General features: G+C 48.4%; 1 protein-coding gene, 1 long non-coding RNA gene and 1 other non-coding gene across 3 annotated transcripts; 1 reads left to right on the forward strand and 2 right to left on the reverse strand.

The window, feature by feature from the left end:
- Positions 1 to 2,583: 2,583 nt before the first annotated feature.
- On the reverse strand, positions 2,584 to 2,699 carry LOC112131437 (small Cajal body-specific RNA 20). The gene has a single exon (XR_002913508.1). It is a non-coding gene; the product is annotated as a small Cajal body-specific RNA 20 (non-coding RNA).
- A 41,831-nt stretch (positions 2,700 to 44,530) lies between these two features.
- LRRN2 (leucine rich repeat neuronal 2) lies at positions 44,531 to 116,048 on the forward strand. The gene is made up of 2 exons (XM_024253023.2): positions 44,531 to 45,068; positions 110,260 to 116,048. The coding sequence occupies exon 2, from the start codon at positions 110,486 to 110,488 to the stop codon at positions 112,625 to 112,627; it is 2,142 nt and encodes a 713-aa protein (XP_024108791.2). The 5' UTR covers positions 44,531 to 45,068; positions 110,260 to 110,485; the 3' UTR covers positions 112,628 to 116,048.
- Positions 107,235 to 109,760, reverse strand: LOC129048253 (uncharacterized). The gene is made up of 4 exons (XR_008510454.1): positions 109,576 to 109,760; positions 109,264 to 109,332; positions 108,637 to 109,120; positions 107,235 to 108,521 (listed from the first exon to the last, which is right to left on the reverse strand). It is a non-coding gene; the product is annotated as an uncharacterized LOC129048253 (long non-coding RNA).
- Positions 116,049 to 143,821: the final 27,773 nt, after the last annotated feature.

Here is a 143,821-nt window from a genome sequence, read left to right on the forward strand (position 1 = left end):
CGCCCTGAAACCTTAGTCCGGCGCCTCTGAGTCTTCTGCTTGACGAGGCCTGACCTTGGGCTTCCCCATGTCCTTTCAGAATCCAGTTTGAGCAAGAATGCTGCTAAGTCAGGTTAGTGAAATTTCCCCACTCTTATTATCTGACTATCCTCAATATTTTATCACCCTGCCTGCATTCAGCAATGATCCTGTCAATTCAGTTTAGCCAGAAACCCCTTTCCCTTGATGTTTCTTCCTAGTAATTTTCCATCCTCTGTCCCCAACCCTGACCATTGGTTGATTACAAATCTCCACTTGCCCTTGTTGGAGTGGAAACGGAGCCTGATCTCTCTCCCCCACCACAAGACATCTTTGCAGTGGCTCCTATACCGACTGCCATGGCCTCTCTTGAATAAAGTCTGCCTTGCCATCTTTAACACGTGTTTGGATAATTCTTTTCTTTTTTTTTCTTTTTTTTTTTTTTTTTAGTTGGAGTCTTGCTCTGTTGCCCAGGCTGGAGTGCAGTGGCTCAATCTCAGTTCACTGCAACCTCCACCTCCCGGGTTCAACCGATTCTCCTGCCTCACCCTCCTGAGTAGCTGGGAATACCAGCGCGTGCCACCACGCTCAGCTAATTTTTTGTATTTTTAGTAGAGGTGGGATTTCACCATCTTAGCCAGGATGGTCTCAATCTCCTGACCTTGTGATCCGCCCGCCTCAGCCTTCCAAAGTGCTGGCGTGAGCCACTGCGCCTGGCCAATATTTTTCTTTAACAGGGGTGGTCACTCAGTTTGCAGAGCTTGGAGAAAGGCTTCTGCTCATTGTCTGAACCTATAGGGTCCCTTCAAGGAGGTCAGGGCTGTTCACAATCTATTCCCCTCCATGCTAACTTAGCCATCATCCCCCAGACCCCAGAAGAGGTTCTGTTGTGTCCTGGGTGGCTGTGTGGGCATGGAGCGCAGGTCTTCACCCCCACACATGCCGCCTCTTCACTCACTCCCCCACATTCTGCCTCAGGATTCAACCCATTCCCCAATTCCAGGTAAGCAGCAGCCTCCCTCCCCTCTCTTGTGGAGCCAAATCCTCCTCAGCATGGTAAGGTGGGCTTTGTTTCATTTTGTCTTTTTAAATTACAGTGGAAACATAGAGAAGCTGTTAACTCCACCCGCGTGAGAAGAGCCTAAATCCAGTACACAGCTAGGACAGTCTTCCCTGAATGGAGTTGGGATGAAGTTGGAAGTAGCTCTCATTCTTTTGTGACAAGCCCATAGTCAGGAAAATGGACACGGTTACTATCTATCTATCTCATTATCCTACTGCACTGCCATTTACAGGTAGTTCTGAATTTGCAGTCCTCACTCTTCCTATCACAAGATAGTTATTATTAGCCGCACTTTACATGTGAAGAGGCTTGGAGAAATTAAAAAAAAAACAACAACTTGCCTAAGGGCACACAACTATGAGTGACAGAGTGGAGAGGGATTCAAACCCAGGCCTGACTGAAGGCTGTTGCCACTATTCCAGCCACCACTGAGTGGACATAGTGAGTGATCTCTACCAAAGGTATTTACATTGATTGTCAAAGCTTTGGAAAGGCTATAAGGAAAGAAATGCCCAAGTAAATTCTTCAGGGGTCAGTGGAGTGAGTGGGGATCTATATTCTGGAGGCAGCCTCCAGAGTCTTTCACATTTCCACCAGGTCAAAAAATAAATAAGAAGAAGCATAAACAAATATTGAACTCTAATTAACAATATGATACTGAAGTATTTAGAGGTTAAAGCGTACCAATGTCTATAACTTTGAAATGTGTCAACAATATAAGAAAGGACTGGTGGATGGATAGATGAACAGATTTGGGGTAAAGCAAATATAACAAAATGTTAGTTATAGAATCTAGATTGTGGGCATATGGGTGTTCACTGCGCAATTCTTTAAACTCTTCTGAATTTTTACATTTTTCATAATAACATATTGAGGGGAAATAAATCACACAGGTGGGTCACACCCGTCTCTTGTTATACAATGCCAGGCTAGAGGGGAGCTTAATCATTAGTCACCAAGTTCTTTCCCAAGTATCCTGCAGGAAGAGTGCTGGACTAGACATTTGAAGACACCGAATAAAAAACAGGCAGTCCCTGCTTGGTGGAAATTTAGGATACCTGCGAGAAAATAGGACAGAATCATAAAATTAACAGTCGTAAAGACAGTGAGCTCTTTATTTTCTGCTTTAATGGAGGGGGGAGCAAATTGCCTGACTATACATGTCCAAACGCCTTTTCTTTTTTACTTTGATGCATGGGAAGGCTCACCACACTTAAAGAGACAGAAATGGGCAGTAAGAGAAAGTGGCCCAAAAGCACTTAGCGGGTTACAGAAGGTTCCCAGTGGAGAATCCACCTGCAGGTCCCAGAAGGTGTGTTGAGGAGCAGGAGGGGCACCTTTTGTGGCAGGTGGCTTTAGTGGAAAGTTCAGGGGACTTGGAACCCTCCAGGACCAACTCTGCTGATCTAGATGAACTTGAACAAGTCATTGTTCTCTTTAAAGCTTAATTTCCTCTTTTGTTGCCTATAGGACAAATTCTGCCTAGAGCTTGTTTTTATTTTTCACATCTGAGGCAGGAAAACAAGGCAGTTCTGATGACAGTCCTCAAAGGCTGATCTTGGCCTCCAGCCTTAGCTGAGAAGAACAGGGACCCCACACAGCCCATGGGAGAAAGGCGCCTAGGGCTTGTTTTTATATGGCCTGTGAGTTAATGGTTTTTTAAAAAATATTTTTCAAAGGTTGGAAAAAATCAAGAGAAGAATAACATTTTGTGAGATGTAAAGTTATATATAATTCAAATTTCAGAGTCCATAAATAAAGTTTATTGGAAAATGGCCAAACTCATTTGTTTACATATTGTCTGTGGCAGCTCTCAATCAATAATAACCAGGTAGTTACAACAGAGACCTTATGGACTGCAAAGCCTAAAATATTTAGTCTCTATGCCTTTATTTGTTTATTTATTTTATTTTAACTTTTTTTGAGACGGGATCTCACTCTGTCACCCAGGCCGGAGTGCAGTGATGCAATCTTGGCTCACTGATGCCTTGACCTCCTGGGCTCAAGCCATCCTCCCACCTCAGCTTCCCAAGTAGCTAGGACTACAGGAGTGCACCACCATGCCTAGCTAATTTTTGTATTTTTTGTAGAGTTGGGGTTTCACCACGTTATCCAGGCTGGTCTCAAACTCCTATGCTCAAGCGATCCTCCTGCTTTAGCCTCCCAAAATGCTGGGATTACAGGTGTGAGCTACTGCACCCAGCCTCTACCCCTTTACAGAAACAGTTTGCCAACCTGGTGTGAAATAGTTCATCTGCAACTTCACTGCTCCACATACCTAACTTCACAGAATTGCTGTGAGAAGTAATGAGATTTGGGTTTAGTAAACTGGAAGATTCCATAAGATGCAAGGTGTTACTACTGCCCTGATTTCATTTCTCTCAATACCATCCTTACAAAGGCAGGAGAATCTAGAAGGAATGTCTTATATAATAGGAAGAGAAACTAAAGTTAACAAAGGGAGACAAATGGCATGCAGAAATAAATGCTCCTATTTTCCCTGAGAGGCTTCTCACAGCAAGGGCCTCAACCATGTACTTCCGCAAATTTGGGGATGTACAGTGTCGTCTGGAAAGATCCAAAGGGGAGGACCAGGCATTTTCCAGGAATTTAATGAGCCAGTTGTTAAACACACCATTATTGAAAAGTAAATTACATAAACTTATAATTTAATAAATGATATTAAAAGCAAAGGCAATAAATACTGTTATCAATTCCTGATTCTTTGACTGTATTTTATTATCTGTGTTCTTGAGGTCATTTATGCCTGTTCTATGTGTATGGTGAAAATACTATACATCGGTGTGCTACGGTGACTCTTTTCCTGGCTCTGCATTCAATGATGTCATATTTGGTATCTTGAAGTTAGTCATGGCAGGAGTATTTACAATTGGCAGTTGGCAAGCCCTACAAACCAGGCATTCCCCCCAGTCTCAAAGCTGTTTGTTAAACATTTACCAGCACGCTGCTGGGACCAGGACTTCCATTTACAAGAGATTCATAAGGGAGAGAGAAGGCAAGTAGAGTAGAGAGTGAAGAATGACAGAGGGCAGGGGGTGGACATCATGGGGTGCAGAAGAGGAGGAGGGTCAGGTCTGCTTGTGTTCCAAGAAGCTTTTGAACCAGAAGAGATGTATTTGGGGATGAAGGCTTTGATGTAGCCATTTCTATGGTGTGCATTCTTTGGTTCCACCTTCAGATTAATGAGGTGTCAAAGAACCTACTTCCATAAAGATGGGAACACCAAGGTTTGGGAGGGTTGGAGTTGGGGGGATGGTGAATGACTCGCCTGGAGTCATCCAGTGCCTCACAGCCAGGTCTAGTATCCTGACTCCTTCTCCCAGACTAGCTCTTCCCAGAACGGTGACACTGTCTCACCAAGCACCTGCTGATGACAGGAAATGGACACATGAGTCGGACCTGCATTGCTGCTGTCTTCCTATCAGTGAGAACCTGTCTCCCTCCCTTCTGTCAACAGGCATCTGGAGGCTTTGTTAATCTAGGACAGTCTGACCGCCCACGTCCTCAGCCAGTCCCGTCCCTCCACAGCCCTCTTCTCCCAGCCCTTCAATCATCTCTCTGGACTATAAGCTTATTAAGAGCGCGGGAGTAGTCAGCACAAGTGTTTGGCACTGGGGTGAGGTGACTGATTACAGCTCTGGGAAGCTCCACAGAACCAACACCAGAACGAAGGGTGTCTTCATTCTCCAATGAGAAGACTTTGCATCCTGACTGTGTGTACTCTTTCAGGAACAGACCACCAGAGACAGTCAAGCAAGGGGACGGGAGATGGCACTGTGGGAGTGGCCCACTCTGTGAGCACATGAAATGATTTAGATCTCCACTTCCATTTGGTAGCATGTAAAACAGCAGACTCTTGGAAAGTCATGTTTGGAAGGAACCCAAGAGGTCATCATATCCAGAACTTCATTTTACAAACATGTAAACTGAGGCCAGAAAAAGAAAATGACAAGAGCAAATTTACATTGCTAATAGGTGATGGTGTTGGATTCAAACCCAGGTGTTTTATCCTGATGCAATAAGAAATACAGATTTGGTCTCTGTCCCTGGTTCCTGGCATACAGCTCCTAGAACCCTTGTAATCTCTGACGAAAGAATGTCTTTTGGAAGCTAAGAGGAAACTGGTGGCAGGGAGCCCCTAGATGGCTTCAGAATGGGGGCTGGTCACCAGAAAGACCATGGTATGATTAGAACCTCTCGAGAGGAGAGAGGGGCTGAAGGTTGCATTGATCCCTTATGGCTGATGATGTAATCAATCAGGTCTATGTCATAAGGCTTCCATAAAAAACAAAGAAAACTTGGTTCAGGAGCCTCCAGACAGCTGAACCTGTGGAGGTGCCTGGAGAGTGGATCTTCCGGAAAGCACATGGCAGCTCCATGCCCCTTCCCACATGCCTTGCCCTATGCATCTCTTCCATCTGGCTGCTCATCTGTATCCTTTATCATATCCTTTAAAAGAAACTGGTAAATGTAAAGTAAGTGCTCTTCAAGCTGCTCTAGCAAATTCATTGAAACCAAGGAGGGGGTCATGGGAACCCCAACTTATGGTTGGTTGGTCAAAAGCACAGGTCACAACCTTAGTCATGTGATTGGCATCTGAACTGGGGGCAGTCTTGTGGGACCGAGCCATCAGCTGTGGGATCTGACTCTCACTGCAAGTAGAAGGTGTCAGAATGGAACTGAATTATAGGACACCCAGTTGGTGTCTGCTGGAGAATTTCTTGGTGTGTAGGGAAAAGCCCCCATGCATCTGGTCACAGAAGTATGCTATAGTGAAAGACAGTTTGTTTTCCCTTCAGACTGCATCTCTTTATAGTTTGTTCTTTTCTAAGAAAAAAGCTAGAACTTAGTCTCTTAGATTCAGACACAATGTGAAATTCATGGAACCATTACTTAAAAAAAAAGTAACCTATATGTATATATGTATATATATGTGTGTATATATGTATATATATGTGTGTATATATGTATATATGTGTGTATATATGTATACATATGTATATATGTATATATATGTGTGTATATATGTATACATATGTATATATGTGTGTATATATAGATGTGTGTGTGTGTATATATATATGTATTCCTGGAAGTATGCTGAACACTATGGAATGAATTCAATAAACATAGTTCCTGCTATTTATAGCCTGGCTTACAGTTTAAAATTGAGATGGACATAGATGGAAAAGGGGGTTTAGGCTTAAACAATAGATATATGAATAGAATTTGCATTGTATGGCTGATGATGATAAATGTAAGGTTGGTAGAATGAGGATGACATGAGTTTGAGAAGCAAAGACCTGAGTTCAAATCCTGTCTCTGCTGTCTATTAGCTGTGTGACTTTGGGCAAGCTGCTCAGCCCCTCAAAACCTCAAATTTCCAGACTATGAAATACAGACAGTAATATTTATTTAACAAGGATGTTGAGAGGATAGAACGAGATATTTGTAAAGTGCTTAGTATAGTACCTGGAGCAGAACAGGTGCTCGATAATGGTAACTAGTATCATTATCTCAGTGACAGCTAGTTCAAGGCGCTAGGAGTAGGTAGGGACAGAAACGTGGGAAGTGGGGAAGGAAATGATTTACCTACCTGGTGTTGATCACAATAACAGCAAAAATTCCTCATAAGGTATTTGCATTGCTCCTTATGATTTATAGATAGTCCTGAGAGACAAAGCAGAATTAGTCCTATTTCATAGGCTAACATACACTTGTATTTATTCAGTTAAGGTTTACTGTTCCAGACTTGTTCTAGATATGAGGCTACAGCAATGCACAAGCAAAGGCTAATGGAAAATTCAATGGCCCAGACTCTGATGGTGGATTTTCTAAGCTAGTATCTCTTTCAAGCCTCACTCTTTCTGTTTGGCAAAGGCCTTGAACACCCAAATGACCAGAATTTTGAGGAGAAGAAAGGCAGGGAGGAAAAGAGGTTGCCACATGCTGACTCATCCCGTGGCCCTCTAGAGCACTTATGAGGGGTGGGGGGTCGCCTACAGAGGCCTCTTTCCTTGCTGGTGCCTCCAGAGTTGGCGTGCACCCATTCTGGGCTCTTGGAGGCTTATGCCCCCAGGACAATTGCTTCTGGGCTGCTGCGCTGGGCTCTGTGCCAGGCAGACTGGCATTCAATTCAGTCGAAGCCAGAGTGCAAAAAACTAAAGATGGGACAGGTGTTGCATGTCAATGACAGGAAGAAGGTGGAAAACACTCTCTGCTCTGCTAGTCTGTGCAGACACTGGCTTGGCCTTTTGCAAGTGTGCCAGAGAGGCATATGTAGGTGTGCACACACAGGACGGGCAGGCATCCGAATGACCACATCTGGTCACACGTGATGAAAATGGAAGAGGCATGTATGTTTGGGCAAATGTGACTGCAGAATGTGTATATGTGAACATGTTTGTGGCTTGGGTGTTTGAGTACGTGCTGTGCATTGTGAGAATGGTGGGTGGGTGTGAATGTGTGTGTGAGTGGTGTATATCCAAGATGTAAATAGAAAGCAAAGAGGCTGATGTCATAAGCCACAGACAAAAACTCTGCAGCGAAATGCTTTCAGCATGGACCTGTGTGTGTTGCCTGTATGTGTAACCGGCACACGTCTGGTCTAGCGTTCTGTGTATTTAAAATTACCTGTGAGGACCAGGCTCAGTGGCTCATGCCCATAATCCCAGCACTTTGGGAGGCCGAGATGGGAGGATCACTTGAGGCCAAGAGTTCAGGTCCACCATGGACAACATAGCAAGACCCTGTCTCTAAATAAATTTTTAAAAATTAGCTGTGTGGTGGCATATGCCTATAGCCCCAGCTACTCGGGAGGCTGAGGTGGGAGGATTGCTTGAGCCCAAGTTTTGAGGCTGCAGTGAGCCGTGATCAAGCCACTGCACTCCAGCCTGAGTGAAAGAGTGAGACCTTGTCTCAAAAAAAAAAAAAAAGTATGAGTAGAAGCATTAGTGTTGTGTGTATTTGTACATGAGCTTGTATATATAAATGTTGGGTGTTGCTATGGTCTGAATGTTGGTTTCCCTCCAAAATTCATATTGGAACCTACCACCCAATGTCATGTATTAAGGGGTGGGGCCTTTGGGGAAGTAATTAAGTCATGAGGGCTGTGCCCTCCTAAATGAGATTGATGCCCTTATAAAAGGGATTGAAAGGAGCAACCTTGCCCCTTCCAACACGTGAGCAAGAAGCTGTCATCTTGGAAGCAGAGAGCGGGTCCTCACCTGATATCAAACCTGTCTGTGCCTTCGTCTTGGACTTTCCAGCCTCTGGAACCATAAGAAAGACATTTCTGTTGTTTATAAATTACCCAGTCTAAGGTATTTTTGTTATAGCTGCCTGAACACACTAAGATAAGTATGTTACATGTTTATCTATGTAAATCTGTGTGTGCTTCTGGCCAAGTCTGGGAAACAAGATATAATGTGGGACAGTGATGGATTCCAGCTTTCCTGTAGGCCTAGGATTCTCTCTCCCTATATATTGTATACAGTTCATCCATCCTGAGTGAAATCCTAAAGGTCTAGATAAATCAAATAAGGCTTTGACTCCTGACACCATCCACTTGCAACTCAAACCCAAGCCACCCAGAAACACTCCCCTGCTAGGCCCCACCACCGGAAGGAGCCTCTAACACAAAGGCTGACAACACAAAAGATGTCTGTCTTAGCCTCCCCTCATTCTGTCCCTCAAAGAAAAGGGACTGCAGTTGAAACTGAACCATTCATGCTGGCTCTGCTCTGCAGAGCTGTGACACAGACGTCCCAGTTTCCCACCTAGAGCCTAGAGGGGCCAGTTGGAAAGCCCAGATAATTTCCTCACTATCTTGTCATCTCCTTAAAGCTGCTTACTCTAGCAGGCCCCCTCTGTTCTGAGGCTGACATTCCTTCTTTGCTCATTTCTCTCTGCTTTTGTCTAGTGAGGCGCAGGAGGCTGCTGAAACTGACAATAGAATTACCCTGGACTCTAGATTCTGTCAATCTCCATTAGGAGCCCAGGGAGAGAACAGTCAAAACACCAGGACACCTTGGTGCTGTTATTGTAATGGGGTTCATTGCGAGAGCAAACAAAACAACATCCCCGCGAGATGCTCACCCTGGGCTGATGAGTCACTCTGGCTTCCAGTCCAGGCTGCAGCATCCACCTAACCCCACCACTCCAAGGAGCCAGAGCCCCAGGAAGTCACGCACCTCACTGCTGCAGGTACGGGGACATCAGGGAGGCTCATTCTTCCCCTGAAGATCTGCCTAAGATTGGCTCAACAACCCTGACTTCATTTAATGACTTGTGAGCAGTCCAAAGCCTCCCCTCGATTTCTGTAATGTCCTAGGTGACTTAGGTCCTCTTGACCACCTCTCATTTCGAGCAACTGGTGAATTATTTGGTACATGGACCATCTCACTGATCCCCTCACCTTCCATATGCTTTTTTAGGTTTCTACCATTTCAATTCCTTGTGGAACTCAATCTGTTTTCTTAACTGATGCAAAAAAGACGACTTAAACGTAAGTCTTTTCAACAATGGTGCTGGAATAATTGGACAAATATAGGCAAGAAAAAAAATGCCTCTCAATCTAAACCTCTAAAATTTATTATAAAATTAATTCAAAATTAATTTTAAATGCATTCGTTTATACAGGTGTGGTGGCTCACACCTGTAATCCCAGCACTTTGAGAGGCCGAGGTGGGCGGATCATTTGAGTCCAGGAATTTGAGACCAGCCTGGTCAGCATGGCAAAACCCCATCTTTACTAAAAATACAAGAAAACTAGCTGGCGGGTGGTGGTGCGCACCTGTAATCCCAGCTACTTGGGAGGCTGAGGCAGGAGAATCGTTTGAACCCAGGAGGCGGAGGTTCCAGTGAGCTGAGATTACACCACTGCACTCCAGCCTGTGCAACAGAGTGAGACTCTGTCTATAAATAAATAAATAAATAAATAAATGCATCAGTTTACATACGGATCATATGTAAAATGTAAAACTAAAAAACTTCTAGAAGAAAGCATAAGAGAAAATCTTTGAGACCTTGGTTAGTCAGAGTTTTTAGATAAAATACCAAAAACATGATTCATAAAAGAAAAAAAGATAGATATTATCAAAATTTAAAATTTGTTCTGCAAATGACACTGTTAAAAGAATAAAAAAAATATGCCACAGATGGGGAGAAAATATTTACAAATCACATCTTTTATCCAGAATATCTAAAGAAACCTCAGCCAGGTGTGGTGGCTCACACCTGTAATCCTAGCAATTTGGGAGGCTGAGGCAGGAGAATCCCTTGACTCTAGGAGTTCAAGACCAGCCTGGGCAACATAGTGAGACCCCCCATCTCTACAAAAATAAAAATAAAAATTAGCCAGGCATGGTGGCACACACCTGTAGCTTCAGCTACTTGGGAGGCTAAGGTGGAAGGATCCCTTTTGCCAAAGAATTCAAGGCTGCAATGAGACATGATCACCAGTGCATTCCAGCCTAGGCAACAGAGTGAGACTCTTTCTGAAGAAAGAAAGAGAGAAAGAGGGAGAGAGGAAGGAAGGAAAGAAGGAAGGAAGGAAGGAAGGAAAGAAGGAAGGAAGGAAGGAAAGAAGGAAGGAAGGAAGGAAGGAATCCTCAAAACTCAACAATAAGAAAACAAACACCACTAGAAAAAAAAATGGACAAAAATTAGAATAAGCAATTCTCCAAAGAGATATAGGAATGAAAAATAAGCATGTGGAAATGTGTTTAACATCACAGTCATTACAGAAATGTTAAATTAAAACTACATTGAGATACCACTACAAACCTATTAGAATAGCAAATAAATAAAAACAGCTGACAATACCAAGTGCTGGTGAGGTTGTGGAGCAACTGGAACTCTCATTCATTACTGGTGGGAATGAAATGGTACAGCCCCTTTGGAAAACAAATTGGCAATTTCTTATAAACACCTACCATATGACTACAATCCCACCTGCTCAAGGAAAAGGGAAACTCATGTTCACATAAAATCCACTACATAAATGTGTATAGCGGCTTTACTCATAATTACCAAAAACTGGTATAATCCAAATATTCTTCAACTGGCAAATTGATAAACAAACTGTGGTGCCTCCAACAGTGCTAGAGTGAAATACTACTCAGCCATAAAAATGAACAACTACTGCTTGACACAACAACATGGAGGAATCTTAAATGCTTTTTCCTAAGTGACAGAAGTCAGACCCAAAAGGTTGAATATTGCATGATTTCTTCTATATGACATTCTGGAAAAGGCATAACTATAGGGACAAAAAATAGATCAGTGGTTGCCAGGGGTTAGTGGTGGGGAGAGAAGCTGACTATAAAGAGGCAGGACAAGAGAGTTTTTGGAGTAATTGGATTGTTCTCTATCATGATTGTGGTAGTAAATTCACAACTCTATGCTTGTCAAGACCTATTGTACCACATACCATAAAAAGTGAATTTTACTGTCTGGAAATTTTTAAAAATTGACCCGAATATTGGGGGAACCAAAAATGGAATGCAAACTAAGAAATAAAACTGTAATACAAATAAACCATATAGTTAATGTTAAAAGAGATGGAAAAGAAAATAACTAACAGAAGTAACTTTGGAAAACAGTTTTGAATGGATGCTATAAGACTAAAGACAAAAACTGTATTGAATGTGGCTTTTGTTACACAACAAAAACAAAAAGAACTATACACAAGTACTGTACTGTAGTAAGTAAATTTGCTCCTCACAGAGGTATGGGTTAGCAGTTCTGAAACTACTTTATGTGTGTGCATACTGGGATTGAAAAAACAAGTTAATACAGTCAATTCTCACACATTGCAGTGGCTACATTCTATAAATCACTGTAAATACTGAATTAGCAAATACTGAAGCATTATTCCAAGGGGAAATATAGAGTTAGGGTCCTGTGAGCCTCTGGTCATACCATTTTCATCAACCAATCAATACATTGCCTTGTTTTGTGTGTGTTTCTGTTTAAAGACACTTTATTTACTATATATTGTTCATTCATTAACATCGAACTCATGGCCAACCAAACGTGCTGTAACTCATGCCTGAATGAAGCTTATCTAACACAGGTATTTTCTTTGTGAGGCTCATAACAGCCTTTTTATGCTCAGGAACATTAGACAGCACTTCAGCACTATGCTTGGGGGCCATTTTAAACAGCAAAATCACCAATAAAAAGCATAAAAATGGGAAAAACGTGACACTAAATAGACTGTGAAAAGGACATTTGTTTACAATGTGAGAGTTGGAGCAAGAAGGCAGAATGGAGCCCAGTTTTGACCTCAGCTAAGAACAAGCACATCGGGCTAAAGTTTTTGAAGCTCTGAGCATGTCAACGAATGACTGGCAAAAGACCACAAGTACTGGTTTTGGAGTTATCAATTATAGGTAGTAGGAGAATTTGCAAATACAGAATCCGTGAATAGTGAGGATCAACTTTATATGGTAGACAACGAGAGACAGATGAGGGGAATGAGGCAGCAACTCAACCATCTGTCAAGGCCAGTCACAATTGCTGAGTGCACCAGACTTTCTGGAGTTAAAACTCATTGCATGCAAGCAAGCTGGAAGGTCCCTTAGACACCTAGCGTTCACCACTCCTTTTACAAAGACCACTGAGGCCTAGGGAGGGATACGTGACTTGCCCAGGTCACACATGAAATAGTCTTCTGTCTTCCTTTCCTGTAATGGCCCTGGGGTGCCTTGGTTCATCTCTCAAGGATCTGAGGTCCTGAAGGCTGGGAATTTTGTAGGGAGGAGTTAGCATATTTAAAACCCAGGCCTCAGTTTACCCAGATGAATCTCTCTCTTATACCACAGATCTGCTGGAAAGAACTTCTAGATAGCGAGTGGAGTGCCAAGGCTCAGTCTTAGACCACCTCTGTTTCTACCAGTATTCACTCCCTAGGTAATCTTATCCATTCTCATTACTTTAAGTACCATCTTTTGTTTGTTTGTTTGTTTGTTTGTTTGTTTGTTTGTTTGTTTTTTGAGACGGCGTTTTGCTCCTGTTGCCCAGGCTGGAGTGCAGTGGCGCGATCTTGGCTCACTGCAACTTCCACCTTCTGGTTTCAAGACATTCTCCTGCCTCAGCCTTCCGACTTTAAGTACCATCTGTATGCAAATTTACATCTCCAGCCCAGACCTCTTCTTCCAGACCCCAGACTCCAATTTCCAAGTGCCTTCTTGACGTTGCCATGTGGATACCCAACAGGCACCTCAACCCTAACATCTCCAAAGCAGAACTTTGATGCCCTCCCTCAACCTGCTGCTCCCATCCCCATTCTTTCCCATCTTAGTAAATGGCAGCTGGAATTGCTGAGGCTAAACCTGGAGCATCATTCTTGAATCGTTTCTTTCTCTCACACCATACATACAATTCAGCAGCCAATCCTGTTGGCTTGGAGGACTTCTTACCACCTTCACTGCTACCACCTAGGCCCTCTGACTACTATGTTTGCAAATCTCCTGAACTTTGTTCCCTGTTTCCAGGTTCGCCCCACACAGTCTGCCAAATAGCAATTAGAATTGTCCTTATAAAATGTCAGGTCATGTCACTCCTCTATTCAAAACCCTCCAATGACCTCAGAGCAAAATCCAAGGCCCACAGATGACTCCCAAGGCCCTCATGAGCTCTGATGTCTCCTCCCACCCCACCCCAATTCACCTCACTCCAGCCATACAACTCTTAGCTGTTCCTGAACACCTGGGCAGTTTCAGCTGGGCCTGTGCTCTTGGGGTCCCTCTGTCTGGGAAGCTCTTTTCCCAGAGAGCAGGTTTGTGGCTCTTCAACACTTTCCTCCTGGTCCCAGACAAGCAGGAGGACATCTGGGTTAGAAGCCTTAGCTTGCCAGGTGGAGTCAGGCCTAGACCTCCAGCCTTATGTTTTACTGAGATCTGCTCCAATGTCCCTTTATCAGAGAGCTCTGCCGAACTGCACCATCCCCATCACTTGGTATCTCCTTCATCCTGGTTTGTCTTTTTTTTTTTTAGATGGAGTCTCTCTGTCGCCCAGGCTGGAGTGCAGTGGCACGATCTTGGCTCACTACAAGCTCCACCTCCCGGGTTCATGACATCCTCCTGCCTCAGCCTCCCGAGTAGCTGGGACTACAGGCGCCCGCCACCGCGCCCAGATAATTTTTTGTGTATTTAGTAGAGATGGGGTTTCACCGTGTCAGCCAGGATGATCTCGGTCTCCTGACCTCGTGATCCGCCGGCCTCGGCCTCCCAAAGTGCTGGAATTATAGGCATGAGCCACCGTGCTCAGCCCTAATTTTTGTATTTTTAGTAGAAAAGGGGTTTCACTATGTTGGCCATGCTGGTCTTGAATTCCTGACCTCAGGTGATCCGCCCACCTTGACCTCCTAAAGTGCTGGGATTACAGGCTTGAGCCACTGCACCCAGCCCTGGTTTCTTAACATTCTTTGCCACCTCCTCTGCTATATCTATTTACTTTGTATCCACCAGATCGGAAGCTCAGGTCTAATTCCCTGTACCTAGAATATTGCCTGTGGCGTAGTAGGCACTTAAGGTTTTGTTGAGTGAGAGAATGAATAAACAAACAGAAGGATTTGCTTTTCAAACCAGAGCCTCCCTGCCTCCTGCTCTGCCTGCTAAGGATCAGGAGGAGACAGCAGCTAAGGAAGGCAGTCCTGAATTTTCCCTAGGGATAGGGAGTAAGTTGGGGGGGGGGGCTCCCTGAGAAACCCTGGAAGCACCCACTCTGCTGCCAAGGCTGCGAGGAAAACAGGCCAGAGTATCCTAACAGCCTCCACTCAGAAGGGGCCTGGAAACTTTTAACCAGACAAAATAACAAATGCAGTGGTTTAGGGCTTGGTGGGGCTTCCCACTCCTCCCATCCCTGTCCCACACACCTAGGCCCACACTGAATGCCCTCAGCCCCTCCGGCTGCACAGGGGCCTGTTTTCCCCAACTCTGCTGCTGTTCACAGAACCAACTTCCTCCCACCCCACACAGACGTTCCCAGAGCTCAGAGCTCTTTGGGAACCTTCTGATTTGCATCTCCAAAGAAATAAAATAAATTCCACTAAATGCTGTTTGTTTTTCCTTCTGTTTGTCCTGAGGCGGGCCTGTTGTGGCTCCTGGGATCCAGAGTGGGTAATCCAGGCGATTTGTGGTTCAGGGAGCAGGGGACCTTAGAGGCCTTTACAATAAAAAGGGGAGACTGCAACTCCCATTTGAAAGGAGATGGGGGGAGAGGCGGAAAAAAGGAAAGAGGAACCGACAACAAAACCTGCCTGACACAATTATAGCCACATTTGCATAACAGAGACCGAGAATCACTTAGAAGGAGTGGTAATTAGATTCTCTGGTGATTAGGGACACTTTCCAAACGTGGGGAGAGGAGTCGGAAATCCAACCTTGAAGTGGAAAAAGAACGTACAGAATTGAGGCTCACTGTTGGGAGGCGGGAAAGAGGGCTCACAGACTGAGAGCTAATTGGCTCAAGGCCGACACCTCCTGGCAAGCCAACGTTTCCAGCTCAGATCTGCATGTCTGGACTAGTGGGGGAAAGCGTTGAAGACCCACAGATCTACGTGGGCGGCATCCAGGCTCTTTCCCAGACCAGCTGGGTGACCTCGTACACCTGTAATCTCCCTGAAGCCAGGTAACTCACATGCCAAATAGGGTTTAGAGGGCTGCTTGTTGCTTAAATGAGATACTGCTGGAAGAGGGTGTGGAGGACAAGCACACGGCCAGTGGGCTCATGTGAAAGACACCTTCCCCAACTGCCTTCCCAATGAGCGTCTTACAACAACTGTGTTGCTTCTGGTAGTGCTCCACAGTGCGAGGTGGACCCCCTTCATAAGGAGATAGCCTATGAGTTAGGAAGGCAGTAACCCCAGGGTGGGAAAGAAGCTGCCAGCCTTGTGGCTGGGGCATCTGTGAATATGGAGGCCTAGGAGTGTTAGGAAACGTGGTCTTAGATCAGCTCTTTCTCTCTCTCTCTCTCTCTTTCTCTAGAGCCCCAGTTCTCACTTTCTCCGCTCAAGAAAGCATGACATCATAGGGGTCACCTTGAATGCAATATTCATGCATATATAAAAACCATTTGCAAATGTGGATCCCTTATTATTAGTAACAGATAATTTGTATCATACCTCCTACTGCCTGGGCTATGAGCTTCTGGATGACAGGGACAAGATTTTTTATTTTTATTATCATTTTAAATTTCTGGCACTTGGCACATAGTGGGTGATCAGGAAATGTTTAATAAATGTCCAACCATTTTTGACACTTCCTTTTTTCTCCAGTGTAGTGGGATTGGCCAATGGCAGGGCACTCTTTCAAACCAGACATCTTAACTTAGGTCTATATGGCCTTCATGACAGCGAAGAATTAAGGGACTTGTGGGGACTCACAATCCTCCCTACATGACTTCTGGGTAAGGTCAGGATGTTGGAACCAATGCTCTGGGTTTCCAAGAAAAGAGTGAATTGCAAGGGGCTTCTTTAAAACAGAACAGATTCATGTCATCCTCACCTCTCATCTGGACTCCAACATTAGAACGTAATTGCTGTGATTAGAGAGGAATGAGTCAACATTTATCCTTCTTTTAAAGGGGTGTGTGTGTGTGTGTGTGTGTGTGTGTGTGTGTGTTTCATTTAAGTTGTGGCTATGGACGTATTCTTTCAAGTCAAGTATTAGCTGAAGCTAAGAGTTTGTGTTCAGCCGGTTTCCATGGTAACCTGTTAGCTTCCATTTCCTTCCTCTCTCCCCTCCTCTGTTACGGGGATACTCCTTTCCTAAAGACCAAGATTAGTAAAAGAGAGAAACGGACATCATCCACACCAAGCTCAACTGCTCCCAGACAGCACAGCTGAGGTGTGGCTGCAAACCCAGTGTGTCTCTCAGTGTGTGGTGGGGCTCAAGAGCTGGTGGATGACATGCTCCCTGCTCCAAGGTCGCCCCCACCCAGATTCCTGTTCAGCCCCTACCCCACCCTGATGGCCAAGGCTGGTGCTGTAGGCACAGCTGTGCCCAGGGACTTAATTATATGCTTGGGATTTTGTTCTTTCCAAGACCAGGTATTAATTTTTAAAATAGAAGGACAGCAAAGAGTTAGCAAGAAGACAGGAGAGGCAAAGAGAGGGAGAATGACAGAGACAGAGAGTCAGAAAAGGAGAACAACGACCTTTTAACCTTTTGCTGTTTTGAGCAAACAACAGTCCCCAGAGATTACAGGTAGAAGCAGAAATCAGAAAACCAGGACTCAGGCTCAGAATAAATGTAGGCATAGCCTAAACATTTCCCAATTTGTAACTCACCCATTTGATGACACAAGGTATATAAGCCCATAAAACCACCTTTCTGTGGCAATATACATATAAAGGTCCCCACCCTTCACTCTCAATATTTCTATTATAGTCAGCTACCTTCTTAGAGCAAGAGGACACATGCAAAGAATCATAGACTTAGGCTCTGTTTAACCTAGACAACTACATGCCAGACACTGCTTGAAGCCCATCACATGTATTCGTTAACTGATTTCATCCCTTCAAAAGCCTTTTGATCTGGCTGCTATGAAGAACCACCATTTTACAGAGGTGGAAATGGAAGCACAAAGAAGTTAAGTAAATTGTTCAAAGTCACACAGCAAGCTGGTGGCAGATCCAGGATGCAAAGACTCCAGGGTTTGTGTTTGTAACCTCTACATCAACGTGGCTGAAAGAAAACTCAGCAAGCATCTCATCCAACCATCTCACTTTCCTCAGGGGAACCCCAATCCCAGAGTTCGTGACTTACCCAAGGTCAAACAGCTTGTGAGCAGCAGATGCCCTGGGCAAGTGCCCAGATAATTAAGCCACAGCTGCTTCCACCCATTCTGGAAAAAGTCAATGAGGGCAAAGTCCTTTCCTCCAACCCCAGCTGCCTCCCCGTCTCCGGGGTTCATAGCCCTGGCTTCCTGCCCTTTGAGGTGCCCCTTCTCAGATGGCCCGTCAGCCTGTCTAAGTCTCACTTCCCTGGGTGAAGGGGAGGGGGCTCTGCCCAGCAGTCCTGCTAAGAGTGACAGCGCCGCCCACAACCCTGTCATCTCTGCCTCGCTCGTCCCTGTCAGCCGCCTCCCAGCTCCCAGCTGTCTGTCAGCAGCTGCTCAGGGATATAAATAACCAGCCGTTGGCAGAAGCGCCCTGGCAGAGAGGGGTGGGGGCACGGAGGAGGCAGAGGGGCTGCTGACAGGCAGTGAAGAAACTTGAGGGTCCTCCTTCCGGAGCAGACGTTCCAAGCTGATCCTCAGAGGAGCAGGTTGAGACCTGGAGCGGGAGAGGGAGTGAGATTTAGCAGGAAGCAGCTGAGTAGAGGAATGGAGGCCGGTGGGCCAGCCCTAGCACTGTGTCCGAGGCCTTCCACCTATCAGGTGCCACGGACTTAGGCACTGTTTAACCTAGACAGCTACTTGCCAGACACTGCTCAAATCCCATCACATGTAATCCCATCACATTAACTCATTTCATCCCTACAAAAACCCTCTGATGTGGGTGCTATGAAGAGCCATCGTTTTACAGAGATGGAAACGGAAGCACAGAGAGGTTAAGCAAATTGTCAAAGGTCACACAGCAAGCTAGTGACAGAGCCAGGACTCCAGTCCTCCCCTCCATCCCTAGATTCTTGAGGGAGTATATGGGGGACTATTCTCCTTATACTATCTGTGGGGTATAGGGATGCTAATTCTGTAGGGAGCAGGTGATCCTGGAGAAGAGAGGGTCCCCAAGGCCTGCTGTAAGCACGGGGAGTGGGGGTGGATAGAAGGAAAAGGAGAGTTTGGGCAGAATTGGAAGGACAAGAGAATAATTTAAAATTCAGCTAACATTTATCAAGCCTGTAGCAGATGTTGAATGCTTCCGCACACATCACCTCATTTCATCATCTCTATAATCCCAGGGTGGGCAGTATCGCTGTTTTACAGATAAGGACGCTGAGGAGTGATAAGGAGAATCAAGAAACAGCAGCGCTGGAAGAAACTTTCAAGATCATTATGTTCTGTCCCCACATTCTGCTGAGAAGACACAAAGAAGTTAGTGACATGGCCAAAGACACACAGCCTGCAGTGCAGGGCTGGACACGGCTCCACTGTACTCCGCAGCCACCTTGGCCTGCCCGGCCTCTTGGTGTGTGGCTGACAGCTGCTGGATTCATCCAGCCAGTCACCTTAGGAAAGTCACTGAATGCCCCTGGAGCATAGGTAAAGTTAGGAGAGGGGCTAACAGGATCTATGTTATGACTCAGCAAAGGCTGCCCTTCTAGTAGCTCTTGGAATAGAGCGACTGATCTCACACTGTGGTTTGCATCAGTAACACCTGGAAGGCTATGAAAACGGAGCGTTGAGTCGCACCCCAGAGTTTCTGAATCAGTGGGTGTATTGTTTATCTTTTTAACTTTCTATATGTATTATGATGTTTTGATGTTTAAACATCTTTCTGGCTGGAGACAGACTGCCCCTCCCTGGGCTATCCATGTTCTTAGAGACAGTGATGGGCTCAGTGGGAACAGGCCTTTGATGTGCAAACTAACCCACCCAGAGCCAGACCTCAGTCTGGCCCTTCTACCCCCGGAAGCAATCTTCCTCTGCCCTACTCATCCCAGGGCCATCCCAGGGACCACCCCTGTAGTTTAAAGCCTGTTGACATTATCCAAACTAGCCAGTTCTAAAATGTTCACTCCGCCCTGCTTTGCCTCTCTTGTGGAAAACCCAGTGAAGACTAGCTCTCTCTTCACTCCTGCCCATCTTGCCTCCAGGCCACTCTGACACTTTTCCACACAAAAGTGCACAGGACAGGAGGTCGGTGCTGGAGCCTGAGAATTGGGATTTCTATTAAATAACAAGTTCCCCTGTGATGCTAATACTGCTGGTCTGGGGACCCTACTGTGAGAACTATTGGAATAGAGGAGTCAAAGGTAGCCGGGAAGGCATAGACACATTTGCATAGGGCGCCCAGGGAGCCCTTTGAAAGGAAAAGGATCAGGACGCCAATCTTTTATTTACTCTAATTCAGTAGGTCCTGATGGACTGAGATGGTAATGACCTTAGACATCACCGGTGAGAATAGACAGCAGGGGCCCCAGGGGAGAAGTCATCCTGAGGGCACCTGCAGACAGGGCTAAGCAAAGTGTGGCCCATGGACCAGCAGCATCAACATCCTGTGGGAGTTGTTAGAAATGCAGATTATTAGGCCCCATCCAAGACCTACTGAATCAGAATGTCTGAGTGTGTGGGCCCCAGATCTATGCCTGAAGAAGCTCTCTGGGTGATTCTCTCACACAGTGAAATTTAGGAAGCGCTAGTACAGCCCAATCATCTGCCTTCATACTGGAGCCTGCATTACCTTGATGGCAAAGTGGCCAGTTCTGGCACAGAGTGTAGCACAGACTGTGGCTAGTGTGGCAGTGGCTAGAAACTCTCCCAGACCCAGCTACTTAGCTGGTGACCTGTGGGGACAGTAGCAAAGCAGGTGAGTAAAAGCTCATTTGCACTGTATCAGAAACCCCAGAAGTGGCACGGCCATGAGGTCTGATCGGCAAAGGCATAAAGGCCGCCATGGGAAAGCCCCTCTGGATTGTGTGAGACCAATGCGGAGCCATCTCTCAGGAGGCAGTGATAGAACCAGGGACTGGGCCGGCTCTCCAGTGATCTTTTTACTGGCCCATCACACTACACAAGCCCTGGGGCTTTTCCATTCATTGTCAGGGGCAAGCGCTGGGGTGGAAGAGAGAGTACTAAGAGATACTAGATTTTCTGCTTAGTTGGAAAGGTGGTTGCTTAAAGGACTGATTTAAGTATTCAAAGATCTGTGACCTTCTTTGTACCCTCAGCTGATGAAATACATCACTCCGTTTATATTTCTGTAAATTTCTTATTTTATTTGTGCTTCTAACAGAGAGAGTTGGTTAATGGGACTTGCAGCGGAGAATTCTGACTCATGGTAGCCCAAAGATGAAGGCTAAGGAAGGAGGTCATTTGAAGCATATTGCACGGCCCAGGATCTTTAGTCTGCCCTGAAGGACTGTGGATTCCAAACAGCAGAAGATGGTTCCACTAAAGACTGCTTCAAGGGAGGGTCTGGGAGAGGAGTGAATGGGAAGATGCCCCTAAACACCTGGAGGTGATTCAGCCTCCCCCTCCCCCAACATCTGGCACCTACCTCCCCTTCCCAAGCACCTCACACCTCTGCTGAGGCGGTTCCCTCGGTCTGGAATGCCACTCTCCACTCTGCCCAGGTGACAAACACCTGTGCCTCTTTCAGGACTTGGCTTGAGATCTTTTCTCGGAAGATTTTCCAGACCTGTCCTGGGACAGTGTTTCCATTTCTCCCCAAGCTCCCACTGGACCCTCTGTGTATTTCCATCATAGCACATATACCTTCTGCTCCAGGATTGCAAATTCCCCAAGGCAAAATTGGCCTTGCCTTTCTTTTTAGACTCAGTACCTGGAATGGCAAATGAGATAGATACTACCCAGGTAGAGCTTATGATCAGGTGGAATTTTTATAAAGATATCTGAATAAGGAATTAAGCCTTCAGTGAGGAGCTTTAAATGCATGATATTTTACCAATTACACTACCAGGACTTTAGCACCTAATCTGCTTTAGAGTCACTCCTGCCTAGGGGAGCTCCCAATTTAATGGGGTAAACCCTGTTCCCGCCCCTAGAGAGTTCCAGTCTGAGAGAGGTAACACAGCCCTTGCCCTCAGCGAATTCCCAGAGTGATGGGTAAACATGAAGTATTAGTCATGACACTGTTTCCTGCCAGGTATTAGTTTCTTTTCATGCAATGAGAAATGTGGCCCCTGAAATTCCAAGCCTAAATTGTCCTGCAGTTCACAGGCCAGAGACAGAGCTTTTTTTTTTTTTTTTTTTTTTTGAGATGGAGTCTTGCTCTGTCGCCCAGGCTGGAGTGCAGTGGCACAATCTCCGCTCACTGCAAGCTCCACCTCTCGGGTTCACGTCATTCTCCTGCCTCAGCCTCCTGAGTAGCTGGGACTACAGGCGCCTGCCACCACGCCCAGCTAATTTTTTGTATTTTTTAGTAGAGACAGGGTTTCACCATGTTAGCCAGGATGGTCTCGATCTCCTGAACCCTGGATCCACCTGTATTGGCCTCCCAAAGTACTGGGATTACAGGCGTGAGCCACCGCGCCCGGCCAGAGAAAGAGCTTATATCCTAACATCAAATCTCAGAGAAGGCACTGTTTGGCCTTGCATGGGCCAGGTACCCATCCCTGTGGGCAGGTGGGGCTGAGTGGAAGAAAGGAGGCCAGGCTGGCCCTGCCCATCTGCACAGAATGGGTTTGCCATGGGACAGAGGTCTAGTACTGGGGAGGGGATTTGGAGGGGAGCACAGCAAGTTGCGCTTGACTGACAAAACTACTGCCCTGGGTTGCCGAGGAGGCTGTACACATAAAGGCAGTGCAGAATGTAGATGGGGGCACGTACCACAGAAGCAAGCGCAGATCAATATTCCAGAGTGCACTTAAAAGCTGAGAGAAGTCCTGATGTTTGTGGTCAAGTGGAGTTAAACAGGCAAAGCTCACAGTGCGAGATGAATCTTGACCAGGAATTGGAAGAAAGAGTGCAAAAAGTTTTGGGGTAGAAGAGGCTTGCCCTTGCAGATGCCTGGGGACAAGGATGGGGTTTGCTGAAGGAATACCCTGAGCAAGAAGAGTGCAATTTCTCGGAGGATGCTGGAAACCCCAGGTCCCACCCATCTCACACACCTAGCCCAAGGCCCTTACCCCTCTGCTCCCAGTTACAGCATAGGATGCTTGCCCACCCACAATGGTGGGGACCAGCTCTTGGGAAACTGCAGTCTTAGAAGAAAAACCTGCATAGCTTTACTCCTTCCAGAGGGAGAAACAGGGATGGGAGGTGGGGGGTTAAGTCCTATGGAAATTAGCAATAGTGCGGCGGGGACAGAAAGGAATTGAGAATTGAACGGGGGAGAGGGAAAGAGAGAGAGACACTAGAGCCATACCACCCTGAACACACCTGACCTCCTTTGATCTGGGAAGCTAAGCAGGCCTGGGCCTGGTTAGTGCTTGAATGGGGGAGAGAGACAGAGGTTTTAGCCTGTGAAAGGAGCAGAGTATGGGATGGAGAAGAAAACAGGGGCAGCCCTCACTGTTGTCATGGCAACACAGACACATCCAACTGTGCCCATAAACTCCACTGTGTGTGAGTCTTTTCCTAAGCCAAAGCCCCAGGACAGAAAGGAACAAACAGAGCCCCAGGTGGGGGGCTCACCCCCAGAGACCCTGCACCTCTCCTGGCTGGGCACTGCCAGGGGCAGGAGTAGGGGATTCCTTTCAGAGGTCGCCTCTCCCTTGGAGCAGACAGAGGAACGCTTCCCATGCCAAGTCTTTTGCTACAGAAAGGAATATAATGGTAGGCACGTGGTTTGTGCATGAGGCATGGTTGGGGCCCTGGGGTCGGGGGAGAGGTCTCCCATCAGGTGGGCACAGAAGGTGGCACAGCCCTGCTCACACATCCCCATGAAGCCCAGGAGCTCACCACCAGGACCACGCCACCAGGCGAGGCACAGCCCTGCTTCCTTCTCCCCAGGTTGGGGTGCGCTGGGCTCCAGATGGATTTTAGGAAGGCAGATTCCTCAGTTGGCTGGAGGAGGAGTCTCTGCCAAGCACTCGCAAAGCTGAGCTTCCCCCACCCTCCTCTTCTTATCTCTCTCCCTTTTCATTTTCTTGCCCCCACTTCCTCTGCTTATCTTCTTTCAGCTCTCGTTTTCTTTTCGACTCGTCTCGCCTCTCTCCCCGCCCACCCTGTCCTCCTTCCTCTTCCTCTTCCCCTCTCTGCTGTCGTCTGTCTCTAGTTCCCTTAGTCTCTCTCCTCTATCCCCACCTGCCTTCTCTCTATTTAAATCAATACTGAAGCCAGAGGAGTAGGTGGAAAAATACTGCACTGGGGACAGCAGGGAGGAATGTTTTGGCGTTAGGCCTTTTCCTTCCTGCCACAGTAGAACCAGAGCAGAGATCCTGAGAGCCATTACCACTCACCCACGCACCCCCTGCACTCACAGCCCACACCCCAGCCAACACCGCCTCTGTCAGGTAGCAGGAGGCAAGAAGTCAGGGAAGGAGACAACAGTCACACCCCAGCCCCCTCTTGTGTACCCTGCAGCCAATTTTGATTCCAAACCAAAGAAGAAAGTGGAACTTTCCTAAGTTTGCTTCATCTTGGGGTCAAGCTTCATGGAAACCCTAGGTATTCTGCCATTTGTAGTTTGTCCAAAGCCAAAGTCGAGTCATCACCCCCCTGCTCCACAATTGAATTGTGTACTGATCACCATGGTGGGAGGAGGGCTGGATCCCTGCTCCTGGGGAGTCGCAGAGTGGCTGGAACACCTGCCCCAGGCCTGTGTGCTTGATGGCCCCAGACCTGGGGCTGGGAGGACAGAGGTGAGCCTGAACATCTGGAGCTGAACAGGTTTGTTGAGAAGAATTTTCAGAACTGAAACCAAAGCTCAGAAATGAGGACAATCTTTTAACTCCCATTCTGCTAATATGGAACTCCTTCTTATGTTGTAAACCCAGCCGGTGAGATGGAGGCTATTCCTAAAGGTCCATAAACACATATCCTGAAGCTCAGGACCCTCCCTTGGGGGAGCAGTTACTCACCAAGGAGCCCCTCTACTGCGGACAGCTATACCAGGAATAAGCTATAGCCAAAGGGTGCCCCAGCATGTCAGCCTAGTGCCCCAAAGGGAACTCTTGACCCAAGAAACTCCTTCAAATGCATGTAGATTGACATTCAGTCACCTGAACGTCTCCTGGGTCCGGGTGCAGGCTGAGGGTGGTAAGGAATGGGGCTGTCGCCCCAAGAGCCTTCACTCATCCTCCAGGACCCCACACTGTAGAAAAATATGGGTCCCTGGGTGCCGCAGGCAGCAGGAGGCGGGTGGTGATCAGCCATCAATCATCCGCTGTTGGGGCTGTGTGTGTGTACTGTACGTACATACTTACCCTCACTGGCTTGCATGTGACCGGGGGAGTCTTTGTTTATCTGTGTGTGCGTGTTTGTGGGTGTTTTTATCAGTGTGAAAAAGTGTAGTTATGCGTATATTTTGCATATCTGTGTTTGGGGGAATCTATGTAGGTACAGATGGATCTGGACAACTCTGTGTGTGTGTGTGTGTGTGTGTGTGTATAAAATGAAACATACACACACTACACAGAGAAAAAGCACTAGAGAAGAATGGGCAGGCCAGCACAAGTGGTGAAAGAAAGTATAGCCTATGTAAGACCTTATGGAGTTCTTAGCTTCCTGCTAGTGTTTGCCATGGTCCATCTCTGCTAATCTTAATGGTTGTTATAGAATCTTAGCCACTCTAGAGCACTTTGACTTTTCAGAGCTGTTTCTTATCTATTTGATCCTCATTACAATTTCACAGGGATCTCTTTCCTAACTTCCAAGATAAAAGTTCTGAACTCAGAGAGGTTAAGTGACTTGCCTAAAGTCACACAGCTCCTTAGATTGGAGAAAATACTACCTAGATAGTTCCAGTAGGTGAGAAATGTCATCTATATCAAAGAGAAATGGTTCATTGCTTTGCAGCTCATTCATCTAATATGCAACAGGTCTAACATTGGTCTAATACAGCCTGGAACTTGTCCCTCTAAGACCTCCTAAGTCTCGACTAGGGTCAGATGTGAGTGCAGCTGCCCTGCAGGATAAGGGAATAAGTAAAAAATTAAAATGCCTGGAAAAAACCAGCCCCCACTAGACTTGTGTCCTAGCCCTCAATGTCAATTTATTTGCATGCATGCACACATGCACACGGCCTGGGTGCCCTCTCCCTGTGCACTCCGGGTGTCCTCTCCTTGCCTATTGACATCCTTGTGACCAGGCCTGCTCCCAGAGCAGAATCCCAGATCTATAAGAGGGAGCAGTTTCAGTTCCTGCTCTCCAAGCTATCCTTATGTGGGCAGGATGCACATGCAAAATGACTTAACACCGTCAAAGAAAACACACAAACAAATGCAGAGTAATAACCCAGCTGTAGAAGCTTTATACAGCCGTGCCAGGGGGCGGACGGATGAGTGGAGAAACAGAACTGGGGGTGCTGAGTCAAAGCAGCTGTGTTCTGTGTTCAGGAACTGAACTCTAAGGGCAAGCTCTAGCTGGTACCTATGCCTCAAGGCCTCTTGCATAGTCTGGCATGGAGCACTATTGAATGGATGCCTTAGACCCCATGGGCTCTGACCCAGGGTCCAAGGCACCTGTGGTGCCTGGAGCAGAAAGGTGAAGTGGCAGGAGACCAGACAGACTGTCTCTGCCAAGGGGTAGAACAAGTGCCTCCATATAGGCCTCAGGCCAGCCTCCTCCTGTGGCCACCGATGCAGTCGATGGCTGCCAGAAGATCTGGCCTGCCCTGGCAGCGCCTCAAAGCTGCACCAGGACTCCATCCTCAGTTCTGCAGGGCTCCTTCTCCATTAGATTAACTGGCCTCCTGAACAAGCTGGGAGAGAAGAGGCCACCGTACACAGAGGGAAACTGAGCCTGGGGCAGAAAGGAACTGGGCACTGGGTCACGCTGGACTCTGGAGAGCCAGACCTGCCGGCCTTCTTCTTCCAGCACTTCCTCTGCCCCACTGGCCTCATTTGAGGTCTTCTGGAGGTTGATTTAAACCAAGCTTTTACAAAAAATCCCCACCTGGTATCCCTTGGTTTATTTTCCCTAGGTTCCAGCTCCCTGCTTGTAATTTGGATCGCCCTGAAAAGATATAAACATCTCTCTGTTTGAAGAGCCTCTGAGGAGCCAATAGTGGCTCTCTGGTCCTTCTGTGACCAGAGAAAGCACCTGGGAGTGGGGAGACACGGGCCCTCCTACCCCTGCCCCTGTCTGTGTCTGAGCCTCAGGACTGAGGCCTGGGGGTGCTGGAGAGGATGAGGCCCTGGCTGGTCTGAAGAGCATGCAGGGAGCTGGAGGGCTGGGAGCACTTCTGCTCCCTGCACCATGGCTGGTGCTGCAGTTTACAGCCAGTCACCTAATTTATAAGTTGTTTTTACTGCTGTTGTCAAACAGCCACAAACCAAAGAAATAAAGTAGCCAGAGGAACAATGTCTCCCCTCCACCTTGGCCCTCCCAGCCTGTCTGCTGTGTCAGGTCCTCTGTCTCCAAGGGTGGAGAGCTGAGGTCCTCTGGTGACAGATCTTCCAAAGTGATTCCCCTGGGGCCCTGAGAGGGTGGGAGACATATTTAAAGAAGCTAGTGGGGAAACCAAAGCCAACTGCATGGGACAGCCAGGTGGGAAGCTCCCAGGATCCCTCCAGAGAAAGGGGCACATGTTCAAACCTTGCTGCCTCCTAGCCAGGCATACCTGGAAACTGCTCTTGAGCCCAGGCGGCTACCTCACCAGCTTTCCCCTGGTGCCAAGGGGAGAAGGGCCAGTGATGATGTCTGGCAGAAGGAAGGTAGTGATGGTCACTCTGGGGCTCTATCCCATTCAGGGGACAGCCCAGCCATCCCCCTGCTCACCCACAGCCCCCATGGTCCACACCACACTGTCAGTACCTGATGGCCAGTTCAGCACTTGATGGCACAGTGCTGTTCTCTTGTGGGGAATGGTGTATGAGTCATGTCTTCTACACCATGATACCTCAGGGCGCTTTGATCTCCCCTTTTTCATCACTTGGGCTGGTCCACAGTAAGCCGGTGATCAATAAATACACAGGGAGCAAACTGAGCGATTCTGGAAAGAAAAGGTAGGCAAGAGCATTGCCCCTGAAGAAAGTAGCAGGCAGGCATGAGGGTGCTGAGTGTGGAGTGTGAGGGAACCACCCAGGGAAGAGCTAGGAATGACCCTAGGGACTCCCGCTGACACGGCCATGGACTCTTGGGGAGAAGTTGGCCATTTCCAACAGTCACTCTTCTATACTCCACTTCCATGGTGGGCCTTGAACACAAGATGTGTTTGGTCAGGTGCTGAGAGCTCCAAAAGTTCTCTGCAGTGACAAATGTCAAGCACAGCCTCCCATTAATCATGCTGGAGGAACACAGAGCACAGTGGCCGCCTCTCCCAGGGCCTCTAGGAATGCATCATGGAGGAGGCAACACTTTGAGTAGAGCATAGAAGACTGAGTTTCCTGGCTACAGAACAGGAGACAGTTATTTCAAATCATGAAAAGCAAGGTGGGTCATGGCCACTCAGTTGCTGAATCCTATTTGCCCACCACAGATAACCAGCTCCCGCCACAGCTCAAGGTCAAGACCACTCTCTCTCTATAGCCACCCAAACAACAAGCTCACCTAGAGCCATTCAGAAATCCCTCTCCTTAGCACTGCCAGTCTAAGCAACTCTCCTCTCTGCCTTCTTTATCCCAGACACAGATGGATGACAGAATCCCCTCTTCTCTTTCCTCTTGTCCCAGCCTGGGCATCCCTCTGCCAATGGCAACTGCACTTGGTGTCACCCATCTCCCTTCATTACAACCCTTCATGCTTAACCAGAGAAATGGTCAAGAGTGCAGCTCACTTATCTAATATACACCAGGTCTAACATTGGTCTAATACAGCCAGGAACTTGCCTCTCTAAGACCTCCTAAGCTTGGACCAGGGTGAGATGTGAGTGCAACCGCCCTGCGGGATAAGGGAATAAGTAAAAATCTAAAGTGCCTGGAAAAAACCAGTCCTTGCTAGACTTGTGTCCTACACCTCAATGTCAATTTGTTTGCATGCAATAAGTCCCCCACCCCTCTTCTATCCATCCACCACAGCCCCTGTTAGTCTAATATCCATTCAACAACCACATATGGGTCCACTCCATGTAAGGAGAATGATAGATGCTAGGGAAGTAACCTTGACTGATATTTAGTCTCCGCCCTTGAGGAGTTCACAGTTGAGTAGAAAATCATGACACAATTGTCAAGAGTGGTATCAAAAACCACCTATCTGAACCATCTCATTACAAAAACATTGGGAAAGATTAAATGACTTGCAACATCAGAGAACAACACTGCAGAGAAGGAGCTGGACCATTGTACTCTTCCCAGCATCATATTGTAACATGCATGGATTTGTTATCAGATGGACCTGGCCTTGACTCCTGGCACTGCCATTTTCTAGCTGTGTGACGTTTAGAATGTTACCCAACATGTCTGAGTCTTAGTTTCTTCCTATATAAAACAAGGCGAGCAATGCCTTGCTTACAGGATTAGAATAAGGATCAGGGTGGCTGGGCGCGGTGGCTCATGCCTGTAATCCCAGCACTTTGGGAGACCGAGGCGGGGGATTACCTGAGTTCAGGAGTTCAAAACCATCCTGGCCAACATGGTGAAACCTAGTCTTTACTAAAAATACAAAAATTAACCAGGTGTGGTGGTGCACGTCTGTAGTCCCAGCTACTTGGGAGGCTGAGGCAGGAGAATTGCTTGAACCCAGAAGGCGGAGGTTGCAGTGAGCCGAGATCGTGCCACTACACTCTAGCCTGGGTGACAGAGTGAAACTCCATCTTGGAAAAAAAAAAAGAAGAAGAAGGATCAGGGTAAGATACTGGAAAGTGCCGGTCAACATAATGAATTCAGGAGGTAGCTTACAGGAGTGGTTGTGGCAGAAAGAAGGGTAATAATAATAGCTAACATGACTGTGTGTCAGGGGCTCCACATGTACCTTCTCACATCACGCCTCTGAAGCAGGCACTTTTCATTTTTAGGACAGTTGAAGAAAGTGAATCAGAGAATGTAAGGAACTTGCCCAAGGATACCCAGCTAAGAGGTGGTGAGAGGCACCACTGTGGGTCCCAGCTGTGGTCCTGCCTGTGGCTCTGCTGGCCTGCTCTGACTCTCAACCTATAAACATGTATGGAGTCCCTGAGGTTTACAAGCACTCTGGCGATATGTAGCAGAACACTGTAAAGTCCTGGCCTTCAGAGTTCACAGGGAGTTGAAGTAGTCAGGGAAGGCTTCAGAGAGGAAGCAGGGACTCCACATGGGCCTTGAAGAACGTAAATATTATAGAAAAATGGGGAGATACAGATAGACATTCTCACAGATAGAGATGGCATGAGCCAAGGACCAGAGGCAGGATTAGTGCCAGTATAAAGAGGTTTGTTTTCTCTTTTTTATTGTTGTTCTTTTGTAGAAATGGAGTCTCACTATGTTGCCCAGGCTGGTCTCAACTCCTGGCGTCAATTGATCCTCCTGCCTCAACCTCCCAAAGTGCTGGGATTGCAGGCATGAGCAACCATGCCCAGCCAGGAGAGGGCTTTTTGGTTTCTGTTTTTGAGACGTTTCACTCTGTTGCCCAGGCTGGAGTGCAGTGCTGTGATGTTGGCTCAATACAACCTTCACCTCCCGGGCTCAATCGATCCTCAACCTCAGCCTCCCAAGTAGCTGGGACCACAAGTGTGCACCACCATGCCTGGCTGATTTTTGTATTTTGTGTAGAGATGGGGTTTCACCACATTGCCCAGGCCAGTCTCCGCCTGCCTTAACCTTCCAAAGTGCTGGGATTACAGGTGTGAGCCACCATGCCCAGCCAGGAGAGGGGTTCTTGAGTCCCACATTTACACATCATCTTTTCATTCACTCATTCATCTCTTTACCCATTCAACACATATCTCTTGAGCACCTACTATTTGTCAGGCATTGTTCTAAACCTTGGGAATAGATAAACAAGGATGCAGCTCTCAACTCAGTCTAGTTGGCAAAACAGTGCAATGCGAAAATGTTAGGGTAGACAATATAGGGTGGTAGGGGACCCGGAGGAAGGGCTCTTGATCTATCCCTGTGGAGTCTGGCAGGGTTTCCTAGAGGAAGTGGTGTCTAAGCTGAAACATGAGGGACGCATATACGGAATGGTTTCAAAACATTCATACTCACTATCATCATGATCAGCATTGTCAAAATCACTTACATTTATTGAGGCCTCGCTAAGTGCCAGGGACCAGATTAGGTACTTTATATATATATTCTCTTCTAATACTCATGACAACCCTATCAGGTAGATGCATGCTATTCATTATGCCTATTTAAAGTTAAAGAAATGGAAGTAAAGAGTGTTTACAAGACTTGCCCAAAGTCACATGGCCAGGAAGTGGCAGGGTCAGGGTTCAAACAAGGTCAGATGGGCCTTACCCTTTGTGTCCTTAGCCGCTTGCCAGGCTAGATGGCAGAGAGAAGCATGCTCAGGCCCATCAGGTGAGTGTGAGTGTGTGTGTGTGTGTGTGTGTCTGTGTGTGTGTGTGTGCTGGGAGGGTGTTCAACCCATCAGGGGATGTTTCCAGTGTGCCCACAATACTCCTCAGTGTCATACCAACTGTCCACACCCTCAGCAGCTCAGTCTTCCTGCCCCTGGCAGGGGTAATCCTTCAGAGTATAAACTCAGTGCTTCAAAATGCCAGAGCATCGAAAGACAAAGCAGCTCCCAGAAGGCCAAGGACATCTCCTTTTTCTTGAGCTTCTCCTACCCCTCAACCCCTCCTGAAGAATTGGCCCATGGAAAGTAGAGAGTGGGGCATGGATTCCAAGTTTTTGCCAGGGAAGCTCAGGTAGAGTCCCACGTCCTGTTGTCACCAAACTCTCCCAGTTAACAAACCAGAACTGCCCACTGGAAATAAACTTCTGGAACTTGTACTGAAAGAGAGACAGCATGAAGTTGCATGCTTGGTTGCAGACCATTTCTGTCCTAAATCACTGTGGGATCTGTCCAGGTAAGTCTAGTCTGTTTGAAAGGAGATAGGAAAAAGAGTAAGATGCTCTCCTGGCTGATTGTCTACCTTCCTGGAGCCCCACAAGATCAGGATTCAAAAGATGGGGGTGAGGGCCGGGTGTAGTGGCTCAAGCCTGTAATCCCAGCACTTTGGGAGGCCAAGGAGGGTGGATCATGAGGTCAGGATTGAGACCATCCTGGCTAACACGGTGAAACCCAGTCTCTACTAAAAATACAAAAAATTAGCTGGGCGTGGTGGCGGGCGCCTGTAGTCCCAGCTACTCGGGAGGCTGAGGCAAGAGAATGGCATGAACCCGGGAGGCAGAGCTTGCAGTGAGCCGAGATTGGGCCACTGCACTCCAGCCTGGGCAACAGAGTGAGACTCCATCTCAAAAAAAAAAAAAAAAAAAAAGATGGGGGTGGGCCTAGATGGTGATGCCCAGGGCCAAAGTGTGATGGAACAGGAAAAAGCCTATGTCTTTCCCTTCCAGACATTTGGGCAGAAAAGTGAGAGTTCTGAGCTCCTAGGTTGTTCCTGGGTTGTAGGGAGGGGATGAGGGTGATTAAATGAATCAAGCCTTGGAATGGCTCTTTCAGTGCCCAGGGCAGGGAGCATTATATACTCCCTGCCAACTGCAGGCCCAAGCCTGGCATCACCAGGAGCACGTCATGGGATCAAGGAACGCAGACTTGGCCCAAAAACAAAGCAGCAGCAGAAGGAAAGTCCTACAGTAATTGAAATCAGGATCTTCCTTAAACTTGAAGGTGAAGCTGATTAGGCTTAGGATAAACAAATAAGCAAAATAAGTTTATAGTTCTACTTCACAGGGCAGATAATCCACTTAGAATACAATACCCCAAGAGGAGGCAGGAGTCAGAAATATACAGGGCTCCCAAATGAGATTATGATGACTTGGGGAAAATGGATTCATTGTAGGTTAGGAGAAGTAAAGCATTTTAGCTATATTCTTAATATTTGAGAATGCCAGAAGAATCTGGCTCTTCTGAAACCACCCTGAACGTCTTGCCAAGATCAAAGGCAGACTGGGGGCTGACAAACAGTGGGAATATAAAAACTGAAGTTTCTTTTTTAAAAAACATTTTATTTTGAAACGATTATAGATTCATAGGAAGTTGCAAAATAGTAGAGAGCAGTCCCACGTACCCTTCAGCCAATTTTCCCCACCAGTAATATCTTACATAACTACAGTAAAATATATCAAATTATATTGAGAAATATAATTTATTCATTTTATTGGTTAAAATATCAAAAGCAGCAAAGGGACATTTGAACTGAATCTGTCCTCACAGGGTTAACAAGAATTCTGGACAGAAATAGAGTTATAATTAAACATTAATCAGGTTGCACTTTGATCCACTTCATTGTAACCAAAAGTCGTGCAACATGGGATACTGACCACTTGCATCCCCGTCGTTCCTATAGATGGAATTTCTGATGTTAGATTCACTCAGCTTTTGTTTAAGAATTGCTCAAGATGTTTTTCAGATACCAAATTCCAGTGAAACAGCTGGTGTCAGTCAGTCTGAAGACCCCCACCGAGGAACAGACTCATCCCAAGAATACAATTTCTTTATCTCCCTGTCCCATGACTTCACTCTGTATTCTTTGACCAGTCAACAATCCCCACTTTGGCTCACTCCAAAACCCTTAAAACCCTAGCCCTGGACTCTTTGGGGAGATCGATTTGAGGTTTTCTCCTATCTCCTAATTCGGTGTCCCCAAGATTAAATCTCTTTCTTAGCTGCAGCCTGGTGTCTCAGCATATTGACTTGCCACACACATTGGGCCATGGACCTGTTACAGTTACAATACAATCTACAGATCTCATTCAGATTTTGTCGGTTTTAAAGAACTCAATTGTGTGTGTGTGTGTGTGCGCACGCATGCGAGTGTGTGTGTTTAGTTCCATGCAATTTTACCACGTGTGAAGATTCATGTAATCACGCCATAATCAAGACGAGGAACTCTTCCATTCATAAAGATCCCTCACGCTCTCCTTTTATAGTCACACCATATCCTTCATCCCCAAGCCCTGGAAACCACTCATCTGTTCTCCATCTGTGTAGTTTTGTCATTTTGAGAATGTCTTATGAATGGAGTCATGCAGTACCTTTGAAATTACCTTTTTTTCACTCAACACAATGCCCTTGAGATCTATCCAAGTTGTTGCATGTATCAATAGTTCATTCCTTTTTGTTGTTGAATAGTATCCAGTGGCAAGATGTACCACAATTTGTCTAATCATTCAACCATTGAATGACATTTGGGTTGTTTCCAATTTGGGGCTATTACAAATAAAACGGCTATGAACCATCATGTACAGGTTTTTGTGTGGACATGTGTTCATTTCTTTGGGCAAATGTTTAGTAAGGTGATTGCTGGATCATATGGGTAAGTATATGTTAAGTTTTTAAGAAACTGCAGTTGGGGTTAAATGGACAGTTAGGAACATCTGGGAACCATGGCAGGGGGTCTCCATTGCAGGGTCAGAGGTGTCCATTAAGTCTCAGCTGGGGCCTGGCTGGGAAGGGAACAGATAATGATCACCCTAGAGAGACTGAGACTGCAGCTGACACAGCTGGGACATGACCAAAGGCAATTGGAAGGAAGAGCTATCTGAACTCCAAAGCTATTCAAAGCAACCTACGGAGAACTCAGAAGCAAATTTTAATCAGCAGAGTGACACTGGCCTCCAATAAACCTCTAACCATGCTAGAAATATAGGCTGCCCAGAATGATTCTCAAGCCATAATAGTGTACTGGTAAATCAGAGCCCTGTACACAAGGAGCGCAATCAAAGAGGCTTAGTTGTTCACTAAGGAGTTTTATGGTCCGGCCCCAGCCTCCCTCAGGCTCTGTGTCACGTGACTGGAGGGGCTGCCAAGTGGAGGACACCAGCTCATTCCCTCATTCCCTCAATAAACATTTGCTGAGGCCCTACTATGTGCACAGGCCTCGGACCAAAACAAAAGAAGCCAGTATCTGGACGGGTGGTCACATTTAGAGGTGAATCATAAGTTGTGCCAATCAAGAGGACATTGAGGGCTTTGGTCTTGTGAAGTCCTAGGATACCTTAGGAAAATTACCATCCCACCAGCTAGAGCTTCTTAACACAGGGCAGGTTATAGGGCATGTGGATGAGGCAGGGTGTCAAGGCCTTAGGAACAATGGCTAATACTGAGCACCTTGTCAGGTGCCAGGTGCCTGCCCTGTGCCAGGCACAGCACAATAATTTAAAAGGGTAAAATTTATGCAACATTTGTTTATTGAATTTCCTACTATGTGCCAGAATAACCAAAGAAGACTCTGATTTCACAGAATAGGGAGAGCTACTTGGACAAGAGACAAAAGGGTGCTTTAATAGTCCCAGCCCAAGATGGCCAATGCTTTCTTGATTTCCTGTGCTAGAGATTAAGGCAGCCATTCAGCAATTCTCCAGTAGGGAGGGGTGAGGGAGCTGAATCTCCAATTTGGGATTTAAGTGGAGTTTGAAACAGCATATTCAACATGATACTATAATTCTATATTTAAAATTAGTATTAAAATAAAAAGTATTTTAATTTAATTTTTATAATAAAAACTAGAGTACGTCAGGCTTGATAAAATGGTCTTAGCTAGTGCAGAGATATAGAAAAGAACCAACTCTCAATTGAGGACAAATTCTGGAGCAAAATGCAGTAGAATCCCCAAAAGTATGTATAGTATTTTTGTTTATTACAAAGAAAGTTTGAGTGAAAAGAAAAAAAGATTGTAAATATTGTATTGGGGGGTTATCATAATCACCCTGGCCCTACGCACGTTCTCAAATGACAGACCATTTCCCATCCAAAGTCAGAAAGTGCAACCTTCGGAACACCAGTCAGGGGGCCTTAGATGCCTCTCTTCTCATCTCTCTTTGAAATGCTGTCTCCTTCCTCCAAGAGGTCTTTTGTGAGTGTCAGGTTGTTCTGCTATTCTCTGAAGGTCATGCTAGGAAGAAAGCTCCCCTTGCTTTGGAAACTGCCTGGAGCCAGACCTGGCTGAAAACTCCCCCGTGTTGGTGGATTTGTCAGGGGGTCGGCCTGGGCAGTAGGGGTCCCTCAGCATGAAGCATTCCCTTCACCAAATGCAGTAGTAGGAGAGCAGGAAGTAGGCAGCAGGAGACCACAGGGTCTCCATCCTGAAGCACCCGCTAAACAGCATCTGGCAGCCCCTAAAATGTTCTAAACCTCAATCAGTGGAAAAGGAGCAAGATCAGCTTCTTCTCTTTGTCCTTAAGAAAAAAAAGATACATTCCAGATAATTTCACCGTGATGAAAGAGGAAGAAGCGCTGAAGTAGCAAAGGAAATAAATTAACGCCATCTCAGCTAAAATCACACACAATTAAAACCTGGATCTGAATGTACTTTCTTGTTCAGAGAGAGCAGCTTGAAAATGACATGCATTAGTCATTCACTCCAGCCACCCGACTCAATGTATGGGGATGCCACACCATCTCTGATGGCAGGGCCGCGGGAAGGAGAGGTGAAGGGTTCCTGACCCTGGTCTTCAGCTTTCTGTTCTCTCGTCTGGAGTCTGAAAATCCCACTCCTCCATGGCGGAGGCATCCGAGTGAGCCAGATAAGCCAGGTGGGAAGAGACCTCTCTCCAGTAGCCACTTCACCATCTTCCCTTCATGTTGGGACATGCCAAGGGAGAGGTTCGGGTCTGGGGCCCGGGAAGGGATTTGGTCCAAGAGCCACTTATGCGGACAGGCACAGCAATGGCGGAGCTCCTGTCCACTCTGCCTAGGGTCATGGCCTGCACGGAGGCTACCCAGCATTTTGGGGGTCACCCCCTCATCTCCTGCCTTCAGACAGTCAGTCTCCCTCAGCTCAGGGAGATGGGAGCTTTTCTTTTCTTTCTCCTACTGTTTTTCTTCCTCTTCTCTTTTAATTTTTCTTCTTTTGGGGGGGGGAGAGAAAAAAAGAACAATCTTCTGCAAAGGAGATGGATTAATGTGCCTGAAAAAAAGATAGAAAAGACTATACGAACCAAAAGGTCCCCAGGTGCTGACATACTGAGGCCAGTGACCAGTGATGGGCTCTTCTTCATGTTCCCTGAGGGTAAAATAGGAAGGAATGTGGTTTGTGGCAGGAGAAGCAATAAGAATAAAATATAAGGATGAGCTTTCTGACAGTCAAGATTTTAATCCCTTTGACAAGTGACTCCTGGGGATATGGGATCTCTTTTCCATGAAAGGCAGGAGAGTTGTGGAAGGAAAATGAAGGGAAAAAACAAAAACAAAAACAAAACCAGTGGACTTAGCATCAGAGGACATGGGCCTGAGGCTTGTTCTGGCTTCTTCCTGGCTGGGGGAATAGGCACTGTGAGCCTCATCAGGACCGGATGAGGCAACACCGACCGCTCCCAGCAGACTGAGGGACTCAGGGTCAGTTTTACCCAAGTTGCTTATCATACAGGCCAGCTCCTATGGACAGGAGAATGGGCGAAGCTGACCTCTGCCTGAAGAGCCACTTCATCTAGGAACAAGACTGTCTCCAGGCCACACCTCCCTCAGCTCTCTCTCTCTCTCTCTCTCTCTGTTCATTGTCTGGATCCAGGCCTCAGGATGCTTGCCTTAGGCCGCCCAGTGGGGCTGGGACTAGCGTGAGGCAGGGGAGCTGCCTAGGCCAAAAGTTAAGGAGGCACTCAACCCTCACGTTCTGCAAGTACAGGGTCAGCGCCTCAAAGTGAGTGCCCTCTTAAATTTTGTGCCCAGGGCATCTAGCTTGCCTTACTGAGTTTTAGCCCTACAGCTCAGCCCTCTGTCTTTGCTACTATCAGATGTGTTTCTGGACACAAGAAAGAATATAATAGCCCTTGATGAAGCTACAGTCCCCAGGGGGTCATCTGGACTCAATAGTTTTTGCGGATTCACTTCTTCCTAAGGAGGTGAGAGGAGAGGACAAAGTCAGAGCCAAAGCACCCAATCAACAATGCTGTTTGATCCAGGACGTAACACTGATTCCCCCTGCCCTGAGGACTCCTGGATGGGGATCCCCACTCAGCAGGTAGGGGGTAGATGGGAGGCTTCCGTCCTGGGCAAATAGAATCTATGGGAAGTCTGCCATGAGTAAGGCCCTCCAGTGGGCACTCTAGGGAAGTAGCAATGAATGATACAGTTCTTTGGGGGAGTTTATCATTTAATAGAGAGGCAGGATACCCAGAGAAAGTAACTTTTCAGGCAAAATGCAAATGATTGCAAATAAACATAAAGTGGCATAAACCAAGACTATTCCTGCAGAAGGGAAGTGGAGTGGCGTGACCAGAATCAGGAGTGAATGCTGGAAAGCTTTCTGGAAGGAGCTGAATTTTCTCCACGGTTTACAGTGTTCCTCCAAGTGCGGTCTTTGGACCACCTGCATCAGAATCCCTTGGGGAGATGGTCAAAAATGCAGTTCGTGAGCCCCACTTGAGACCTACTGGGTGAAACCCAGGAATTTGCATTTTAATCAATTCCCCAAGTGGTTCTTCTGCACACACAGTTTCAGAAACACTAGTTTAGACAGAAAAAAAATAGACCCATGGAGTAGCTGCTGGGAAAGACCTTAGGAAAGATCTTTAGACATCCCCATGAGCTCTAAGATCTATGTTGGAATTAATTCAAATATTGGAAATAAGACCACAAAGACTCCCTTCTCTGACAGAAAATAAAAGGAAAATATAGAGGTCAGAGACAGTACAAAGAGAAAAGAACAGGATTAGGATACATGAAGTCGCAGTTTCTCTGTCCTGTGAACCATTTCTGAAGTGAAATGTTCAGAAATGAATAGAATCTGATTACAAAAGAAGACAATCAACAGAAATAAAAACGCTGGATTTGGGCAAATATGTTATTCTTAACAGGTGGGATACCCCGTGTGTATTTTATTTGCAGGCTTTGGAAATAAATATCCAAGGCCTGATAGTGACTTCTGGAAAGATATACGTTGAACACCATGACTCAGCACACACACATATGTTTACATGAAAAAAAAAAGTATTCATGAAATATGTCCTGTTTCATTTTCATTTCAACAAAATTTTTTTTTCATTTTTTTTTTTTTTGAGGTGGAGTCTCTCTCTGTTGCCCAGCTGGAGTACAGTGGCGAGATCTCGACTTATTGTGACCTCCGCCTCCTGGGTTCAAGTGATTCTCCTGCCTCAGCCTCCTGAGTAGCTGGGATTACAGGCGGGCACCACCACACCTGGCTGATTTTTGTATTTTTAGTAGAGACAGGGTTTCACCATGTTGGCCAGGCTGGTCTCCATCTCCAGACCTCGTGATCCACCCGCCTTGGCCTCCCAAAGCGCTGGGATTACAGGCGTGAGTCACCACACCCGGCCTTTTATCATTTTTTAAAAAAGTGCTTGCTGCAACCCACTGATGGGTCTCTACCTGCAGTTTGAAAACCAATAAAGCAGAAGGGAGGTGTGGGTGATGAGCACTTGGGGACAAAGTCTTCTTGACAGCCTATGATGGGTCTCAGTGAGGTGGGTCAAAAGTCAACTCAAAAGATGCTTGAGGGTCCCTGGGACTGACCTCTCAGGAAGCCTAACTATTTTGTCCTGCCTTCAAGCATCTTCTCAAGATTTTCCTCCTCCAGAAAGCCTTTCTAGATCAGCACTCCAAATGGCATTCCAGCTTCAGCTCTTAGAGCGCTCTCAAGCGTCCCCCAGTCTTGGTGTATGCGTGGCAGCCCTTGACTTAAAAGTCATGCAATTCGCAGTAGGCCCGATATACTCGCAAGTGGTGCTGGCTGGCTGGTCTGTTTTCAGATGTGCCATGGGGCACAAAACCCTTGTCCCCCAGCTTCAGACCTCTGAGGCCTCCCTTTTTGCCCATACAGGTTCTGAATGGGGGAAGGGTGGTCACTCCAATCCTTCCCATGGTCCCTTCTACCTAAAGCATTTCCTTCAGGAATCTTCTGAATACGTTAAACAGAATAGGATTTGGTTACCATATTGCCCAGTTTAACTGTTTTAGATACTCAAATCCAATTTAAGAAATACAGAGTACACATTGGGAGGCCGAGGTGGGCAGATCATGAGGTCAAGACCAGGCTGGTCAACACGGTGAAACCCCGTCTCTACTAAAAATACTAAAATTAGTTGGACGTGGTGGCAGATGCCTGTAATCCCAGTTACTTGGGAGGCTGAGGCAAGAGAACTTCTTGAGCCTGGGAGGCGGAGGTTGCAGTGAGCCAAGATCGTGCCACCGCACTCCAGCCTGGGTGACAGAGCAAGACTCCATCTCAGGGAAAAAAAAGAAAAGAAAAAGAAATTCAGGGCTGGGTGTGGTGGCTCATACCTGTAATTCCAGCACTTTGGGAGGCTGAGGCGGGTGGATCACTTGAGGTCAGGAGTTCGAGACCAGCCTGGCCAACACAGTGAAACCCCGTTTCTACTAAAAATGCAAAAATTAGCTGGGCGTGGTGGTGCACGCCTGTAGTCCCAGCTATTCGAGAGGCTGAGGCAGGAAAATCACTTGAAACTGGGAGGCAGAGGTTGCAGTGAGCCAAGATCTTGCCACTGTACTCCAGCCTGGGTGGCAGAGTGAGACTCCATCTCAAAAAAAAACAGAGTACAGGTGTATCATTTACGGTTGATTAAATATGGTGTCTGTGGTGTTTGCGCTTATGCCTATAAAAAGTTGGGCACTGGGACGTTGGTGAGGAACGTAATTTTTATGATCACATTGTTTCTGGGCAAAAACAGGTTCAACCTACATCGTTTTTACCTGCAGTGCCTTTTCCAGGAATATAACCCAAGATAAATTTGAAGACTCCCTGCAGTTCCACACAGCTCTGCCATCTGCAATGTGTGTCTCTCTGCCTTTGTGGTTTTCTGTGTTCCAAGGGTGTCTGTGGATCCTGGGAGCTCCCTGAGGGCAGGGGTCAGGGAAGATCCCAGTTCTGTGGGGCCGTCTTAAGAAAAAACCCACAAAATTCCAAATACAAAATTAGGTACAATAGTGATGTTTACTTACGGCCAGCAAGAAGATAAGAATTTGCATGAGCCTTGGACATTCAGGGTCCCTTTCTCCTGACATTTCTTCATTCCATTTACCAGAAATGCTTACTTAAAAATGCTTCCTGTTTGTAAACTGGCTTCCCCTCTTTACCTAGAACACTCTACAGTTCCCAGCTCTCACAGCCCACCCTCTCCCCACCATCCTGCAAGTCAAGAAGCCCTAAAACTTGAGCTTCAGTCCCTTCACCTCTGCCTCTGCCTCTGCCTTCACTTGTTCTCTAATAGCCCAGAGAACAAGGCTCTACACATGGTGAGCCCGGGCAGGGGACGGTCAGAGAGCAATGGGTACCCCCAGGCCAGTCTGTCTCACAGTGAGGTCATCCAACCACCTGAATCAGAATCCCCTGGATGGTTTATCTGAAATGCAGACTCTGAGAACTACAGAATCTGACTCTGGGGTAGGACCTCAGCACCTGCATTGGCCCACACTCTCCAGGTGATTCCAAGGACCACTGCTCTAGTGCCATACTCTCTGCCTAGTTGGGTCACTGGTGGGGGACAACAGTCCTCATTGACTCCCCAGACCCCACCCCACGTCTCCCAAGGAGGCTGAGCAGAGGCTGCACACAACACACAGTGTTGTGTGTGTGGAGGGTCCACTGAGGGACCCTCAGTGACCCATGCCACATCCCAGGCCTCCCTTCTCTGATTCGGCTCATGTGCCAGGCACCAGTAGGAGCCATCCCTTCCTCACAGCCCCCACCACACAAACAGCATGCCCACCAGTTCTGTGTCCTGACCCCTATATGAGAGAGCCACCTGGAATTGAGCTAAGGATCATTTCTAGCAGCATGTAATCCCTGCATCCCTCTCCCAAGACACTCTGATGTCACAGAGTTCCAGGCTTCCTGGCGGGAAATTAAGCATGGCCAAGCCCAGAAATTAAATTTGGAGGGTGAAAGGTCAATAACAGGGCCATTAAATCCTCTGGGTAATTACCTAAGAGCTTCCAAAGGACTGTGAATTGGGGCAGCTTTTCCCAGGAAAGTATGAGACTCAGAATGGCAGCAATGGGAGCAGGGTTGGGAGAAAAATGTCAACCAGATACCATGCACCAGCCATCATGCTCATGCCAGCCATATAGTCCCTGTTACATTTCACAGCAACCTATAAGTATGAATCCATTCCATTATTGCTATCTTCATCCTAAAGAAGTGCTAGGGAGACTTGGCTTGGTGTTTGGACTTTGTCATTTGAGGACCCTGGATTCCCATCTTAGCTCTATTATATACTGGTTAGGTAAACACTTGTTTTTCTCCTATCACTAGAGTCCAATATTGGTCAAATTTTTGATGAGATGATGCATAAATGTGCTAGCACTTTGCCTTGCATGTAGTAGGTGCTCAATAAGTGTTAACTGCTATTACTTGAATTAATATCATTACTCAGGAAAGAATCAGAGCTAGGGAAGTTCAATACTTTTCCTGAAGCAAGACAGAGTAAATGGACAAGTAGAGTTCCAAATCCAAATCTTTCCGGCTCTAAAAGCTACACTCTTTCTCCAATCTCATTGGGTTCTAAGACGTTTGGAGTCAGCTCAAGATAAGCCTTCCCCTATTTTCTTCCCACAGCTGATGAAATTCCCTTATGCCTCACCTAGTACATCTCACAGGTTTTGCCACTCAGGATCAACCACTTAGCGAACGTTACTTGCATTTATCCCGTTTATTATTTCAATAATCAGTTATTGGACAGGTACTATAAAGGACTGGTCTTATCTTATTAAGGTGTAAGACAGTTGTAAGCTCCAGAAGCTTACCCTCTGGTTAGGAGATAAGACACATGAGTATGCATAGTTATTGGGAAGCTGGGGTGCTGGCATGAGTGCTCTCTCCGGTCGTGCAGTTGGTAAAGGACTGCTAAAATGTCCTCCTTTTTACCATCTGCCTGTCTACATTGACATCGGCCCTTAGACTGGAAAGGTGGCTCCAGTGACTTGACAAGGGACTCAAATGCTCAGGCTAAAAGCTTGGAGTCAAGTTTTGACCCTTTCAATCAGTCAGTCTCACAGTTCTGCCAAGTCTTCTTTACAAAGGCCCATGCATTTACTCTATTCTCACTGCTCCCCTCCTCCTAGATTCCTGCAACAGCTACCTCAATAGTCTCCCATCCTCCTGCCTCTTTCATCCCAAATCACCTGAGGATGGGTCCACAGCTAAACTGCTGAGCCTGGCAATTCAGGCCCTTCATTAGCTGCTCCCACCCTGTATACTCAATGTGGCATTGTCGCACTGTGAAAATGAGGTCTCACATTCTGCCTACAGATTTTGGGCTACTGCCTTAAACTCTCTGGACCTCCATCCCCCGTTCTGTTAAATGGGGATATTAGTCAACTCAGAGTCTAAGATGAGAGAGATGAGAAAAGGCTGGCATCTAATAGTAGCTCTATAATTTTCCTCCCTTGCCCCTCTGCTCTGCTGGTCTCCACTTTCCTGCCTTTGCTGGTCCCCATATTCTCTTCCAGTTCAAATCCTATCCCTCCATCTAGGCTCAGCTGGAGACTCAGCTCCTCCGTTAAACCTTTCGTCAATAACGCTAGTCCATTAAGGTGGTTTCTTTTTGTATTTCTATGGCACTTCCATTGCCTTGAAATGTTAAAATTGGTTTCATATATTTCTAACCTGTCACTCTGAGCTCCTTGAGGCCATTATGCTCCGTAGCAGGGGTGGAGAGTGGGAACCTGGGGGTGGTTTAGTGGGAACTTAATATGTGCTCATTCAATATATGAAGGTGAGAATCCCCTCTGTGCATACAGAACTCACAGACCTTCAAGCCAACTTCACAAAAGCCACCAGGCGTGGCAGTCACCACTGGCTGTACCCTTGGAAAAGACAGGGCCAGAAGCTCAAGCACTGGATGATGGCAGGCAGCCCAGGGAAGCCACTCCTCACAGGACTCCACACCTTGGCCTCCACCTCATCCACTCCCCTGTTGTTGGTTCTGCAGGCTCTGTTCCAGACCCATCAATAGGGTGTGGCCTGCCATGGAGCCGAGTTTGTGATGTCTGTTCTGAGTGGTCCAGGCTGAAGTCCCCACCAAGGCATGGGTGTTGGGCATTGGGCCTTTGCCCTTCTCTAGTGGCAGTCACCCAGCTTTTCTAAGCCACCAGGCAGTAGCCTAGCACCCACCTTCGGCACCTTCTTACTTTCCTCCCCCAGTCTTCATGATGTCCAGCTGGCAGAGTGAGGAACCCTGAAGCCAAACCCCTGACTGGGCCTGCCAGTTCCTGACTGAAATTGACCTCCTTCATTGACAGCCAGGATGGAATCTTCCAGAATGCTAGAGCTGCACGGCTCAGGACGCAATGCTGGAAAGGCATGACAACTAAAGGGGTCTTCCACTCCATTCTTTAGGGTGAGAGGTGCCAGGTCCCAGTGACAAATTCTCACCCACCCCACTACATTCCTTAGTCCACTGTTAACTTCGGGAGGGTAGCACCATGCAAAGCAAAAATGTGATCTTAGGTGCATGCTGTGACTGTGAGCTGCACCTGTCCTCACAAAGCTGCTGAGTTCCCCATCTGTCCTCCTGGCCTTTGCAAGAGGGTCCGAGGCAGTATGAGAGAAGCCAACCCTTCTCTTCCCGGACCCAAGGGCTGTGCCCGTTCTCTTAGGCAAGCCTTGTGTCTCTAGACACAAGGACAGCTCAAGCGTTAGCGTCTGGCCCCACCCAACTCCTTCCTCCCGGGTGTGTGTGCGTTAGGTAGAGGGGGCCTCTGGCCACTCAGGAGTTAAAATGGCAGCGGGACTGGAGGGGGTTGGCGTGGCATGCAGACTGGGAGGAGGCGACCGCAGTGGGCTGGGGAGGTTGGGAGAGCGGCGGAGAAGCGAGTGAGGAGGGCGAGCGCGAAGCTGGGAGGAGGGGCGCGCGTGGAGGGGGTGCCGGGCGCCGCGAGGGCCTGCTCCGGGCACCTGCAAACGCGCGGCGCTCTGAAGGAGCGCCTGGCTCTCGCCCGCCAGCCTCCGGCCACGACGCGCCCAGGGCGCGGAGAGGGGGTGGGGACAGATTGGGATTCTGCCATCGCCCTCACCGGCTGGGCCCTGGAGCCGCTCCCAGGATAACTCCACGTTGGGGAGGGCGCCCGCCGAGCCTCCCCGGCCTGTGCAGACGGCGCGCGCGGCGGGAGGGCGCGGACCAGCGTCCCCAGCCCGGCCCCGGGCGGAAGGCGAGCGGAGCGCGGCCGCGCGGGCAGCGGACGGCGGACGGTGCCCGGCGCCCACGGGGTGAGTGTGCGGCTTCGGGGCTGACCTGGGCAGCGCCGCCGCGGCCGGGGAATCGTGGACACCGAGGTCGCTGGCGTGGCCGAGGGGGACGCGGCGGGAGCGGCCGGAGCAGCCGCCTCAGGGCTCCTGGCTCCTGCCCCGGCACCGCAGCTCCGCCTGACCCGGGTGGGGGCCAGGGGAGGGCCGGCCGCTGCCTTCCGCAGAGACGCCTTCAGGGGAGCCGGCGACTTGGGAGAGGGAGGCGGCCGAGGGGCAGAGGGACGGAGGGCTGGAGAATGCCCAGAAGCGGCCAGGGAGGGGGCGCCTGGGCCTTCGCCCGGAGAGGCCAGAAGCTCCCCCAAACTGTTGCTGGGTAGAGTGGGGCCCTGGAGATGTGGAGGAGCCGAGAGATGGCAGTGAGGTTAGGGAGGGCGTGACACGGGCGGACTGGCAGGCTGGAAGCGCTCCACAGCCTGGGGACTTTCTCCTCCTTGGAGCTCGCGAGTCTGTGCGGAGGGACAAGGTGGCCTTGGGTCTGTCTGAAGTATCTGGAACCAGGAGCTAGGCTCCTCCCGGGCCGGCTGGCTGGGGTCCGACCGCAGCCTGGGATGGGACCTTTGGGGTGGGGGATGGGCCGGCCTGGGGCTCAGCCTGGGGACTTGGTCAGGGGGAAGCGGAAACGGAAGGGTGGCTCTGAGCCCACCGCAGGACCCAGGAGACAGGATGGGCTGGCCAGCCACAGGTGGGCCGTCTGTCCTGCTGGCAAACGGTGGCGCAGGCTCTGGCTGCCCAGCCGGCGAGGAGCCGCGGGGTGTGGGGGAACTGAGCTCCATCTGAGGCCGAGCGGAGAAGCTAAAGAGGTGCAGGAGACCCGGAGCCTGGGGAGGGGCCCTGGGGGTACCACTGTGCTCCCTACCCTTCCTCCCCCACCCAAACGAACAGGAAGGAAAATGTCAGCCGGGCTTTGTGCTCTGTTCCTCAGGCTGCCGCAGCTCCCATCTGTTGGAGCCAACGCAGCTTCTAATTGGGCGACTGGCAGGGTTGGAGGGGGTGGGCTGGGCACAGCGCTCAGTTGCCAGAGATGGACTGACAGGCCCTCTGCTTGAGAACCCCAGGACCTAGGGTGGTGAGGAGAACAGCCTCCCTAGGTCAGGGCAGTAGAGGTGACTCCCTGCCAGCTTGGTCACTGTCATAGGGGAAGATCTAGGTCTCCCCATGCACCCGGGCCGTTGGCAGGCTCCGTGCCTCCCTTTCCCGCCAGTCTAGGATGGGCTCTGGCCCAGCGTTTTGTCCCTGAATAAGAAGGCCAGGAGCTCCTCCCATTGCCCACTGCTTCTTAAAGTTCCCTTCAAAAAAGAGCACTGGGCATGGAGGGTAGAGGTGGGCTCTGTACTGAGCACTGGAGCCCCCTTGCCTTTGAGCCCTGTGGCTGCCAGAAAAAGTCACATGTGGGTGGCCTGACCCACTTTCCTGGCCAGGTGCTGTTGTGGCGAAACGATGGAAACAGAAGGGCAGAGCTAGGGGTCTGAGCCTCCTAGGCCTTCTTCCTTCCCCTGGGCTGACTCAGACTTCTCCTTCTTGCGGAGGGCTCTCTCTGGACCTGGGATGGGACCTCGTTATTTGCAAAGCATGGAACTAAAGGCCTCTGTGGGTGGGAGATTGAGATCTGCCCAGGGTCTGGCACCTAGGAACACCCCCAAATCCACACCCTCTCCCTAACGCAGTCTCCTCCCGGGGAGACACCGAGTGGCAGTAAGATCTTAGAGATCTGCTAATTCCACCCAGGCTAGTACAGCGGGTTCCCTCTCTAATTCAACACAGTTCTTCCCCACTTCCCGTCCTCTTTTTCCTGTGCCTGCCCTCTTCCTCCTCCCCCTCATCCTCCTCTCCTTCCTTCACTCTTCACTTTCCTCCTCTAACACTCTTCACGTCTCTTTTCCCCCTCACACTGCTCTTCCTCTTCTCTCACCCTCCTCATTCTTCCCCAGATATCTCCCTTTCTTCCCAGGCTCTGTCTCCACTTTGCCCCGCTTCTCCTGTAAACTGCAGCTTAAACCGTAAGCCAGGCGTGCACGCACTCCTGCTCATCCTGCCAGTGGGAGCACACGCGCTGTTGGCTTTGCTGCATCCCTTTTGCAGTGGAGCCTGGGCTGGTGGGCCTGGCAGCTGCATTTACCTGGCCCTGGTGTCCCTTGCACCCTGTCATTTACTCAACTGCCTCTCCTACTCCCCACACCCTTATGTCGTTTATTTGAAAGGAAAAGGAAACTATGGCTTTTTAAAAAATTTATTCATTCAACAACTGTTTCTTGGGTGCCTACTGTGTGCCTCTCATGATTTTAGAAGCTGAAGATACAGCGGTAAACAAACCTCCATGTCTCAAGCTGACCACACTTGTATCTGGACTTGCCAGCTGATTAGCTCTGTTCCCACCAGGCTGGTTCAAAGACCCACAGCTTGAGGGGGCAGAGGTGAGGAACATGAACAATGCTAGTGAATTATCACACTGAGTGACCTCTAACATGCCAGGTACTGCTTAAGTCATCCTGTCCTTAAGATACTTTTCTGACCTGAAAGGATGGACCAGGTCACATCTCACCATTTATCTGGCAGCCCAGGGCTGAGTAGAAGGCTGGTGCTTCAGACAGAGAAGGGGGAAGGAATCAAATTTATTACTGAATACCTATTATGCACCAGTCTATGTGAGGAACATTACAAAAGTTATTCTGTTCAGTCCTGCTGACAACCTTCTAATGTCTGCATTACTATCCCCTGTTTTCTAGCCAAGGAAATTGAGGCCTGGAGAGGAGAAACCACTTGCTCCGGGTCATATAGATCTCCATTTTGAAATCACTTATATCTGCAGTTGATTTGGCCCTATGATATCTGTGACATCTGGTAACTTGTACACTTATACTAAGGCTTACATTCTAACCTAACTTTTCATGGGGCCTTATCTCCCAGTTAGACTATTAATATGTATAAGGATTTGCTGAATGGCTGTGTGAATAAGCTTTCTTAAGTGATCAAGGAAGGCTTCCTGGAGGAACTGGGACCCTGAATGAGGAGGCAGGGAGGGCATTGACTTTTCCTGTGTCATCCTACACAGGTATGTGACAACTTGTAGGCAGGAAGTCCCTCACCCCACACCCCACCTGCGTTCAGGTAGAATTGACTCAGGGTCAGGATATAGAAGCTTGGTCTATGGCCCATCTAATGAATAAGTGTCACTTGTGTTCTTAATCTATATGGCTTGGACTCTTTATAAAAGCTCCAAGACAAAGGATGGGGACCAGAAGCTTTCAAGCCTACAAGGACTCCAGGGAAGGACAAGGATCATGGTTGGAGGCTGGAATGGGGCAGGAATGGGGAGAGTGACCAAGGAACAGAAGAGAAGGAAGACAAAGGCAGAAGATAAACTGAGAAACAAAAAACACTTTTGACAAAAATGAAGTAGCTAAAAAAGACAACAAAACAAAACCGAAGACAAGAGATATGCAAAAAAGACAGCAGCTTGTGATTAGATTCCTGAGAGGACGAGTCAGAAAGATGCCTTTATCTGTTACTTTCCAGTGTGGGGCCTGGGTCTCCGTGGCCTACAGCTCAGAGGCTGAAATTTCACCAAGTTAGCCTCAATCAGGCATTTGCTTATTCAGTCAACCCATCTTTTCTAAGTACCTACTGTGTGCCTGGCTCTGTGCTAGGTGCAGGGGACAAAGAGACAGATCAGATGTCCCTGCCATCAAGGAGTTCACCGTAAAGTAGAGATTCTAGAGCCACACAGCTGGAGTTCAAATCCAGGCTTCACCACTTCTAGCTGGGTGACATTGAGCAGGTCATGTAACCTCTCTTCATCTCAGTTTCCTCATCTATAAATGGGATAATAAAAGTACCTACTTCATAAAGTTGTCATGAGGCCTACATGAGGTGATACATGTAATGAGCTTAGAACAGTATCTGGTATATATAGTAAGTGCTATGTAAGTAATATTATTATTGTTATTATTAGTAGATGGGGGAGTCAGTCCCATAGACAATAATGAAACAAGTGTTGGACTATAGGGATAAGCAGATAAAAAGGTGACTCTCTGCCAGGCTTGGTGGTTCACACCTGTAATCCTAGGGAGGCCAAGGCGGGTGGATCACATGAGGTCAGGAGTTCAAGACCAGCCTGGCCAAAATGGTGAAACCCCATCTCTGCTAAAAATACAAAGATTAGCCGGGCGTGGTGGCACACATCTGTAATCCCAGCTACTTGGGAGGCTGAGGTGGGAGAATCACTTGAACCCAGGTGGCAGAGGTTGTAGTGAGCCGAGATTACGCTACTGCACTCCAGCCTGGGCAACAGAGCAAGACTGTCTTTAAAAAACAAACAAACAAACAAACAAAAAAAGTGACTCTCTGTTTGCTGTTTGCAGATTAGGAAAGGGTTGCCAAATGATGTGATATTTGGGCCAATGCTTGAAAAGGAGTCAACCAGGCAGAGATGGTGGGTCTGGGGACACAGGTGATGAGGGTATTTGGGGCACAGGCATCGTGCATGAAAAGATACCAGGGTGTGTATGTGTTGATTGCTCTTTGTGAATGTCACCATCACTGCTGACATGTCCCCCTCAGCCTCTTTGTCTCCAGAGCTGGGAGCTGGGCTTCCAGTGGGGCTGGCTGGTCACCCAGAACATTCCCACATGTTTTGGTGCAGGGGACCTGGTGCATCCCTGCTGGGGGTTAGGCTCATGACCTTGGGCTCCTGCACGTTCTAAGCCCGCATCAAGCAGACTCTGCTCCAAACCCAGAGCTGCTAGGCCTTGCACTCTGCCTTCTGGCACTTCCTAGGGACCTGGGAGATGCCTTGGCCTGAGGGGGCTGCCTTTTAGGAGGGGAGTTTAACCAGGTTTGGTTTGGAATTCAGTTTTTTTCTGTGTGTTTCTTGCACCCACACCTTCCCTTGCTACTCAGCATTTGGTGGACCTGAAGTGAGTTCCAAGATAAAGTGCAGACAGAGGGTTCCTGGGGCAATAACTGTTTCTCAGCTTCTACCTCTCACATGGTAATGACCCTAATTATGATACCTAGCTATGATACCTAGCTATGATACCTAGCTATGATACCTAGCATTTATTGAGCATTTACTATGTGCCAGGCACTGTGCCAACTGCTTTACCTGCATTATCCCATTAAGCTTTCAAAAGTACCGCTATTAGATAGGTAGTTAACTCTCATTATCCCTAACCTAAAAAGCCAAGAAACAGACTCAGACTTGCTCAAGGACATATAGCTAGGAAAGATCCAAGGGAGGGAGTTAGCCCTTCTCTCTGACTTTAGGACTCCTCCTGCTTCTTCACCACCCCCGAATCTGGTGTTCCTTGGGCCTGGAGGGTGCTCTGGGACATCCAGCCCATTCTCTTCCTTCCCTCCCTCCAGGAAGACGTCCCCTAAGCCACCCCTGCCCAAGCCAGTGGCTGCCTTTCTCCTTTATTGGGATCTTCAGAGAGGGTCTCCGTGACCTTTTTTTCCCTCCTGCTCCTGCAGAGTGTGATATTTAAGATCCAACATTGTTTCCTTCTGTCTCAGCTAAGTGCCTCGGGGCCACATGGAGCCACTAGCCTCAGAGAAGCTGGACCTTAAGAGCCAGTGCCCATGGACACATGGTGGGAACCAATGCAAGGGTGGCTCTCTGGGAGACGTGAGAATGGGGCCTAGACCCCAGATAAGGTGGAGAGAGATGGGGAAGGCTTGGGACTTGGGCTGTCAGTGGGATAGCTCTAACAAGGCAGACTTGTGTGTTTCAGGAAGAACAGGTACAATTGTTCCTATTTACAAACATCTCACAAGGCAGCTTCTTCAGGGAAAAACATATGGAAGAAGGGGGCAGGGCAGTGATTATTAGCAACCAGCCTGGGTTCCCCAGGAAGAATGGGTCTGTCCTATCTGATCTTTTCAGGGGGAAGGAAAAAAGAGGAAGAGAAAAGAAAGGCAGCAAAGGTTACTTTGCTCTCTAAAATGTTCTCAAAATAAGCATTCAAATATGGTCGATGAAAGTATCTGTCTTTGGCTTGGGAGGACAGAGGTGGTGATGCCCAGAAGGGGGAATGACCACAGAGGGGCAGCTGGTGGGAAGCGAGACATTTAAAAGCTGTGTAGGAGGAAAGAGAGAATTTGACACTTCACCCTGCCTGGCTGTCACCACTCCTCTTCCCCTGCCTTCTGCTGGGGCTCAGAGAGCTTCAGGCCTCGAGCTTGAGAAAGTGCCTGCCCAGAATTGGGCCCAGGGATTGAATGGTGGAATCTACATTGCGAGGGGACCTGCAGAATCGTCCTGTCCACTGCCCATCTCTGAGCGCCACCATGCCTCAGCCATCTGAGACATGGGGTAGGGCTGGAGTCTCTTCGTTCAGCAAGTATTTGTGAAGCATGTAGCCAGGCACTGAGGGCAGACAGCAGTGAATGACCAGACAGACCTCTGCCCTTCAGGAGCTTTTAGTTTATTGTTTGGAGATGCAGTAAAATAAACTCATAAAGGAAATGGCACATTGGAGGCTGGTAAGTGCTAAAGAGAAAAAACAGGGAAGGGAAATGGAAGAGTCAGTTGGGAGAGGGGGAGTTTGTTATCTTGTGCAGGGTGGCTACAGAGACTGAGAAGGTGACATATGAGGAGAGATGAGGGGGTGGCACCGCAGTCGGAGCAAGCTTGGCAGAGGGGACAGCAGGTGCAAGGGCAGGGATGCAGGGCTGTGCCTGGAGAGTCAGAGGCGGGCCTGGAGAGTCAGAGGCAGCGTGGAGGCCGGCGTGGCTGGAGTGTGGTGAGGGCAGAGGGTTGCAGGAGATAAAGTCAGAGGGTCAGGAGGAGGCTAGCTCTGGGAGAGTTCTGGAGCTGGTGAGGAGGGGGATTTTTCCTTGGAGTAGGATGGGCTCTTGCAGGGTTGGAGCCTGGGGCAGCATGATTTGACTTTTTAACACCCCTGGTCGTCGGCCATCCATTCCAGCATTTCTCTCAGTGGCTAGTCAGGAACTGCTGCCTGGTTGCCCTCTGCAGCCATTGGAGCTGTTTCAGCCAATCAGTACATCCCCACCAAGGATGCTCTGAGCACTGTCCTAGGCAGTGTAGGGTGTGAGGTTGGGAACGAAATAAAAAAGCACAGGACACAGTCTTTACTGGTAAGGAAACCTACTGATCAGCTAGGGAGGCAGACCTTACACTCACAAGAAATAATGAGGGAATAATACCAGACAGTATTTAAAACCGAGTGCTAAACTGTGTGATTTAGACTATAAATGTTATCAGAACTGTGAGCTCTGTGTGGGAGTTATATAGGGAACGCTTCCTCAGGGGGGCGCGGCTGATTTAGGCTTGGAAAATGGAGTAGATTCGACTCTGCAGTGGGAAGGATTCTCGCACGGAAAACTTGGAGCTGGCAGGGTGAGAGGAGAGAAGGGTGGTGCTGCTGGAGGGGAGGGTACTGAGTGGGAGTAAGGCAGCCCACGTGGCAGCTTGCAAGGGCAGGGTCTTCTGTCTCTGAGCAGTCCCTGCCTCCCACCTGGGTTTCCAATGCCCGCTGTACTCTCTCCAGAGACATGGAAAGCCACCCTTTCCAGAAGGAAATCCATTATCCAGTGTTCTTGCCCTCTCCTGCCCAAGACCAGATGATCTCTGATCTTGGAAGTCCTCTGGCTTCATGGAGTCCCATTTCCAGCTCTGGCTGTTGTCCCAGGTCTGCACGCTGGGAATCTCGGCCTCTTAGTTCACTGGTGTCTGGAGCCATGTTCTCTGGAATTCCCTTAGGCTCCATGTATCTACCCAGGCTGCAGCAGCTTCTCTCCTCCCTTCCTCTCACTGCCTGGGTGGGCCCCTGTTGGGTAGGTTACTCCTGTAACATTCCTGGTCGTTTCAGATATTGTCAACTGGAAATAAAATTGCACCAAAATGAGCAAACTTCCTCCCCCATGAGGGGTGAGTGTGTCCTCTCCCTGGATCTTGGGGGTATGAACTCACCTCTAAAGTATAGAGAGAGATCGCCAGAGTGGAGCAGAGTAGGATCCATTGTAGTGCCCTCACCCACCCAAGACACGGGGGGCGATGCTCTCCTCCCTGCCCCCAGACCCCAGGCAAAATGCAGGAGCCAAGAGACCCATAGGCAAAGCAGTCCACTACTAGACAGACATCTCCCCTCCTCTAGGTCCCTGGAGCCTGAGAAAGGGGGGCACACCCGCGGTACCCCAGCACAACCCCCTGGAAGACGCAGAGACTGACCTGAGGCTTTTGTCCTTATGGCTCACAATCCAGAGGAAGTGGAATCAGTTGGCGTTGGGTCAGAATTCACAGTCCCTAGCCACCTGCCCTTGGGCATCTTACTTAACCTCTCCAAGCCTCAGTTTCCTCATCTATAAATCTGAGTTAATAACATCCACTTCCTAGGGTTGTTAATAATAATAAGAGCTAACGTTATTGAGTGCTTATGAGGTGCCAGAAGCTTCACTGCATTTATCTCATTTCATCCACATAACGCTGTGAAGTAGATATTATTTTCCCCCATTTTGCAGTTGAGGAAACTAAAGCCTGGAGGCCATGCACAGCCAGCAAGTGGAAGAGCCAGAATTCAGCCCCCACATCTTTCTGACTCCGGAGCCCTGATTCTCAACTACCACATTAAATGAGCTAATCTGTGTAAAGTACCTGCTACAAAGTAGAAGCTCAATAAATGTTAGTTCCTTTTCTCAATTTCCCCAGGGCCACTCCTCTAGAGAATAATGTTCTCCTACCTCATCACATTTCTTTTCCGGGATCCCCTGGGACATATGATAGACGTGGGAATGGGAATGAGCTGCCAGTTTATACCAAGGGAAGAAAATAAGGCTGAGAGAGGTGAGTAATTTGCATAAAATCATAAAACACCGGGGCTGTGATTAATACCCAGGGCACCTTGCTCGTAGAAGTTATTGAGCCCCACTGGGTCCCAAGCAGTTGGCAGAGGGTGTCTTGCAGAGATGAGAACAGACGTTATGCTGTATGGAAGAAGGAGAGGCCACCATCTCCCCCAGGGTCAAGAAAGAGCCTGTCTCACCTGCAGAGGCGAGAGTTGATCATTATGGGCCTGGAAAGTTGCTAGCAGAAACAGTACCTAAGTTCAGAAAGGTCTAAGATCCTATGTTTTCTGAGCTTAGCTATTGTTTCTAGAGTTTGTTCTAAACAATCTGGGACTGTTCATGAGTCTTTGAAGAGGACAGTGTTGAAGGTCAAAGTGTTGAAAGACAAGATGCTATCTCACCTTTATGACTGTTAGATTGGCATGCCTTTTGCAACAGGTAAAGTGTGCATGGGTGGGTACACACACACACACACACACACACACACACACACACACACACACACACAGCTCCATGTAACCTCGCATGGAAATAAAAATGAGCAGACAACTGCAGGGTCATCTGAATTTCAGGGTATATAGGGAATGGAGGTGAGGAGCTGAGACAGGGCCATTCCCCTAAAACAGTCTTCATTCTTTCCTCCCCGGAGACCTCTTTTCTGGTGGGCATAGAGACCCATCTCTCTGCACAGCCCACAGAACAGCCTAAGCCTGCCAACATTCACCTCTGATGGGCAGACCCAGAGTTCCTCTGCATATCCCCCATGGAGAAAAGGAGAAGAGCTTAGGTCATAGTGCATCAGAACTGATGGCAACGGGAAGCCCTCTGGTTCTGTGGCTTTCAAACATTTATAGAAGTTAATACATTTTTCAATGTATGGTAGGCAGAATAATGGGCCCCCTAAGATGTCCATGTACGAATCCCTAGAACCTGTGAATATGTTATGTTCCATGACAAGGGAGAAAGAAGATTGCTGATATCTGGCTTAAGAATAAAATATCTTGGATTATCTGGGTGGGCCCGGTGTAATCACATGGGTCCTTTAAAGGTGGAAGAAGGAGGCAGAAGTCAGCATCTGGGTAATGCCATGTGTGAAAGGCTGGACCTGCCAGTGCTGGTGTTGAAGATGGAAGGGACCAGGGGCGAGGGCCTGTGGGCAGCCTCTAGATTCCTGTCTAAGAAGCTGGGAAAGTCCAGGAAACAGAGTCTCTCCTCCAGCCTCCAGAAAGAAACACAACCCTACCGACACCTAGCTTGAAGCCGGGGAGACCCATTTTGGACTTCTGGCCTCCAGAACTGTAAGAGAATATATCTGTGTTGTTTTTAGCCACTAAGTTTGTGGTCCTTTGCTCACAGCAGCATCAGGAAACTAAATACAGGGCAAAAGCCAAGCGGTGGACCAAAACCCAGTTGGCCTCCTTCTGACCTCCCAGCCACCCTGGAGGGATTGCTTCAGAACTCGGTGGCTCCAAGAAGCCTGGTTTGAAATACAGTGTGTCTGAAATACAACCTGCTAATTCTCCAGACAATGAAATCGAGGCCCAGGGAGGAGTGGTTTTGTGTGAGGTCACGCTGAGTTAGTGGATGAGCTGGGACTGCAACCCACGGTCCACTCCTGTTTTGTCAGAAATCCCAGATGCTTACATGAATTCTCTCATGAACTCATCCGTTACAACAATTGTATGCATATATTTTTACATTTTCAACAAACGTGTGCATATAAAGGCTCAAGCACTGTGCTAAGAACTGGGCAGAGGTGACGTGAGCACTGGCGCAGGAAGATGAGCAGCTCTGAGTTCCAGCCCTGACCTCAGCCCCTTCCTGGGCCTCAGCTTTCTCCAAACATCCGCAGCCAGCCCAGGTTGCTCAGATCTGTCTGTGTTCTTTGTCCTGGAACTGGTCACCAGGTGGGCTTTCTCACAGCCACCTGCTCTAAGTGGAGACACAGCTCTGGGAAAGGAGAGGACCCAGCCCACTGGCCCAGGCTGCACCTGCCCTCGTGAAGCTTATGCAGCATTTATCACCCATAACAAGCTGCAGGTGGGCAGCACCCAGGGCTGTGGGAGGGAAGGGAGAGGAAAAGCAGGCAGAGGCAGAGCCTTGCCTAAAATCAGTGCCCCAGTAGTGCGTATACCCTCTGCCAGGCATTTTGACCTTCCCAGTTCTCCCTGAAACACACCTGAGCCACCGGCCGGCCCCCAGGGCTGCCAGCTCCCCGGTATTGGTCTCCATGGCAACCTCACATTTGCTGTTCTGGTTTCTAATGACTTATTGGCATGTGTGGTAATTTGCAGAGCTTGGCAGGAAGAGCTAGGAGAGTAGTGAGGAGGGGAGGGGTGGGGAGGCAGTGAGTGGGACTTGGCAGTTGGTGGCAGGGGCTGGGGTCAGATTTTGGATGGGGACAGAGGCACACTTATCCTGCCCCACCCTTCCTAGTCCCTGCTGAGTAACATCCAAAGTAAAGGAGCTGCTTCAGGTCCAGGGCCTCCCCTCCCTGAGGAGTATTGGCTCTCTGCAGGCCCCTGAGAGAGAGACAGATGGACTGACAGATGTGGTGCACAGCTGCTCACCTGTCAGGCAGATTTGGGCAGGCGTGGGGGGCTGACAGCCACATTCAAACGTGGCAGGTCAGGCCACTCATGTTTTCCACCACTCTCCTATCTGTTTCCTGGGCCCTGAGAACAAAAGGGTACCTGGGCCCAGGAGTCGTCCTGTGGGGAGAGGGGTGGGAGTAGAGTATCCAAGGACAGACCCTTGCTGCTTCTAGGCCTCTCACACACTCAAAGAACCAAGCAGGGCAGCCCTAAATGAAATGCCAGATCACTTGGGTAGTGGAGGAAAGCAGGGAGGGGGAGAACCAGCCTAGCAATCACGGGGACTGAGAGGAGCAGGGGCCAGACCCCTCTCCACTTTTCTTCGGCAAAGCTTAGCCACCCTCAGAACGATTTCCCCAGGGCAAGGCAGTGGGAAGCCTCAGATTTACTGTGTGGCCGCAGTCTTCCTGCATACAACTTTGCTGCCTCTGTCTCTTTCGGTCACTCTTGATGCTGCGATCTGTTGTGCATTTGTAGGAAGCAGCCTGATGTGCTGAAAAGAGCACCTTCTTGAAAGTTGGATCCATCTGGCTTAGAATCCTGTGGCTTCTGCTTCCCAGCTCTATGACGCTGGACATGTCTCAGTCTCTCACTGAGCCTCATTTCACTTATCTATAAAATGGGTTTAACACACCCAGTTCACAGGGTTGTGAAAATGAAACCAGTTCATGCTTGTAAAATGCTTGGCACACAGTAGGTACCAATAAATATTAAAGAATTTAAAAAGTCATCTTTTAATTATCTACCCAAATAAACAGGAATAATGTGATGGATAATTTAAAGAATTCTGATAGACTTGGTAGGGTATTGTTTTTTAAATATTTGAGAATAGTCTTCATTTAGTTCAGTAAATGTTTATTGAACATCTACTGTGTGCAAAGTACAGGGCCAAGTGGGTCTTTCCCACTGTTTTGTGATTAGGGTGAATTTAAGTTGCTGGTGCATTCTCTAAGCATATATCATCTGACAGAGGGAGAGGGAGGGCCCCTCGGAAGGCTAGTAGCAGAGAGGGGGTGGCCCTCGGTCAACCGTGTATGTGGATCTTACGTGGATCTCGGAGAACTGGCTGGCCCTAAGAGAAAGATCTGCGTTGTGAAGGCTCTGTCTGGATGGTGTGCAGTGAGATATGCTGCCCAGCTTCTCAGAAATGGTGAGTCTGTTTTTAGACCTGGATGAAGCGGATGATTGATGGAACTAGTGGGTGGTCGCTCCTTCACTTTCACAAGCTGCTACTGAGGCTTGAGGGGGCCGGTGACCACCCAACTATCAGCTGTAAGTGGAGCAAGGTGCACCTGCTCTCACCTGGGCATCTGAGCAGATCACAGCTCCCTCAACTAGTGCTGGGAGGGAGGGAAGGAGAGCAAGAGGGAGCTAGGAAACTTGGCTTCTATCTCTGCCAGCAGATGGACTTCTGCCTGCAGCAGGAGTCTGTCTGTTCTTCTATCAGCCTCCCTGCAGCCTCCTCCAAGAAGGCACGACAGAGATGTGCAAAGAGAACGTCAGAGATAGCTGGGGCCCTGGAGAGCATCTGTCCCACTGCTTTCTCACCATCCTCATTCACATTATAGCACACAAACACAGTGATAATGGCTCAGGGACCCCAATTGACCCAAGGGCTAAAGGGTCATGATCTCAGCACACCTGTACCCATTTGTTGCTCCCTAGCCCCACTTGGGAAGCCCTACCTTAGCCGGTCCTCCCGATCTGTTTTTAATCTATGAGAAACTTAAGCAATGGGGATGGGGAAGGACTTGAGATCACAGAGCGTATTAGTGCCCTTGGGACTAGATAGAAAGCTCCTAACTTCTGGCTTTGTGCTATACCTACCACCTCTTCTCAAGACTCCTTCTTCCACTGATTTTCCTGATCTTTCACCCTGGAGGGGCTACTTCATGTGCAAGAGAATGTAATGTCTCTAAGACACGATTAATCTCCAAATCTCGCAAAATAAGGTGACATCCTCCCCACTCACCTTTATTCTCACTAGCCACCCTCTTCATTCAGGGAAGCCTTTGGCATGTGCCCATAGACCTTCTCCCTTTCCAAGTGTGTGTCTGTCCATCATCCTGGGTGAGATTAGTGACGATGTGGACAGCTTCTTCTACCCCAGACCCAACAGTCCCACCTATCTCAGCCACTCACTTGCAAGTTCACACTCTGTATCTTGCCATCCCCTGAAAATTACCTAGCAGAGTACCCAACTTTCTGGTCATCACCTTCTGCACCTTTTAGTCTCCCAGCTTGCTTGTCCAAGGACTCCCACGCCACCACTTATTTTTTAGCCAGTCAAATTTAGCAGTGGGAGGGTTGTATGACACCCCCACTCTTTAATCTCTTTGGGACCTTTGCTCCATTGGCACCTTTGCTTTTTTTTTTTTTTTTTTTTTTTTTTTTAACCATCAGTTACCTTCCTCTGCCTTCCCTTCTCTGAGTCCAGATAGAGTCCGTGGTCCATCATTTTTAGGAATCCTCCTGCCAATATCCTAAACTCTATTGAGCCTCTGTCTTTTTATTGTCCTAGTTTGACCAAGTCCCTGTTCTGGATTAATTGCTCTATCCACTTCTTTCTACCTGCATTCAGGAATCTGGACCCACTGGGACACACACACACACACACACACACACACACACACACACAGATTGCTACTTCTACAAACTCACCATCACCAACCCAACTTGCTCTTCAAAAGTGCCTGGTGTTCCTACCACGTTCCTCTGGTTCTGTCTCCCCTCAGTCTCCACAATGACTATTTCACACCTTCCTCCCCAAACCTCCGCCTCCACCCTCATGCTCAGCTGAGGACCTCACCTCCCACTTCACAGAGAGAGAGAAGTCACCAGGCAGAACTCCCCAACTTATCCCCACCAAACCCCCAAACTACCTGCCTCTGGGCCAGTCCTCTCCTCCTTCCCTCCTGTGTCTGCAGAGGCCACAGCATGGCCATCACAGGCCAGTTCTTCCACCACCCATGTTCTAGATCCTCTCCTCTGCCTTCTCAGGAACAGCCTTCTCACCATGCTCAAGTTTCTCGTGTCTTCAACAAGCAAAACAACAACAAAAACCTTCCTGAAGCCCGACTCCTCTTGCTGCCACCACACTGTCTCTCTTCTCCGTACAAGCCAAATGTCTGAAAGGGTTGGCTGCAACAGCATTCTCCATCTCTGTGCCACCCACTCCTTCCCCAGCCCTGCTTCAGTCTGGCTTCCTCCCCCATCACTCTGCTGAAGCAGCTCTCCAGATTGCTAAAGCCAGGAAACATTTTTTAGTTCTCAGAAGCATTTTCCACTCTATTTTTTTTTTGACACTTTCTTTTCCCTTGGCTTCTCTGACCCCACATTCTTGGCTTCTCTGGTACTCCTGAGTCGTCTTTGCTGACTCATCCTTCCCGTCTTGATCTTTAAATGTTGGTGTTCCTTATGGTCTGGCTCAAGGTATTCTCTTCTGATTGGATACTCTGTCCCTGGGCCATCTCAGACACACGAACAGCTTCCGTTGTCATCCACATGCAGATGACACCCAGCTTCCTAGTCGGTGTCTTTTCTTCTGAGCCCCATATCCTTATATTCACCTGCCTAGTTGACTAAGTTAGATGTCTCAAGAAACCTCAGACTTGACATACTGAAAGCCAGAGTCGTGATTCTCCTGCTACATCTCCCACTGCCTTCTCACCCGCTGCCTGATCCTCCTCCAGTGCTGCCTGTTTTGTGAATGGCATAACCTCAAACCTCAGCTCTGCACGCCACCAACTGGGAGTCACTGTCAGCTCTTCCCTTTTCTCCACCGCCTTACATCCAGCCCATCACCAGGCCCTGTCTACCTCCTAAACAGCACCTGGGTCCATCCACTCCACTCCTCCCCATCTCCACAGCCTCCACACTAGTTCAGGCTGACTTTGCCTTTTCCTCAGGCTGCTGGAATCACCTTCTCATTGGTATGGCTGTATCCACTCTTGCATCTCCAATTGTCAGAGAAGCCAAGGGAAAAGAAAGTGTCAGAAAAACAAACAAACAAACAAAAAAACAAAACAAAAACTAGAGTGGAAATTCTTCTGAGAACTAAAAAATGTTCCCTGGCTTTAGTAACTGGGTCTCTGAATTGCTGCTGGACTGACCTTTTAAGGACACAAATCTGACCTAGTCACACTATGTTGTACTCTCAACACTCTTAAGTGATTCCCATGCTCTTTAGGATGACCAGTGGGATGGTCCCTTGTGGTATCTGACCTGTGCCTGCACTGAGGCATCTCCACTCCCCTCCCTCACGCTCTGCACTCTGCACCCTGGCCTTTTTCAGCTCTTTGACTGCTGAACTCCTTTTAGCCTCCTTTTAGCCTCATGGCCTTCATGTGTGCTGTTTCCTGGCCCTTAATCACTCTTCCCATCCCTTACTTCTCCTCCCTAAATACTAGCTATCCTGCAGATCTCAGCTCAAGTAGCCCTTCCTTAGAAAAGCATCCCTGTACCTTCAGAATTTTACCAGGCCCCAGTTAAACACTCTCACAATGTCCTGTATGCTTTCTTCATAACACATATGATGATATCTAGTTATACAGTTAGGTGCTTATTAGAGAAATGTCCATCTATGCCCCTAGGCTGTGACCCTATGAGGGTAGAGACCCTATCTGTTGTATTATTGTATCATTGGTGTCTGGCACAGATTTGGCTTCCAGAAAATCTTGGGAGAGTGAATTCATCCATGAGAGGTCTTTAAATACAAAAAGGATCCATGAAAAAGTCCAAAAGGAAAGCTATTCCTTGTGTGTGGCATTGGTAGACCAGAAGACCATACTCCTGCTCCCTTCCCTTCCCTGTCTTTCCCCAACCAAAGATTCAGAAGTCATTCACTTTGAGTTTCCAGTGTAGGCTCCTCCTCACCAATAGATTTTTCAGGAACAATAGCATTAATCTTTCACATGTGAAAAGCTATTTACAGTCAGGCGCAGTGGCTCATGCCTATAATCCCAGAACTCTGGGGAGGCTGAGGCGGGAGGATCACTTGAGGCCAGGAGTTCAAGACCAGCCTGGGCAACATAGTGAGACCCCATCTCTACAAAAGATTTAAAAATTAGCCAGGTGTAGTGGCCAGAGCCTGTAGTTCCAGCTACTTGGGAGACTGAGGCAGGAGGTTTGCTTGAGCCCTGGAGGTCAAGGCTGCAGTGAGCTAGGGTAGCACCACTGCACTCTAGCCTGTGCGACAGAGTGAGACCCTGCCTCAAAAACAAGAAGAAAAACTATTTACAACCTACAAAACTCTTTCACATATATTATGGTGTTTGATTTTTTTCTTTGTCCTTAGAGCCACACCCATGAGGAAGCTGGTGTGTGTATTATGATCACCTGTTTCACAGTGAAGCAAACTGCAGCCCAGAGAGGAGTGGTGGCTTGCCCACAGTCACATGGCTGATCAGTGAAGAGCTAGACTTGGGCCTGGTACTCAGGCCCCACTTCCATGCTCTTTTTTGAGACAGAGTCTTGCTCTGTCACCCAGGCTGGAGTGCAATGGCATGATCTTGGCTCACTGCAACCTCTGCCTCCCGGGTTCAAGTGATTCTCCTAGCTCAGCCTCCCAAGTAGCTGGGTCCACAAGCACCCACCACCACACCCGGCTAATCTTTGTATTTTTAGTAGAGATGGGGTTTCACCATGTTGGCTAGGCTGGTCTCGAACTCCTCATCTCAAATGATCTGCCCACCTCAGCCTCCCAAAGTACTGGGATTACAGGTGTGAGTCACCGCGCCTGGCCTTTCCATGCTGTCTCTACTGCTACATATCCATGCTTTATAGAAAAGAGACTGCTGCAAGTTCAAATTATCCACAGTAGTGGAAGGGGGAGTGGCACCACAAACAAACACCACCACCCACAGGGGCTGGGAAGAAGGTGGGTCTGCAATGTCATGTGCAGTTTGGTTTGGAGCAGACCAAGTTGGCTTGGTGGGGCCAGCACTGGCCTCTTGCTTTTCTCAGATCTTCATAGGTCTATGAGGATTCATTCCATGCCAGGAATGGAGTACTCTGGAACAGGAGTGCCCAGAGAGTCCACAGAGTGAGGAACGAGGATGGTCAAAGCTGAGGGAAGACAGTGGCTTGTCACCGCAGACTCCAGGAGGACAACGTGCGAGCTCTTAAGACATGCACACCCTCCCTGGCGTGGCTTCTGCCTACTTTGCCAGCCTCTTCCTCCAGCCCTCACTGCCTCCCAGATGCCCAAGTTAAAGCAATTGTCCCCAGTTGCTCAGCCATCTCATGTGGCTTCACACCTCTGAGCTTTTCTCGGACCGTTCCTTCTGCCTGGGTGCCCTTCACAGTCCCCTCTCCTGGCTGACTCTTACCAGACTTCAATACTCAGCTCTAGTGGCATCTTTTCCAGGAAACCCTCCCTAAAGCCCTGAGAACTCCTCCCATGAACTGAGCACATTCAGCACATTCTATTAAAAGTCTCTCTTTGCTGGGTCTTTCTCTTCTGCTGGATTAGCAACTCCTCAAAAACAGAGACTGTGAGCTATTTATATGGGCACTCCCAGTGTCCCGCATGTAGTAGTAATAAAATCACAACATATATCGAAGGTTTACTATGTACTAGATGCTATTTAAGTGCTTTATATTAACTCATTGAATCCTCAGAATAACCATATGATGTATGTTTTGCACCCTATTTTTTAAATTGTTGCTTTTTAACCTTTTAAAAAAAGTATGGATTAACTGGAGATGCAAAGAAATGTACAGACAAGTCCACAGTACCCTTCATCCAGCATCCCCCAGGGCCAAAATCTTGCCTAATTATAGTGTAGTGTCAAAACAATGAAATTGACATTGGTATAACCCTAGAGTTTATCTGAATTTCACCAGTTATACATGCACTCCTTTGTGTGTGCCTGGTTTTGTGTAAATCCACCACAATCAAGCTACTTAACCACACCATCACAGGACTCCGTTGTGCTTCCCCTGTATAGCCATGCTACGCCATCTCGCACTCTGTCAGCCACTCAGCTATTCTTCATCTCTATAATTATGTTGTTTCACAGTTGTTATATAAATGGGAACATTGAGTCTGTAATTTTTTGCTGTTGGCTTTTTTTTTTTTTTTTGGAGACAGAGTTTCACTCTGGCGTCCAGGCTGGAGTGCAGTGGCATGATCTTGGCTCACTGCAACCTCTGCCTCCCAGGTTCAAGCAATTCTCCGGCCTCAGCCTCCCGAGTAGCTGGGATTACAGGTGCGGGCCACCACGCCTGGCTAATTTTTTGTATTTTTAGTAGAGACTGGGTTTCACCATGATGGCCAGGCTGGTCTCAAATTCCTGACCTAAAGTGATCCGTCTGCTTTGGCCTCCCAAAGAGCTGGGATTACAGGCGTGAGCCACCACACCCAGTGGCTTTTTTTGTATTCAGCATAATTTCCTTGAGGTTCATCCAAGTAGTTGCCTATATCAGTAGTTAGTTTGTTCTTTTTTGTCACCATGTAGTATAACATGATAGGGATGTGCCACAATTATTTAACCATCCACCCACTGAAGGGCATTGGCATTACCTCGTTTTGCAAGTGAGAAAGCTAACTGGCCCAGGATCGCATGACTAGCAAGTGGCACTTAATAAGTGTTTAGCAATAAGCGCCTAACAGACATTTATTGTATGAGCGCAACTGAATGAGGGTACTTTATGCTCTTCACTTAGCACCTAGCATGGTGTTTTACACATAGTAGGTGCTCAATAAATGTTTGCCAGTGAGGATATGGATGAGCTGGCATTTATATTTACGTAACTAGCATCATGACCAACTTATTCCTATGCCTAGCCATTCACAGGAGAGGAATATGTCCTTCTCAGTATCTTACACTTTTCGTTTTACTTAGAATATCAGGAAAGGAAAATTGGGGCAGTAAATATGACCACATACAGGGCTGGCATTTTATTGCCTAAAATGCCCAGAGCTTTTGGTTCCAAATTAATATATGCCATCTTTTCATAGTATTTTGCATCTAATTTGCAGGTTGCTCATTTTATCAAAATGCAAAGCAACCCTTCCAACTCCTGCTTCTTCCTGTACCACCACCCTCCCAGCAGGTGCTGGGTCAGGCTGTGCCGACGCAGTCTGCAGAAACAATTGGTTGGGTTCCGAAAGTGTCCATGCTAAGCTGAAAAGTCTACTGGGGTGTTTTTGCTTGTGGAAGCAGTGAGTTATTTTCACTCAGCGGGGACCTCAGGAGGTTTAATTGCAGAGGATTTGTGGAGCTGTTGGAAGTCCTCAACCTCAGGTGTGAAGAGCCAAATGTGATTAAGTGATTGGAAAGGAACCACAAGTTGGACTAGTCTCTGTCCTGGGCACAGCGCCCAGGAGATGGGCTTGCTCGAGAAGCTCCCACTGTCACTTTGAAGAGTGAGGTGACAAGAGAGCCAACCCCAGCCTCCAGGGACACATTGGAGATAAGTGGGGTCTCCAGGGTGGGCCTTTCACAGAGAGTGTCCTGTGGCCTCAAGGGGAACCCATGGTTTTGGCCAATCAAGGCCTTACCATGGGCCACAAGTAGGAGGGACAGATAAAAAGGGTAAAACTGTGGGCCTTGACCTCAAGCAACTACTAATGATGTCGACTCACCCCCAAAGCAATTAAGGGCTGGCTGTGGGGGTGCTCATACCTGTAATCCCAGTACTTTGGAAGGCGGAGGTGGGAGGATCACTTAGAGCCCAGGAGTTCAAGACCAGCCTGGGTGACAGAAGGAGAACCTGTCTCCAAAAAAATAAAAAGGAAAAATGGACTTTAAAGAAGTTTTGGCCTTTTGGCGGGCCATGTGGGATTGTGCCCTGAGACCCCCAGGAATGCATGATCACTCTGTTGTTAGGGGCAATTCTTTTTAAATTTTTTTTCTTTTTTTTCTTTCATGTCCATCTGTGATCCAAGTTAGGGGCAATTCAAAGGAGGAGTTGAAGCATTATCTTCCTAAAGAGAATGGAACCTCACCTGGGAAGACGAAATGGACTGCTGGGGAGGATAGACTGGTGAGGAAGTGGGAGCAGTATTGGGGTAGAGAGGGTGACGTGTCTGATTTAGGACACTGTTCTAGGGACTCATGGGGAACTTTGGTACTTTAAGGAACTGAATGGGATTTTATTAAAGAGCTGACCATCAGGCTACTGCAGAGTGTAATGAGAGACCAGATGAGGCTGTAAAGAGGGACCATAATGGGGAGTGGAGGATGGGCCTGCCGGATGGCAGAGGACTGACCCCAGAGGGAGAATGGGCACAAGGCAGGCGCAGAAGACGGGGAGGGACTTCCAAGAAGGAAGTTGGTAGCGTGGCAGACCATCCCATCAAGAGCTTCCCGAGGCTGAAAGCTGCAAAAATGCTGTTGGATTGAGAAGAGCTGTGAGATTGAAAATTAACTCACAGGGGCTTAAGCAAGAAGGGTCTGTGCTTAGAAGGAATAACAGGCAAAAGGGGCATTTTTATTGTTATTTTTAAAAGTGGAGAGAGGGTAAGCAAAGGAGTGAGTTTCCTGAGGAGGTGGGAAGGGATGAGGTTGGTTTTAAAATTCCTCTTCCCTTAAGTCAGAGTGGAGGGAGAGAATGAACGAGCTGCGCAGAGGTGTGGGAAGCACAGTGATGGAGGGCAAAGGGGGTCACACCACCATCTCCATCTCCATCGGCCTCAGGAGGTCAGGCAAGGCAATCTGTTCTGAGGACGGGGTGCAGGTGGGGAGCACGGTGAGGGGCAGATCCAGAAAAGGACTGTGCAGAGGTGCCGGGGCAGCTGCAGGGGAGGAATAAAGGGATTGCAGCAGAGAGGATTGGTTGAAGCTGGAATCATGAATGCATAATAGTGCTGGCGGCTTCTGTGTTTTCTTCTGCAATGCTTTGTGGGGAGAGAAACAGAGCTGGGTGGGGAGAATTTCTAATTTTTTAATTGAGGCAGGGGCAGCAATGACCTCAGTAACCTTCTTCTCATTTTGTGGGGCCTAGGCTGCCCAGCCTTCTGCAGAGAGACACCCTTCTATCCCCACCAGCCTGGCCTCTTCCTGTGGGCAGCCCAGTGGGGAAGCCCACTCACCTGTCTTTGCTGTCTGGGGGAGCTCTCCACTTTTCAGAGCTTGTGGTCATTTCTCCTTGGCCTGATGTATCAGTGGATCCAGTTCTAAAAGAGTCCCATTTGCCCTCCATTGTTCCCTGTGCACTGTTTTCATTTTTCTCCCCTCATCGATCTTGCGACAGCAGCGTAATAGCCTCCGAGAGGGTCAGACTGGGAAGATGAATGCTGGCCTGTGGAGGACTGCATCCTGCCTCTCCATTAGTGAGGTGATGGAAGGCAGGGAGCAGAGAATGGATAATCCAAGGAAACACAAACAGACACAACAAGCAGCACACAGGATAACCTACACAGCATTTCCTCTTGTGCTTGGAGTGTGCTGTGATGACTTGAGAGCCACCGATTTGCTGGTCTAATTAGGTCTGATTCGGACAATGTGGGTTGCATTTCCCAGGGTAGAGAGGGCAGTGAGGAGAAACCAGGCTGGGCTAAAAATGTTTGCTTGGGGAGAAGCCACCAAGTGAAGGATCCCCATGTGCATGCACAAGCAGACAGGAGAGCCTGTGATGGCTGCCACTATTTGAAGACTTGGTGCATTAAATGGGCCCAGATACCCACAGGTCACCCCAGAACACAGCTCCCTACTCAGTGTACTCCTCACATGTTGTGTGTTAACTCCTTCCTGGCCAAGTCAACCAAGCATAATAGTTGGGAAAGTTTCTCATGAGTAGTGCCAGGGTGGTGATGCAGTACAGTTTATCCCTGTTCTTGCTGATATGCTCCAGGTCCATGAGCTGATGCTTCCAGGTACTTTCTGCCAGAGGAGCCATGAAGACTCCCAGGGGCCACTGCCCTGCCCTTCTGCCCAGTATCAGTTGATGCTTCCTTGGTGCCATTGGCAACAGTTCATGGTCCAAATGGGGGTTTGAGGGGAGAGTCCCTGAGGCAGACAGAGGGCAGATTATAGAAGTAATAGCCTAAAAGCCCCCTGGAAATGAACTATTTGAGGAAACATGAGTTCTGGTCTCCATGTCCTGTGCAATCTTGAGCTGCTCACCAAAGCTTTCTGGGCCTCCATTTCCCCTCTGAGGCCTTTTTTTTCCAGCTCAGTCCCCCAAGCCATCCTGAGAAGAGAAAGGAGTTTAGTTAAACCAGTTTCTAGTGATCATGAAACCAGGCTGTAAGTAGGGAGGGACATCTTCAAATTCTCCTGGGTTTATGACAGAGCTGGAGTATGTTTTCAAGTGTCCAGATAAGATATTGTGGCAAATTTACTCATCAAATGTGTATTTAGGTCCCAGTTCCCAGATGCTTATTAGCTATTTGACCTTGGACAAGTTGTTCTTTACCTGAAGACCAATTGTTCATCCATAGAACAGAACTTATACCTGCCTCACACATGTTTGTGAAAATCAAATAAGATAATTTGTGAGAAAGTATTTTGCAAGTTCATAAATGTCCCATCACTGTAGCAGGCTGAGAGGGAGAGGTAGCAGGGAACATGAAAAGATCGTGGGACTCGAGTCATATGGAGCCGAGTTCAGATTCCACTGTGAGTTGTGGCCTTGGACAAGTTGGTGAACTTCTCTTAGTCTTAGTTTCGTCGTCTCTAAAGTTGACATAAGTAAATTATGCCAGAGAATTGCCAGAGAATTACTGGAGGATTAAATGGGATGGTGTTTGTAAAGAGTCTGGCATACGGTAGATGCCCCTGCCCCTTTTCCCACTCCCTGTATGTAGCTCCCCCTCAGTATATCCCAGCTCTCCCAGGCCCTCAAGTCAAGGACAGCTCAAGTCATTATTTGCCCACATTTTCAAATGCTCAGACTATCCTGGCATTTGTCTATGGAAGTACCACGTTGTCTACACCCTCCCCAAGGTCTCACCTGTAGCCGTGGGTCTTCAGTCTTGGGTTCCTTCTTCCTGTTGGACAGAAGGTGCCTGCTGAAGATACAGAACTGATCACATCAGGTCTCCAGACCCTGCAGAGGGATCAGGCTATTCCATGAAACTCCACCTCTGCTGGGGACCAGCTTTCCACAGCGGCTACCCTTCCTGAGCCAAAGCCACTCCATGAGGTTTGCCCCGCCATCCTGGGGCAGGGTGCCCAGGGTGCAGGGGTGCAGGGGCACAGGAAAGTGTTCTTTGCTCAGAGAGATTCTCATCCCTGATGAGAAGATCCACTCCCTGTCTTGGTCCTTCTTAGCCCAGAGAGCAGCCCCTCATTTCCTGCTACCGCTTTTGCTGTCCTCACCGTACTTTCTCTATGCTGCAGCGTAGCCAACCTCTAACCCTCCCTGCCAAGGGCATCCGGGAGCCCTCAGCCACCCAGCTGCCCCTCATGGCTCCCAGCAGGATGGTGCTTAGGCCATCTAACTGGGCAGATGTTCAAGCCCCTGTGTGGTCTTTTCTAGTCTGTGGAACACCTGTCTCAAGATCACCCTTGGGGGTGTGGGGCACTCAGATGCAGATTCCCAACAGAACTTCAGACCAACTAGATTCCAGGCTGGCCAGAAATCTGCATTGTAGATAAGCTCCCACAGGATTCTTATGTACAGGAAAGTTTGAAAACCATTGGTGTGACTTTTCCCCCCATTTTTATTGAGGTAGAACTCATATAGTGAAGCAAACAAATCATGTGGGCAACCTGAGTTTGAATATGGGGTATACAACATCCCCATATTACCACTCCCAAATCAAGATATAAAACAACATGTAGAACATTTCTAGCCCCCTAAAAGCCTCTCTTACACTCAGCGTTCTAGCAGCGTAGACCTAGTTTAGCCTGTTTTTGAATTTCACGTGAATTAAGTATTTGTATTCTTTTGCTCCACATTGTATCACTTCTGCCCAGTCTTAAAAGTACAAACAACTCCTCTTCCATCCCATGTACCTTACTGTCTTCTGATAGAGAGAAAAAAATTAATCAATCAATCAATCAACCAAATTTTTCAGGACCTAGCTCTAACACCCTCTCATTGCAGTTTCCTCCATCTTCCCCTCCTCAGGCCTTGGGGAGATCACATTTGGCCCCTATCTTCCAAACATTAGTGCCTCCAGAGGCCCAGGAGCCGTCACCAATGCTGCTGTGGAGGACCTGGGCCCACTCGCCTGCCAGTCCCTCTGTAGACAGCTACTGGGACACTCATTTGTAGTATATGGCTTGCCAGAGAGTCCAGGCACATTCCAGATGAAATTGGCCAATTTAAGCTACAAATGAAAAGACAAATGAGATGGAAATTGCACAGAACAAGCCTGCTTCTCATCAGGAGGTGTCAGTTCAGACATTTGGAGTTGTGCAACCTATTTAGGCCTGTCCCTGCCACTGAGGTCAGAAGGGCTTTCCCAAGGATGGGAAACACCACCTCCTTCACACGCACAGCCAGGCAGAAGAGCAGCCCAAGAGGCTCTAAGACGAAGTGAGAGAGAGAGAGTATGTGTGTGTCTGTGTAAGGTGGGGAGAAGGGGGAAAGTAGGGGACACAAGGCAGATACCTCAGAAGCAAGGCAATAAAGAAAGAGGATTTCTCATTCCAAAAAGGAAAAAAATATTTTGGACATCTGCTATTTACTAGGCCCCATTCTAGGTGTTCAGACTGTCAAGATGAACAAGACCTGCCCTTAAGGAACTCCCAGCGCAGAGGAGGAAAAGAAAGAAAGTGAGATGATGGGGATGACAACACAAAAGGCAAGGGGAGATGGAGGCACATTTATAAACAGGAGGAAGGACAGCTGGAAGGAGAAACGAGGGTGGACGGGAGACCTGGAGAGGAGCAGGAGCCCTGTGAACAAGCCAAGGGTATGGAGCTTGGCCTGCTGTCGCCCCCTGGACCAGGGAGAAGCAGCCTTGAGGGTCCTCTGGAAAGAGACAGCTCACAGATGCCTTTACAGGCATCAACTCATTGGTTCTTGGTAAAGTGTCAAGGAGTGGGCCTGGCAGGGAGTTCACCAATCCAGTGAATGGGGCAAACCAATAAACAAAATATCTGGATGATGGCTTATTCTCTATTATGTAAAGAGGGGCCAATGAGCCAGGAGTTCTTAGTCCCTGGGTCTCTGTCTCATCTACTATTTTTTGTTGAGTTTAGTGAGTTGCAGAGAGTCCAGGAATGCAAATTTGTTTTCATATGGATCCAAGCTAAATACAGTTTTAGTAATAATAATAGCAAACACTTATAAGGCACTTACCATGAGCCAGGCTGTTTTAAACACTTCACACATATTAACTCATTTGCATAGTAAATACGCTGGGGAAAAAAATCCTACAATGCATTTCAAAGCCAAACACAAGTGACTTTTAAACTATCTGTCACACACACACACACACCCGAAAGTGGATTATGAACTGTTGACCACCTTAAACCTCATTCTCTTAGGTGGCCATAAGACAGATGTCCTGGGAGGCTGGATTTGGAAAGCCGTTCCAGGAGCACTTGAATAATTCCAGATTTCAGTGGGCCAAACAGGCTTACCCTCTCCCTCCTCCTCCTCTGAGCTGGAGCACTTCAGGCCAGGCTCCATGCAGGGTGCTCAGGCTGGACGGAGACCCTGGAGACTGTCATTAGGGTAGGTGTGGCCCTCTCTCCAGGGTCTGCTCCCTGTCCATTACCAGAGCCAGAATCCATGTGCATTGCACCATTGTGGATGTTGCTAAGCCTAATTGCTACCAGGGAAATAGTTTCCATAGTGACAGAGGTACAGTAGGCCCTTGACATTCTCAAGGGATACATCATAGCCCTTCATGAATCCATGGATTAGAGACTACCACATAATTTCCCCCATAAAATGCAGTAAAGTATGACTGAGAAATGTAATGAGGATGGCCATTGAGGGCAAAGTCGCCCAACTCTCCACTTGCCAGGAGGTTCCCCTGCTGGTCTCACAGCACTGGCAAGTCAGCATTACATACTATTTCATGTCAGACTGAGGTTGGTCATAATGGCATAAGCCACCTTATGATAAACGGAAAATACCAGTGACTGCCACTTTTGAATGACAGTAGCAAGGAGGGACTTCTGTTTAAACATGATGGACTAACATCTCTGGTGCTCTGTGCTGCCTCCCCAAACCACACTACGAGTAAAGGAGTAAAAAAGATGCAGGCCCACAAGGGCAGGGGAGGAGATCAAAGCAAGTAAGAAATGTCAGTACAATTTTGGAACTTGAGAAGGTAACTGACTTGGCTTGATAGAGAAAGAAAAACCTAGAGACTCCCAAAGAGGGGAGTCAATGAGAAATTGGCAGATTCCTGCTATAAAACCACAGAGAGGCTGAGAAATGGTTGGCATCTGAAGACAGGGTATGGAGTAGGGTCAGAAACAGGAGAGTGATACCTCAGATCCCTTCTTCACCCCATGGCATGCCATGTCTGTCCCTGCTTTACCCTAGAGCATCCTGAAGAAAACTTTGCTCTCCAAAGAGACTGAACCCAAAAAGTGCTGACTTGGGGATATGGGTACAAGTATGGGTAGAGATGAGGCAGTATGTTGGAAAAGTGAGCATTTGCTCAAAGTTTCCAAGCCAAATGGGGAAGCCTTTTGGTCATTTCTTCCAGTTGGGTCTAAAAATACTGGTAGTTGGAAAAGTGATGACATTTGGGAGACCCCCTCCCTCTCAGTTAAGCCCTGCCCGTTCCAATCGGCTGTAAATACGAACCATTAGCCGGGCATGGTGGCTCATGCCTGTAATCCCAACACTTTGGGAGGCCAAGGCCGGCAAATCACTTGAGGTCAGGAGTTTGAGAACAGCCTGGCCAATATGGTGAAACTCTGTCTCCACTAAAAATATAAAAATTAGCCGGGCATGGTGGCACCTGCCTGTAGTCCCAGCTACTCGGGAGGCTGAGGCAGGAGAATGGTTGAACCTGGGAGGCGGAGGTTACAGTGAGCCGAGATTGTGCCTTTGCACTCCAGCCTGGGCGACAGAGTGAGACTCAGTCTCAAAAAAAAAAAAAAGAGAAAAAAAAAAAAAGAACTATTGGCTAAGGCTTACTAGAATTTTTTGTTTGTTTGTTTGAGACGGAGTCACTCTGTCGCTCAGGCTGGAGTGCAGTGGCGCGATCTCGACTCACTGCAAGCTCTGCCTCCCGGGTTCACGCCATTCTCCTGCCTCAGCCTCCCAAGTAGCTGGGACTACAGGTGCCCACCACCACACCCGACTAATTTTTTGTATTTTTTAGTAGAGATGGGGTTTCACCGTGTTAGCCAGGATGGTCTCGATCTCCTGACCTTGTGATCCGCCCGCCTCAGCCTCCCAAAATGCTGGGATTACAGGCATGAGCCACTGGGCCTGGCCTAGGCTTACTAGAATTTTAGGGGAGGTGTCTAATATTTAAAAAAGCATAAGCCAAAATAAACAATAAATAAAAACTTGAAGAAAGGAAATACTATGCAGGGAGCAAAAGAAAAAATAAAAACCACCATCACCACCTCAATTTATATCCTCAGAGAGTTGAGAGACAACATTATACCCACAAAAGAAGATCATGGGGCCTTTTTAAAAAATTGAGATATAATTCACATACCATAAAATTCACCATTTTAAAGTGTACAATTTGGTAGTTTTTAATATATTCACAACTTTGTACATCCATTGCCATTATCTAATTCTAAAACATTGTCATTATCGCCCCCAAAAAACCCCATACCCATCAGCAGCCACTCCTCATTCTCCCCTTCCCCCAGACCCTGGCAACCACTAGTCTGCTTTCTGTCTCTGTAGATTTACTTATTCTGGATGTGTCATATAAATGGAATCATACAATTCGTAGCCTTTGTGTCTGGTGTCTTCCACTTAGCATGTTTTCAAGGGTTGTAGCATGTGCCATTACTTCGTTCCTTTTTGTAGTTGAATATTATTGCATTGTATGATCTACCGTGTGTGTGTGTGTGTATGCAGATATATAGACACATAGATATATATTTTGAGATGGGGTCTCGCTGTGTCACCCAGGCTGGAGTGCAATGGCGTGATCTCGGCTCACTGCAACCTCTGCCTCCCGGGTTCAAGTGATTCTCCTGCCTCAGCCTCCCAAGTAGCTGGGATTACAGGCCTGCACCATCACACCTGGCTAATTTTTGTATTTTTAGTAGAGACGGGGGTTTTGCCATGTTGGCCAGGCTGGTCTCAAACTCCTGACCTCAGATGGTCCACCCGCCTTGGCCTCTGAAAGTGCTGGGATTACAGATGTGAGCCACCACGCCCGTCAGATATACCATATTTTTTTTATCCATCTATCAGTTGGTAGACAGTTGGGTGATTTTTATTTTTTAAGGAAGATGCAGAGAACAAGTTCTTGGAAACTTAAAATATGTTGTTTCCTTCAATGAAGATGATTACTTTGCAGATGGCAAGGGTCCATTAGGTGGCTAGCACAATTAATGAAGAAGAGACCCTCACAAAGACACAACATTTTGAGATTTCAGAATGTCAGGTATAAAGTGAAGATTCCACAAGCCAGGAAGAAAAAGACAGGCTTTAGGATAGAGCAGACTTCTAAACAGCAGCCCTAGACGCAAATAGGTCATGGAACTGTGTCTTCCAACATGTGAGGGAATGTTATTTACAATCTGAAATTATATTTCCAGTCAAACTGTCAGATATGGAGGCTCAATAAAGACATGCAAACATTTGCAAAAATGTTCATGCAAAAATTTTCAAACACTCAGACTTTCAAGAAACTTAGCTCTTTTTCAAAAGCAACTCAAAAAAGATGTATTCTACCAAAACAAGGTGGAAAACAAGAAAGATGACATGAACCTCAGGGAGAGACAAATTGTTAAGAATATTTACTATCATGAGAAAAAGCCTGAAAAGATATGCATCAAAATGTTAACAGTGGTTATGGCACCGGGAGGTAGAAAAGGGGATTGTTTAAATTTTCTCCATGTTTTTCTATACCTTCTAATTTTTCGATAAGAATGTCATACTGTACCTACCAGTTACTGTATCTTTGACACACGTGGATGCAGACAGCCAGGGGCAGGCCAGAGATAGAGAAGAGACAAAGAAAGAATAGAGGGGGGCCAGGCGTGGTGGCTCACACCTGTAATCCCAGTACTTTCGGAGGCCGAGGCGGGCGGATCACGAGGTCAGGAGATCGAGACCATCCTGGCTAACACGGTGAAACCCCGTCTCTACTAAAAATACAAAAAATTAGCCGGGTGTGGTGGCGGGCACCTGTAGTCCCAGCTACTCGGGAGGCTGAGGCAGGAGAATGGTGTGAACCCAGGAGTGAGCCAAGATCGTGCCACTGCACTCCAACCTGGGCGACAGAGCGAGACTCCGTCTCGAAAAAGAAAAGAAAAAAAAGGGAAGGAAAGGGAGGGAAGGAAAGATGTGGAGCGTGGAGCTCTGGGGGCCACTGTGCTGCTCTGAACACAATTATCCTGCGTTTCAGTGCCCTTGTCCTGTCGGCAGCCCCCAGGGCCACAGTCGTATTTGTGAGTCTGTCAGTCTGCCCTACTAGGTACAGATCTTCCTCAGGACAGAGGCTGAATCTTGTTCATCTTGTATCTATTCCCAGTGCCTGGCAGAGAAAATACATGGAATTGGTGCTTGAATGAATGTAGAGAGGAAGAGAAAGGAAGGAGGAGAAAAAAAACCCAACAAAACCTCACCTGGCTGGGCATGGTGGCTCATGCCTGTAATCCCAGCACTTTGGGAGGCCTAGGATGGCAGATCATTTGAGCCCAGGAGTTCAAGATCAGCCTGGGAAATAAGTAAGACCCCTTCTCTAAGAAACAAAAACATTTTTTAAAAACTTAGCTGGGCATGGTGGCACATGCCAGTAGTCCCAGCTACTTGGGAGGCTGAGGTGGGAGGATCACTTGAGCCTAGGAGACGGGGGCTGCAGTGATCCCAGATCGTGCCACTGCACTCCAGCCTGGGTGACAGAGCAAGACCCTGTCTCAAGAAAACAAAAACAAAACCCACCAAATGTACAGCATAAACTTGGTGAGACCTGAAGTAGAGATGCATCAAGGTTTTAGCACCACTTGCTGGGGTGGTCAGTTCCACTGTCGGAGAACTTGCCTCAGCTGGGTCCAGCCACCTGTGTCCCACTCCCACTCGGCTGTTTCTTCAGCCAAGGCCTGGGGGAGCTGGGAATGTCCACAGGGGCTAGAGAATGGAGAATGTCTTTTGCACACATTAAAGTTTAGGAACAACTACACTCAGACCACAGCTCCCCAGCTACTGGTAGTCCCAGAGCTCTTATAAACCTTCTGGGGCCTACTTGAGAGGAACATTTTGGATTCATGGCAGGGGTGTTGTGCTGGGGGAGTGGCAAGAAGGGAAGCCCTGATTTGTAGTGTTTGCCAATTTTCATAGTTTTCAGTATTTCCATCACAGCCAATTTCAACCTACTATGTAATGTTATTGAGGGTGGAGTTGGGAAGAGGTGAGCCCTGTCAGCTCTCACAGACTGATGCAAGCTGGTTCCAGCACGCACTGGTTAATGCCAATGATAGATGTAACTACCAAGTGCCACTTCTGCATGAGCACAAAGTTGGATGACTTGGATGTTTGGATGGAATCAAAGAGCTTCTGGTCCAGGGAAGGATGCAAGTAGCCACATACACTATGAGTACCGCCAGGGAGAGTTTGGCGGAGAGTTTTTGATCGGGGGATGCAAAAAGGATCAAGACAGCTGGATGGGACCTGCTAAACAAAGAAAGAACTTTGTACAACTTCCCTATCAACTAAGAAAGCAGGCTTTCATTCTAATTGTTCTGATTTGCAGATGAAAAAAACTAAGGCCTAACAAGCTAATGGTCACACAGCTAATAAATAGGCCACCATTGGGACAAACCCAAGCCTTCTGATTTTTCATTTAGATTAAACTTGTCTACAGTATTCAAACCTATAAATCTTAGGTGAACAGCTTGAACATTTCAGTACCCAGAAGGCTCCTCGTACCCCTTCTTGGGTAATTGGGTCTTCTGATTCTTAATCCAGTCCTCTTTACACCAGTCCTTACTGACTTTGGGTTGGCAGTATATCATGTACTTACAAGTATGGCTTCAAGGACAATGTTCCTCAGTGGTTAAGCACACAGACTTTGGGGCCAGGTTGCCGAGATTCAAATCCCAGCTTCAGCTGTGTGACCCCAGGCAGGTTACTTAATCTCTAGATCCTTTTTTTTTTTTTGTCAGGGTCTCACACTGTCACCAAAGAGGGAGCGCACTGGCACAATTATGGCTCACTGCAGCCTTGAACTCCTAGACTGAAGTGATCCTTCCACCTCAGCCTCCTGAGTAGCTGAGACTACAGGTGCATGCCACCATGCGCAACTAAATAGTTTTTCTTTTCTTTTTTTTTGAGATGGGGTCTCACTCTGTTGCCCAGGCTGGAGTGCAGTGGTACTACCCTAACTCACTGTAGCCTTGACCTACAGGGCTCAAGTGATCTTCCTGCCTCAGCCTCCCAAGTAGCTGGGACTAAAGTTGCACACCACCACACCTGGCTAATTTTTAAAATATTTTATGGAGACAGAGTCTCACTATGTTGCCCCGGCTGGTCTTGAACTCTTGGTCTCAAGTGATCCTCCTGCCTCTGCCTCCCAGAGCACTAGGATTACAGGCATGAGCCACTGCACCCGGGCCAATCTCTGTATTTTAGATTCCCATTTATAAATGAGGATAAAGGCATCACAGGGTTGTTGTAGGCTGATATGGGTTAATACAAGTAAAGTGCTTAGAACAGTTCCTAGTTCATACCAAGTGTTCAATAAGGGTCAGCCTATCATTATTTGGCAAGGGAAAAGAAGCCATCCTGGCCCAGAAATCAGAGAGGTGTGAAGAAGTTGATTAGAAATCAAGAAGGCAATCAGCCTCAGGCTTCCTTCACGGTTTCCCAACCTGGGGTCAGTGGAGCCAACTCCTAGAGAAACTTAGAACTTCTGAATTGAGAGGGACTGGCCATCTTATAGCTGGGTACTTGTATCTTGCAGATGAGAATCAGAAGCCCAGAGTTCAGTGTGTGCCCTTATATTAATATTAGGCTGGTGCAAAAGTAATTGTGGTTTTTGCTGTTACTTTCAATGGCAAAAATCGCAATTACTTTTGCACCATCTAATACTAGTCACTTCCCTGCTCTGGGACTCTGCTTCTTCCATTGAAAAGGAAGCAAAATGAGGTGGATACCGAGGTCCCTTCCGCAGAAGCTCTGACCTGAGGACCAACTCACCTTGCTTAGATGTGGAGGCTGCCCCCGGGACAGACCCCCACGTGAAGGTAGCAAGTTGGTGGGAGAGGCAAGACCTCACCTCCCTGCCAGCGCCCTCCATCTGTAGGGGAATGGCTTCCGAAATGGACCCAGGTGCAGGACTGCCCTGGGCTAGCTCTTTTCCCAGGAGGCAGACCCAGCTGCCTGCATTGGAATCACCTGCTTGGAAGCTGTTCAATCTGCAGGTGTCTGGGCTCCACCCTGAGGAGTGGGATGGGTATTTGCATGTTAACAAGCTCTCTGGGTGATTCTTGGGCACGCTCTGAGTTTGAGAAATATTGGATTGGAGGGCTGGGATCCAGGATGGGAGGTGCAAGCTCTCATATTAGAAATAGCTGCCATTTATCCAGTACCTACTCTATGTGGGGCACTTTTTGACATCTCTAATCTTTACAACCACCGCCCTGTAAAGTAGGCATTATTACTCTAATTGTATGGAAGAGAAAACTGAGACCCGGAGCAATTAACTTGCCAGGCATCATCCAGATAATGAGACAAGGAGCCAAAACTTTAGCTCAAGTCCTTCTTTGCTCTTCTGCCTCCTTGCTGAGCTCCTAAACAGCTGCCTCTTACCTGACTGGAAACAGCGCTGGGAGGTGACCAGCTGAACAGGGAGAGTGGTGGGTTAATGTAAAGGCGCCTGCAGCTATGGTTCAGGGAGGCAAGGAGGAAGGCGGCGGGGGGGTGTCGGGGGGGTGTGAAGAGGAGAGGGAGAAGGGGAGAGAGGAGGGGGAAGGGTCCCATGGCCCATCTCTGTTTTTCCATCTCCCTTTCCCTCTCAGGCATTCTTCAGGCTCACAGCCGCTGTTTTGACAGGGTGTGAAGCCATCCGCAACCTTTGTCTTCTCTGCTTCCCAGCCTCCTATTGTCTCACTAATTAAAGACGGCTTCAAAAATTCCCCCTGCTGTGTGCTGCTTGGCAGAATGCCAGCATCCCACTGGGGAAAGCCACAGCAGGCACCTGGTGCCCGGGCACTGGGAGACACCTGGGCCCTGGCAGGAGCCGGCTGGGGAAGGGAGTTGGTCCAGGGGAGAAAGGAAGCAGCCTTGGGGCAGGGCAGGCAGGGGCTGGTAATTCTTAGGCCCTACAGCAGGAGGATGGGGTTCTGGAGGGAGGGCTGGGAGTTCTCACCTATCCTCAGCTAGAGTTGCTCAGTCCCCATTTGAAAGAGTTTTCTGAGCGATTCCCCAGCAGCCCCCATCACATGCTCCTATGTCCGACAGAACTTCCCTTGGGATGCTTTTTGTGACAACTCACCTGAAAGCTTCCACTCCCCAAGCCTTTGCCCAGGCCATTCCTTCTGCCATATGGTAACAAGCCATCTGGTCTGCCTGGGGCTGGGGGGTTTTGGGGGAATGCAGGACTTACATGATGAAACTGGGAAATGGGGACAAGTTGATCACCCCACTCTGCTTCCTCATCATCCAGGTGTCAGTCCCTTCCTCAAAGAGGCCACCCAAGTTAACATAGCACCAAGTCACTCTCCTGTGACCCTGTTTAGTTCCTGAAATAGCTTTTTATTGCTGCCATAACAAATCACCACAAACGTAGCAGCTTAAAGAAACACACATTTGCCATCTCACAGCTCTGTCGGCCAGAAGTCTGTCTGGGTTGGCTCAGCCAATTTCTCTGCTCCAGGTTTCCAAAAGGCCAAAATCAAGGTGCCAGCCAGCTGGACTCTATCTGAAGACTCTAGGAGGATCCGCTCCTGAGCTCGTTCAGGTAGCTGTAGGACTGAGGTCCCTGTTTCCATGCTGGCTGGCAGCTGAGGGTGGTCCTCGGCTCCTAGACAGCGCCTTCCAGTCCTTGTGCACAGCTTCCTCAGAACCAGCAACAGGATATCAGATCATTGCACGCCTGGAATCCCTCTTCTGCCTGCCGCTGGAGAAAGCTGCTTTAATGACTCATGTGACTAGATTTGTCCCACCCAGATAATCCAAGACATTCTCTCATCTTAAAGTTCATAACCGTAATTACATCTGCAGGATTCCTTCTGCCCTGGAAGGTGACAGATTCCATAGGCTCTGGGATTAGAGTGTGGGAGTCTTTGGAGCCCCATCCCTCCTGCTGTCCGTGATTCCTTCTGAGCCCCTACCACTCTATGATGTCTACTTACACATTTATTGTCCATATATCTCCCCAAGTAAAATCCATGAGCAGAGGGATTGTATTTGAGTTGTTCAGTGCCGTGTCCCCAGCCCTCCTGAAGCAACACTTGGCACACAGTGGGCTGTCGATGTTTATTGAATGAATGAGTGAACTTTACAGGGACTTTTGGATGCAGAGTGGAAGTGGGAACTTCTGGCAGGTCCAGGGAGGCTTCCTAGATACACCCCTCTGCAGAGCAGGTGGCATCAGGTAGGCAAAGCACCCCTCCTCGATGCCAGGCCCCAGCTGCTGGCATCCCCCAGCCTACCTCTCTGCCAGTGTTCTCCCCTCTTCCCACCTGAGGGTAAGACTAGTAGGACCCCTACCCTCACACCTGACCCTCAGTCTCTCACTGCCTGAGAATCCCAAAGGGCAGAAGCCACTGCTGAGTGTGTCCCTGAGGGGTGGTGACAAGGTAAAGGCAGGGCTTGTCTGGCCTGCGCTGGGTTCAAAGCCAATCCACCTGGGACTTCAAACAATTAATTTCCCCAGTCTGCAAAACGATCAGCTTCTGAGGGAAAACAATTAGCCCACTGCAAATTGTAATTGTCATCTCACTCCTGATTTTAATTTGGACTAATGAGGGCTAAGTGATTCCTGCTCCCTCCCCTCCCACTGCCCCTAGGCCCTGAGCCCTCACCTGCCAGCAGGCACTTAACCCTCAGCTGCCCACCTTGCATCAGAGGCTGAGGAAGTTTTCGGGCTGGCACAGAGCCCAGGGCCAGGCTGGGCAGGTGCTGGCAGGACAAAGGGAGGGAAGAAGAGAGCGTCTCCGGCTCGGCCCACAGGAGAGCTGCCTGTTTACAAGGCTCATAGGTAATCAAAGTTTTATTGAATGGAATTGACTACTGGCTCACTCCTTGTCACAGCCAGTTACCTCTGGCTGCACAGTCTCTGGGGACCCTGCTTCCAGGAGTGTCTGTTTGCCTCCTTCATGCCAGGGTGCCTCTGCCTGGCCTTGCTCTCCCCATACCCGCTACTGCCGTGGTGGGGAGAGGCCATGATTCTCTGCAGCTGGGAGAGGGCTCACGTCCATGTCTGCCAGTCATGGGGATCAGTGTGGGAAGTGAACCTTGGACCATTTAGTCTAACTCCAGTTCCTCTAAACAAATTAAGGCCTAGAGAGGAGAAGGATCTGGTCAAGGTCACACAGGGGTCAAGGCCCAGGAGGAACTCACAGCCCTTCATGTTTCTTCTTATGCTTGCTTAATTGTCTATCTTCTTTCCTGGACACTGCTTTCCTCTCTTGCCTGCACAATGCCTGGCATGTTCAGGGATGCAGGAAAGAAGAAAATAATGCATCCCGAGCAACCCTGTCCATGTTCTTCTACCACCTCCCACCCCCACTTAGCCTTGCTTCCAGTTGGGTTGGTTTGATTCATTCATGTGCACATCCATTCGTTCACACACTGCAGCTGTGTGCTGAGAACCAGGCCGTGAGCAGGGGATACAGAGATAAATAAGACCCATCCCTGCCCTCCAGGACCACACAGTCTAGTGGTTTCTGAATGTGGGGCCGTTTGGCCCAGAGCCCCCGACCCTCAGCAGGTTGCTCTTGGGTGAGAACCAACCCTGCATCCTGAGCAGCAGCAGGTGAGGGAGTCAACTGCAGCTCCTGGCTGCAGACTGGCCCTGTGCTCATCCACCTCTTTGAGTCGCCGCCGCTGCTTGAGGAGTTAAGTTTGGAATCAGAAACCCTGAGTTCTTGTCCTGGCTTTGATGCTGATTTGCTCTGTGGCCTTCCACAAATCCCTTCACCTGGTGCACTTTCTGAAGCCAGGGTCTCGGCTCTGGTCCATCACCTGACTTTTGGTGACTCTGGCCTGACCTCATCCCAGCTCCACGCAGCTGCCTCTCCTTCCATGTGCCAGTGGAGGCAGCTCGGCTAGTGGAAAGGCTTCTGTTCTGGTCAGGAGCTGTCTCTGTCTGGGCCTGCCACCACCACTGGGTAATCTCAGTTAGCTGTAAAGTGGAGAAGGTCACCACCTTGAAGGTTGGAGGCTGTGGTCTGAACAGCTCCACATTTCAAAACCACTAGACTGTGTGGTCCTGGAGGGCAGGGATGGGTCTTATTTATCTCTGTATCCCTAGCTCATGGCCTGGTTCTCAGCACACAGCTGCAGAGTGTAAATGGATGAATGAATCAAACCAACCTAACCAAAAAGTAGGCTGGCGGCGGGGGAACAAGGCTAGAAGACCAACTGTGTGGTAACAAGTCCATGCAGGTGAAGGCTCCCTTGAATCAAACTCTCAGTGCCATACAAGAGGATCTCATTGTTGGTATGCAGTGGTTGCTTCTTGGATACCATCCCTCAATTCAGTGGACATATGAACTGGAGGTGTTGTGGGGGAAGCAATGGAAAGCACATGGAAGGAATTTCCCGGCTCTGGGCCTATTTTCTTGGGGTCCCTGGATTGGATCCTCTTTCAGGCTTCTTCCAACTCTTGACATGCTGGGATTTGGCATTGAGATGTACCCAGTAGTGAGGGCAGCCTTGGGAGAGGTCACAGCTTCTTCTGTACCCTGCCCAGGCCCTCTCTCACTGTGGGAAGGTGCAGTTGGCTGCACCTCTCTGACATTTTCCTCTTCACATTTTCCCCACTGTGTGTTTCCACACATGCTGCCGACCCCAGCCCATCCTGTTCCAGCCCTGTGCTCTTTCCCTATGGTTTGGCCCATCTTGTCTTCAGTGGCTGTAGCTGGGCTCACCTGCCAAGTGTCCCTGAGTAAGTGGTGGAGGTGGGCTTTGAACCTAAGTCTTTCTAATCCACAGTCTGTCAGAATATAGAAATGTATGTTCAGTAGAAATATAATGCAAGCTGCATTAAAAAGGCAAAAAGAAACCAGTGAAGTTAATAACATATTAACCCAATATAGCAAAAATATTTCAAAATGCAATCAATAACAAATTCATGAATGAGATATTTCACATTCTTTTTTCATATTAAATCTGTGAAAGCTGGTGTACATTTACATGTCCGGCACATCTCCATTTGGACTGGCCACACTGCAAATACCCAATGGCCTCATGTGGGGCTGCCACCTTGGACAGCTCTGGTCTTTGTTCTTGATACTGCTCCTTCCTGCTGAGTCATAGAGTGACTCAGCATAAAAATCAGAGCTGTCCATCTGGGCTTTGCTTCTCTTTGACTTCCTACTGCTCTCAGGGACCAGCCCTTCTCCTTTGGGCTCCTTTGGAGTTGGTGCTCTCTCCCCTTCCCTCTTACCTTCTTACCTGCCTATCCTCCACCTCCTCTCCCCTCACTCCCTCTCTCCCTTTCCTTGTTGTCAGACAAGAAACCTTTAAATAGGTGAGACAAAGGTGACAAATGTTCCTCATTTACATTCAAGTTCTATCTGCTTTTTTGGCCCTGTTGAATGGCACCTCTATCAAAACATCTCATTTGGAAATGTCAGAGTGGCTTTTGATAAGTCATCAGTCATCTGTCATCAGTAGCTGACAGATGTGGGTAACAGTGTGGTGGTATCTAATATACTGTGGAATGCATCTTTTGCAATTGTGTGGTATTTTATTTATTCAACTTGGCATGAAATCTCTATTGAAGGAAAGAAACTATTAACCCTGCCAGACCAGTCTCTTTAAGGCCTTTTCCCCTTAACTTTCTAGCTTTTTTTTTTTTTTTTTTTAACTTCCTTGCTTCCTTTCCTGGAATCAGAATCTTGCAATCGCAGTCACTGCAGGCCAAGTTCTTGGGCACCCCCTCGCCTATTGCAGCAAAAGTCAAGCCAGCCACACTCGTGGAGGCTCTGCCATCCCTACAAGAAGTGGGTAAAAGCTTCTGGGTTGAGACGGAACCCTGGCTTGGAATCCAGTTGCTCTTTCCCCATGGCTGGGCTCATCTTGTCTTAGGTGGCTGTAGCTGGGCTCGCCTGCCAAGTGTCCCTGAGAAAGTGGTGGAGGTGGGATTTGAACCTAAGTCTCTAATCCATGGTCTAAGTTAGAATACAGAGATCTATGTCCAACAGAAATATAATGCAAGCCCTATTAAAGAGGTAAAAAGAATGGTGAAATTAATAACATATTAACCCAATATATCAAAAACGTTATTTCAAAATACAATCAATAATAAATTCATGAATGAGATATTTCAAATTCTTTTTTCATATTGAATCTTCGAAAGCTGATGGACAAGCACATCTCAGTTTGGACTGGCCCATGAATCTTGCCTGAGTCCTGGCTCCCAGGTTCTCATGAAGGGAGAAAATCTAGCCTTGGCAGCTGTTGTTCCCCGGATGTAACTGCCCCCTCCTCCCTGCCAGCTCCCCCAGCTCTCCCAGAGTCTGCCACTGTAGCTGCCATCCCTGAGGGGCTGCACTGCTCCTGGGTTGTAGTAACCCAGGTGCCTACTATCCCTGTCTCCCCATAATTTCAACTCAAACAAGAGTAGTTTTTTTTTTAAAAGAACATTCACTAAAAACTAAATGAAAAACAACACACACACACAGCCTACCCCAAGAAAGCATGAAAATAAATCCTGAGTTTTTTCAGGTCACATATTTCTGATCTAAAATACAGGCAGTCAGGTCCCTAATGAGATGGGCTGGTTCAGTCCAGGCAGCCTGATCCCCGCCCCTTCCCCCATTTCACCTGTGTCTGGAGTCCCCCCTCCCCATCTTTTCTCACCATGGAGGTCTTCCTCCCCTGCCACCACTTTTCCCTCCAGTCCTCCTCCCATTCTTTTGGGGTTGAGACTTTGGCCAGGTATTGCAAGTAGCCAAGCATGGTGGGATGACAGGTCTCTAAAGGCCCTGGGTTGTTACTGAGAGAAATCACTGTGCTAACATAGTGATATGGTTTGGCTCTCTCTCCCCACCCAAATCTCACCTTGAATTGTAATCCTTATAATCCCCACATGTCAAGGGGGGGACCAAGTGGAGGTAATTGAATCATGGGCGTGGTTTCCCCCATGCCGTTCTCATGATAATAAATCTCATGAGATCTGATGGTTTTTATAAGCACCTGGCATTTCCCCTGCTTGCAGTCACTCCGTCCTGCTGCCCTGTGAAGAAGGTTCCTGCTTTTCCTTTTCCTTCTGCCATGATTGTAAGTTTCCTGAGGCCTCCCCAGCCATGCAGAACTGTGAGTCAATTAAACCTCTTTCCTTTATAAATTACCTAGTCTTGGGTATTTCTTCATAGCAGTGTGAGAATGGACTAATACACAGCCATTCTGAAGTTTCCTCATCAGTACATGCAGATGGTAATACCTGCCTCAAAGAGGGGCCATGATGATTCCACATGCAATCACACATATGAGAAAGTGCCTTGTCAACCTAAACCCTACTGTGAAATCATTCTTTCACCCATGTCCAGACATGATGGAGGAAAGGCTGCCCACTGCCACCTTAGCAACTGACCCAGCCCATTCTCCACCCATTCTTTAAGGAGAGATGCCAACACACACACATGTTTTAGCATGAGCCTTTGCCTGTTCCTGTTTCCTTGGGGTGCTGTTTGTGATTTCTGCAGAAGGCAGCATCTTTTAAAGAAAAGAACTGTTACTCTAGGGCCAGACCAACCTGGCTCCAATTTTAGCTCAGTGCAACTTATTGTATGCCTCTGGGCAAATAAGCCGCCTCAGTTTCCCCATCTGTATAATGATTTAAGTATACCAGTCACACAAGAGTTGGACCTGTGACACTGTCAATGCTCATGACTGTGAATTCCCTTCTTCATCCCCACCCCATCCTCACCCTCTCCCTCTCTGTGCAGGTGTAAGGTGGAGAAAGCACCTGGATAGCTGGCGAAAGCCCTCTGCCATGCCCTGTGGCTTGGAGTAAATAGGTGCGGAATCCAGGTGGGATGAGCATATCAGTCCTCTAACCATCAACCTCCCACATACCTAGTCTACACACAGGCCTGCTCCAGCAGGACCCAAGCTAGCTACCCTTGGGGAGGGACTGCTACCTTTACAGGAAGCTTCTATTAACGGGGTCCCACTGCTAGCCCTGGGAACCATGTTGTTTGTTCTTTTACCCCAAGCCGCATTTATTGAACACTGACCATGTGCAGACCCTATGCCAAGTGAGGGGATGCTAGGGATGAGGGAGGCCCAGCCAGCCCCTGCTCTTGAAAAGCTCAGTCTGGGGAGGCAGATGGACTTGCCGTGGCTCGTGCTAAACTAGGGTAGGTGTTGTGGGAGCAAGAGGAGAGAAGGAAGGTGTCACAAAGGAGATGACAATTGAGCTGGCACTTGGAGGATAATTATGAGCTCCCTAAGCAGAGAATGGAAGGACATTCCAGAACGACAGGTTCAAAGACCTGAAATCACAAAAGAGAACAGTCAGCTCCTGTCCAGGGCAGGGGAAAAAGAAGAGGAGGAGAGGATCTGAAGAGGTGGGCAGGGATGGGGCTGTGGTGGGAGCTGCTAGGCCAGCCAAGGGGTCTACCCTTTGAGAAAGGAGAGAAAGTGACCTCCCCCATCACCAGGAGAGAGAGAGAGGCTGTATGGTACAGATGGAAAGCCCAGATGGCAACTGTGGAATGTCAGGGAAGAGCACTGTAAGGAGAGCTTCATGGAGGAAAAGGGGCCGGGTGTGAGGATTTGGTAGAATGTGGTCAACAGTGTAGGGGAAATGTGGCTTCTGACCACCACTCCCATTTTACTAAGCAGCTGTTCCCCCCAGGACCCCCTTTTCTCTGATATTGCAGTGGTGCAGCAGATGGGTAGAGGCAGGCATGTCCCTGCCCATGCCTGCTGGGAAAGGGAACCCATTTATCGAGTGCCTGTTGAGTGCTAGATACTATGTCAGATTCTCTGCCAGTATTATCACATTTAATCCTCACGATAACTCTGTCATATATTATTCTCATCTTACAATACAGAAGTTGACATCAGAGAGGTTCAGTAATTTGTTCAAGGTCACACTGGTGGGAAGAGGCCAGGGCAGGATTTGAACTCAGGTCTTTCACATTCTAAAGCCTTTGTTCTTTCCACTTTGTGGTGCAGAGCACTTGGTTCCCAGCTTCCTGAGGCTGATCTTCCTCTAGCCCCTGGGTTTCTGGAGGAATTTATATGACATTGTTGCTGCCTTCATCATTAGAAGGCTGTCACCAGGGTGACAGGGAACAGTAGATATGGAGCTGTCACAATGGGAAAAATGAGGCGATGAGGAAGGCACTCCATCACCGCCTCTGGATTAGAGGCGGCCACGGCTCTGCCTGGCACACACTCCCTGTCATGATTCTGTTTCAGCTGCATCCCAACCTCATCCTCGCCCCCTCTTCAAATGGGTGGAATCCAGGCCTCAAAATCCACCCTGAATTCCAAAATATGGAGTCATCTTCGTGGAAAGGGGCCAACCCACCATCTTCAGAACCAAGCAAGGACTAGAACAGCACTTAACGTTTTGGGAGGCCAGAGACCCCTCTCAAAAGTTGATAAAAGCTATGGACCTTCTCGCCGGAAAAAAATGCACCTGTGCTCACACATTCACACACAAACATGTTTGCATGCAATTTCAGATAATTCCCAGACTCTCTGCAGTCCAACTGAGGACTTCAGATTAAGAAGGCTTTCTCTCTGGAGATGCTGGGGGAATACATTTATAAAATACATAGTTTCTGACGATGTCTCCTTTTCTGACCCCTTCCCTGTTCGTAAGCTCCTGGAGAAAACAAAGGAAATGTAACTCAGATGAAGTTATTGTTTTAGAAGAGTGTGTTAGCAACACCATGCATGGGGAGGTTGAAGCACTGGCCACAGTGAGAGCTTTGGGTTTTCTGTCTGTTTAAATCGCTCAGGGTTCTTTATGTCCATCATGGTGTGGGTGGGCTGCCTGACAATCAGGATTTGGCTGCATGTCCGAAAAACAGTCTATCAGGCTCTGAGCCCCTCAGGATGCTGGCTTGTGAAACACTTAGGTGCTGCACCTTCCAGGGGATGGGCTGGAAAATGCTTTGTAGAAGAGCCCGTTGCTGCAAGACCCTGATGTCCTCCTCCCTCTCACCCTCAGCTACCTCTGCAGGTTCCTGTTCCTCCCTGGCAGGAAGCACGTGTGCTCTTAATAGAGCTGCCTAATCACTTGTTTAAACTAGACATTGTGTGGGTAATGACTTCTGGCTGGGACCAGAGAAAGCCATCGGCTATCCCCTGTAGGGACGAGTCCTGCCGGACATGGTCCCTGCTGGCTGCAGAGGCCGGGGCAGTCCTTCCTGAGGCAGAGCCAGCTGTGTGGTGGAGCATAGAGGGTGGACTGGGGACTGTTTGAAAGTTTGGCAAAGAGAGCTGGCACCTCTTTCCCTCCCTTGCCTACCCTGCTACTCCTGGGCACAGGATGAACCCAAATGTGAGGGCTGATGGGAGCGCAGAGCCGGGAGGCAGGGTGCCTGGGGTCGTTTCACCCCTCTGCCAGTGGCATTCAAAGGGTAGCTCCTGGCACAGGTCAGTCCCACATACACCTGCACCTGTCTCCCAGCTGGAGAAGACAGAAAATCTGGCAATACCTAAGGCTTCCCAGTCCCAGGGGTGTGACTATAAAACCAGTAGATTCGCTGTTTGCCCAGAGTTTTGAGGTTTGGGGAGAGAGGTGCTAGAGAAATGTAAGTTACAGCCATGTTAATTATTATTATTTTTATCATTATTACAGGAGATAATGTTCCCCCTGTTAATTCCCTGGGAAAATGGCTGTGAAAATGAGCTGGCACCATCCGGGCCTTGTGCCCAGGAGAGCAAGAGCACTGGCTAATACAACCTCCAAATCTGCTCCCCTCCAAGCTGCTTTACCTAGTCCACCACTGCACCCTCTGCCTGCCACCTCCCCTGACACACACATGCACTCATGTGCACAGATACACAACACACACACTCTTACACACCTGCAGTCCTGGCTGCAGAGAGGAGGGTGCATAGCTCCTGCAGCATTGGAGACTGGGTTTGGCCCTTGTTCCTACCTCCCTCGGAGAAAACCAACTGAGCTATAGTAGAGTCATGTGAAGGGGTGGGGGAAGACCCCTGCTTTGGTTGTTCTGGAGTTTTGCACTTACAAACACTTTCAAATGCATCATCCTGTAGGCTCTCTCACAGCCAGGTAGTTGGTGTGGTGGTGAAAAGTGAGAGCTTCAGCATCACACAGAGCTAGACTTACATTGTGGCTTTTGTTAATACATGTACTAGCTGTGTGACCTTGGGTCAGTTGCTTAACTTCTCTGAGCCTCCATTTCACCATCAGTAAATATAATACTACTCTTGTGGGGTTGTTGTGTGGATTAAAATTTTTTAAAGCTTTGTGAAAGGCCCAACACATAGCTAGCATTCAATAAGTGGTGCCTATTAAAATTCAAGGCAGATATTTTTATCCCCGTTTCATAGATGAAAAGAAACTGGGGTCAGTGAGGTTGTCCTATAGCTGGTGTCAACCTAAATAATGAACAGAGAGGCTCTCTAAAAGAAAAAGATATTTATTTTGGAATGGAGCATTGCCCTGGGAATCCGCATGCCATAGTAAACTACATGTGTGTATTCAGGAAGGTAAAAGAAGACAAAGATTTTTAAAAGAAAAGATGAGGAGGATTACATAATTGTTTTGAAATAATTATCCTTGGCTACAAAGATCAATAACAAGGGTGATACCAGTCTGAGGTTGGATAGCCAGCTGTGGACAGATGTCCTTGCAGAAATATTTTTTGTGTAAGGTTTCAATGGTCTTTGTACAAGATTGTGGTTTTTGCAATCTTTTTGATAGTTTTTGTTATCAGGCATCCAGGCATGAGAACCCTCTCTTCATGGCCTTCCCTGGCTCTATTTGTCAGGATTTTTTTTTTTCTTTTTTAACCCTGGTAAGTGCTAGAGCTGTTATTAGAACTCCTGGATTTAGATCCACATTAACTCTCTTAATGCCAAACCCTCAAATGCCACTGTTTTCCTGGGAGACTTGGGTGGTAATGGTGTGGAACTGCATGGTCTTGAGTTAGCCTTTTTGCTTCCCCTGCAACCAGCTCTGTCCTCCCTAGCCTGCCCCACACACATGACCATCCATCTGGGGTCTTCTGAATGCTCAGTCTCTGCCAGTGGGACAAGGGAGTAAAGATGAGTAAAGGAGATCCCAGAACCCCATGGAAACCTCAGGGCCTCATGGGGTGAGAAAAGATGGTGATGGATGGAAAGCAAGCATGGGGAAGGAGTAGAGAAGAGACAGGAGAGTCAAGAAAAGAGGTGGGGAAGGGAGAGAGGAGCCAGGCCTCACAGTCTCCTCGGAAGGAGCTGCACAGCCTGTTCTACAGGCTCCATTTGCTACAGCCCCTGAACGCCCTTCCAGGAGGGGGAGAAGTCCCACTTTCAGAAACCTGTTTCTTCTATCTGATAATAATAACGCATCCTTATGTTTGGTGGCCGCTATGGTCTGAATGTTTGTGTCTCCCCAAAGTTTCTATGTTGAATCTTAACCCCTCAGTGTGATGATGTTACAGGGCAGGGCCTTTGGGAGGTGAGCTCATGAGGGTGGAGCCCACCTGAGTGGGATTAGTGTCCTCATAAAAGAGACCCCAGAGAGCTCCCTCTTCCTTCCTGCCGTGTGAGGACACAGTGAGAAGATGGCCCTCCATCCATCAACCAGGAAGCGGGCCTTCACCAGACACCAAATCTGCCAGCTCCTTGATCTTGGACTTCCCAGCCTCCAGAACCGTGAACAATAAATTTCTGTTGTTTATAAACTACCTGGCTTATAATATTTTGTTATAGCCGCCCAAATGGACTAAGACCATGGCAAATCCAGCTATTTAATTTACTTTTCAAATATGATGTGATTGTGAATTTATGGTATATGAATTATATTTCAAAGCTGTTGTTTTTATATATAATTTTATAATATATACACATGTGTATGTATGTGTGTAACATCATAATATGATTTGTTAAGAGCATGGATTCTTGCTTCTTACTAGCTGTATGACCTTGGGCAGGAGGCTTAACTTCTTTTAACCTCAGTTTTCTCATCTGCACAATGGGTATAATAATATAATAGAGTTTTATGAGGATTAAAAGAGATAGTGAATGGCAAGTGCCTGGCAGAGAGTAAGCCCTTAATGAAATTAGCTAATTGTATTGCAACTATTTTAGCTATACAAGGCATATGTCATTACCTAAATTATATTTATTTATTTACTTACTTTAGAGACAGTGCCTTCTGTCATCCAAGCTTGGAGTGCAATGGTGCATTCTTAGCTCACAAAAGCCTAACCTCCTGGGCTCAAGCAATCCTCCTGCCTTAGCCTCTCAAGTAGCTAGGACTACAGGTGTGCACCACCACAACAGGCTAATGTTTTTTAAAAAAGTTGTTATAGAGATGGGTTCTCACTATGTTGCCCAGGCTGGTCTTGAACTCCTGGCCTCAAGTGATCCTCCCAACTGGGCCTCCCAAAGTGCTGGGATTACAGGCATGAGCCACCACGCCCGGCTATTACTCCCATTTTAGAATTGAGGAAACTGAGCCCAGGAGGATGTTTCTCTGTACATGTCTGGAGGGCAGCACCTTGTCTTATTCATCTCTGTGATCCTGTACACAGGACTGGGCTCAATGAATCTTTGTAGAGTAAAAGACGTGTCAGTGGGGACCTGGCACTGGAATGCACAGCTCTGGGCTCCTAAGCCTGGGTTTTCTCCATCAAGCCAGGCTGACCAGCTAGGGAGGTTGAGAGGGCCCTTATGGCCCAAGAGCCTCCTGGAGGCCTGTCGCCCTCTCCAGAGCTACCCAGGGGGCCGTGCCACCACTTGCTCACAGGGGAAGGACTTTCAAAGGTGGCAGCTGAGGCTGCCCTGCCAGGGGATGGCCATCTCAGGGCAGGGTCATTCAGCAGGCTCACGGAGCCCCCAAAACCCTTCCCCAGCCTGGGAGCGGGAGCCTGGGGGTGGCGTCCCACTAGCCAGGCAGATGAACAGCTTCTTTGGTCTGGGATTTCACTGAAAGCCCTGAAGCCCTGAGCCCTGCTTCACTTAGCACAGATTAGGCATCATGGGGCCCTAAAGATCTCCACATGACCTCTTGGCAAGTCTAGGATTGCTTCCTCGCTATGTACTACTTAGAAGACCTGGCCGGGTGCGGTGGCTCACGCCTGTAATCCCAGCACTTTGGGAGGCCGAGGCGGGTGGATCACGAAGTCGGGAGTTCAAGACCAGCCTGGCCAAGACTGTGAAACCCCATCTCTACTAAAAATACAAAAAATTAGCCGGGTGTGGTGGCACCTGCCTGTAATTTCAGCTATTCCGGAGGCTGAGGCAGAGAATTGCTTAAACCTGGAGGGCGGAGGTTGCAGTGAACCAAGATCGCACCACTGCACTCCGGCCTGGATGACAGAGCGAGATTCTGTCTCAAAAAAAAAGAAGACCTTGGGCAACTTACTTCACATCTGTAGGCCTCAGTTTCCTTGCCTGTAAAATAGGGGTGCCAGTAGTTCTGACTGCAACGGTTTAGGGGGATTCAATGAAATGGTGCACAAAATCGCAGAGCTGAGTCCTGTTGTGAACACTAAAGCAGGTTGGAGGCCTGGCCCCAGATCACCATGACAGCGCTCTGGCTCTGCGAACAGTAATGCGTGAGATCAGCGCTGGTGATTATATTCCCCAGGCCTCTGCCTGCAGGCCTCATGCCAAGGCCTGATGCTCGGGGGGGTGGGGGAGAGCAGGCAATCACTGTTGGGGTCCCCCTACGCTCAGTGAATGCTTTCATGAAGCGGGAGGGAGACCAGAAGAAAAGCAAGGAAAGGAAAAGAAAACCCTAGCACATTCTCCTCTGTCCTCCCCGAGCTCCGCAGCTCCTGGGGGAACTGAGCTGCATAATACAATGGGATTTAATAAAATGCCTTTAACTCACAAAGTTTGTCTGCTGCCAGCTCCTTAATTAAATTGCCTAATGCTGCTTTGCGACGGCAGCACAAACTCCTGTGTCTAAAGAGCACGGTGTTGCCATGGCACTCCCCCACAGGGTGAGCGGGGTGTGGAGGAGCATATAGATGAGGCCCAGGGGTCGGGGCCTTCCTGCAGAGTCCTCTCTACCACCCTCTCAGCGACTGCCCCCAGACACACACACACACACACACACACACACACACACACACACACACGTCACATGCTGCAATAGGCAGACTCTGGTCTGGGAAAGGATTTAATCTTTGCTAAGAATGCTGAGCTGTGGTTTAGAACTGGGAGACTCAGGCATCTGCACAGAGCAGAGCTGGTCAGCTGGTCTGGCTGTGGACAGTGGGCTCCAGGCACAGCCCTTGGCACTCAGGGCAGCCCTGTGGGGTCTGGGGCAACCAAGCATCTCCCTGAGCCGCTCCCTCTGGCTGCCAGCAGCCACCACCCTCTCCCCTGGTGCACTGTACAAATACACTCATCTATATGCGCCCTGGCTTGAGAAGGCCTGGGAAGCACTGGGCTAGAAAGCACTGGGCTAGATCTGATTGGTTTGATGAGAAAGTAGGGATGTTCTTTCACATGTGGACGGTAGAGGAAAGATAAGCTCATCTGCTTTATGGATTTTTTCCTTCAGAAGTAATAGTTCTCAGTCCTGGCTTCACATTCAAACCATTTGGGGATTTTCCCCCCAATACTTTATTATGAAAAATTCCAACATACCACAAAGTAAAGGGAATTTTACGGTGAGCAATCATCTACCCACCACCTAGCCTCTACCATTAACCTTATTATTAGACTTGCCTTATCACCTCTCTCTCCAACTATCCATTCCTGTATCTATCAATCCATCTTAATTTTGGTGCATTTCAAAGTAAATTGCAGACATCAGTACACTTTTCCCTAAATATTTCAGTATCAACAGCTATGGGGTTCAATTTTTGCTTACAATGTTTTTCTTTTGGCATAAAATTTACAAAGAAATCTGGGAAGTTTTTTTTAACACCATGTGTGGATCCTACGCCTCAGAGATTGATTTAATTGGTCTAGAGTGGGAGGTAGGCATCAATACATTTTATTTTATTTATTCTAAAAGACAGAGTCACCCTCTGTCTCCCAGGCTGGATTGCAGTCGTGCAATCATGGCTTACTGCAACCTTGAACTCCTGGGCTCAAGGGATCCTCCTGTCTCAGCCTCCTGAGTAGCTAGGACTACAGGCATGCACCTTGTAGCCCACTGCCCACAGCAAGACCAGTTGGCCAGCTCTGCTCTGTGCGGATGTCCCTAAGTCTTTCAGATCACCATGTTGCCCAGGCTGGTCTCAAACTCCTGGGCTCAAGCAGTCCTCCCACCTTGGCCTTCCAAAGTTTTGGGATTACAGGCATGAGCCACTGTGCCTGGCCAGCATTAGTATATTTTAAAAGATCCCCATGTAATTCTATGATGCAGCCAGAGTTGAAAAACAGAGATAACAGGATGCAAGTGATTGTCATTTTTATGTCCATGATCATCCTTCTTTTAGTGTGCCCCTCTGTGTGCATGTGAATCTCCTTATTTTCATGTTAGCATTATTGAGGGATCTCATTATCCAATGTGTATTTCCCAATTACAGAAGCCGCGTCTGTTTCAGGTTCTGTACACATCACAGCAATGAGGCCATACGCATGTTCTGATGGTGATCAGGGTAGCTATGATGACCAGGATTGTGACAGTGGCTGGAGGAGATGATGATGTTCGTGGAAGGTGTTAAGTGAGTGTGGTCATGGCAGCGAGCAGGGGATTCATATGGCAAAGATGGGGCTGGTGACATTAACAGAGATGGCCGGCTGCAGGTGGGCTGACCGTAGTGATGGTGGAGGTAAATCTCACGATGGCATTGTGATAATGAGATGGTATTCCTGGTGATGCTGCTGCTGTTGCCTGTCCCTGTGAGGGCGATGTGCCAACAGATGCTCATTCCCTGCAGTGATGCTCATCGAGGAAGAATGTTGGTTGTTACATGGCAGGAAGGTTGGTCCTTCCATTTGGGATTCTCACTGCTGCAAGGTGCAGCTCCTTCCAAAATTCTGAGACCACCTGAGAACCTTCTACCTTTGCAGCCAAGAAAGACGCTCAGCAGAGCAGCAGCAGCTCCTTGCTCAGCTGCCCTTTTCCACTGCACTTTAAGACAGAGCTCTGGTGTTAAGTATGAGTGGGTCATTAGGAACATTTATTTAAGATGAATGGTTCTGGGAGCCAGCTGGGCTTGGGATGCCAGCCATCTCGTGATCGATAGAGATTTTATTTGCTGCCTGCATGGTTTCCTGTTCCCTTCATGCCTGGTACACTCAAGAGAGGACTGGACAACTGCTGTAGTTCTCTCTCCCTTAAACCCTGCAGCAGAGAGCAGAGGTGAGCAAAGCCCCAGAGTAGTCCTGACCTCTCTCCATGAGCTAGGATGACACCCTCTCTGAATTGTACTGGGCTGCGGAGAGAGGTTTAAGGATGAGAACAAGGTTGGGGCTGCCAAGACACGTTACATTTAAAATATTTATATATTAATATTTACTTATATGTAAATACATATAAGCCCTGAGACTAATGCTGGAAAATACCCTTAAAATAATATTGTCCGACGCTTTTATTTTACAGATGAGAAAACTAGGGTTCAGTAGTCAGCAAATAAGATCCTTGTTGAGAACAACAAAAACATCTTTTGTGCATATATCTCTAACAAAGCAGAGTGAACTCACACCTGTGATCTGATCAGATCTTTAGAATGGTCCTGTGAGTAAGCAGGAAACTTCCTGCCCACCTGACCAAGAGCTCCTGAATCCCTTCCCAGATTTTTTCCACTATGCAGTGAGCCTAGGTCACATCTGTATAGTACTTCTCAGCTCACCATGCATATTTCACACTCATATTTTCATTTGAGCTGTACATCTCTGTAAAAAAGGGATGGTACTAGTCTTATTCCCATTTTTCAGTAGAGAAAACTGAGGCTCATAGAGATAAAGCATCTTGCCCAAGCTTGCACAGTTAGTAAGTAGCAGAGCGGGAACTAGAACTCAGGATGCCTATGTTACTGGATGGCTTAAAACAACATAAGTGTATTGTCTTGTAGATTTGGAGGCTGGAAGTTCAAAATCAAGGTGTTGGCAGGGCCATCCTCGCTCTGAAACCTGTAGAGGAGGATTCTTTCTCGCCTCTTCCTGCTTTCTGGTGGTGGCCATCAATTGGTGGTGTTCCTTGGCTCATAGCTGCAACACTTCCATCTGTCTCCATGGCACATGGCACCTTCCTGTGTGCCTCTGTCTTCACATGGCTTTTTTTTTTTTCTTATAAGGACACCAGTCACATTGAATTAGGGCCTTCCATAATAGCCTCATCATCAGATGATTACATCTTCAGACCCTATTTCCAAATAAGGTCATGTTTACAGGTACTGGGGGTTAGGACTTCACTGTATCTTTTTGAGGAACACACTTTAACCCATAACAGTCCCTGACTTCCAAGCCAAGGGCCTTTTACAACATGCTGTTTGCACAGCGGGCTCCATCCCATTCATTCTCTCCTCCACGTCTTCTATTCCCAAGGACCAGGTGCTCCCATCCCCTGCAATTCAGGATGTAGGGCTGGCTGAGAGCACTTTTCATTTTCTGCTCTTCCCAAATTATTACAAGCTACTAAAGTAAAATCATGAAATATAGGTGGGCTTTTTGTCTTTTTTATTCCCAGACAGTAAAAATCATTAAGGCTTGCTCTTAATTAGTTTAATTTCGAAGCTTCTAAATATTGATTTAACCTACACTCTTTTGTACTTGCCGCAGTCATTGAATTATGCCTGTTATTGATCACAGATGGAAGCATTTCCTTCCACAGGCTTGGGGGCTCTGGGAGCTGCTGGTCCTGCAGCGGGTGCACTGGGCTCGGAAGGCATGGATGGGTGTGGAGGAGAGGAAGCCTCTGCCAGATTGGAAAGGGCCTTCTCTTGAAGAAGGGCTGCTGAGCTTAGGCCAGGGGCCAGTTTCTTTCTCTTGGGTTGGCCCAGGCCCAACGGAGCTTGAATAAGTCAACTGGAAATCTCCTCATTCTATTCCAGGCTTGAGGATGTGGAAGGAGAGCTGGGCAGCGGAGGCTGGAGGAGGGTGATGTGGGGTCGGGGTTTAGAGCACAGGTGTTAGGGCCAGCCAGAAGCAAGTTTGAGTCCTGGCTTTACCAACTGAATGTTCTGAGCTGGGTACCTTACCTCTCACATCTGAGAAGTGGGGTTAGTAATTTCCACATCACGCTGTTACTGTGAGCATTCAACACAATCACTCTGGTGAGGCACCTAGCCCAAGGCCTGGCTACTAATCAGTGCTCAGTCAATGGCTACCATTATTATCATTGCCCTCTCACTGGAAAAATAAAGACTGGACTTGGAAGCATACTGTATCTTCTGGCCTCAGCCTCCTTACTTGTTTAGGTGTGACCTTGGACAAGTCACTTATCTTCTTTCCACTAAAATGAGGATAATGGCCCCTTTGACTTCAGAGGGCTACCATGAGAATCACATACATCGCAGTCCATTTGTGCTGCTGTAACAGAATACCACAGAATGGGTAATTCATAAAGAATAGAAATTTATTTCTTACAGTTCTGGAGGCTGGGAAGTCCAAGACAGGGTGCCAGCATCTGATGAAGGCTGCTGTCTGCTTTCAAGATGGTGCCTTGAATGCTGTTTCCTCACATGGCAGAAGGTAGACAGACCAAAAAAAAAAAATTCTCTCTGTCAAGCCCTTTTATAACAGTAATTTATTTCTTCATGACCTAAACACGTCCCAAAAGGCCCCACCTCCCAACACTGTTGCACTGGGGAATAAGTTTCCAATACATGGATTTTGTGGGATATATTCAGACCATAGCAACATAGGATTGTGAATACAGAATAATTTTTTTTTTTTTTTTTTGAGACAGAGTCTTGCTCTGTCGCCCAGGCTGGAGTGCAGTGACGTGGTCTCGGCTCACTGCAAGCTCCACCTCCCGGGTTCACACCATTCTCCTGCCTCAGCCTCCCATGTAGCTGGGACTACAGGCGCCCGACACCAGGCCCGGCTAATTTTTTTTGTATTTTTAGTAGAGACGGGGTTTCACCGTATTAGTCAGGATAGTCTCGATCTCCTGACCTCGTGATCCACCCGCCTCGGCCTCCCAAAGTGCTGGGATTACAGGCGTGGGCCACCGCACCTGGCGAATTTTTTTTTTTTTTTTTTTGAGACAGAGTCTCACTCTATCACCCAGGCTGGGGTGCAGCAGCACAATCTCGGCTCACTGCAACCTCCACCTCCCGAGGCTCAAGTGATTCTCTTGCCTCAGCCTCCTGAGAACCTGGGATTACAGGTGCATGCCACCAGGCCCACTAATTTTTGTATTTTTAGTAGAGTCGGGGTTTCACCTTGTTGCCAGGCTGGTCTCAAACTCCTAACCTCAAGTGATCTGGCCACCTCGGCCTCCCAAAGTGCTGGGATTACAGGTGTGAGCCACCACACCTGGCCAATATGGAAGAATTTTAATTGCAAGACACATTTGATCTGAACAGCCTATTATTATTGATGGCTGTTGTAGCTATTGCCTTTTGTTTGTTTGGGTTTGAGTTTGCTTTTATTGTTAGAGACAGGGTCTTGCTCTGTTACCTAGGCTGTAGTTCAGTTGTGCAGTCATAGCTCACTGCAGCCTTGAACTCCTGGGCTCAAGCGATTCTCTCACCCCAGCCTCCCAAGTAGCTAGAACTACAAGTATAAGCCACCACACCCACATAGGTGTTCAGTTTGTTTGTTTGTTTTTTGGTAGACACAGGGTTTCACTGTGTTGGCCAGGCTGGTCTCAAACTCCTGGACTCAAATGAGCCTCCCTTGGCCTCCCAAAGCACTGAGATTATAGGCATGAGCCACTGCGCCCAGCTGGTTACTGCCTTATATGCCTCCTTTGGCTGGCTTCTGCTTGGGTATTGCATCCAGACCATTCTGCCTCTGGCTTGCTGCTCCAACAGCTTCATCACATCACCCACACTCTCAGGACCCAAGGGGAGCCACTCACTGCTTGGAACTCACTTCATATGTTTGAATCTTGGGACCTTTGCTCCTAGTGTCTCCTATCTGTGCATTACTGGCCTATGGATTCCAGCAACACTACCCCTGTGAATTTTTCAATGGCTTTATTGAAGTATAATTTGCATACCATCAAATTCAGCCATTTTTAGTGTACAGTGATTTTTAGTAAATTCCTCTGAATGTTTGTCTAACTTCCTACACGAGGTAGAATCATGCTGTCTCCCCTAGCTTGTGCCCTGCTGCCCTTGCTCTGTGACAACTTTTATCATCCTCTAGTAGACTGGTTTAGTTTTCTTTTTAACCTGTGAATCCCCACCTGCCCTCCTCATAACTTTGTATTTGCAGCCCTCACATACTTACAGTGCCTGGGATAAGGTCAGGGATCTATTTCATGCTCAATGGATAAGAGTTCCCCTGTGGCCAGGACAGAGGAGGTGAGGGGAGTCTTGAATACCCAACCTAATCTATCAGGATATAAGTAACTCATCATATATATATATAGATTGGACACTCTAGGTGTCACTCTTCTTGGTTTGTAGAATTCTAATCTGAGCTGGACAGGAGGTTAGAGATGAGCTAGCCAGCAATCAAACTTCAGCGTGCATCAGAACCATCTGCAGGGCTTGTTCAAACACAGGTGACTAGACTAGGGCCCACCCTCAGAGTTTCTGATTGTGGAGGTCTTGGGTGGGCCAAGGAACTCGCATTTCTAGCAAATTTCCAGGTGATGTGTATACTATTGGTCCAGGGACTACAATATGAGAACCACTGCTCTAGCCCAACTCCCTCATCTTGCAGATGAGAAACCCAAGACCTAGAGAAGGAAGAAGACACCATCCAAAGTCTGTCCCCAGGCCGGGAGTAGAGCCAGTCCTGTCCCATGCTGCGTCTACCAGCTCGGCTTCCCTCATCTGGCTTTGGAGATGGGTGAGGAGTGGAAGGCGGGAAGCAGCCTCTGAGAAACACTGTCCACCGGCCTGCCCTGGCAATGGGGAGTGCAGAGGGACTGCCCAGGGAGAGGCCTGTGGGACTGGGGAGGGGCACAGGAGAAGTCCTGGGGAAGGGAATGGCCAGGGCATTGGAGGAGGTGGCAGGACAGACAGGCCATTGTCTTGCAGTTAGTGGGGAGGAAAGACAAACCCGGGCCTCAGCTGCAGCCATTTATCTCCGGGCTGCCTGGACAGCTGACAGGGAGCAGGCAGCACCCCCGAGACCAGGACTCCTTCCGCGGCGTGATTTATCTAGAGCTTCGTCTGGCAAACCTGCTGATGAAATGAGTCTCCTTTTCTCTCCGTCTCATCAATTTTCATTCTGATTTTATTTTCCTTTTCCGTTAGAAGGGGCTTGGCCTTTCTCCATGTTTAACTGGGCTGCTCCCCATTCTCTGCCTTCCTTTCTCCTCAGCCGCCAGAGCCCAGCCCCTCTGACCAGGCCTCACCCACCCCCACCTGACCCTGCCCTGAGGGTCCTTTCCTCAGTACCACTGACACTTGGAGGCAGGAAACCCAAACCTCCTTAACTAAGGCCTCATTCACCTCGAAAGCAGTGGTGCTTCCCTCTATTCTCCAGGGCCATAAAGCCACTGTCCCTGTCCTCGAGCAGCTTGCAGTCTGAGAGAGAGAAGACGAGCATTGTATTTGATGTGGATTTTTTTTATTTCAATTTTTATTTTATGTATAGGGGGTCCATGTGCAGATTTGTTACTGAGGAAAATTGCATGATGCTGGGGTTTGGAGTACGGTTCCTGTCACCCTGGTAGTGAGCATATACCTGATAAATAGGTTTTTAACCCCCTCACACACCCTCTAGTAGTCCACAGTGTCTGCTGGTCCTATATTTATGTCCATGTGTGCTCAATACTTAACTCCCACTTATAAATGAGAAGATGTGGTACTTGGTTTTCTGTTCCTGCATGAATTTGCTTAGGACGATGGCCTCCAGCTCCACCTACACTGCTGCAAAGGCCATGTTCTTTTGGTGCCTGTGTAGTATTCCACGGTGCATGTATTAGTCTGTTTTCACACTGCTGATAAAGACATACCTGAAACTGGGAAGAAAAAGAGGTTTAATTGGACTTACAGTTCCATATGGCTGGGGAGGCCTCAGAACCACGGCAGGAAGTGAAAGGCACTTCTTACACGGTGGCGGCAAGAGAAAATGAGGAAGATGCAAGAGCAGAAACCCCTGATAAAACCATCAGATCTTGTGAGACTTATTCACTACCACAACAATAGTATGGGGGATACTGCCCCCCCCATGATTCAAATTATCTCCCTCCCACAACACGTGGGAATTATGGGAGTACAATTCAAGAGATTTGGGTGGAGACACAGCCAAACCATATCAGTGTATATGTAGCACATTTTCTTTGTGGATGTGGATCCTTGAGGGTGGAGGAAGGAGCAAGGGACTGATTATTTTGAGTTGGTGGTGAAGCCTGGTCGTCAGGGAAGACCACACAGGGGTACAGCATAAACTATGACTTCAGAGATGGAAAGGAATTCCCCAGATACGCAGGTGAGGAAGGGAACTTGTGGCAAGGTCCCTGCATGTGCGAAGGCATGGGACAGGAGAGACTATTGCTTGTATTGCTCTTGGGTCTTCCCTCCCCTTCCCCCCTGCCCTTGCCTCTGTCCCAGGGATCTAATGGGGCTAAAGGGATGTCCTGGGGCCCAGACTGCTGGAGGAGCCATGCTGCAGGGTCTGTTCAGCACCCCCACCTGACTCCTGATGCAGAGAGGTGGAGAAGCTCACAGGTCAGCACTGGGCTTGGCTGCCCATCTGAGGCCTGCAACTGTGGCCAGCGTGGAACGTCTATGGGAGGCCATCAGCTGGGACATTTAGAACTCTTCTGGGAGGGGCGCTCTCGATCCTTCTGGAGAGCATGTGGGGAAGCAGAGGAGCTGCTCCCCTAAGCCAGGAGGAGCTAGTGCTGAGTTGTTTATTGGGCGAGAGTTGTGTCCAGCACCAATGATCTTTAAATGAACTGAGTCCTACAGCTGTCCAGAAGACTAGAACTAGAACCCCGGTTGGAGACTGCAGGGAGTGCTTATAGTTGACATCGGACAGGGCAGCTCCATTAGGAAGGAGTGTCACCTGCACTGGGACGGTTCCAAGGAAGAGGCTGCCTGCCTTAGAGACCAAGTACCCTGACAGGCCAGCCTGATGCTGGGCACTCTCTAGACATCTTTTTCAGATTCCCCCTCGCTGTGAGGCAGTTCTGTCTCCATCTTGCAGATGAGAATCTCAGTGAGGAGGTTCAGGATCACACAGCCAGCACAGGACTCTGGTGCCGCGCCATCTCTGAAGCCCACCGTTCAACCACTCGCCTATGCTCTCAGAGAGGCTGGTGGAACCTGCGGGATTTCTGGAAGGGGAGCCTGAGAGAGCTTCAGAAGGGTGAAGACTGTCATAGGAGCATGGCAAATCCAGAGGAAAGAATTTGAGTCAGAGAAAAATGCTCTCTTCACTTGGGGGCCAGTGACCAAGGAAGGGCTAAAGACGCCATGTCTGGAGTGGCCCGGGTATTGCCCAGGGAAGGCAGGCTCTGGGATGATGTTTGTCTCTTTCCTGTCAGGAAGGAAGAAGGCAGGGGGTCTGAGCCCAGACACTGCCCACCCCATAGGCAATGGAGTCACCTGAGCTCTGAGACAGCCAGCCCCCTCCCTCCCCACTTGCCTTGCCTGCCTTGCCTTTCTTTTCTTCCCTCCCTCCCTCTTTCTTTCCTTCTCCTGATATTCTCTGAGCTACCACTGTGTCCAGACTGTTGGAAGAACTGGCAATTTGGAGTACAGTTCCTGCCTCAGAGGAGCTTACAGTCTGGTCAGGGAGACAGCAAGCCAGCCAGTTTAGGATGGAGGCACACTAGGGCATCATGGGAGCCCAGGAGATGGGTGCAGGGGGTCAGAAAAGTTTTCCCTGAGGATCAGCAAAAGCCTGGCAGCAAGCGGCAGTGAGATGCAGCCTGAAGCTGCCTCCGTGCCCCCAACAGGCTGGCTCGGCTCCCCTGCAGCCTTTTTTGGTGCAGTGCACGCAGACAGCAATGACTCTGTGCTACCTACTGGCACCTTCCACTCCTAATTAAGAAATAATGAGGCAGGCTGCCTTCCAGGCAGCAGAGCTGTAACACTCTCTGCTTGGGCCAGCCAGGAGACCTGGGAAGACAGAGATTCCTGCCTGGGGACAGTCTCTCCCCTCCCAGGCCCAACAAGGGGGGTTTCCTGGAACCCTGACCCCTCTCATTCCAGAGAGGAGGGGAGGGCAAGTATGAACAAAGAAGCCTCATCTTTGCCCAGCAGATGCCCTCCAGTCCCTTCCCACCATGACAGCCCTGGAGGTCAGGTGAGCGCTGGCACCGGAATCATGGAACTGGCAAGGGCTGGCGATGGGGTTCGGATCCTGGCTCCTCCACACGCTTGCTGTGGGACCTCAGTCCGTCCCCTTAGCTTCGCAGAGCTTAGGTTTCTCATCCGAAAAGTATGTCCCTCACAGAAGGATGGGATGAGGAACATAAAGTGGCTAGCAAATAGAAGTCCTGGTACATGGAAGACCCGCAGGAATGCCACATCTTTCCTCTGAGAATTTGCTTTCTGTTAGCATCCCAGTGGCGTCAACTAGAGTTGAAGGGACTCATTTTCCCAACAGAGAGATTCTCAAAGTAATGGTTTTCAAGCTTTTATATCTACAGCCCTAGGCAAAAAAAGAAAAAAGAAAAAGCCTTGTATCATGTCCCAGTGCACAAATGCGTGTGTATGAAATAGGGGGTAGCATCTCAAAACAATGCTCAGTCTGGCTGCATACAATGCAGTCTGATATTTTCTATTCATTTTTTTAATGTAGATGGTGACCCACGTTAAATTGTTTTCATGACCTACTAATGGGTTGTGATTCACAGTTCACGGCAGAGCACCCCTCAGTCCTGCAAGGGAAAGTGCACGGTACTAGGCTCTAGGGACACAAAAATCCATAACAAACCATCCTTTCCTCGAGGAGCTCTCAGTCTGGTTGGGAAGACAGACTCATGGCCTAACAGTGAGGAAGTTGCCACTGTGGTTTGTTCAGAGAGTGTCAGGGGCAGCTGTGGGAGGAACCACTCTTCTCTAAGGGAAAGCGTCACAGGGAAGGTGGCATTTGGGATGAGTTTTCATGGCTGAAGAGGAGTTGAATAGTTGAAGTTGGGGAAGGGCATGGCAGGCACAGTGAGAGGCCCCAGGTGTGGAAGGAAAAATAGCCAGGGTGTGGCGTGTCTGGGAATGAGAGGCAGTGAGGGGAAGTGTGGCTCTCTCAGGTGAGCAGGAAAACCCAAAAGAGGCCACCGTACAGGACAAGGCCAGAAGTGAAAAGAGAAGGTAGGTGTGAGCATTTTGGTGGGGGGTGTGAGGTGGGAGAGGGCAGATGAAGAGGGCAGGCATTTCCAGCCTTTGGTGGACGGTGGTGCTGACAGCAATGGGACCAATGCAGCACAGCCAGGTGGTGGGAGCAGATGTTGCATTTAGGAAAAGCAGAATGGGAGGAGCCTCTGAGACTGCCGAGTAGAGTGGCCCAGGGGACGGATGGTTAGGAGTGCAGGTCTGGGCCCTCCTTCCTGGCCATCCCCAATCTGTCCTCTTGCCTAGTGCCCCAGAACTCTGTGATGAGAAGGCCTAGAGGGCATGGGGGCCAGGAGGTCACCCACATCATCCTCCCTCAAGGCAGCATGGCACTCCCAGGCCCAGGCCATGAGGATGCTGGCCAGAGCTGGGCCCCAAGGCTGAGAGCAATTTTTAGATACAGGAACTCTAGAAAGAGAGAGAAGAATCAGCCTCTCTTCCTGGAGATCACTGGTTAAACATGAGACTCTGAGAAGCTATAGCCCACTTTGAAGCAGGAGGAGGAATGAAGTGGATTTAAAGCTCCCTAATGCCAGAGTAACCTAATTCCAAAGACCCTGGTCCCAACTCGTCATGGAAAAGGAAGGGGAATTCTGGGTTTTCAAGATGAAACTGCTTGGCGGCGATAGAAGTCGGGACAGTGGTTAGCTCCATGTAGGGGCTGGATATTGACTGGGGAGGGGCACATACGTAGGGACCTTCTGGAGTGCTGGGAATGTTTATGTCTTGATTTGGGTGGTGGTTGTACTTGTACCTATGCATGTTGGGATCAGGGACATTTATGTATTCTCCCGTACATATGTTATACCTCAACAATATTTTTTAAGTTTATTACAAAAGTTGAGAGATAAGAAGTATTAGGTATTAGTATTAGTATTAAAAGTCATGGCCAAAACTGCAATTGCTTTTGCTCCAACCCAATGTATGGTAAGATGAAAGGAGAGGTTGCAATGCTGGGAAGCAACAGAGGGAACTAACAGGCACTTCATGTACCTTCCATCCCGCACTCCTCACGGCAATTCCAAAAGGGGTGCAGGCATTATCCCCATTTCCCAGCTCCGGGATTTGGGGCTCGAAAGGTTAAGTACTTTGCCCAAGGTCACACAGCGAACAGCAGAGCCAGGCTCACACCCCACCACTCCTCCTTCACATAAGTTATTTATGGAATTCAAACTCTGGAAGAACAGATAAACGCTGAGGCTGAGGTCTCCTCCAGCTCTGAGGTTCTGGTTGTGTGTGATTAAATGGGAGGTGGAAGTGAGGGGCCAGGCTCACCTCCCAGGAGGAGCTGGAGGCCAGGTATGCAGATGGAGGACTGGCCCTCCTCACCCTCAGCATCCCTCCCACCCAGCACTTATCTGCTGGTGAGGAGGCCGGAGTTTATCAACGCTACACTCAATTATGCCGCCCATCTGTCTCCGCAGCTTTGTGGGGAGAAGGGTGTCCTGGCACTGAAGCAGCCAAGGCCAGGCAATTGATCACCGCCTGCCACCCTCCCTCCAGACCCTCAGCTCCTGGGGGGCCGGGCAGGGAACCGCCAGGGAGAGGAGGGAGGAGGAGAGGAGAGAGGAGACTCTGCATCCACCAATACCAGGCAGGAGCACTAGGGCTGTGATGGGGCCAGGGGCCTGAGAAGCAGGGAAGGGAGAAAGTAGCGACAGCATCTCCAAAACTCTTCCTTCAGACCTTTGCCAAAGGTCTTAGTTTAATCAGGGGCATAGTGGATTAATTCCACAGTTTCTGCTGAATCCACAGAAACAGCCCCGAGGACATAGACCCGACAGGGTTTGCAGCACCAGCCCTTCCAAGAGAGAAACCTGCCCTTGGAGTGGGCAACAAACCCTGCTTCTTGGAATACGGCTCTAAGGCTTTTGTCTCCTGTCCCTGAAGCCCACAGCTGGCCAGCAGTCACTGCGCAAAAAGCGGCCCCCAGCCCCCATTCAGAAGGCAGGCTGAGGTCTGTGTGCAGCAGCTGGCTCTGTCTGTCCCTGTGGTTCCAGGCCCAGCCACACACACACACAAGAACAGTGTCCTTCCCCACACTGTCCCCCAAGGGGGTTGTTCTAGGCAGGAGTCAAGGAACAGGAGCTGAGGGGCCCAGCAGGGGGCAGGTGAGGTGGAGGAACTGAGGACTCAGGTTTTCTCTGAAAACCTGAGCAGAGGGCAACTGAGGCAGCCTTGCCCTCTGCTCCTGTAAAACAGGTGCTGATCCACGTTGGCTGGGCTGGTGAGGCAGGTTGTAGAGTCAAAGACCCTGGGTTTGAATCCTGACCCCACCGCATAGAAGCTGTGCAACCTCTGATGAATCACTTAACGTTTCTGACTCTCAGTTGCCTCCCTGGCAAAATGGGGCTAAATAATCCCTTCTTGCCTATACACAGGGTTGTTGGGGGGATTAAATGCAATGCGTGTTCTCTACACATTTCACTATAGCCACTCTCAAGCACCTGCTACATGCTCAATCCTACACTTGGTGCTCTGGGGACACAAAAAGCATGTAAGATATGGCCCCTGCCTCAAGCATCTCGGAATCCAATTGGGGAAAGTATACACATGACAGTCTGAACTCCTGATCACCCCTGGAGATTACAGATGAAAGACAATTAGCTTTCTCTGTAGCTCCCCGGTAGAAACTGCTAATCAGCCTGCATGAACGGGCCATGTGCAAGGCAGTCTTAGGTGGTGATGGCAGGTGAGTAGGCAGCTCTGAGCTGCATCCTGGAAAGGGCTGCATGCTCAGCAGTGAGGGGTGGACTTGTCTGGGCCTTTGCCAAGCCTTGGGGTCAGAGGTGCAGTGTGAACATGAGTCATCAAGTCACTGCCTCTGGATCCTAAGGCCCAGCGCCAGGCTCCTGGCCCAGGAGCCACAACCTCTGCCTCATCCACCCAGCCCTACCAGGGGAGGGAAGGAAGGGGCAGCAGTCTCGGGTGAAGGGGAAAGGCAAGTGCCTGGAGGGTTTCAATTAAGTTTTAAATGGTTCCTTGATCCCCTCAGTGCAGTTGAGCACTGACTCAGCGCTTAGAACCAAGTGTTGATGAAGAAGGGAAACTGGACTCGGGTAGGGTCTAAAGGTCAGGGAGATGCTGGGGCCCAGCTGAAGACCCCTCTCCACCTCCTCCAGCCCTCACCCTTCTCTCCACTTGGGAAATGTCTTGGGCTCTCCTAGTTGTTTTGTGTTTTTGAACCTGCCTCCCCAACTAGCATGGCACTTGCTAACTTATCGAGCCCTAGGAGCCAACTTCTATTGTCCCCTAAGAAGTCCTATAGCTGGAGAACCTCCTAACCCTGAGGGATGACTGGAGCTGGAAGAGAGCTAACATTTGTCCAGTTCTTTCTGTGTGCAACACACTCATTTAATTCCAATGACAATCTCATGTAATACAGAAGGAAATGGTTGCTCAGAGCAGTCAAGTAGCTTTGCCTCAGGTACTTGGGTAGTGAGTAGTAGGGCCGCGATTTGGGTCCTGATCTATTTGCTGGTAGGTCTGCTCTCTCACAGCAGGTCTAGGTGGCAGTCAGGGGTCTCTGGTATGTAAGTGTGGCAGGACTACTGGCCATAGATCCAGTTCCAAAACAGGGACCTCTTGGAGACTCAGCTTATTCCCTCCTTCCTTTCCACCCACATAGAACACCACAAAATTCCCTCCCTGCTTCCTGACCCCCATACACTGGCTTGGGTAACTGGGTTCCCCTTGCACATGTATGCAGGCATGCATGCATGTGTGCACGTGTGTTTGTTTACCCTGAGTTTTACGTGTCAGTGCACACACACCCCTACGCAAAACCTCTGTGCCCTTTAAGTCACGGTTGTTTTTCCCACCTTCAGAAATAGCTGCAGAGGAAAGTGGGAAGTAGTCAAATGTAAATAGGCTTGCTGTGTTCCTGCTCGGGGAAGGGGACCCTGCCTCCAGCTGCTCCCCTCCCAAGCCCTAGCATCCTGGAAGCAGGATGAGGTAGGCGAAGAGCCCCTCTGGCCCACTGAGAGGCACCTGCCTGGATGATGGCAGGAGACATAGCTCCAAGCTTTCTGCAGCTGCCTGGTAAGCAGTCATCACCCCAGGGGACGAGAACAGGCACATGGCCTGCAGCTGCAGCAGTCAGTACATCCCAGACCCTCCAGAGGCCCAGGGCAGGGTCAGACCAGACAGACCTGGGAGCACAGATGTGAAGTGTAAACGGCACACAGCCTCCTGGACTTGGGTTGATTCTTGTATCTTGCTGCTCACCAGCTACGTGACTTGAGCCAAGTTCTTTAACCTCTTCAGGACCTCAGTCTCTTAATCTGCAAACTGGAGGTATTAGTGCTTATCTCATGTACCTGTTATGAGGGTCATGTGAAAAAAGACATTCAGAGTCTTTGAAGAGTCCTGAGCAATGGTAGGTGCTCAGTAAGTGTTTGTGCATTTCCTTGACACTTGTAGCTAAAAACTTACCTGGAATCAGACTTCCACTCAGGAGTCAGACCAGGCTCAAGAAGGCAACACATTCTGGCCCCTTTTTGTTTCCATCTTTGGTTCTAGACCAAGGCTGGACTTGCCTCTATGGCCCTGGGATCTGAGAGAGAAACTGGATAGGTTCCTCACACTCAGGATGGAGGAAACAGCAGTGGCTTGCATTGTTGATTGCAGGGGTGATGTCCAATCTCCTGGAGAAAGGAACTCTGGAGTCACAGAGATTGATTCATACAATCAACACACACTGGGCACCTATCCCGTACTACAGGCACAAGAGGCAAGACAGGTCTCTAGTTAGAGACGTTTTCCCATTGTGTGGTCAGAACTGTGACAGTAGGAAGCGTGAGTACTGTAAGAGCATAAAGCCAGCCCCTTAGTCAGCCAGGTGGGGAGGTTTTGGAGAAGCTTTCTGCAGGTGGTGACTGAACTTAAAGTTGAGCGTTGAAGAACAAGTAGGAGTTGTCTGGAAGACAATGAGGAAGAGACATCAGAAGGGGTGGCATGTCACGGTAACCTCAACCCAAAAGCTTTGTGTGCAGCGGGTAAGTGGGGTGGTGACAAGAGAAGCCAGGTGAAGGGGCCGGGCCAGGTCACAGAAGGTCTTACCTGCACAGCTGAGGAGCTCTGACCCAGGCTTCTTAACTCCACTGCCTCCTCCTGGGCAACTCTGCCAGGCTGTTGGGAAAGGAGAATAACTCCTGCCTCCAGGGTGGGGAAGTTGGCAAACACCAAACCAATATCCCCACCCGGAAGATCCTGGGCAGCAGAACACCCCAGCCTGCCTGGATGTGTCAGGTCTGCTGCCTTTCACCTCTAGAGTCCTGGGGAGCCCATCCCAGATTTTAGAAGCTGTACTTATTTCCACCAACCCTCACCCACCTCCCACCTACACTGCCAGAGGAATTTCTGGAGACTTACCATTTTATCTTCCATTTACCCAGTGAGCCAAGGAGGCTGGGAGGAAAGAGGTAAGAAAGGTTAGAGAACCTACCTCACATCTCTCTGGGCTCAGAAGGACTCTGAAGATAACAATAATTTCAGCCCATCCACTCTCCTTCCCTCCCAAACACACACGTGCATGTGCACACACACATACACACACATACACCTTCCTCTCCTTCACTGAAGACTCACAGTCACTCACTCTGTGAGCAGGTCATAGAAAAGGACACTAAAGCCTTAAGGACAGGCCTGCCCATTACCTCTGCAGCTCCTTTGGCTTGTTGGAGTCAAAAAACATGGGAGGGGCCAGGCGCGGTGACTCACACCTGTAATCCCAGCATTTTGGCAGACCGAGGTGAGCAGATCACTTGAGGTCAGGAGTTCGAGACCAGCCTGGCCAACATGGAGAAACCCCCATCTCTGCTAAAAATACTAACATTAGCCAGGAGTGGTGGCAGGTGCCTGTAATCCCAGATACTCAGGCAGCTGAGCCAGGAGAATCACTTGAATCCAGGAGGCAGAGGATGCAGTCAGCAGAGTGTGCCACTGCACTCCAGCCTGGGTGACAGAATGAGACTCTGTCTCAAACAAACAAACACGGGAGGAGGGGTAGATACTGCTTCTCTGCAACCTCCTTAACTCTGCATCCTCTTCTTCCAGGGCTGCCCCTGATGGGGCCTGGCAATGACTGAGCAGGCCCAGCCCCAGAGGACAAGGAAGAGAAGCCATATCAAGGAGGGCAAGAAGTGACGCCCGGTGTAGAATGACTGCCCTGGGAGGGTGGTTCTTTGGGCCCTGGCAGGGTTGCTGACCCTTACCCTGCAAAACACGAAGAGCAGGACTCCAGACTCTTCTTGTGAATGGTCCCCTGCCCTGCAGCTCCACCATGAGGCTTCTCGTGGCCCCACTCTTGCTAGCTTGGGTGGCTGGTGCCACTGCCGCTGTGCCCGTGGTACCCTGGCATGTTCCCTGCCCCCCTCAGTGTGCCTGCCAGATCCGGCCCTGGTATACGCCCCGCTCGTCCTACCGTGAGGCTACCACTGTGGACTGCAATGACCTATTCCTGACGGCAGTCCCCCCGGCGCTCCCTGCAGGCACACAGACCCTGCTCCTGCAGAGCAACAGCATTGTCCGTGTGGACCAGAGTGAGCTGGGCTACCTGGCCAATCTCACAGAGCTGGACCTGTCCCAGAACAGCTTTTCGGATGCCCGAGACTGTGATTTCCATGCCCTGCCCCAGCTGCTGAGCCTGCACCTAGAGGAGAACCAGCTGACCCGGCTGGAGGACCACAGCTTTGCAGGGCTGGCCAGCCTACAGGAACTCTATCTCAACCACAACCAGCTCTACCGCATCGCCCCCAGGGCCTTTTCCGGCCTCAGCAACTTGCTGCGGCTGCACCTCAACTCCAACCTGCTGAGGGCCATTGACAGCCGCTGGTTCGAAATGCTGCCCAACTTGGAGATACTCATGATTGGCGGCAACAAGGTTGATGCCATCCTGGACATGAACTTCCGGCCCCTGGCCAACCTGCGTAGCCTGGTGCTAGCAGGCATGAACCTGCGGGAGATCTCTGACTATGCCCTGGAGGGGCTGCAAAGCCTGGAGAGCCTCTCCTTCTATGACAACCAGCTGGCCCGGGTGCCCAGGCGGGCACTGGAACAGGTGCCCGGGCTCAAGTTTCTAGACCTCAACAAGAACCCGCTCCAGCGGGTAGGGCCGGGGGACTTTGCCAACATGCTGCACCTTAAGGAGCTGGGGCTGAACAACATGGAGGAGCTGGTCTCCATCGACAAGTTCGCCCTGGTGAACCTCCCCGAGCTGACCAAGCTGGACATCACCAATAACCCACGGCTGTCCTTCATCCACCCCCGCGCCTTCCACCACCTGCCCCAGATGGAGACCCTCATGCTCAACAACAACGCTCTCAGTGCCTTGCACCAGCAGACGGTGGAGTCCCTGCCCAACCTGCAGGAGGTAGGTCTCCACGGCAACCCCATCCGCTGTGACTGTGTCATCCGCTGGGCCAATGCCACGGGCACCCGTGTCCGCTTCATCGAGCCGCAATCCACCCTATGCGCGGAGCCTCCGGACCTCCAGCGCCGCCCAGTCCGTGAGGTGCCCTTCCGGGAGATGACGGACCACTGTTTGCCCCTCATCTCCCCCCGAAGCTTCCCCCCAAGCCTCCAGGTAGCCAGTGGAGAGAGCATGGTGCTGCATTGCCGGGCGCTGGCCGAACCCGAACCCGAGATCTACTGGGTCACTCCAGCCGGACTTCGACTGACACCTGCCCATGCAGGCAGGAGGTACCGGGTGTACCCCGAGGGGACCCTGGAGCTGCGGAGGGTGACAGCAGAAGAGGCAGGGCTGTACACCTGTGTGGCCCAGAACCTGGTGGGGGCTGACACTAAGACGGTTAGTGTGGTTGTGGGTCGTGCTCTCCTCCAGCCAGGCAGGGACGAAGGACGGGGGCTGGAGCTCCGGGTGCAGGAGACCCACCCCCATCACATCCTGCTATCTTGGGTTACCCCACCCAACACAGTGTCCACCAACCTCACCTGGTCCAGCGCCTCCTCCCTCCGGGGCCAGGGGGCCACAGCTCTGGCCCGCCTGCCTCGGGGAACCCACAGCTACAACATTACCCGCCTCCTTCAGGCCACGGAGTACTGGGCCTGCCTGCAAGTGGCCTTTGCTGATGCCCACACCCAGTTGGCTTGTGTATGGGCCAGGACCAAAGAGGCCACTTCTTGCCACAGAGCCTTAGGGGACCGTCCTGGGCTCATTGCCATCCTGGCTCTCGCTGTCCTTCTCCTGGCAGCTGGGCTAGCGGCCCACCTTGGCACAGGCCAACCCAGGAAGGGGGTGGGTGGGAGGCGGCCTCTCCCTCCAGCCTGGGCTTTCTGGGGCTGGAGTGCGCCTTCTGTCCGGGTTGTGTCTGCTCCCCTCGTCCTGCCCTGGAATCCAGGGAGGAAGCTGCCCAGATCCTCAGAAGGGGAGACACTGTCGCCACCATTGTCTCAAAATTCTTGAAGCTCAGCCTGTTCTCAGCAGTAGAGAAATCACTAGGACTACTTTTTACCAAAAGAGAAGCAGTCTGGGCCAGATGCCCTGCCAGGAAAGGGACATGGACCCACGTGCTTGAGGCCTGGCAGCTGGGCCAAGACAGATGGGGCTTTGTGACCCTGGGGGTGCTTCTGTAGCCTCCAAAAAGTTGCCCTTACCTCCTAGGGTCACCTCTGCTGCCATTCTGAGGAACATCTCCAACGAACAAGAGGGACTCTGGCTAGAGCCTCCCGCCTCCCCATCTTCTCTCTGCCCAGAGGCTCCTGGGCCTGGCTTGGCTGTCCCCTGCCTGTGTCCCCGGGCTGTACCCCTTCCTCTTCTCTTTCTCTGTACAGTCTCAGTCGCTTGCTCTTGTGCCTCCTGGGCAAGGGCTGAAGGAGGCCACTCCATCTCACCTCAGGGGGCTGCCCTCAATGTGGGAGTGACCCCAGCCAGATCCGAAGGACATTTGGGAGAGGGATGCCCAGGAACGCCTCATCTCAGCAGCCCGGGCTCGGCATTCCGAAGCTGACTTTCTATAGGCAATTTTGTACCTTTGTGGAGAAATGTGTCACCTCCCCCAACCCAATTCATTCTTTTCTCCTGTTTTGTAAAAAATAAAAATAAATAATAACAATAATACGGGGGAAAGGAATGAAAGGAAAATAATCCTCTGAGTATTGAGTGTGGTTAAGGAGCTCTGCTCTGGACTCTCCTCGGAGCCTGGAGGGTGATGGGCATGGGGGCCAGCTGGGATATGAGAAGAGGGACAAGAAAAGGGACAGAGTGAAAGAGGGGACAGTTTTTCCTTTTCGGTTTGAATTCTGGCCCCTGGGCCTGCTTCTGGCCCCCAAGAGTCTCCGTGGCTGTGACAATGACCAGAGTGAGGAAGGGAGGGAGACAGATCGCAGGAGGCAAGGAGAGGGGTGGGAGAGAACCATGGAGACAAACCCTGAGATGGGGAGAGCGGAAATTTCCATCACCAAATGCTGTCACCCCTTCTCCTTCTCTGATAAGCAATTAACATGCCAGAGCATAGGAAGCACTTCCCAGCCTATTTCTAATTAAACAAACCCAAGAGGCAGAGTCATGCAGAGAATTGCAAATCATCAAGACAGCAAGAACTTTGGCTCACTAGGGCAGGAGCAGGGCATGGGGTGATAGAGGATTTAGGGAGGGGAGGACTATGGCATAAGGAAATTACTACATTCTATCTGTCTGTTTCATCTCGGTATTAATTTGCAATGAGCATGGTTTGCTTTTTTAGTTTTTTCGTTTTTAAACTGATTGAGTTCTTAGGACTACATGTGAAGAGGAACATCTGTTGGGAAGCCATCAGAGCCAAGGGCAGAGGGGCCACTGTGGGCCCATCAAGGGGCCGTGCCAGAGCCAGAGGCCACTGAGCCAGCACTCTCTGTTTCTGAGATAGGCTGGGAAGGGAATGGGTTTCCTGAGACTGACAGAAAGCAACGCACATTTGGAGGGTCCCCCTGTGTTACAGAGCACATTTGGCAGACTTGTTGGAAGCAGATCCTAAGCCACCATCAAGACTGCAAATGTATACACGGGCGGAAGCTAGACCAGAGACAGAGCATCAGGCCCCATGGACCTGGAGCACTCACCTAAGCAAGGGTAGCGTCCCTCTCTCAGGAAGCTCAAAGAGAGCAGGCTCTGCGAAGACCATCAGCAAAGAGCCACAGTAGAAGCCTTCTTCCTTTTGGCCGAGGTCCTCACTCAAGGCTACATCAGTCACCTGTGGGGCTTGTTAAACACAGATGGCTGGTCCCACCCCCAGAGTTTCCCATCTACTAGAGCTGGATAACAACTGAGAACCTGGATGTCTAACCAGTTTTCAGGTGACACTGATGCCGCTAGACTGAGGACAACACTTTGAGAACCACTGGGCGTAGGCCTGCAGTAGCTGGGATTTTGCACTCCTGCTCTAGGCCTCGGCTTTTTCATAGACAGTGTTGTGGCTTATGGCTCCAGAAGAGAGTTGGGAAGGGGCTGGAGGATGGTCCCTCCTCCCCACTCTTCGGACGGGTTGCTCAGCCCCCATTTCAATGACACGCTGTCCTGAGGTTAGCAGCTCCTTTCACAAGTGTTTTTCTGCATGGCCATATTATACATTCTTTAGGGGAGGGGAAGGCAGAGATGCTTTCTACATCTACGCACATGCTCCCCTTCCCCTGCGGCACCCTGGCAGACACTCCTAGCACCCCACAGGGTTCTCTGCTGATGAGCTTTGGGATCATCACAGCCATGTTCTAGGCAGCCCTGCCAATGGACTGGAGCTGGCCTGTGCAATTTAGCCTATTCTCCATCCTCCAGGATCCAGAAGCTCTGTAGGGAGGAGGTGGGACAGAGTCTGTGCTGATCATGGAAAACTGGAGTCAGAAAGCAATGCCTCTCCTTTCCTCCCAGAAGATCCACAGTGCTGCCTTTCTTCTCTGGCCCACGAGACATGGAGAATCAAGGTGTTCCCTTAAATAAGCTCCCGAGCCCTGTAAGAGCCTGTGGAGCCCTGTAACACCCTCCCATCACCACCTCCACTGCCACCCCAGAACTTACCAAAGAGCCCCTGGTCAGTCAATAGCTACCAAAACAGGGACCACTTGCAGATCCAGAGGTCCCAAGGCTTTAGATCCCTCAGGCTCAAAAGACACGTACATGTGCCTGCAGATGGAAGGTAGAAAGAGGGAGTGTTCCCAGTCCCAGAGGACCATTTGCCTGCTCTGATCTCTTTGCTACCCCCATTTCCACCAGACTCCTCAGTTACAGAATGATTGCAAGCTGTGAGCCCCTGGGGAAAGGCAGAAATCATCCAACCCAGAGGATGTAGCTCTGGCTCCCAGATGCCATGTGCTTGTACTTGACACACTGTGGCATCTCAGCTGCTGTAGGGCTCACAGCTGCTCAAGTCCTTGAATGTGAATGCTTTCTTCTCAGAAGAAAATGTCAGTTATGGGGACTTAATCTGTGTCTCACCTGAATCCCCAGGTCCTGGACTGTTAGGCTACAGCAGAGAAGTTAGGTGAGGTGGGGAAAGGAAAGTAGCTCATGGCATCTCTTCTGTAAAGAGAGATGACACCACAGGGACACTCCCCAGTTGGAGAGAGGGAGGACAAGGCACTCTGTGGGTTGCTGTGTCCTGGAATAGCCAGAAATGGAGCAGCTGAACATGAGCAGCCTCTCTCCTGGTACAGAGCTGGACATGTAGCTCTGGTGTGTTTCGAGCAGGAGGAAGGACAGTGGGACTATCCCCTGCCCTCCTCTGGCTCTATGTGTCCATTAACACAGCCTAACAGGTAACATTTGAAGTCAGCTTCAACACTAGACCAGGCATGTGGGCAACTAAATGTACTGGGTTTAAAACAAAACAGCTATTAAGCCTGGTGTCTTCTGTACACTTCAGATTGCTTTTTTTTTTCTTTTAATCCTAAATAGGAAATAATACTTACAGCCAGGAGCGGTGGCTCATGCCTGTAATCCCAGCACTTTGGGAGGCCGAGGGGGGCGGATCACCTGAGGTCAGGAGTTCAAGACCAGCCTGGTGATATGGTGAAACCCCATCTCTACTAAAAATACAAAAAAATTAGCCGGGCATGGTGGCAGGCACCTGTAATCCCAGCTACTCAGGAGGCTGAGCCAGGAGAATCGCTGGAACCTGGGAGGCGGAGGTTACAGTGAGCCGAGATTGTGCCACTGCACTCCAGCCTGGGCAACACAGCAAGACTGCATATCAAGAAAGAAAGAAAGAAAAAGAAAGAAAGGAGAGAGAGAGAGAGGGAGAGGAGAGAGGGAGAGGAGAGAGAGAGAGAGAGAGAGAGAAAATGATACTTACTTCTGTTTAAATTTTAAGCTTATGGCTTACCATTTTTTTCTATTGAAATGATTTCAAAACCTAACTCAATTTGTTGAGTGTATTAGTTTTCCCTCCCTAGTGCACTGGCAAATTCATTCCTGCCTTCTGTGTCCTCATGCATGGATCAGATAGGTCACAGAGCAGAACTGGGCCCAGACACAGTTCTGTGGCTCACCACTGCAGCCTTCCCGCCAGCCTGACATGGGTCCATTAATCAACATGTCTGGTGTGGCCACTCAGCTAGCTACAAACCACCCAAATACACTATCTTGCAGCCTGTATTTCTGCATCTCATCTGTAGGGTTGTCAAGACAGACTTTGTGAGAGGCTGAGCTGAAATGAGGATGTAATGAGTGTGTGGCATTCCTGGGAACCATCAGTCTAATCACCGTATTACAGAAGTAGAGAAGAATGGCTGGTCTAGTGTAGGGGACCAGTTGGGACTCTCCTGATCTTAGCACTGAAAGTCCCATGTTTCAGGAACTCTCTCTGTCCTGGGGAAACTGGGATGGTTGGTCACCTTGTCTAGTGAACTCTAAGTCTACCCAAGCCATCTTCCTCCCTCCCTTCCAAGCAACAAATATTTAGTGAAGAGGACCATGCGATAGGTGCTGTTCTATGAACTAAGGATACAAACAAAAGTCCCAGAGACTGGAGACCTTGCATTTTAGTAAGGGGAGACAGTTGATGAACAGGAGAAGTAAGTAAAAATATGTAATATATTGAATGGGGATGAGTACTAAGGAGAAAAAAATGTCAGGAAAGATAAGTGGGGCCTTGATAGGGTGGTCATAAAAGGCCTCATTGAGAAGGTAACATTTCAGCAAAGACACGGGGGAGTGAACTAAGCAGTTGTCTGGAGGAAGAGTGATCCAGTCAGAGAGAATGGCAACGGTGAAGGCCAAGAGCAAGGAGGCTAGCGTGGCCCGAGCAAGAGGGGGTGGAGGAAAAGTGCCCGTGAGACCTGCTGTCAGAGAAGCAGCAGGTGGCGGTGTTGGGCCCTGTGGACCACTGGAAGGACTGGCTTTTCCTTTCAGTAAGAGGGGGAGCCCCTGGAGAGTTCTGAGCAGACATGACATGATTTGACTTAAAGGGAACCCTCTGGTTGCTAGACTGAGAACAGAGCATGGGAGTCTGGGGTGCGCAAGGGCAGAAGTGAAGAGGCTAGATAAGAGGCTACCAGGATTGTCACCTCAGTTAAATAATTTCCTCTAGAATTTTGCCAGGATGGACACTAAATGCACCTTTGTACTTTCTAAATCTATCCTTTACCCTGTTTTTGAAAATTGAAGCCACATTTGCTCTTTTGCAGTCTTCTGACTCCTCTCCGTTTCCCCATGATTCTTCAAAGTACTTATGCAAAGTAGTTCATGTAGATCAAGCCTCCGCCATCACATTTGTAAGCTCTATCAGTGCCCTGCAGTGAGAATGACACTCACTTAAGGTGGTGAGGAATGATCTTGATTGGCCTTCACCTCCATCTTAATTGTGTTTGTTGTTGAAGCACATCATTCCAAGGGAGACAACAGTGACACATGCAAGTCACTATCCTGCTCTTCCATCAGCATCAACAACACTTTGACAGGTCCAGGCATGACTTCTGCCTTCCTTCTTGATGATTTTACCCAAAGAACTCTTGTGTGTTCTTCACAGGTTTCACAAGTGTCAGAGCAACCTGTCCTTTAACCCATCCAGTATATTCTTACCCATTTGCACTATTCTTTTGCAGTTACCCTTTGTTTAAGAACATCTCCTATGTTTTGTAGAATGGCAATAATGCCAATATTGATGAAGCACTTACTACATGCAAGGCACTGTAGTAGGAATTTCACAGGTGCCATTTCATTTCATTCACAGCTACCTTATCAAGTGGGTACAATTATCCCCATTTTACAGATTTAGATATTAGAGCTCAGAAAAGTTAAATGATTCATCCATCCAAGGTTGCACAGCTAGTAGGAGGCAGACCCAGAAGTCAAATGCTGTCTGATTCCAAAGGCCTTGTTTTCACCACTCTACCCTACTGTATTCAAATTTATATGCTTTAGGCATGGCGCAGTGGCTCACGCCTGTAATCCTAGCACTTTTGGAGGCTGAGGCAGGCAGATCACCTAAGGTCAGGAGTTCGAGACCAGCCTGGCCAACAAGACAAAACCTCATCTCTACTAAAATACAAAAATTAGCTGGGCTTGGTGGCAGGTGCCTGTAATCCCAGCTACATGGGAGACTGAGGTAGAAGAATCACTTGAACTTGTGGAGGTGGAGGTTGCAGTGAGCTGAGACTGAGCCACTGTACTCCAGCCTGGGTGACAGAGCAAGACTCTGTCTCAAAATTTAAAAAAAAAATGTATATACTTTCAAAGTATGTCAAAAGTTTTTGGAGAGCAGAAGGACTTCTAAGATCTGTGTGCACTGGAGAGCTCCCTGTGCAGCCACTTTTATTTTTAGAAGCTGCCCTCTTTTTTTTTTTTTTTTTTTTAACTCAGGATAATTTGTGACTTTATTGTCAAGACTTCAGTTTTAAATCCTCTTGAACTATATTCTCTTGAGAACCACAGCTGATGATTCCTTTCTCTGAAGTTTTGAAGCATGCTTTGTAGAAGTCTGACTCTGTATTCTCACCTTTTCATTCCCTGGATCCTATCAACTCTAAAATTCTGTAGTGGCTTCCTCTGGAGGCTCTGATCACTCCCCTCAACAATCAGTTCTCTTTTGTTGGTCAGAATTAAGTCCAGAACAGCTTTTGTCCACGGGCTTTCTTTGCTTTTGAGCTTAGATGTCAGCTGGGCAAGTCAGGAACTCATCAGAGGCTTAACGCTGAGCTCAGCCCTGCACCAAGCAAGCGCCTAGATGGCAGGAGTCGCCCCTCACTGCTTCCTAATCTGCATGCCTATTTTACAGCATTGATGAGAAAACATGGTCTCCATGGTCTCCTTCTAGCCAAGTGGGCCGTGTCATTTTCATACACAATATCCTCCCAAGCCATTCTCCTTTATCCTCATCCAAATGCTGCTTCTGCCTCTTATTGACCTTCCATGGCCCTGTTACAGACATGAATCAGTACCCCCACCCTCCACCTCTACCACATACTCCAAACCTTTGTGTTTCTCTCGGTTCCTTTATCTACAGCCCCTAGCCAAAGAACCCTCCACCTGGTTGTAGAAATTTCCAGTCACCATAGTTTCCTACTCCCACCTTCAGTGCCACTGCACACTTAAAGAGACCTGGTTTGTGTTGCTTCTGGATGTCTCAGAGCTCTGAAAGAGCCATTGTTTGAAAATGGCAATTTCCTTCATGACAGAACACTAGTAGGTTGGGAGAACGCTAAGGAGCTATTTCTCAACTTTTAGTTGCCACCCTTATGAATCAAAAGGGCCAGGCTGCCAGCCTGCAAGGGAGAAGAAAGACCCAGACTCAACCTATGTGAAAAGGATCATGTGTGGTCTATTTTGGAGGATGGCTAAGTTTATTGATATCGACCTTCTCACTTGCTCTTAGTAATAGCTCAATAAGTTAGGCCCAACAGATATTATCATCCCCATTTTTATAGGTAAAGAGACTGAGGCTTGAAATATTTAAATAACTTACCAAGGTCACACAACTAATAAGGTTAGAGCTGGAGTTAGAACCCAGGTCCTCTCACTCCGAATTCCCATGCCCTGTTCAGTTACTGCGCTACCTTCTACATAAAGAACAAGGATGTGGGTGGTGTGTACTCCTCTCAGGGGTGTATAACACTCAACAGAAACAATCAGGGGCTAACTACAGAGGATAAAGAAGAGATGGCATCGCTTATGCCAGTGGGGATTATAGGAGCTGTGTGTGTGGCAGACAGGAGCAAGAGCCCACAGGGTGGTCCCAGGATGCATGGGGGTGGCACTGAGCTAGGCAGAAGAGCCACAGCTGAGTGTGTGCTTCACCATTCTAGAGCTCTAAGACCATTGATCGGTAAAATCCAAGCTCTCTCAGCTGAAGCCAGCCTCAAGGAGACATCTGGTTTAGGCCCCTACCTTCTAATGGCTCAAATACCATTATCTCTATTCATTTTACAGTGAGTGATGGAGGAGGAACTAGAACCCAGGTCTCCTGACTCAGGGAAGGGCTGAATTAAGGAACACTGGAAGACAGGTGGCCATTCTTCTCAGGGCCTTCCACTAGAGTCAGTGGGTCAAAGATGGACTTCCATGAATTGCTGACAAATTTTTCTGTGTACATGTAGATGTAAAATTTCTGGAAAGAGGGCACTTTAGATTTAATAAGATACGAAATAGGTCCAAAACCTAGAAAGGTCAAGAACTACTGCATTAAAGGGTGCAGGAATCATACAGCTGCAGGATTCAAGACTACAGCTGGGAGTTGCCAAGGGAAACAGAGCCACCCACAACAACTTGAGGGTCTGCCAGCGAGGTTTAGATTGATGAACATTCACCATCTCTACACCTAAATGGAACCCAGATTTATGTATATAGACATTTCCTTTAAAATAAGGAAAATGAAATGAATTCCCAGTGTTTTCATTTGCAAAGCAAAGGCTCCTATGTCGGCTCTTAACCTTCAAGCTTTCAGTCCATCAAAACCTCCAAGCTTTCTGGAATTTCACTGCAATCCCCCGTATCATCCATAGGTCTCTGACTCCTGAGAGCCACATTACAGCTCACTCAGCCAGTCAACAACACCAGTCCCACCACCATGTGCCCAGCGAGGGCAGTGGATTCAGCCAAGTGCCATGAGAAACCTAATCTAAAGCTCTTCTCTTCTTTAATCTTGGGTAGATTAGAATCACCTATCCTGTTCCATTTCTCCTTTATGCCTCTGCCCCAATTCCTCAACCTCTCTGACCCTACCATGCACACATGCAAATACATGGGCTGTGTTCACACATGCATGTACATGTGCTCACACAAACACACACAACTTTGTAAATGTCAGGTGCAGCTCTGCTCCAGTCCTCCATTCTACACACACCATCTGCCAGAAGCTATTTTCAGCACCTAATAAAACTGTTTTAGAGTGAATCCTGGGGTGTTCTGCCCTTTGTTTCCCCAGGGCAAGAGCAACTGAGCTCCATATGGAGCTAAATTTTGCTACCAAGTGAAGAGGAGGAGAAAGAGTCAACCAAGTGCTATCAAGAGAACCTAGTGACCTCCCCACAAGCAGTATTGTGTGTCTCAGCTTTGTACTTACTGTCCCTTACTGTAACACCCTTGGGCTAGTAACCAAACCTCTCCACCTCACCCATAGGTGGCTACTACCTTACTCAATGGTTCTCAAACCTGAGCACACTTCAGAATCACCTGGAGGGTGGCAAAATCACAGGTTGCTGGGCCTCATCTCAGAGTTTCCAATTCCCTAAGTCCGGAGTGGGGCTTGGAAATTTGCATTTCTAACACAAGTTCCCAAGCGATTGCTGGTTCAGGGACTATACCAAGAGCTAGTGACCTAACTCATGAGCTTGTTGTGAAGATTAAATGAGAAAACATGTAAAGCACCTGGCACATAGTAAGGTAGTGGGTCTCAACCTTGGCTGTGCATTAGAATCACCTGGGGAACTTCAAAAAATCCGGATGCTCAGCACTACAGACCAATTAAATCAGGTCTCTAGGGGTGAGATACGTACATTACCACCTTTTAAAAAGCTCCCAGGTGACTTACATATGCAGCCAAGGTTGAGAGTCACTGAATTAAGTGCTCAATAAATTTACAACACCCTTCATAAGCTACCCAGCCACCCCCATCCTAAGGGCCTGCCTCTCCTCCTCCTTCCCCAGGGTCCCATCTCTCACTCTGGCTCCCATGGGAAGACCTGAGTGAAGCCTAACCTTGGCTTTGGCTTCTAGAGTGGATGCTGAGGACCACGCGGAAGATGAGCTCCGGTTCATTCACTCAGTGGCTCATCCACTCAGGTGCTCCTTCACTCAGTCATCATCAACCCAGCTGCCATTACGGCACCCACGAGGTGCTCGGGGGATGCAGGGATGAGTCAAATCCAGTGCTGTCCTCAGGAGTTGGTAACAAAGAACAAAAGATGTAGAATAATAGACTCTCAGATTCCGAAGGGTCCTCCAACCCCACCTCCCACCCACCACAGAAGTTGTCTTTACAACCTCCCCATCATCTCTTCCCAGCATCAATATTTTAAGTGACAGAAAGCACAGCACTTAACAAGGCAGCCCGTCCAGCTAACAATGCTACTTGTTAGAAAGTTCTTCCTTAGACAACTGAAACCCACTGCCCTGTAACCCCCACTCGTTAGCTCTAAACTCTGGAAGCTCCTCATCCCAGCCTTGACCTCCCACATGACTAGACTGCAGCTATCCAGATTCCTTCTGTGGTAAGGAGAAAATACAGCTGAAAAATCAAGGGTGCATTAATCCCATCAAAGTACAGAGGTCCTCTCTATGAAAATTGACTGCCACGCGTGGTGGCTCACGCCTGTAATCCCAGCACTTTGGGACACCAAGGTGGGTGGATCACCTGAGGTCAGAAGTTCAAGACTAGCCTGGTTAACATGGTGAAACCCTGTCTCTACTAAAAATACAAAAATTAGCCAGGCATGGTGGTGGGCCCCTGTAATCCCAGCTACTTGGGAGGCTGAGGCAGGAGAATCACTTGAACCCAGGAGGCAGAGTTTGCAGTGAGCCAAGATCGAGCCATTGCACTCCAGCCTGGGCAACAAGAGTGAAACTCTGTCTCAAAAAAAAAAAAAAAAAAAGAAAGAAAGAAAGAAAGAAAGAAAGAAAAGAAAAAAGAAAATTTACTTTCTGGCTCTCATAGCTTGTGCTGGGAAGCTGAAGTCAAGATAACACAAAAATATTCACTAATGAACCAACCACAATTTACCCTTAACCCCTCACTAATAGATTCTTTTGGTTTAACTCCAGCCTTAGCCTGACCCAACCTATTGTGTCAAAGGTCTTTGTTGGTCTCTGCTAGTTGTGGGTGGCTACCACCACACAAACAAATATACAAGCCAATTGCAAAGTGAAATTGCATATCCTGCCTCCCAAAATGCAGATTTTAATGAGGTTGATGAAATCAATGTTAGAGAAATTTTTACATCATCCACAAAGCCATTGAAAAGATAACGAGCTAGGGGAGACCAACTAAACTGAAGAAAAGAAAACCAACAAGGATCATGACAACATAATTACCTCCAAGTCAATGATCTGGGTATCAAAAATTGAGAGGCCTTTGGAAAATGAATGAAGCATCGCAATATTTTTGCAAAACAAGGACCCTCTTTAAGATCCTGCTGCATTGGCTGGGTGAGGTGGCTCACATCTGTAATCCCAGCACTTTGGGAGGCCAAGGCAGGCAGATCACAAGGTCAGGAGTTCAAGACTAGCCTGGCCAATATGGTGAAACCCTGTCTCTACTAAAAATATAAAAATTAGCCAGGCGTGGTGGTGGGCACCTATAGTCTCAGCTACTCGGGAGGCTGAGGCAGGAGAATCACTTGAACCTGGGAGGCAGAGGTTGCAGTGAGCTGAGATTGCAACACTGCACTCCAGTCTGGGCGAGAGAGCCAGACTCTGTCTCAAAAAAAAAAAAGATCCTGCTGCAAAAAATCGAGGAAGCAATGAAGAGTGTTTCCCTCTAGGAGTCTAACACTTGGTTAAGGAGTCCAGTATTACCAGTGAAAGAATTTCTGTACTATGTCAAGTACAAGTCAGCGATGATCAAGAGTTAGATTAAGGAGAATGCAAATTAACAGTTCAGAAGAGGAGGTCCAAGAAGACTAGAATGGTTGGTGAAGGCTTTGCCAAGGAGGAGGGAGTGGGCTTGTTTTTGAAGGAGGATGTAGATCCACCATCACTACCACCACCTTCCTGTTGGCCTCCTATATGGATACCCACCACACTCCAGTCAAGAGAGGCCCAAAAATCTACATCTAACATGCCAGGCATATTGAGGAATTAGATTGTGGTGTATATGGTCAAGATCTCAGGAACATAGACATGCAATGGATCAGGCCACGTGGCAGAGGAGGCCAAGGGCTAGAGGCACCCCTGGAGGTAGAGGAGGAGGGCACATCTGAGAAACCACTCAAGCCCCCGGTTGCCCTATGTCCAGCCCATCTGGGTGTGTGGCCAGCAGGCCGGTGCTGAGGGTCCCCCATAGGTCTGGCTGCTTCAGCCAGCAGGAGGATGGAGAAGTGCAAAGTCACATTTCACTCAGTGAAAGGGAAATCGGCAGCAATTAGCAGCCTCTCCTTCCTTGCTGACGTTCCCCTGTATGGGCAGGGAGGCTTCCCAGCTTTCATCCCGTACATCCTCTGCCTCCAGTGGGACCCCAGAGAGGCAAAACAGGTGGCAGGAATAGGAAGGCAGACCTTCATGGGTATGGGACCCAAAGCAACACTGTGTTTCCCACCTCTCAGCCTCCCCACTATTTTTATAGAGAAGAAATAGGCTAAGGTGAATGCCAAGGGGAAAGTAAGTTATAAATAAATCCAGAGAGGAGAGAAGAAGTGGGGTATGTGTGTGGAGGAGGTGCAGTTAGGGAAAACGGCAGCTGTGATTCTTGGCCGTTTTGGTTTCAGTTAAGCACCCAGGGCCTTCTCCTCCAGCTGCCTCTCTGGGTCCCCACCCGTCCCCAGGCAGGCGAAAGAGTGCCTGGGAATCCAATGCTACTCAAATGAGTGGAGTCTGAGTCAGGGCTGACCTCTCACTTCCTATACCGCATCCCCACCCTTACCTTCACTTTGCTTTGTTTTGGTTTTTTATTATTTTTTTTTGTAAAAGAAAGGGCAGGTTCTATGTTTCGTTTTTGTGTATGCGTGTGGTTTGTGTGTGTGTGTTTTAGTTTTGTTGTTGTTGTTTTTTGTTGTTGTTGCTGTTTGAGATGGAGTCTCACTCTCTTGCTCAGGCTCACCGCAACCTCTGCCTCCCGGGTTCAAGTGATTCTCCTGCCTCAGCCTCCCGAGTAGCTGGTACAATAGGCACACAACCACCATGCCTGGCTAATTTTTATATTTTTAGTAGAGATGGGGTTTCGCTATGTTGGCCAGGCTAGCTTCGAAATCCTGACCTCAAGTAATCTGCCCACCTCAGGCTCCCAAAGTGCTGGGATTAAAGGCGTGAGCCACCACGCCCAGCCTTGTTTTTGTTTTTTGAGACAAGGTCTCACACTGTCACCTGGGCTGGGGTGCAGTGGCACGACCATAGCTTACTACAGCCTCGACCTTCTGAGCTCAAGCAATCCTCCCACCCTAGCCTCCTGAGTAGCTGGGACTACAGGCAAGCACCACTGTGCTTGGCTAATTTTTGTATTTTTTTGTAGAGATGGATTTTCACCATGTCGCCTGGGCTCCTCTCAAACTCCTAGGCTCAAGTGATCGCTTGGCCTCCCAAAGTGCTGGGACTGCAGACATGAGCCACCGTGCCCAGCCCTGCTTTGCTTTTTTAAAAAATGTAAATCATCTAATTTCTTTTCTTCTTATTTTTAATGGTGGTAAAAAAACACATAACAAAATTTATCATCTTAACCATTTATAAGTGTTCAATAGTACTAAGTATGTTCACATTGTTGTAAACCAATAGCCTGAACTCTTCATTTTGCAAAACTGAACTCTGTATCCATTAAGCAACCACTCCCCATCCCCCCAAGCCCCAGCCTCTGACAACCACCATTCTACTTTCTGTCTTTATGAATCTGACTGCTTTCGATACTTCTTGTAAGTGGAATCATACAGTATTTGTCTTTTATTTCACTTGGCACAATGTCCTCAAGGTTCACCTATGTTGTAGAACATGTCAGACTTTCCTTCCTTTTTAAGGCTGAGTAATATTCCCTGGTATGTATGTACCACATTTTGTTTATCCATTCATTTGCCAATGGGCATTTGGGTTGCTTCCACCTCTTGGTTACTGTGAGTAAGGTTCCTATCAACATGGATGTATGCAAATATCTCTCTTCAAGACTCTGTTTTCCATTTGTTTGGATATACACCCAGAAGCGGGATTATTGGATCATATGGTAATTCTATTTTTTATTGTTTGCCATAGTGGCTGCATCATCTTACATTCCCACCAGCAGTGCACAAGGGTTCCATTTCTCCACTCTGCTTTGCGTTTGAGTCTTTGAGAACTAGGGGCTGCCCCAGCATCTCTGGACTTGAAATGAGAACCCAAGACCTCAGTCGGGTTTGGCCTGCAATCTCAGCCCTTCTCTGCCTTCTCTTCAGAACCCCCTATTTTCATTTCTAGAGAAATCTCATGGCCATTATCCAGCCCCTGAGGAGTCATGACCTCCAGCAGGCCTGAGAGGAACAAAGAAAACCAGGGCTTCCAAGGCAATGAGTAAAACAAATACCCAAGAGCAATGGTTTCAGGTAGCAGCTCCCACAGCAATGAGACAGATTTGGGGTGAGGAAGCAGTGGGTTACCACCTTCTCCTGAGTTGGCTGCATGGTCCACAGCAAGGGCAAGGAGATGAAAGGAGAGGCTGGACTTGGGGGAACAGGTGTGGAAGTGCAGGAACAGGTGTGGACGTGCAATGCCACTGCCACCTCTCCCCCATCCACCATGATATCCTCCAACCCAGCCTCTCTGCTTTGTGGTGGAGAGTCAGCAGCCAATAGTCTCATTCTAAAATCCAAATCTGGTGCTACCATGTCCTGGCTTTAAACGTTTCTGAGGCTCCTTACTGTCCTCAGACTAAAGTCCAAATGCCTTGCACAATTACAGCCCTGCATGACCTGGCCTCGGTATCTCATGCTGGCTCTCTCCCGTCACTCTGAGATCCAGCCACATCAAATGTGTTTCAGTTGCTAGAACAAACCACACTTGCTGTCTCCTTTGGGCCTTCATACACAACGTTCTCTCAGCTTGGAACATTCTCCTCCACACCACCCTCTTTCCTCTCCTTCTCATCTGGTTAGTTGTACTCATCCTTTAGGTTTCAGCCTAGATGGCACTTCCTCTAGGAAGCCTTCCATGATGTCCTCCAGTTCTGAGTCAGGATCTCTTCTCAGTACAGCCACAGGACTTATTATACTAGGGGTGTAGTCTGCTGACTTGGCTGTGTCCTTAAAATACTCGGTTCCATGAAGAGAGCAGAGTCTTGTCCACTTTCTTCCCTAGCACCCAGAACATGGCCTGGTTCAGTGTAGGTGTTTATTAAAAGCTTTTTGAAGAGTGAATGAATGAGTGAATATGTGAAGGACTGAACCATGAGGATGATGAGACCTGGGAGTGGTGGGTGGGCATCAGACTCCTACCTCCCCTCCCACCCACACAACCACAGAGGGCTCTAACCTGCCACCATCTCAAGTTAAAAATCAGCCAGAGCTTTTGATTTCTTTCTTTGCTTTTAGTGCCTTCCCAGAATTATGGATAATAAGGGTAGGGAAAAAAAGGGGCAGGGACCACACAAATGAAACACAAACCCTTGAGTTTCTTTGGAAAACTGCTCTAAAGCTCTGGGTGATGGGCATATTTAAATTTATCTGGCTTTCCCCTGCCACAAGGCACTTAGTAATGAAGAATTCACAGTTTCTTCAAGCCCCTCCCTGACTTTCCAGCTTCTGACCAAAGATCATGTTCTGCCCCCTCCAGCCCTCACCACCTCCCACCACCCCATCCACATCTCCTCTTCCTCTTGCTAGGAGATGGCTATGATCTATGGATGCCTCCCTGGGAGCCGGCCCAGCCCAAAGGCCCAAGGAGCCAGGTGTGACAGTGATGTATGGGTCTGGGCTGGACTCTAATTGGCCATTCCCTGTGGAGCATGGAGACTTAGGAAGACAAAAATCTACCCTATTGCATCCTGAATCTTTTCCTGTGGCTGATAATCAGCAAGTCCTGAACTGGGAACATTCAGAAGGGAAGAGCAATGAATGATTCGGGGGAGAGGAGGGGAGGAAAGGCTCCATCCAGAAGTGCTCGTGCTCACCCCAGGGCACCAGAGCTTCACACAAAGGATTAGAAAATTTTATGTAAGTACTATTGTCATGTCATTTTAACTAAAAACAGCATGCAGAAGCCCAAAGAACTTCCACATCTATTAGCCCTTTCACTCCCATGCCGTCCAGGAGACGATGGGAGGGGTGGGCAGGGGTCTCTGTACGACTAGAGCTACTATTATGGATTATTATTATTATTGCCCCCATTATTACATTGTTTATGACACATTATCTTCAATCCTCCCAACAATCCCAGGAGGTAGGGAGTTGTTTGTGTCATCTAAAGCAGTATACAAAATTATGTTTTACAAGAAGACTAAGTATGATTCTGAATTCATGATTCACGAATAATTCATGATCTTGTTTTATTTTGCTTTGTGTTTGTTTGTTTGTTTGTTTTTTAATGGACTTTAGTTTTTAGAGCAGTTTTAGGCTCAGGGCGAAATGGAACAGATGGTACAGAGAGTTCCCACACAGCCCTGCCCTCGTGCTCACAGCCTCCCCCGTGCCCCACCAGAGTGATCCATTTGTTACAGTCAATGACTTATATGGGCACATCGTTGTCACTCGAAGTCTACAGTTCACATTAGGGCTGCTCTTGATGTTATACATTCTGTGGGTTTGGATAAATGTATAATGACCTGTATCTACCATTAATTACGGTATCCTACAGAGTACTTTCACTGCCCGAAACATCCTCTGTGCTGTGGTCAAGAGTTTTAACCTCACATTTAGACAAAGAAACAGAGATCCAGAAAGTTTATGTGATTTACCCAATGCCAGGTCCAGGATTCAAACCAGAGTCTATCGTATTCCCGAGCCCAAGCCCTTTCTCCCCTCTAGCACCAACCTCTCCCGTGGCAGGTGGGTGAAATGTGGACCCTTGTAACCCAGCTAGCCAGGGGCAATGTTGGAATGGAAGCCCAAGATGCTTGCCCTAGTCCCAGATGTCTGCTGGGTCCCTCCCTGCCCTGGTGGCCAACCTCAGGCATTACCCATGACCCGGGGATAGACTGGGTTCACTGGATCAGAGATCCCAGAACACAAAGCAGACCTTTCAGTTTAGAGAGAAAACCTTGCTGCCCAGTGTCCTCTTTGGCTGGAGCCAGGCTGGGAAATTCAAGTCCATCCTTCTCTGGACTCCCAGTCCCTGCAGTCCCACCATGGCAAAGCATAGCAAGTCCTTTCCGTGCCATCGAGAAGAAGGGAGCGAGATGGTTAGAAATTTCATAGTAATCATGTATGTCAGGGTTCTCTGTATCACGTATGCCAAAGGGCCTAGACTAGAGGTGGCCAGGTGGCCTGGCCAGGGCTGGAGTCTGGCCAGATTTGTCTAGCATCAAAGGTACTCCCAGCCCACCCCCCTCAAAAAAATGCAGGTATGCACATATACATGCTCTTAATTACTCCTGACCTGGCACCAGCCTCATCGTCGTGTCCTTTTCTAAGGGACCCTGTCTCCCACAATAGCCATTAAAACTGACAACTCTGAATGCAAGCCGTGGCGACAAAAGGTGAGCTCCCAGCCCACCACCCGCTGGCAAACTGGCATGTCAGTGCTAACACACTCATCACCACCACTGTAGTCATCCTCGTCCCTATAGCCCCCACCTTTGGAAAGCCATTCACAGAGCCTTTTTCCATCCACACCACAATCCCGTGAGGTGAGCAGAGCAGTATTTGTCTCTGCAGTTGGCAGATGGGAAACATGAGGCTCAGAGAGGTTAGGTGATCTACCCACAGTCACACAGCTGAGACTGGAATCTCAGCCTCTTTCTACTACCACACATAAAATTGCTTTGCTGTTGACAAAGCAGCAAGCATTTCTCCAGTTACAGGCAACACACCAGGCTGCAGAGCTATGATGCTTCGGGAGCGCAAATGCCTGTGATGAGAAAGAACACAGAACTTCCCTTCCCTCCTCCAGGCGGGGAGGCCCAGCAGGAGTCTCTGAAGGTCTCTGAGGACTGCAGCTCTTCAGATTCCCTCTCACAATGGCCACTCTGGGTCCCTCAGAAGAGAGGGACGTGACAGAGCAAGGTGGCAGGTGAGGAAGAGCAGAGCCCCACCCATCCTTCCTCTGCGCCCCCCGTCCCCTCATCCCCCCGAATACACTTTGACTCCCCTTCCCTTCCCTATTTTGGGACTTAGGAAAGTCAGATAAAGTATCCAAGACCTCTCACCCTCATTCTTCTTGTCTGTCAGGAGCCATGTTAAATCTTAATTAGAGGAAATCCAAGGCCATTTCCATGGGAGGAGAGCAGTAACCCCCAGCGCACAAGCACAGGCTTGGGGGGACAGGCCCGGGCAGCGCAGAGGCCTGGGGCTCAGGCAAGTCCTCACAGGTGTGCTGCAGGCTGCCAGAGCTGGCCTTTTGGACCTGCTGGGCATCCAGGTAGGTGCAGCCTCCTTATCTATCTCTTTGCACTGGGGCTCAGAAGAATGGGGGAAGATCCGGGAGTCATTTCATGCACAGAGTTCAGTTCAGTCTGCAAGATGGTTTTTCCAGTGAAATGAAATTCAGTCACACCCAAAGTGAGGACAGAAAGGCCCAGATAGGTGAGGCTAAGACAGGTGCTCCACAGCTGTTCTAGGAACTGACCCTGCTCCATCTCACACACACACACAACACACACAGAGACATGCCAGTACGTGCACACACACACATGTGTACATGCCCCCCAGACTGCAGCTCCCCTCTAGAAGAAACAATTGTCAGGCATCACCCCACAAACCAGGAGCAGCCCCCAGTTCATGCACTACCTCCCTCACCTCCCTCACTGCCCCAGCACTTAGACTCAGAGACCATAGTCACACATGACTCCGGCCAGACCCAGGGTAGCCTGCTGTTCTTGCCCTCTCATATTATTTCCTGCTCTGAGCTAAGCTCCACAGTCATTCAGCCAAGCAGTGGAATAACTCCTCTTGCCAAAAAAGCTAATGCGAGGTGAAATGGTATTAATAACAGCACAGTGTCTAGACAGGAGGTAATGGTACCGAAATGTTCTGTACTGGTCCGCCTTCACCTTCCACAGCCTGAGAGCCAAATACTAAGGACATTGGTAAACTTGAGTTCCTTCAGCAAGGGTTCTTAGCATACAGGTCTAGACAGGATTCTTCCATCCTTGATGGAAGACAGCCATCCTTAGACAGTGTAGGATGATCACATGGAATTGGGGAGGGGAATTGTTCTCAGAAGTTTGAAAGGAGACATTTAGAACAGTGTATGTGAGTTACAGGGAGCTCGGTTTCAACTCAATGGAAGAAAATTTTCTAACAGCCAAAGCTGGCTAACGATAACACAGGGTGTCTTGTGAGGTGGTGAGAGCTCTGTCACAGTATTTATTAAGAGTACAGCACAGTGCTTAAGAGCTTAAGCTATAGAGTCAGATATACCTGGCTTCAATTCCTGACTCTGTCATTTACTAATTGTGTGACTTTGAGGAAGTTACTGGAAATTCAGTTTCTTCGTTGGCATAAAAACGTAGTAATACCTCCTCAGGTTTTGAGGCTTATATGAGATTAAAGCATATAAACTGGAGTGCCTCACACTAACTATTATTACAAATAAAAAGCAGAAGCTAGGTGGCTACCAGTTGGGGATATCAACAAAGAGACTCCCACAGTGGTTGAGGAGGAACTAGATAATCTCTGCAGTCCCATCTGACTCAAAGGATATATACATTCATTCTTTCTTTTTTTTTTCTTTTCCTCATCCAACAAATGAAACTATCCTGTGACAGAAAGTATGCTGGACCCTGAATAGACAAGGGGTCAGAGACTACCTCACTACCTCACTCATTCCTTGCCTTAAAGCCGTCCCCAGGCTGGGGTGCGGTGGCTCACACTGTAATCCCAGCACTTTGGGAGGCCGAGGCGGGTGGATCACCTGAGATCAGGAGTTTGAGACCAGCCTGGCCAACATGGTGAAACCCTGTCTCTACTACAAATACAAAAAAGTAGCTGGGCATGGTCATAGGAGCCTGTAATCCCAGCTACTCAGGAGGCTGAGGCAGGAGAATCACTTGAACCCGGGAGGCAGAGGTTGCAGTGAGCAGAGGTTGTGCCACTGCACGCCAGCCTGGGCAACAAGAGTGAAACTCCGTCTAAAAAAAAAAACCGCATCCAGCTGATCAGAAAGATGAAATGTTGGCATGCAACACATACATGCGCACACACACATTGCCACACTGCCATGCCCTCATCAGCATGACAAACACAGCCCCGCACAAAGCATGAATGTGTCAAGACTTGGTTATTCATTTCTTCCTGTAGCTGACTCTGGATCACGTACCACTTCACAGGCTGTCTCTGGACCCTTTTGATGATGTGTCCATTGCAGCAAGATCTATATGTCACAGCCTGGTGTACCATATATCTATTCCTTGGGCAGAAAAAAAAAAAAGGTAACGAAAAATGGTCTGCAGGCTGGCCCCATCATTACAAAAGTGACTGGTTGGCAGAGATCATCATTCCACAAGGAGTGTATGTTTCAGAAGGACAAAGCATAACTCTTCCATGAGTGGAATCTGAAATAACCAACCTGGCCTGAAGCAGCAGGCTGATCCCCCCACGGTATGGCACCAAGTCAGGAGCTCAGGGTTGGTTTCTGCTGTAGAATGTTGGGCATTCAACAACGGCTGTAACCAGGTTAGTCTTGGTGAGTCCATGTGGCTAAGCCTATACCAAGCCCTCCATTGAGCCATCAGGGCCACTCTGTCCATAAGCCCACTGAGCAAACCCTGCATCACTGGAGGAAGAGACTAATCAGCATCCTCAAAGTAGACCACCTTGTCTACCTGTCTACCTGACTACGAATAGGAGCCTGATTAATGTTCACATGAAACATAAATATTCTCATATTCTTTGGTCATTCTAGGAGGCCCATCCACATCTCTGTTTTTCTAAACTTCCTTGTCACCAATCCTTGCATCTTACCCCTTCCACATTTTTGATCATCTGGTCAAACCATTAGCAAAGCACGTGCATTAGTAAAAGCCTTACCTCAGTCGATCTCTCCTTCCAAGTAGTCAACAAGCAGTACTGCTCAAAGCACGGCCCACTAGAAGGATTTCTGGTCTCTACTTCAGAGGCTCTTCTGAATGGAGCTAGAAGGCTAGAGCAGTTTACTTTGAGTGGGGACCAACATATCATGAAGAGTTTTGCAAAGTAGTCGTGGGTGTTTTCCTCCTCAGTCAACTCTGCATGCAGTCATAGATGCAGATTGAGGGAGAGGCAGCAGAGCAGCAGAAGTAGGCACACTGGAGCTTAAGTGAGTGGCTCATCCCATTTACACCAGCCATTGGTACCTGCTTGGCCCAGTCCCACTCATATCACTTGCACTTGATTATGCAGTGTGGCTGGACATACCTGAATTCATGGCATGGTTCATGATGAACGGTAGCTTGGGTTGCATGCTGATGTGGTGTCCAGTGGTCAGGGGTTTAGTTTATTAGGGCCAATAAAAAGCCTAAACTACTTATTAAAAGGAGAATAATCACCTGAGAAAGAGAGTATGTCCTTGCTTCCAAAGCCTCGGGATTTCTACGTGAGCAGAATAGGCAATAAAAAAAAATAAAGAAAGAAACAGGCTGGGCATGATGGCTCATGCCTGTAATCCCAGCACTTTGGGAGGCCGAGGCGGGTGAATCACAAGGTCAGGAGTTTGAGACCAGCCTGGCCAATATGGTGAAACCCTGTCTCTACTAAAAACATAAAAAAAAAATTAGCTGGGTGTGGTGGCACGCACCTGTAGTCCCAGCTACTCAGGAGGCTGAGGCAGGAGAATTGCTTGAACCCGGGAGTCAGAGGTTTCAGTGAGCCGAGATTGCGCCACTGCACTATAGCCTGGGCGACAGAGAGAGACTCCGTCTCAAAAAAAAAAAAAAAAAGAAAAGAAAAAAAAAGAAACAAAGCCTCAGGATCTCCACTGGGATTCTCCTACTGGGTTTGCCCCAGGTTCCACACAGCATCTGAAAATTGATCTACCAAATCCAAAGAGACTGACCTTCCACCAAAATGGAGTAACAGAGACAGGATTTACCCTCCCACCTAAAACAACCAAAAAGCGACAAAATCTGTGAAACAACCATTTATAAGACACAGTGTACTAGATAATGAAAGGCAATAATCCCTGAGAGATGGGAAAGAAACAAGGTCACTCCTGTGATTGCCCCAGCTTACTGTCTTAAGGGAGTTTCCAGGCCCCCTTCCAGGTAGAGAGGAGGGGCCCAAGTGAGGCCTGATGGATTCCCCAAGTGGAGGAGACAATGCTGAGATTCTAGCTACAAGGCAGCTAGAATTCACAGGAAAGAAAACTGGAGAGGAAAGCATTGCACAGAGAGAGAATCCTGGAGCTCTAAAGAGACAGCCCCCACCTTATGTATTCAGCTGAGTACCAATCAGCACATGCAGGTCAGGAATCTATGCGAGGCTGGGGAAAGAATCATCTGGAAGGATGAAAGTTTGCCGGGCGTGATGGCTCACACCTGTAATTCCAGCACTTTGGGAGGCCGAGGCAGGCAGATCACCTGAGGTCAGGAGTTTGAGACCAGCCTGGCCAACATGGTGAAACCTGTCTCTACTAAAATTACAAAAATAAGCTGAACTGTACCTGTAGTCCCAGCTACTTGGGAGCCTGAGGCAGGAGAATCGCTTGAACTCGGGAGGCAGAGGTTGCAGTGAGCCGAGATCTCACCAGTGCCCTCAGCCTGGGTGACAGAGTGAGACTCCATCTCAAAAAAAAGAAAGAAGAAAAAAAGGATGAAAGTTTAGCCAGGCACATTGGCTCATGCTTGTAGTCCCAACCACTTGGGAGGCTGAGGTGGGAGGAGGCTCAAGCCCAGGAGGTTGAGGCTGCAGTAATGATTGCACCACTGCACTCCCACCTGGGCGACAGAGCCAGACACTGTCTCAAAACAATAATAATAATAATGATGATAATAATAATAATAATAATAATGAAAGGGAACAGTGCTCAACGCTCACACAAGCTAGGAATGGTGCCTATTCCTACAGGCCAGACTAGAAAGTCCCATAATTCATGGGGCATTAGATAAAGTACATACAAGAGTCTTGCTTCCATAGTGGGTAATAATTAGCCCTAGACCCTGGTTTCTCACTTTTCTCAATTAATACTTAGGCTGAATAGTTCTTCATTGTATACCTATTCTAAGCATTTAAGTACTTTTTAACAGAGCTCCAAAATACATGAAGCAAAAACTGATACAATTGCAAGGAGAAATGGACAAATCCAACTCATAATTATAGTCAGAGATTTTAATATCCTCTCTCAATAGTTGATAGAACAAGTAGTCAGAAAATTAGCAAGGATATAGAAGATTTGAATGCTATCAACCAACTTACCTAATGAACATTTCAAGGACACTCCATCCAACAACAGAGGACACATTCTTTTCAAGTCTACGTGAAACTTGTATCGAGAGATCATCTTCTGGGCCATAAAATAAAACTCAATAAATTTAAAAGGATTTATGTCACACTAAATATATTTCCTGATCACAGTGGAAATAAATTAGAAATCAATAACAGAAACGTAACTAGAAAATCCCTAAATATTTGGGAATCAAATAACAAACTGTAAACAATCCATAGGCCAAGGAAAAGGGAAATTAGGAAATATTTTGAATTGAGTGAAAACAAAAACACAACATACCAAAATCTCTGGGATTGGCCTGGGCACAGTGGCTCACACTTGTAATCCCAGCGCTTTGGGAGGCCAAGGCGGGAGGATCACTTGAGGCCAGGAGTTTGAAACCAGCACCTGAACAACAGAGCAAGATCCCATCTCTACAAAAAGTAAAAATAAAAAACATTAGACAGGCACTTGGCAGGTACCTGTAGGCCTAGCTACTTGGGAGGCTGAGGCAGTAGAATGGCTTGAGCCAAGGCATTCGAGGCTGCAGTGAGACATGATTGTACCACCGCACTCCAGCCTGAGCGACAGAGATTCGAGACCCTGTCTCTAAAAAACCAAAACCAATAATAACAACAATAACAAAACCCTGGGATGCCACAAAAGTAGTACTTATGGAGAAATTGGTAGCATTAAACACCTGTTTTGCAAAAGAAGGTTTCAAATCAACTCTCCAGCTTCTATCACTGCCCTGCTGTAATCTATTTATACCTCTCTCACAAGATAAGTGCTCTGAGAACTGTAGACATATCTCATCTATCCTTGGTCTACAGAACCTAACACCTGGTCCACTGCAGACCTCCAGAAACACAACTTAACTAGAATTCCACTCCCATTGGCTTCCCTGTCACAGCAGCTGGGAGAAGCCCTCTAGAGCTGGGCCTTCTATCCTATTCCATTTGGAATAAACAAAATTCTGGTCCCCAGACATGGCCCAGGGAGACCCTGAGAGCTGGAGATAGGCTTATTTTTCAAGCTCAATCTGTGGGGGAAAGCAGAACCCAGCACCTTGGCCATTGAAAACCCACTGAGCTCTTTCGCACCACGGGGCTTCTGCACCTGCGGCTCTCTCTTCCCCCAGCTCTTCATGGGCCCGGCTCCTATCTTTGTCCTGGTTACAGCTTAGAATGGCCTGCAGTACAGTGCACACTGATGTTTCAGCATGCCCAAGTCCATCACCCGGAGCCCCTTCCTGTGGCATCGCCAGATCTTGCTTTGGATAACTCCTCCTCCCCCAGTGGATACAGTCCTGATGAAACTGTCAGTCACAGGTCCCTGGTCTTCATCCTGCTCTCCCCTGGCCAAAGAGTGAGGGCCCTTTGTCCCTGGATTGCGAATCCTAAACAAAGTGTCACAAACCCAGAACACCGCTGGGAGATATTTGTCCCAGTGGCCACCCCCTGAAGAGACTGTCTTTGAGTGCCTGCCATAAAGATGCCCAAAATAGCACTGGTTCCTGTGCCTTCTTTTATTCTTTTTCTCTCTTCTACTTTCCTTTGATCCTGTGAACTCCCCTTATCCTTCCAGAAATTCCTTTTTGCTTAAGTTTTCCAGAACTAATTTCTATTGCTTGCAATACAGAACTCTGATACTCAGGTCCCATCCTCAGTCAACATCTGCATTTTTCAAAATCTAAATTGATTTTAAAACATGTGTTTGTTTCCTCGTGTATTGTCTGTCTCTGCCACTGGAATGGAAGCGCCATGTCAGCAGGGACCTTTTCTGTCTGCTCCCTGCTGTCCCTCAGCACCTAGCCCCTGCCTGGCACATAGCAGGGACTCCAGAGGAAGGAAGAACCACACCCTGGTCTGTATCTTACCGTGAGGTCCACTTTGAACACAGGGCTGTGTGAAAGAGAAGGAAAGGAGAGGGCTTATGGGAACCAGTGAATGAGCTTCCACCTCTCCCAGAACAGTGAATTCTAGCTTTGGATTCCAAGCAACAGATTCCAAGACCAGAGCTCTCCTCCCCTCCCCCTTTGCTCTCTACCAATCCTTCCTAAGTCTGGAGCAGTGTCTTGTAAATCTTTAATTACAAGAAAATTGCAACCTAACCAACGAACACACGAACAGTGTTGATAAATATTTAAAGCTGCTACAGCAGCAGATCTGAAGAGATTAAGAAAAGATATATTGGAGTGACAGTTATTAAACACTAAATCCCAGTAAATGTTACCAAGGAGATATATAATGCAGACTCCTGACAGCCGCTCTGTTGCTGACAAGACAGGAGGAACATCTGCTCGGGAACATGGCATCAGGGGAGGCAGCGGGCCCTCACGGCCTGTGACAAGGGTTTGGGAAGAGAGAGGACAGCCATGCACTTAGCTCTCTGCCCTCTGGAGTCATGCCCTGCCTCACAGTCCCTTGGCGTCACTAGCTCCATGGAGGGGTGGCAGATAGTGGCTGGAAGGAAAGGAGAAGTTTCCAGAATGAGTACATTTGGAGGACCTCAGTGGCTGGGCTGTCACCCGTGGCTGTCTGTCAGGTGGACCAGCTCTAACTCTCCCCAGGGCTCTGGAATGGGCCCATTTGTATTGCCACCAGCACATAGCCCTTTGGAAGAAAGGTAACCAGCTTTGCTTCATTCATTCCTTCACCTTCACTCCTTTAATTCTCTACTCATTTCTTAATTCACCATTCACCTATTTCCCCCACTTATGCACTAATTGTCTCATTCTATTATTCATACATTCACTAGTGTATGCATTCTTTCATGCATTTATTCAATTACTCATGCATGAGTAACTTAAAGTTACTCACTTAGTGGTCAAATATTTATCGAGCACTTTTGACAGCTGGGGAGAAGCAAAGCTGAGAAATATCCAGGTTGTACCCTCAAGATCTGAAAGCCTAGGAGACAGTAGGGACTAGAAAGATAAAAATGTTCCAATATAGTAGTAGGCTCTTGGCATTTGCAGATTCCATATTTGCAGTTTGACTATTCAGTAAATACCCACAAAGGTCTGTGACTGTCAAAGATCTGCACTGTTGTTGACACACAGCTTTGAATGACACATGCATCAAGGCTGGTGTGTGGAAATGAAGGTACCTGACGAGGTCTGGAGAAGTCAGGGAAGGCTTCCTGCAGGAGGAGCTGCTTGGGCACCAGCTATATGCCAGGCACTTTACTGTATTAGCTCATTTCATCATCACAACACTCTCCCAGCCCATTTTGAAGATTAGAAAATTGGAGATCAGCTTGTCCAAGGCCACAAATGGCAAAATAGAATCAGAATCAGAGCCTGACTCCAAAGCCAATGTGTTTTCCACTGCATTTAACTGCTTCCTGGGGGCCCCAGCCATCTATCTCTTTACAATGAAGAAGAGTGGGAAAATCTCTTCTTCCCAAGGACAGAGAGAAAAGGTTGTTTTGTTTGTTTGTTTGAGATATAATTATAATTTATATTCAGTAAGATGCACAGATTTTAAGTGTACCATTCAAAACGTTTAGACAAATGTATACACCCATGTAACCAATATCTAAATCAAGGTATGGAATACTTCCATCACCCTAGAAAATTTCCACCAGAGACCACCACTGTTTTAATTTCTACCACCAGGTTTGTGTTGCCAGTTCTTGAATTTCATATAAATGGATTTAATGTATGAACGGCTTCTTTCCCTTAACATAATAAGGCAAGTAATATAGTTTGGATATTTGTCCCCACCCAAATCTCATGATGAATTATAATCCCCAATGCTGGAGGTGGGGCCTAGTGGGAAGTGTTTGGGTCATGGGGATGGATCCCTCATGGCTTGGTGAGTCCTCGAGATAGTGAGTGAGTTATCACGAGATCTAGTCATTTAAAAGTGTGTGTGGGCCAGGTGCAGTGGCTCACACCTGTAATCCCAGCATTTGGGAGGCTGAGGCAGGTGGATTACCTGAGGTCAGCAATTCGAGACCAGCCTGGCCAACATGGTGAAAGCCTGTCTCTACTAAAAATACAAAAATTAGCCAGCATGTTGGTGTGCACCTGTAATCCCAGCTACTCGGGAGGCTGAGGCAGGAGAATTGCTTGAACTAGGGAGGTGGAGGTTGCAGTGAGCCGAGATTGTGCCACTGCGCTCTAGAGCAAGACACTGTCTCAGAAAAATAAAATAAAATAAATTAATAAAATAAAAGTGTGTGGCACCTCCCCCCCGACTCTCTTGGTCCCACTTTTGCCATACATTGTGCCTGCTCCTCCTTTGCCTTCTGCCTTGATTGGAAGCTTTCTGAGGCCTCCCCAGAAGCAGATGCTGCCATGCTTCCTGTATAGCCTGCAGAAACATGAGCCAATTAAACCTCCTTTCTTTGTAACTTACCCATTCTCAGGCATTTCTTTATAGCAACGCAAGAATGCCCTAATACAACAAGATTTTAAAAAGAGACTTTTCAAGCTGGGCACAGTGTCTCAGGCCTACAATTCCAGCACTTTGGGAGGCCAAGGCGGGTGGATCACTTGAGGTCAGGAGTTCGAGACCAGCCTGACCAATATAGTGAAACCTCATCTCTACTAAAAATACCAAAAAAAATTATCTGGGAATGGTAGTGCATGCCTGTAATCCCAGCTACTCAGGAGGCTGAGGTGGGAGGATTACTTGAACCTGGTAGGCAAAGGTTGCAGTGAGTTGAGATTGTGCCACTGCACTCCAGCCTGGGCAACAGAGCGAGACTCTGCCTCAAAAAAAAAAGGGGGGGGGGCGTATGGGGCGGCTTTTCTAAGATGTTAAGGACAATTCCTCAGAAATATCCAAAAGTAATGAATTGACCTATCGCCAAGTTCCAGTTCAGTCCTGACCGCACTGAAAAAATGGTTAGATTGGTTGGCACTGCCAGGCCACCCAAAACCGTAGTTCCTTTTTTTTGCCCCACCCCTCTAAGGGGTAGGTGTTAACCACAGAAGCTCAGGGGTCAGACTGCCAACATTCTGGGTCTGAAGGCATCTGACCTTCCCGGGGCCTGTTCCCTTAACTCTTCTTAAGGCGTGAGCACTTGTGTACTTGTGTGTGCCAGCCATCTGCTGGCCTCCTGCACCGGGCCTCAGGAATCTCATTCCAGACTCCTGGGTAAGGAAAGCTCGTTCCTCTCTGGCCTCAAGATTCCTCCCCTGTGTGTCTGCCTGTCCTGTATTTGCCTGGCCACACCTTCCTTATAACTCCAGGAAGCAGGAATCTAGACTGATTCAGGGAGGCCCGACTTCTTCCTCAGGGTCCTAGGCCACCATCTTGGTCAAGGCTTTCTAGGAGCTTGGCAGGCTCTGAGGTGAACACCATCTTTTCCAGGGTCTTCTGGCTTCACATCAGCTTCTCTGTGAGTCAGCACCTTCTCCACACCTCTTGTATCTTTCAAAGACTGTGTTCTCATTCTGGAGGCCCATCAAGTCCCTGCTTCCTGCATGAAAATTGCCTCTCGTCTCTTTTAAAGAGCAGGGACAACTGAGGCTGGGTGTTGTGGCATGTGCCTGTAGTCCCAGCTACTTGGGGGGCTGAGGTGGGAGGATTACTTTAGCGTAGGACATCGAGGCTGCAGAGAGGACCACTGCACTCCAGCCTGGGCTACAGAGTGAGACCCTGTCTCAAAAAAAAAAAAAAAAAAAAAAAAAGTAGGGACAACTGAAATGCCCTGACTTGCTGAATGAACGAGCTCGCGAGAACCAGCCCTGCAGCCCTGTGGATGGAGGTTATGCTCTCCAGGTGTCCCCAGGGAGGAGAATAACATTCCCCGAGGCTCCTCAATTATATTCTCACTGTCGGGGAAAATTCCTTTTAGATATTACAATTGGATAGCAACATTTCCTGACACAGGGTGACTGGAGGAGGCTGAGGAAATGCCCCAAAATCTGTAACAAGGCCCCGGATGTGGCCAGAGCCTGGACCAGATGCAGGAATGGGGGCAAGGGCCTTGGGGGCCCCCTGGACAATCCAGTATCTTTCTCTAAAAAGGGCTGGAACTGAGCTGGAACTGCTGGAGACAATGGACTGAAGCTTTTTAATTGGTGTCCTGCACATTTCACTGGTCATTACCTGCAGCCCAGGCTGTCTCTACCCCAGGCAGCTCGGTACTGTGGCACCCTGTGGCATCCTTCCAACATGCCCCTTGAGAAGGACCCAGGCTATTCATCCCCAGAAGGAAAGAGAGGCTGGGGCAGGTTACATGTCCCTGTTCCAGACGACATCAGTCTATTGATCAACAACCATCAAGGAGCCCTTCAGAGACAAATGGTAATTTCATTCACTCTGGTCTTTAACCAACTGTATTCTCTTACCATTTCCTAATTGCCTCTGTCTCTTTCTCTCTCATGCTGTCATTCAGTCAACGAAGACATACTGCATTTGAGAAGCAACCCAGTATTATAAAGAACATTAACGCTGGAGCCAGATTGTCTGGGTTTGAACCCCAGCTTTTCCACTTACTAGCTGTGTGATCTCAAGCAAACTGGGCCTCAGATATCTTGTCCATAAACTGGCAATAATCAAATACTCACAGAGGTATTGAGAAGAGCAGGGGAGCTAAATATGTAACCTGTTTAGAAGGGTTTCTGGCACGTGGTGCAATAGATATTTTTGCTATTAAAATAATAATTATTACTACATGCAAAGCACAGTGCTAGATTCTGAAGATAAGACAGTGACCAACAAAGAAATTCCACCTGCTCTCATGGTACTTAACCCCTGAAGCTGCAGGGAAACTGCATCTTATGACTGTGATACATGGAAGGAAATGGAAGTACAGTGGCTGGGGGAGATATAATCAGGGCCTCAGCTGGACTGAGACATCAGGGAAGGCTCTCCCGAGGTAGTGATACTGAGTTGAGTTTCAAAGGATGGTGGGAGTTGACTGGAGAAGAAGGGCACAGCAGGTACAGTCTGGGGTGGGGAGGGGCCCGGCCATCTGGAACTGAAAGGCTAATGTGAGTGGAGTTTGCAGAGATCCTCAAAGTGCAGAACAGGGAAGGCAGGAGATGAAGCAATGCAGGGGAGTCGGGAGTTGGGAGTCAGGAGGCCGTGGCTGGTACAGTCCACATAAAAGTAGACACAAAACCAAAGGCACAATCCATTGACAGAGGTGACTGATAAGATGCACATCATTCAAATGAAAAACTGCTTTGCAAAAGACGCTGTCAAGAGAGGAAGGAGACAAGCCACAGACTAGGAGAAATATTTGCCAAAGACATATCTGATCCAAAATATATAAAAAATTCTTAAAACTCAACCATAAGAAAACAAACACCCAATTAAAAACTGAGCCGAGGCCAGGTACAGTGGCTCATGCCTGTAATCCCAGCACTTTGGCAGGCCGAGGCGGGAGGATCACCTGAGGTCAGGGGTTCAGAACCAGCCTGGCCAACATGGCAAACCCCCGTCTCTCATAAAGATACAAAAATTAGCTGGGCATGGCGGCGTGTGCCTGTAACCCCAGCCACTCAGAAGGCTGAGGCAGGAGAATAGCTTGAACCCAGGAGGCGGAGGTTGCAGTGAGTGTAGGTCGCTCCACTGCACTCCAGCCTGGGTGAGAGCGAGACTCTGTCTCAAAAAAAAAAAAAAAAAAGGAGAAAAAGAAAAAACTGAGCCAAACACCTTAACAGACATTTCACCAAAGAAGATGTACAAATGGTAGATAATCATATGAAAAGATGCTCCACATCACATGTCATTGGGGAAATGCAAATTAAAACAAAGTGATACCATTATATACATTAGAATGCCCCAAATCTGGAACACTGATAATACCAAATGCTAGTGAGAATGTGGAGCAACAGGAACTCTCATTCATTTCTGGTGGAGATGCAAAATGGTACAGCCACTTTGGAAGACAGTTTCATGGATTCTTACAAAACCAAACATACTTTCACCACATAGTCTAGCAGTTGCACTCCTTGGTATTTACCCAAATGAGTGGAAAACTTATGTCCACAAAAAAACCCACACACAGATGTTTATAGCAGCTTTGTTCCTAGTTGCCAAAACTTGGAAGCAACCAAGGTGTCCTTCG

The sequence above is a fragment of the Pongo abelii genome, chromosome 1, assembly GCF_028885655.2.
Source record: "Pongo abelii isolate AG06213 chromosome 1, NHGRI_mPonAbe1-v2.0_pri, whole genome shotgun sequence".
Classification (NCBI taxonomy): domain Eukaryota; kingdom Metazoa; phylum Chordata; class Mammalia; order Primates; family Hominidae; genus Pongo; species Pongo abelii.

Coding starts and splice junctions, on each gene's coding strand:
- LRRN2 (XM_024253023.2), top strand. CDS start 110,486: ATGAGGCTTCTCGTGGCCCCACTCTTGCTAGCTTGGGTGGCTGGTGCC.